A 144112-nucleotide genomic window follows, 5' to 3' on the forward strand; every position below is an offset into this window, starting at 1 on the left:
CTGCGTTGCACACGCGGCCTAAGGACCAATTAAATCTTCTCAGCTCATCCAACCATTCACTACTACAAAATAGAGCTTTCATGATACTTACTAAAATTTTTAATGACATTTTTTTATTAAAAATGTTATTAAAATAAATGGATGACGCAACTTAAAAAAAAAATCAACGGGAAGGATTTATAAAAAAGAAGAGCGAAGATCCCGCGAGTTTCTCACAACTTCCTAAATCCTCACTACTCATTCACTCCACTACTCAAACCCCCCCCCCCCTCAGCCAAATCCCAGATAGAGAATGAAAGATCAAAGCTCTCCTTCTCCTCTCTTTCTGTCTCTCCCTCTCTTTCTCTCTTGCTCCGCAGTTCCTGTTGAACTATAAGTATTTGAGCTGAAAAGTTTTAGAATAAGTTTGTTTAAATTGGTGTATCCACTTGTGCAAAATGAGGCAAAGTGTAAATGTCTAGTTTTGTAAAAAGGCCATGAGTGCCATGTGTTGAGTGATCCATGAGATTAGAAAGATGTGTGTCTAGGATGAAATGTAGTGTATGTGTGGTCCCAAGTGCTAGGCCATCAGTTATGTAAAAGCATGTGCTTCGTGCTCTTTCATTAACACAGAAAAATATTCCTCTGCAATTTGACAGAGAGAAGAAGAAAACTATTCATCTTCCATTGTGTTCTTCAGTTTGTTTTTGCTCTTAGTTAAGCTTTCCTTCTTAAGTTCAAATCTCTTGAATTCAGAAACATTAACATGGCCTCAGAGCCTGGTTGGATTTAACAATCTGGGCGTAAATCTGTGAAGTTAACGAGCTCAATCGAAGCTCTCTTGAAACTCTGTGAAGGTTGTCGATTCAGATCAAAATCATGTCTGGATCTGGAGGCTCGGAAGTGAGGACTCCAATCTTCTCCGGTGAGAACTACGAGTTCTGGAGAATCAAGATGGTGACAATCTTTAAATCACATGGGTTGTGGAATCTGGTGGAGAAAGGAGTTAAAACGTCTGATTCGAAGAAGAAGAAGTCTGAAGGATCGTCGGAGGATGATGGAGATGAAGAAATGTCAGCTGTGTTGATGCAAGACGCAAAGGCTTTGGGAATCATTCAGAATGCAGTCTCGGATCAAATCTTCCCTCGAATCGCCAATGCCGAGTCAGCGAAGATGGCATGGGATTTGTTGTATGGAGAGTATCATGGTGGTGATCAGGTACGATCTGTGAAATTGCAGAATCTTAGAAGAGAATTTGAATATGCTAGGATGCGAGATGATGAGTCTTTGTCTAGCTATCTTACACGGTTGAATGAACTAATTAATCAGATGAGAACATTTGGTGAATCTTTGTCGAATGAGAGACTAGTGCAGAAAGTCCTGATTAGTCTTAGTAAACCTTATGATTCTATCTGTTTGGTTATAGAAAATACAAAGTGCCTAGAGACTGTAGAATTGCAGGAAGTTGTTGCAATCTTAAAGAGTCAAGAACAACGATTTGATTTGCATATGGTTGATGCAAATGAGAGAGCATTCTCTTCATTTTCTGTGAATCCAAAGGAGCAGAACAAGAGTGGGGGTCATTCGAGTTCATCTAGAACTCAGAAAAATTGGAATTCTAAAGGCAAGAAATGGGAATCAAAACCCAAATTTCAGCAGAAATCTTCTCTGCACAATTATCAGAGTGCAAATGCATCTCAGTCAGTGGGTCAGGAAGTTGCAAAGCCTCAGTGCAAAGTGTGTTCTAAGTATCACTTTGGTGAGTGTAGATACAAAGGGAAACCAAAGTGTTTCAACTGTGATAAATTTGGGCATTGGGCTAGAGAGTGCAATGTAGGCAGGTCAGTGCAAAAGGCAAATAATGCAAGTCAATTAGAGATGACAGGGAATCTGTTTTATGCAAACAACACTGTCACAGAACCAAAGGTGAATGGAGAGTGGTATATTGACAGTGGTTGTAGTAATCATATGACAGGAAATGTAGATTTGCTTGTTGAGGTTAGAACAAATGTAGTTGGTAAAGTTCAAATGCCAACTGGAGATCTTGTGAATGTTGCAGGAATGGGATCTTTAGTTATTGATACAAATAAAGGGAGAAAATATGTTAGAGAAGTAATGTATCTTCCCGGGTTAAAGGAGAACTTACTTAGTGTTGGTCAAATGGATGAACATGGATATTTCTTGGTGTTTGGAGGTGGAATGTGCAATGTGTATGATGGTCCATCACTAGAATGCTTGGTTATGAGAGTGAAAAAGAAAATGAATAGGTGTTATCCACTGACTTTGTTCTCTGGGAATCAAATGGTGCTAAAAGCTGGTGTCACTCACTCCACTGAGATTTGGCACAGGAGATTTGGACATCTACATTTTGGTGGTCTCAAACAATTGAGAGACAAGGAAATGGTACATGGTTTGCCACAGCTTGCAAATTACAATGGAGTCTGTGAAGGTTGCCAATTTGGTAAACAGCACAGAGAAGAATTCCCTAGAAATCAAGTGTATAGAGCAACTGCTCCACTTGAACTTATTCATGTTGATTTGTGTGGACCTATGAAGACTGAGTCAATTGCTGGAAATAAGTATTTCATGCTGCTGATAGATGATTTTACCAGAATGATTTGGGTCTATTTTTTGAGATATAAGTCAGATGCGTTCAGCTGTTTTAAGAAATTCAAAGCTATGGCAGAATTACAAAGTGGTTTCAAGATTAAGACTCTGAGAAGTGACAGAGGAGGGGAGTTCAAGTCTGCAGAATTTGATCAGTTCTGTGAAAAAGAAGGATTACAAAGACAATTTACTCTTGCATATACTCCACAACAAAATGGAGTAGTGGAGAGAAAGAACAGAACAGTGATTGAAATGGCGAAATCTATGTTGCATGAGAAGAGGATGCCATATTTTCTTTGGGCAGAAGCTGTGCATACATCTGTATATATTCTGAATAGATGTCCCACAAAGGCTTTAAACAACATTACACCTTTTGAAGCTTATTCTGGTAGAAAGCCAGGAATAGCTCATCTGAGAGTATTTGGATCTCTGTGTTATGTTCATGTTCCAAGTGAACAGAGACATAAACTTGAACCAAAAAGCTTAAAAAGAGTATTTGTGGGATATGCAACTTGTGAAAAGGGGTATAGGGTATTTGATCCATTATCTAAGAAGTTATTCTTATCAAGAGACATTGTATTTGAGGAAGAAGCTGTCTGGAATTGGGAAGAGGACTCAGGGTCAACACTTCTTAATACTGGAAGTTTTATTCACAATGATATAAGCACAGAGAGCAATGACAGAATGGTGTTGTCTCCTACATCACCTATATTATCTCAGTCTAGAAGAGCTCCTAATTGTGAAGACTATGAATCTCAATCCAGGTCACCTATCCTAGGTGAATCTTCAAGCATGTCAAATGAAATTGAAAGACAAAATCAAGCATTTGATAATACACCATTGAAGTGGAGAAATCTGAATGATGTATTGGCTCAATGCAATCTGTGTATCATGGATCCAGAGAAGTATGAGGATGCCAAACAAGATGAGTCTTGGTTAAAAGCTATGGAGGATGAGCTGTTTATGATTGAAAAGAATGGCACCTGGAAACTTGTTGACAGACCAACTGAAAAACCTGTTATAGGGGTTAAATGGGTCTACAAAACTAAGTTAAATCTTGATGGCTCAGTGTTGAAGAATAAAGCAAGATTGGTTGCAAAAGGCTATGCACAAAAGCCTGGTTTGGATTACAATGAGACATATGCACCGGTTGCTAGGTTGGATACCATTAGAACATTAATAGCCTTGGCTGCACAAAAGAGCTGGAAATTGTATCAGTTAGATGTGAAATCAGCTTTCTTGAATGGAGTTCTACAAGAAGAGGTCTATGTTGAGCAGCCTGAAGGTTTTGCAGTGAAAGACAAGGAAGACAAGGTGTACAAACTTCATAAGGCTCTCTATGGTTTAAAACAAGCTCCGAGAGCTTGGTATGGAGAGATTGACAGCTATTTTTCTCAGTGTGGATTCAAGAAAAGCTTGAGTGAACCAACTCTATATATAAAAGCAAGGGGAGAAGATATTCTAATTGTGTCTATCTATGTAGATGATATAGTCTACACTGGTAGTTGCAAACCAATGCTAGAAGAGTTCAAAGAAGATATGAAAATGAAGTATGAGATGACAGATTTAGGTCTCCTTCACCACTTTCTTGGGATGGGAGTGATACAAACAGATTCCAGCATCTTCATTAATCAGAAGAAGTATGCAAGCTCTTTACTGAGTAAATTTGGTTTAAATGAAGCAAAAACTGTCTCAACTCCTCTGGTAGCTACTGAGAAGCTATCTAAGGATGATGGAAGTGGATCTGCAAGTGATGAATTGTATAGGAGCATTGTGGGAAGTCTTCTATATCTCACTGTTACAAGGCCGGATATAATGTATGCAGCTAGTTTATTGGCCAGATACATGCATTGTCCTACCAACAAACACTATGGAACTGCAAAGAGAGTTCTCAGATACATCAAGGGAACTCTGGATTATGGCTTAGAGTATGTGAAAGGAAGAAAAGCTTGCTTAATTGGCTTCTGTGATAGTGACTGGGGTGATTCTTTGGAAGACAGCAAAAGCACATCAGGATATGCATTCTCATTTGGCAGTGGTGTGTTTTCCTGGGCTTCAGTCAAGCAAAACTGCGTTGCACTCTCAACTGCAGAGGCTGAATACATAAGTGCATCAGAAGCAACTACACAAGCAATATGGCTAAGGTTTGTTTTGGAAGATTTTGGAGAATTACAAACTGTAGCTACTCCTCTTCACTGTGACAACACATCTGCCATTGCTATTACAAAGAATTCTGTGTTCCATCAAAAGACAAAGCACATTGATAGAAGGTATCACTTTATTAAGGATGCACTGCAAGAAGGAATCATTGATTTGGTGTATTGTCCCACTGAAAAACAGGTAGCAAATATCTTCACAAAACCTTTATCTAAGGATCGGTTCAACTATCTTCGAGATATGCTTGGTGTGAAATCAGCTCAAAACTTAAAGGGGAGTGTTGAACTATAAGTATTTGAGCTGAAAAGTTTTAGAATAAGTTTGTTTAAATTGGTGTATCCACTTGTGCAAAATGAGGCAAAGTGTAAATGTCTAGTTTTGTAAAAAGGCCATGAGTGCCATGTGTTGAGTGATCCATGAGATTAGAAAGATGTGTGTCTAGGATGAAATGTAGTGTATGTGTGGTCCCAATTGCTAGGCCATCAGTTATGTAAAAGCATGTGCTTCGTGCTCTTTCATTAACACAGAAAAATATTCCTCTGCAATTTGACAGAGAGAAGAAGAAAACTATTCATCTTCCATTGTGTTCTTCGGTTTGTTTTTGCTCTTAGTTCAGCTTTCCTTCTTAAGTTCAAATCTCTTGAATTCAGAAACATTAACAGTTCCAACCCCGATTCCCTCTACTCCTCATCGCCCTCCTCCCGTCACGTCCTTCACTTCTGGTAATTTCTCTGCTCCGCTTTTGATTTATTCGTTTCTCGCCTTTGTTTCTGGTGTGATTTCTGTTTTGTTCTAGTTTTAATTTCAATTTGGGAATGTAGGGTTTCTGGTTTTTTCTAGAAGAACAACAAGTCGCTTGGATTTAGGAAAACTCATTGTCATTCTATCTCTCCCTCTCTTTCTCTCTCACTCTCTCTGTTTCTCTGGGACACCCACAGTCTTCATCAACCAGATTGATTGTTTTCCCCAAATTTCACTCAAAACCTAATTGTGTAAGGTAAGTTTGTTGGAATGGTTATGGGTTTTCTAGAAAATAATTTCTATATTAATCTCTTTTGTGAAGTTGTATTAATTAGTCTGAGCTACGTGGCTGGATAGATTTTAGTCTTTGTCATTTGCTAAAGTAGTTTCTGTACAAATTGTAGTTGAGCCATGATCATTGTTTTTATTTTTTTAACTTTGTGATCCCCTTAATAACAATTCTGAATTAGATTAACTATTACTTTCATCCCTTTTTTTTAATATTTAGATTGAAGCTAGGTATGTGTATTTTATATACAAATATATGTGTGTGTGTGTGTGCGCGTGTAACGCTCTTTATATAGAATAAAGAGCCCCCCCACCCCCATACATATATATACAAGTAATTAATATGATTGGTGGAGATTGGTTGAGCGTGTCCAATGTTCTAATTAATCCACTTGAAAAATGAGGATTCGAGGGTTCGATAAAACTCCTCATAAGCTCTACTTCTGTATTTTTTTCTTTAGCCTGCAACAATTTATATATTGTGCCCTCATGCAATCTCGTTATATGTTTTATTCTAATATCAATCAATATAACTGTTTTAGAATGGATAAATCTTGGATGTCTATGGATAGAAGATCACAAATGTATTTTGAAAGGGTTGAAAACTTTTTTAATTATGTGATGCTTCACTCTACTGATATTAACTACATATGTTGTCCGTGCCTAAAATGTGGTAACATCAAATCAAGGACGGTTAAAGAGATAAGAGAGGATATTTTTTTCAATGGTATAGATCAAAGTTATTGTACATGGTATTGGCATGGAGAAGCTGTTCCAGATAGTAAGAATGAGAAAAGAAGTAATCGGGAAGAAATAATTGAACATAACATTATCGAGATGGTGGAAGCAGCTTATGATCATTTTGCTTCAAATCCTGAACAATTTGAGAAGTTGTTAGAGGATGCAGAGAAACCTGTATACCCTGGTTCAAACTTCACAAAGTTATCAACCTTGGTCAGATTGTAAAGTATAAAAGCAAAGAATGGGTGTAGTGATAAACTATTTGCAGATTTACTAGAATTTTTAGGAGTATTGATCCCACAGAAGAATGAAATACCCCCTCTGTTTATGAAGCAAAAAAACATTGTTTTCTCTCGGAATTGAGTACGAAAAAATACATGCATGCCCCCAATGATTGCATCATATACAGGAAAGAGCATTTAGATGCAATTGCATGTCCTACATGTGGTTTTTCTAGATGGAAGGTTAACAAAAATTCTGGGGAGCCTAGTAAGGGGGTTACCAGCAAAGGTACTATGGTATTTTCCCCCTATTCCAAGATTTCAGACAATGTTTTATAATAGCAAGACAACAAAAAATTTGATATGGCATGTCTAAGATAGAGAAGTTGATGGTAAGTTGCGTCATCCGGCTGACTCTCCCTCATGGAACCTTGTTGACCACATGTGGCTAGAATTTGGTGGTGACCCAAGAAATCTCCAACTACCAATTTCAACAGATGGGATTAATCCCCATAGCGCTTTAAGCAGTAGATATAGTTGTTGGCCAGTGATTATGGTCACTTACAACCTTCCACCATGGTTATGCGTAAAGTGGAAATTTATGATGTTAACACTATTGATATCTGGCCTTAAGCAACCAGGTAATGATTTCGACGTTTATATGGCATGCCTGTAAGCTTCTCATTATTCTTGATAATATTTTGGTGGTGTTCTGGAATACTTAATGGTTTTGCTTTTATTTTTATTTTTTACCCTACCTAGTGTGTTTTAGCGTTGGAAGTACAGAGTGGTATCTTACTATCTTTCAACAAGATCTTTTTTTATAAGGAATCTGGTTAATAGCCAGTAGTAAGTGTAATAAATATTGTTATTAATCCACTAGATTTTTAAGCACGTGGTGTAATATTCTGTATATTAAAAGATATGCCTTTCCATAGGATAATCATATGAAAAAATGTCTTTTTTGGCATTGCATTAACAAAATGATACCATCAGGGGAGATGAAAGAGTATTTGCTACTTTGTGCTGATAGGTTCTGTACTGGATGGGACCAGACTATGTATGGATATGTTGCCGACAATTATTTGCATTTTGTATCTAGGAGCACAAAAACTGAAATGTTATGCCAAACGATATGTGGAAATGATTATTTGAAATGCTATGGTCATGATATCTTACATCCTTTTAAAGTTCTTTGTTTATAAGTTTTTATTTTTGCATTTCTGTTGTGCGTATGTGTGTTGTGGATACTGCTTTAAATTAATCTGACTAACTTACATTTTATACTTTTTTTATTTTTATATGCAGTGCCCTTTGCAAGAAGGAACTGTAGAATGTGGATATTATGTGATGAAATACATGAAGGAAATCATTGATGATCCGAACTGCTCAATTATTACCAAGGTTAGTACTACTATTACAAAGAGCACTTAAGCAGGTGTATTCACTTGACGTTTTATTATCTCTATACTGAGTGAAAAAAAAAACACACATTAGCGAAAAATACGAGTAGAGAGCCCTTGTTCTTTCTGGGCTAGTTGATGCTAATTGACCACTTCCTTATTTAGTTTTTGTCGTAACATGTTCTCTTTGGTTGTGATTTGTTGCAGTTCAAAGAAAAAGCTACATACACTTAACAGGAAATTGATGCATTAAGAATAGAGAGGGCTGAGTATGTTGATGACTTCATCCCAATAGATGAAACGCTAGATTAGCTAGTTTATGAAATTTTAAATTAAGTGAACTTATAGTTTTATTTTAGTAGGAAACTCTACACATTATATTGTCTTTTGTAATACTTTGGTAGTGGATGAATTACAAATTTATGAAGCAATATTGTTTAATTTAATATCTTGCTTCTTGGATGAATTATGTTAAGTCTTTTTATATATGTCATCATACATATTTCAGGACATGTATTGAATTGTTTATGACACGCTTTGTGTGTCGTTGCTAATATTCAATGATGTTGGAGTGCTATAGTACCTGGCGCTATACAGATGTCATGTTTACTATACCATGACGCTTATTCCTCTGTTTATGACACATATTCCGCGTCTCCAATTGAAATAGATGACACGCTTTTTTAATTCAATGATGCTTGTTAGGTGTCTCTAAAAGCTATAAATGACATTGTGCGTATGTCATGATTAGTATACCATGACGCTCATTCCTATGTTTATGACACTTATTCCGTGTCTTAAATGGTAATAGATGACACAAGTTCTTAATTTAATGACGCTTGTTGGGCGTCCTTAAAAGTAATACATGACACTCTTTCAACATCATAAAAACTATCTTTAATGACACCCACAAAGATGACGCTAAACCCTTGCGTCATTAAACTTTTAACATGACCTATAAAATGCGTCATGTATGTAAAAATTTGTAGTAGTGATTTGGTATGCAACTGTAAATATAGAAAGAGGAATTAAAATTAAACAAATAAATTACTTATGCTGTTAGGTTACCCTAATTTCTTGGTAATTCCTATGCAAACCAAACTGCTAAGGTACTAACCCTAACGCCCTCCCCTCCCAATGCTATAAATATCTAACATTAAGTTGAATATCAGAGTGTGCATATCACAATGAACGAACAAACGGATTACAAAACTAGAAATATTATTGATATCAAGCACTACAAAATCGCCGAGACAGCTACATAAACTCCAAGAGGCTACATTGTGTGTAACATCCCACATCGCCCAGTGGAGTGGATCCTATAAGCCTTATATGTATATTCTCATCTCTACCTAGCACGAGGCCTTTTGGGAGCTCAATGGCTTCAGGTTCCATCGGAACTCCGAAGTTAAGTGACCCACCAAGAAGTTCTTGTGTGAGTTCCCAGAAACAAAACTGTGAGGGCGTGGTCGGGGCCCAAAGCAGACAATATCGTGCTACGGTGGAGTCGAGCTCGAGATGTGGTAGGGGCCTAGGCCAGGATGTGACAATTTGGTATCAAAGCCAATCCTTGGTCGGAAGTGTGCCGACGAGGACGTCAGGCCCCTAAGGGGGTATATTGTAACATCTCACATCGCCCAGGGAAGTGGATCCTATAAGCCTTATATGTATATTCACATCTCTACCTAGCACGAGGCCTTTTGGAAGCTCATTGGCTTTAGGTTCCATCGGAACTCCGAAGTTAAGCGAGTTCATGCGAGAGCAATCCCATGATGGGTGACTCACTGAGAAGTTCTCGTGTGAGTTCCCAGAAACAAAACCGTGAGGGCATGGTCGAGGCCCAAAGCGGACAATATCGTACTACGGTGGAGTCGAGCCCGAGATGTGGTAGGGGCCCGGGCTAGGATGTGACAATTTAACTGACACACCCCGACCTTAAATGTCCACTAGGACTCTGAATTGAGCTGTGCTGGCCGATAGCTGAAAGGTGACGAAGCCATAAAGTGTGATGATGTGGAAAAATGTGAATAAATTTAAACCTAAGAGTGCCTAAATACCAGAGTGCACTAGTGAGCGGCTTGAACCCACTTCACACGTGACGTTAGAGCATAAGTAAGTACATCGTACCCTCAAAATAATCTACAATACTAAGAATCGCCACGAATCTTCGACGATAAGAAAGGTCAGCTAATAAAACCTGGAGGGTGAAGACAAGACAAGGGTGAATGGCCCTGTAAATAAAATTTTAATAGAAACCATATACAGCATTATAACCCCTCGCTACAACACCTGTATAATTTCCAGAAAATCATAAATATACCACAACATAGTATCTCGTCAGCAATATCAAATAATCATGTGATTAATAACTTATACTCGCACGCAAGTCAGAGTCACCTATGGTGACCTGTACAACTTACCCATATCTCATCACATATATTAGTTCATCACATATGCTAGCTTCTCACATATTTCATTACATATGCTAGCTCATAACATTTTCATCACATATGCTAGCTCATCACATATTTCATCATATATGCTAGCTTATCACATATTTCATCACATATGCTAGCTCATAACATATTTCATCACATATGCTAGCTTATCACATATTCATCATATATGCTAGCTCATAACATTTTCATCACATATGCTAGCTCATCACATATTTCATCATATATACTAGCTTATCACATATTTCATCAAATATGCTAGCTCATCACATATTCATCACATATGCTCGCTCATAACATATTTAATCATATATGCTAGCTCATAAGTCAGAGTCACCTCTAGTGACATGTACGACTTATCCATAGCTCAATAAGTATACCTGCACATGAGTTGGAACCACCTAAAGTGGTCTGTACGACAGGACTGGGTGTAAATAAATACGATTAAGTGCTACGATCATGTGATGACTGTGCGAATAATCGCGAGTCACCTACGAGTCAGAACCACCTATAGTGGTCTATACGATAGGACTGTGCACCTACCTTGGATCCAAGGTGAGTGTAAGGTGCGGGAGATGAACATCACGTGAAGGACTGTGCCCTGGCCATGGGTGAGAGTACTATCACCGGGGTGCAGGTTAATGAGCTTTCAATGTATCTTAACATTACATGTACGACTCATAGGCAACCCGTACGATAATGTCGGAGTTGCTTAAAACATGCATGTAGTCATGCTATAACTTCATCATTTCAATTAATACCATAAACTTACCTGAACTTACATGGGTATCCTGCATTCACCTTGCACTTCAAAGCGTTCATAATAATTGTGCTCAATAATATACTTATGGACATGCCTTTATGCAATTCAAAACTTAACCATATCGTAGCGCTGCCCAATATATATATATATATATATACATTTTCGAACAATGACCCTCACCTTGCACAATTTCCCAAACAAGGCTATTGTCTTAATTATTTAATCTCATTTATGTTATGGCTGCATCTAACGTTTCGTTAGATTGCCTACGTACCCTAAATAGTGATCAAGTCATTCGTAGTTCACAATAATTATTTCAAAATATTCACAGTAATGCAATATTCAATTTATAAATGTTTATGAAATTATTAGTCATACACACACACACACACACACACACACACACACACACACACACACACATATAATGTATATACGATAGAAAGGAAAAGACTCACTCACCTGGAGTTTACGCTACAACTCCCTAGCACACACATAGAGGCGTCACGAATGATCGGCACCTAGAACAATTATCTAATCACATCTCAGAATTTTTATCGATAGAATACATAGTTTACATAAAACACACCCCTAAGATTTGATCCTGAAGATTTGCATCACGGATTTCCTATCCGTTACTTCCAAAGATCCACATTATGCTTCTAGAACAACATCCTAAAATTTCATTACAATCCAACGGTCGGATCTCCGCCAATTGCCAAAAACCAAGTGGCGGTCAACATTTTATTTTATGAACTTACAAATGCAATTCGGGAAGATCCGTGCATCGGATTTCCGATCCATAAGTTTCTATTGTCCTTAAATATTATGTACTATAATGTATTAAAGTTTGGTGACAATCCAACGGTCGGATCATCGATTCACATTTTACTAAGTAGCGTATCGTAAAGGATTTAGGTTCAAACGATCCACCTACGTTATACAATTACCAAAACTGAACTTAAGGCATCTAATTTAACCTAAATATAACGTTCACGGTCCCCTGGCCACGGGCCGCCGCCCCGGCTCGCCGGAAAATCCAACTATTTCCAAAAATTACCAAAATTTACAGAAAATGAAGATCTCAATGAGTATAATAACTTTCATACCTGCGGCCAAGGCCAATTTGGCCTGGAAGAGCCCTAATTTTACTAAAACCCGTCGGAAACCCTAGTTTTGGGTGTCCTCAATTCGGCTCCATAGCAACTCCGGCGCAAGATCTCCCGCGGCACCCATCACCATTTTTGTACTAAGATACTATCAATTTCCCTCTAATTTTTGGTGGAAGAAGAAGAGAAAGGGCCAAGGTGATGATTAGAAGTAGTTTATAGGTCCAATTCGTCAAAAAATTGGATGAGAAACGACGAGAAGTCGCCAGTTTGAAGACATGGCTTGCACGGGTCAAGGAAGACCCGTTTGGGTCCCCTCCTTTTCTTCTTCTCTCATTTCCTCCTGCTCTCCTTCCTATTGGTCAGTCTTCTCTCCTCCTCTCTTCTGATTGGGCAACAACCTTTCTCCTCTTCTTTCTCTCCCGTCCCCCCTTCTTCTTCCTCCTCATCTTCAACTATTTTTAAAATCACTAAATGATAAACAAAATATATCATTATAAAAATGTATAAAATATATAAATAGCGACTAAACAAAAGTACTTCTCGGTTTTATAATTCTGTAACGTCGAGTACTTGAAGAAAATGCTAAGTATTAATTCATACACCTCGCTATACGTTGGCCAACGGATATCAAGACCCTTGCCTCTATAGGCATTTTCGTAAAATCACACTTTTAAAATTTATAAAAATGTAAAATTTGGGACGGGATGTCACATTGTGAATGACTTGTTTCTCAAACTAAATTACAAGCAATATTTATAGAGAACTAAACCTAAGAAATCCTAACTCGGATGGGCTACGCCCAAATCTTAAACTAAGAAGCAAAACCCAAATATTAAAATAAACCTAAATACTAATATTTCCAACACCCCCCCCCCCCCGGTCAAACTCATGACGGTACACGACATGGGTCTGCCAAAGTAGATGTGGATGCAAAACTTCAAATTCCAGTGTCAATGCCAATGCCAATGCTGATGGTGATGGCGATGGCAATGCCAATGCCAATCCCATTACTGATGCCGATGCCAATGCCAATACCAATGCCAGATTTCCATTCCAAGTTCAAGCTACCATGCCCAATGCAAGAATACACGGGCCACAAAACAACCATATTTTTTTCCTTCCTTCTTTTTTCATTTTTTCTTCCTTCTTCTTCCTTTCAGTGGTTCCTTTTTTTTTCCTTTTTTTTTCCTTCATCCCCTTTTTTTATTTGCTGGGGGATCTTCTCCTCTGCAAGCAAAACTTTTTTTTTTCTTTCATTTTCTTTTCCTTGCAAACAATCAATACCAACTAACAAATCTAAAACGAATGACGACAAAGGCAGACAAATTGATACCAACGAGAACGGATTGAACCCTAAGAATCAAACCTGCTCTAATACCAAGTTAAATATTAGAGTGCGCATACCACAATGAACGAACAAACGGATTACAGAACTAGAAATATTATTGATATCAAACACTACAAAATTGCTGAGATGGCTATATAAACTCCAAGAGGCTACATTGTGAATGATTTGTTTCTCAAACTAAATTACAAGAAATATTTATAGAGAACTAAACCTAAGAAACCCTAACTCGGATGGGCTAGGCCCAAATCTTAAACTGACAAGCAAAACCCCAATACTAAAATAAACCTAAATACTAATATTTTCCAACACATTATTTCCTGGTAAAGTCACAACGATCTCCTTTTACACCGTTAACTTGTGTACAAGATTAGTTAAACTAATTAGCATTCATGTCTTCTAGTACGAAATTCGATGCAGCAACAGTCCCTTATCCTGGCACGGGGCACTGTTTGTCGTCCCAGTCATCTTCTCAGAGTGGTGGAGGCTCATATCAGCCAAATGCTCAAAGTGCTTTAGGAAGGGACAAAAGGAAATCTGGAAAAAACAAGTGAATAATTATATATGCAGATTGCCGTTGTAGGGTTATATATTATTATTATTGAATTCTCAAAAATGCTACTCTTATCACATATTTATGCCATCATCTACTTTTATTATAGAGATGATACGAATGATGATACAAATAAGTGATGAGTGTACCATTAGTCTTGAATTATTGATTAATTTGTTGGCAAGTTATACAGTTGTACATAAATAAGCACAATTGCATATTTATATTTACAAAATTGAAGGATATTTGTACCAAATAATATATTTCTTTTCAAGTTTAGAACATGTATATTATAATTTCTTAAGTTTAGTCACAATTACTTTATTGTAAAAATGGGCGGGTGCTGCCAAGAACAAATCCCACTATGATGTAACGAAGTAATGCATTCATATATCATTTGATTTTGTTCTACAGCTGATGTTGCATAGAGCAATTTCAATCATGGTTTTTGGTAGAGCGACATCGTTAGTTAAATAATTAGTTGTTAGGAGGGATGAAATTGGTGAGGATCAAACCCGCACCAAAAGGTGAGTAACATGATTGTTTTCCACCACTACAAAAAAGAGCCATCTGCAGCAATCATGTTTTTACATTTCAAGTAAAAAGGGGCAGAAAGCTATTAATTTTAGTAGCTTCCCAAAACATTTCCACTCCAACCATACCATCTAATTTAGGGAGTCATAGAAACTTGAACCAATAGAAATAAAGTTTTTATTTGAAAAGTTATTTAAAAAATAGTAACTAAAACTAAGAGCCTTTACGAGCTCATCTTTTCTCCTTATCACCTCACATTTGACTATGTAATTGGGAAATTGACTGCAATTGAGACAGCCATTTATTACCCTTTCTCTTTATTTAAATGAGAAATAGCATATAGAAAAAATCCAATATGAAAAACTATTAAGGTTGCAACATAGAAAAGTGTGGATGGGGGGTGATTGCAAGAAAATTGGGAGATGAGACAACATTAGGGAGGAGGGAGGGGAGTTGGGAGGAGAGTAATCTTTCTTTTCATTTTTAATTTAATTTAACTTTTTTAATATTTTATATCAAATAGATAACTTTATAAACAATTTTTATAAATATTTATGAATTTTTAAACAAAGATTGGATTGAATGTTCTTAATTGGCTAACAAATGTAAACACAAGAATTAAATTGGTCAAATTAAAAACATGTAGACTAAATTAACCTAATAACTAGATCGTAGAAACCATTTTGATATTTAAGCCAAAAAATAAAAGTAAAAATATAGTCCAAAACACCACCATCTCTGACCCCATTCCCCAAACCACACATCCATTGCTCTTTGACATCGTCTCTTTGTGTGTATGTTTTCCATCTCTTTAATTTATTATTCACATCATAAAAAATATATATGCGCTACGTGTGGACGAGGGTTTTCCAAGTTTTAAGGGATTGAAGTCAAACTATAAAGGAATGGACCACAAAATATAACATTTAGGTGATTAGAAAAGTCCTCCATGAGCATGATAAAGATATGTTAGAGGGATTTGCAAAACCCTACTTGGAAGGTGTCATCTACAAAAATCCTCCCACATGTTTGTGAGTAATGCTCATGGTGGGTTTTTCTAATCCCCTCTTTGTTACATTTTGTTGTATATTCCTTCGTAGTTTGATGTAAACCCTTAAAACTTGGAAAAGCTTCAACCAAACATATCCATGGGATTAATTCGATAGTGGTTGATGTGGGGTATCAAATACACACAACAATTCTCATTTCTCACTCCCTAGATTTAGGATTTCTAACGATTTTGCTATCCTAAGAGCATGATAGGGAGTGTGATACGAAATAATATTTTTCCAATCTTCCCTAAATTTTAGTTAGGAGCTTATTTAAAGAGCTGATTGAAGTTGTTTTTAATTGATTATATTTAAGATATAGTAATTCATCTCTTTTCTCTTTGATAATGTTTTTGTGTCACATTACTAATCTCTGCTCTGTCTAAAACCTTAAATCCAAAATGATCAAGGCGAAATCTTGACGGACCTTCTAAAATCCTAAAGCCTCAAAGTCAATCTGGAACTCCATTATATGATTCTTTGAAAAATTAGTTTGAGCACCAGATGGTAATCTTCCCTATATTTTATTTAGTAATACACCCACATTGCAGTAAAATTTGTGGCATATCCAAAATATTTGGTTGGTGTTGGTTTTTTTTTTCTTAAAACCTATGTCTAACTTCGTATTTAATTTGACCTTATACCTTAAAATGAAATAAGGTCATGTTGGTCAATCTAGTAGCCACTATATTGATGGATATGTGAACATGACAAGTACATGACGCAGGACACAACCAACAATCTAAAGCCCAAAAAATTCAATTCTGACAACTAGATAACCCATTGCATGTGAGAGATTATTCACACATATACAACTGTCAACACAACTACTAATTAAGAAAACATTGAAAACTTGGTTATATATGGGTCCCAACCGTTCCAAATGAAAGCCTGGAGAAACTCTATGCATCAACTCTCTCCACGATTTTTTTCACCTTATTGTAATTCTCTGTTATTTCACGATACATTTATTTTCACATTCCAAATTCTTTGTTATTTTACATTCAACATATAAAGATTAGACTACACGCCACCTCTTAAGATATACATTGGTGTCGTTCTCCAAACATTCCTTAAACCGTGTGTGTCGGGGAGGACTATTTTCTGCATGGATGGCCTTGAAAATTTGTTGTGTAATATTATATGAAATCTGAGATTGCATATATAACGCATACATAATTATTACAATATTATAATTCGATCTATTAATGCTTAATTTTGCACATGTGCAAGCTTTTCTGTTCATTTTCTCAGGAGGCTTGAAAGTCAATATATTACCGAAAACGAAATTTCAATATATATCACAGAGAAACATCAGAAGATAAGAATGGAGGGAAAATATTAAAAGATATTCTCCTTACAATTTAAATCTCCACACACATACACACACACACATATATATATATATATATATTAACTTAATATAACAAAGTCGGCCTAGTAAAAAATATGTTTTCCTCCCTTCAAAAAAAAAAAAATGTTTCCTTTTCGAGGAATATGTGTGTGTGATTCACGAAGAGAAATGCTCCAAAGCAATCACAAGCATGCATGCGGTCAACCGTCAAAGATTTTTTTTTCAAACGGCCACCGCTTCTCAGCTCATTAGACTACTCGGAATTCGGGATATATATCGAAACAAAAGGCATTAAAATTAAACAAATAAATTGTGTTTACTTGTGCATTAAGGTTGCTTAATTTCTCGGTAATTTTGTGGAAATCGAACTGCTAGGATACGAACCCTAATGCCCTCCCCTCCCAATGCTTTAAATATCCAACATTATTTCATGGAAAAGCAACAACTTGATCTCTTGTTTTGCCTTTCATTTGTATACAAGTTTAATTAAGCCGATCATTAGCAACTATGTCTTCTAGTAAGAAATTTGATGCAGCAACGGTCCTTTATCCTGGCACGAGACACGGTTCATCGTCCAAGTCGTCTTCTCAGAGTGGCGGAGGCTCAAATCCGCCAAATGGTAAAAGTACTCTAGGAAGGGACAAGAAGTAATCTTGAAAAAACAAGTGAAGAATTATATGTGCAGACTGCTGTAGTAAGTTATATAATACTATTATTGAATTATTGATTAGTTTGTTGGGCAACTATGGGATATACATAATACATTTGTAGATAAACGAGCACAGTTGCGTATTTATATTTGGAAACTTTGAAAGATCTTTGTACCAAGTAATGGCTACAAAAATTTCTTCAAGATAAATAAGCACATTATTTCTTAAAATTGAGTTAGCATTATTTTATTGTGAAAACGGGTGGGTTCTGCGAAGAACAAATCCCACTAGTATGTAACAAAAGAAATAAATTAATATATTCTTTCATTTTGTTCGACAGTTGATGTTTTTTAATTGATTATATTTAACAATCTAGTAATCTATGTGTATTTTTTTTTTATATTGTTTATACCACATTTTAGTTTTGAACCTCAACTATTCCATAGGAAAATATCAAATATGTAAAAGGAAGGGCAAATTATTATCTATATATATATATATGGGTAAGCAATCAGTTATCTATATGAGAAAAGAGATCCGGTTTTTAATTTGATAGGTAAATGACCTTATCTAATACGTGCAACATTTGACCCCGAATGACGAAAATCAATTTCAAAAAGGACATATCTTGCCTTGGTTAAATTAAAAGAAAAACTAATGAAAATGGCTTGAAAACTTTGAGTTTTAACGATAATGACAAAATAAAGGGTAAAGTGTACCAGGATTGATTTTTTAGTGTAAAAATATGATTCTCCGTTAAAGTAAATGGTACCACGAGTTTTTCGTTAAAACTCTCTAAATTAAATAGCCCATGGTTCAAATTTTAAGTTTTAATTTAGCCCAACTTGCTCTAAACACTTTGGCTAAATATGAGTTAAAATCCAAAACTCATTTCTGATCTAAATTTAGCCTAGAATTCTCCCTAGATTAGTGGGGATGGCCCACCATAAATGTGTACACTTTTAGTTTTATATTTATAACTTCATTGAATTTAGCAGCTAAGATCTAATATGATCAAATCCAACAGTAAAAAACAAATCAAACGGTCCAAATTTAAATCTAACGACTAAAATAATTACAAAATATTCTTTAATGTGTTTCATATTCTTACATAGTGTTTCACGAGTTTCACAAGTTTCATAGTGTCAGTTTAGGTGCCTTTTAGTATTTATTAGAATCTAAACATTTTAGGATAAAATATTCATAAAATTAAATTAGGATAGTCAACATGTATTTTTTTTCTTCTAAAAAGTTACTTTAAGAAAAAGAAAATATCTTAAATTCACTATTTAATAATCTCAAACTAAAAATTTAACCGGGAAGGGTTAGAGGAGAAAAATTATTTCTGGGTTAAATAATTTTAGTTTTAACCCAAGGGTTGGAGATGGTCTTAAGGGGCCAATTTCTCTCAAGCTCTTGCACAAGGCTCTTCAATTGGTCAATTTAGGAAGAAACTGGTGGTGAATGGAAACTAGCCACCTAACACTTTTTCGCCATTTTTCATAGATAGAGTTGGTTTTGTAGACATCAAAATTTCGATGGTCAATAATTCAAAGTTTGACCACTTGACTAGACGAAGCTGACTAGGCCAATTCATAGGTCCCACAAGATACACGTGGCATGACAAAGAGAGCAATCAAGAATGAAGCATGTTGACATCTGATATGCAATTAGCAACCTAAATATTGAGCTACTAACTGTACGTTTTAAACTCTCATGCGGAAAGCAAGTGCAAGATCATTCCCATGAGAACTGCACTAATATGTATCTAGGTTATGATTCCTAACAATTTAAATTAATTATTGTTTAACAAAAGCTATCAAATATGCACATAACGGATTCAACAAAATAGATTGAGATGTCTTAAATTAAAAATATATAAAAACACAATATAAATAAAGTAGGCAAAGAAGAGTAATTGGCAATAAGGGTTTTGAACACGATGATTGAGTGGTTAGAACATGGTATCTATTCCGGTTATTTGTCAACTTAAAGACATGGTATTTACTCTTTAAGCTATTGATTTCACCAAACAACAAGTTAGGCATGAATTTCTGTACTAACTTTTTTCTTTCTCAAAGTATGTAGCAAGGTATCTAATAAGTTACACTCCGAGAAAGCATAATACAACAAAAATCGACAAACACATGAATCCTAGAACATGGTATCTATTCCGGTTATTTATGATAATTAATACCAAGAACCCTAAACTAGTTCTCTTGTTACGCGGCATAAGTACAAGACTCGATCATCCAAATTTACTTTTGTAACGAACTCCATTATAAGGCTATTCTATGGTGATCAAGTATTGAAATTAAAATAGTAATTAATCATCAACAAATTGTCTCGAGGAAATATGATTAGGCTTCAACGAAGTCCCAACTATGATTAGGACTTCAACCAAGTCCCAACTCTGATCCTTCTTCTCTCTCCCTTTCTGCCGTGGCTGCCTCCTCCTCTTTAGTTCCTGCTCTCTTTTTTATTCCCTTCTTTTTCTGTTTTTTTGCACCGCAGCCCTGCTGCTCATCGACCAGGGATATACTTCCCTTTTCACTTGTAACCGACGAAGACTAAAAGCCTTCATCTTTCCTTTCTCTCCTAATAAGCTTAAAAGTCCCATTATATCAAAAAAGGCTTTTTTAATTATTTGCTTCTAGACATTTTGGCTTCTTCCAACTAGTTAAAACTCCTAATAAATAAGAATGTTAACTCCCCTTTAATCTGTCAAGTGGTAGAAAACTTTCATTCGTGCACAGCCCGACCTTCTAGAAAAATGATATTCACGAACCGTAAAATCCTACGGAAAATACACATCCACAGCTTTCCAAGTATATGTGGCACATATCCTAATTCTTTCCTAGTCATTACAGTTTAATCCACGAACTCAGCTGATCAGCACATGCTATGCTGATGACATAGAATTGTAAAAACGATCTTAGTCTCAATGCTTTTTTTTTAGTTCATTTTCCACTCTTTGCTTGTTACAACTTACAAAACACAAGTAGAATGTAAAATATATATAAAAGAACAAAACAAAGGTGTAAACAAGGAAAATTATTAGGTATATAATAACGAATTTATGAGAACAACAACATTTGAGACATCCCTCAAACATTTGAGACATTTGATTGGGGATCCTAAACTAATACTCAATCCCTTGCCTACAAATACTAGGCTCACTTTCAAGAGATGAAGATCAGATAAACGAAGCAAGTCCAAACCTTTGGAGAAAACAAGAAAGTTCTTTGGCCAAAGCAAACACAAAAAACACTCATGTTCTATATCAAGCTCGTGGAGAATCAACAAGTACAACAAATACATGTGCCGGTTCATCCACACTAAAGCTGAAGACCACCCACCACTTGAAACCACTCGTTGTCCCGTTTTGTTCAAGATCAAGCCTAGATTGCCCTTTAAGAAATCTCATTCCGATTCAAGATCAAGTGCTTGGCACCCTTGGATCAATTATCAAGATTGGATATCGAATCAGAGGAATATTCTTGCAAAGATTAAACCCCAGAGATTGGTACACTGTCCTTGTTTACAAGTTTGGAGGGCAAGATTTTGTCTTTAATCCATGACCCTTCTATAAGAGTAACTTATATTTGAGTGTCATAAAACCATAGTGTAATATATAAAGGAAAAGGATTGTATTTCGTATGGATTTAGTAGTATGGCATGTGATAAAAAAATTTACCACCTGCAAAAGTAGGAATAAAAACACTTAAAAATACTTGCAAAAGAACACAATAGTTGTAGTATAAATGGCTCACTTAAGGTCGTTTCCACAAGGATTGAATGAATAATTTGTATTTAAACTAATTCTTAATTAACTATTTAAAACAAAGTTTCGAAAACGTTGATTCTATGACTAGAATATTAAAAACGGATTTTAAAATAAAAAAAGAAGAAATTAGGTTCTCATCCTTACTTTTGCTACTCCATTGATAAAAACCTTATTCCTTTTCAATTTTTGATCAAGGTCCTTGGTATTAATAGCATCATTAATTATTTCAATAATAAAATATTTTTATTTCTAAATATATTCATTTAATGTTAAAAATGTTACAATTAGTATATTTATATTTATGGCTAAATTTTTTATCATATATTTTTATTTTTAGTTTGTACCCATTTTTAATTTGTACCAATTTTCTTTTCAGTTTTAATTTGTAACCATATATTAATTTATTTTTGTGCCCATACTTTTAAAGTTTTATTTGTATTTGTACCCATTCATGTAATTTTTTCAAATTTTTAATCTTAAAATATACTCATTCTTAAATATATCAATTTGTTATACGTAAAATGTACCATTTTTTTTATATATAAAATCTATTCAATTTTTTTCTAATCCATTTTTAAACTTATATGGGTACATTCTTTTTTCTTTGATTTGAGAATGTATCCATGTTAAGCTTAATCGAAGAAATTTACTAATATTATTAAGCCTAATATCTTTTTTTTTTGTTTTTTTTTTGTTTTGTGATTTTGAAGAATGTACCCATGTTTTGATACAATAATTAATTGGTTAATTTTGATGAATGTACCCATGTTTATACAAACACACACACACACACACACAATAGTATATTTATATTTTAATATTTTTATTCCCACAAATTATGATTTTTTTATTTAAAATCTCATTAATATAAACAAATATAAATATAAATTTTTAATTAAAAAAATAGTAACGTACATAGAAATAAATTATCACATTAATTTCAGGGACTTGGATTAAAAATTGAAAATCAATAAGGTTTCAATTAAAGAATATTCATAGATAGGGACTGCATCCAAAGTCTCCCTTAAAAAAATTAAAGAAACCAATTTGAAGGGGAACAATCTTAGAAAATAATGATAAAAGAACAATAGGGTTTCGCCATCACCTTAACAATCCTATGTAGTTTTACTAATTACTTATGAATCACCCATGCAACTTTGTGTAGACATGTAAATTTTTTTGCATGCAAATGATGCATCACAAAGCTCCATGTGGCATATGACTCATCACAAATGGACAAATCATCAAAGACATGTGGCACAAATCAAGCAAAGGAAGTACAAAACCTTCCCAAAAGTCGGCAAAAGGGAAGAAATCTCCTTAAATTGGCAAGGGGCCCAAATTGATCCCAAAACCGAAAAGAAAGCTAACACATCTTCACAAAACAAGCAAGAATTGAAGATTGCTCGCAAAATAAGCAAGAAAGCCTTATAGATTTCGGCCAAGCAAGGGAAAATGGCTGAAATGAAGAGACAAAACATGCCTAAATTCTCCCATGGACGAATCAAGACACAGATCAAAGCCAAATCCATCCAAAGGCAAGCTTTGAGAGGTCTATAAATACAAGGTTCTCAGAAAAGTATAAAGGTTGACAATTTCTACATTCAAGGCCAAAATTCTCATATTAAGAAGAACATCTGCCAAATCTTTGAAGACTAATACGCTGCCAAAGCTCTCAACGAACGCACAACCAAAGATGAAGCTTTATTTCTACCAAAGCCGAAGCATTCCCTTGAAGAATCAACAAGCACTTGTGCCGATTCCTTCAAGACTTTGTTGCAAGCTTAAAACTTGTAATGACGTTCGATTCAATATCAAGTCGCCAAGACCCTTGAATCAACAAAGTCCTACATCAACTCTACCTTTGCCACGACTTTGAGGTGAAGACCATCCACGCATTGTTTCAAGCTTAAAACTTGAAGCAATCGTTCAACCGTTCGTCCAAAATCAAGTCATCACGACCCTTGGATAGACAACCTATGCATCTACATCAAATTTGAAGATTGAATCAGAGGAAAGTTGTAAATAGAGATTGTAACCTTACAAATTCATCAATACAGATCTACTTTGTACACGTGTTCATGTTTTATTCGATACAAATTTTCGTGTTTACAAATTTGGCACGCCTACTGGAACGTCTTTAAATCCACAAGAAAGACACATGGCATCAAGAAAGGATCAAGCTGTTCCCACAACCAACGCGAAGAACAAGAACATCCTTGCCATAAATGGTGGCACTTTAGGCGTCACAACCCGAAGAAAGGCAAGAGCTCTCTCTACCATGCCTTCCACCCCTACATCAAACCTGCTGAAGGAGTAAGAGCACTCGAGGCACAAGCTTATGATCACCTTGGCCTTGCTAAGGGCGCCACGAGAAGAAAGCCCGATAAGGTACTCCGATTCTTTGACTTCCGATGCCGACTTAAGCAGCAACTCGTATTTTGTAGCCATGTAAGTTATGACTACTGGTGCGACTTCAATCGAGGAATAGCTAGCTCAAATGAATGAAGTAATTGCAAGGCTGACAAGGACCATGAAGGAAAATGACTTACAAATTGCCACATTCGTTAACTGTCTGGAGGCGCAGCATGATGAAAAAGCTGACCACGACACAAAGGTTGATCCACCAAAGAACGAAACTGACGAGGAAGCGGAGCCGTTGCTAGAGAAAGCCAAGGAAAAGCTCGAGGTAGACCGAGCTACAACACTCATGGGATCTCTCTCTATCTAATAGCTGCAAGAGATGATCACCAGCACGATCAAGGCACAGTACGAAATAAGCTTACATGACTCTGTGCTGTACTCAAAGCCATACTCCAAGAAGATTGATGCCTTGAGGATGCCAAGGGGTTATCGATTACCAAAATTCATGCAATTCGATGGAAACAGTAATTCTAAATAACATATTGCCCATTTCATAGAAACTTGCAACAATTATAGGATGGAGGGAGACTACTTGGTTAAGTAGTTTGTGCGCTCACTAAAAGGTAACGCTTTTGACTGGTATACGAACCTCGAGCCCAAGTCCATCAACAACTGGGATCAGGTGGAAAGAGAATTCCTCAACCACTTCAACAACACCATCGCACCGTAAACATGCTGAAGCTGACAAGTACAAAGTAGTGAATAGATGAACTTATCATTGACTACATCAATAGATGTCGTTCATTAAGTTTGGATTGCAAAGATAGGCTTTCTGAAACCTCCGCAATTGAGATGTGCGTTCAAGGCATGCACTGAGGGTTACATTACATCCTTCAAGGCATAAAACCGAGAACATTTGAGGAGCTGGCAGCTCATTCCCACGACATGCGTCTTAGTATCGCCAATCATGGGAAGAAGAAGCAGATAACCACTTCAAGAAATATAAGATGTTCGCTCTAAATGTAGATAAGACTGGGAAGAAGCCCGCCAATGAAGCTTTTACCATGAATACTACCCTCATCATAACCTCCTCTGCACCCATCAAAATCTCCTCCAAGAACAAAACAAAGGAGAATAAGAGAGGTGGGCTTTCTTGCACCCAAGACAGGTACAAAAACACCTTGAGGGAGCTAAAGCAGAAGACGTACCCTTTTCCTGACTCTAACGTGGCTGCAATGTTATATGACTTGTAGGAAATTAAGGTGATTGAGTTACCTGAATGCAAGTACCCTGAAAAGATGAATCGCATTAACAATCCTAGGTACTGTAAATACCATCGTATTGTAAGTCATCCTGTCGGTACGCGCTTTGTCCTCAAGTAGCTCATGAAGCTAGCACAACAAGGGCATATTAAGCTTGACCTTGAAGACACAGCTGCAACACATACTACTACAATTGCGTTGGATTCTTCGATCCCGTGCTTCTCCAAGTAACGCCGAACCACTCTCGGCCATGCTTAAGCTACACGACATCTTCTGCACAACCATCACTGGGGCAAGCTACCAAAATGCACCTACCGATGATGAAGAAGGGTGGACATGATGCGATGAAAGTTAAGCACTCAAATTAAACCCTCTTGTTGTGAAATTGTAGTATAAATGCAAGTAAGGATCGTTCTAAACCGGGGATTAGGAGGGCTTGCTAAAACCTCTAAACTAACTCAAAGACATAAAAATAAAGTTAAAAACGTTTGAATAGACTCAAGGGACTCAAAACAGATTCTAAAGACGCAAAACAACTTAAATACACTCAAAATTGCCTAAAAACACATACTGGGCAGATTTGACTCTAACACAACTTTGGATGAATTTAGTGTTTTGGTTTGAATCAAAACACTCAAAAACACTAACGAAATAAAACTTTAACACTTTGAAACAACAAAGTAAAAGGGGGATTTTGGTTTTGACGAATTCGAAATAAACAAGCAAGTTATAAAACTAGGCAAATTATAAAATGAATTTGAGAAATAAAATGATGGATGGATTAGTTAGAGGTTCGTTCTTCACACATGACACACTTGTACATGAATCGATTTCCAATTGCTTTTCAATAAACTATAATGCTCAACACCCCAGATTAACCGTGATGCACAAATTAACCCTCAGATTTTCCTTTACTCATTGAATTGGATGAATGCATGCGACAACCCAAATCATTCTCTAAAAGTCCCCTATATGAATGCATAATAGAGACACAATCAGAGATCATTACGTTCAATGAAAATCATAAGTGTTGACGAGGCAATTATAACTATGAATGCATGATACAATTGCCAAGAATTCAATTAACGCGATTGTGATAAACAACCTTCACTACTCATGAATATAAACTTGTAACGATTTGGTGAAACTCATTTATATTCTAGCATCTAATTCATGCATGAAAACTAAGTATGCATCCTTAATAAACATACAAGAATTAGTTATGAAAAAAATAGATAATTGAATTGCAATCACAACTTATCAAATCACAATTGGAAGAAATCAATTGAAATCTCAAGCATGTTCATGGGTTCAAACTTCCCCCTAACTAAATAGGGGTTTAGCCACTCATAATTGTAACAAAATTAGAAAATAACAAAGTAGACATTGAAAGCAAGAACGAAGTACACCTAAAACGCCCCAAAGTTCCAAACTTGAAACGCCAAGGACCTTTGTTTTCACCACCTTGTTGTAGCACAAGTGTCTAGGATGTGTTTGGTAATGAGTAGTGTTTGGTAATGAGTAGATGTAATGGGTGTAGTGGGTGGATGTTTGGTAATGAGTTGATGTAATGGGTGTAGTGGGTTGTGGTAATGAGTGGATGTAATGGGTGAAGTGGGTGGATGTTTGGTAATGAGTGGATGTAATGGGTGTAGTGGATGAATGTTTGGTAATGAGTAGTGTTTGGTAATGAGTGGATGTAATGGGTGTAGTGGGTGGATGTTTGGAGAATGGATGTGTTGGGTGAAATGAGTGGATGTAGTGGTAGGTGAATGTGTTGGGTGAAATGAGTGGATGTAGTGGTAGGTGAATGGATGTGTTGGGTGAAATGAGTGGATGTAGTGGTAGGTGAATGGATGTGTTGGGTGAAATGAGTGTGCTAAAATGGTTATTTATAGGGAGAGGATGATGCACAAACTTCAAATTTCGTCCATTCCTTTTGCTCCAACCATATGCCATCCATTCCATGCCTATGATGCAATTAACTTCACTGATGAAGACTTGCTCTTAGGGTCAAAGCCTCACAACCATCATCTCTTCATCTCTGGTTACGTGAGAGAGAACAAAATCAACCGTATGCTTGTGGATGATGGGTCAGCCATAAACATCGTGCGAAAGTCAACAATAACCATAATCAGCATCAAGGTGGATGAACTATGCAGAAACCGTTTGCTAATCCAATGTTTTAAACAAGGAGGAATAGAAGCAATGAGCATGATCCGAGCGGAGATAACCATTGACGAACTCAAATCAAGCACGCTATTCCATGTGATTAATGCAAGAACTTCCTATAACTTGCTTTTAAAAAGGCCTTGGATCCACGAGAATAGAGTGGTGCCGTCTAATCTTCATCAATGCTTGAAATTCTATCGAGAAGAAATAAAGGTGATATAAGGCGACACCAAGCCATTCACCGAAGCTGAATCACACTTTGTGGATGGCAAGTTCTACATAGATGAAGAAATGATGCCAGAAGTTCTTCCAAAGAAGATCAAATCCATAGGCAAAGCCGTACCTGAAAAGAAGGAGTGGCGTCCAAGACGCAAGAAGGGGAAGTTGTGCCATTTTCAAGCAAAAACGATGATGAGCTTGCTAAATCCACAACAATCAAAGGGAATGTAACGCCCTCAAAAGGACCAAACACACTTGTCTTATGATACATCCTAATGTCAAGAAGAAAGAATAGGCCAACCCCATTCAAAACTGGAACAAGCAAAGCTGACACACAACTGCATAAGGATGATGTAAAGCTACTCAAGACAAATGCAGTTTTACCTCTGGCACAGCTAGGCAACGCTAAAGCTTCAAAACCACTATAAGGTTTTGTAAAACCCCTACCAAAAGGGGCAGAACCAAGCTTTCTTCCAACCAAGAGGACCAAAGATGGTTTCGACCCAAATGCCTACAAGCTCATGTCAAACGCTAGGTATGATTTCGCCTCCTCTTCTAATCTTGGAAAGAAGAATGCAAACACCGTCAACAACAAAGAATGTGACCTCACCGAGCCTCAAAAGAAGTTAACGGAGCATGGTTACGGAGTTGACAACAACAAAGCTGGACTTGGCTTCGCACCAAATACACCCGTGAAGATTTCAAGCAAAGAAAAAAATGTTAGCACTCAACACATCAGTGTGAGTGTTAAAAAAAATCAAGAGAGCCTAAACCCTCAACTTGAACGTCAGTCTTTGATAGGCTGAATCGTTCAAAACCTAGAATTTCGGTACTTGATCGCACTGGTGGTCAAGACCAAACTTCCATCTTCAAGTTGCTTAACACGCCAACACCCCAAAGCTCTATTTTCTAAAGGTTGTCAAAACTTAAGAAACAAAGCAACACAGCTAGCTCTCATCCACGACGGTTGGCCTTGGAAAGGCTTGAAGAAACCAAACAGCATTCTAGAAAGAAGAAGATAACGCCAAAAGAAGAAATGCTCGATGGTCTCAATTCTTTCAAGGATGAAGGGCCAAGCAACCTTGGAAGTTGACACAAAACGACAACTGACGGTAAAGAGGCACACCATCATCCACACTGGCCAATCTTCACGCCAACAAGCCCAAGAGGACGACACTGAAGAGGAGGTCCAAGATGTCTTCCACATAACAATCCAAAAAGACAAAGAAGATGAAATCCTCAAGGAATACGTCACTACTGTGCCACCACAGCTCGAGGATGGGGGGTAAGCCACGGTTGATGATCTCAAGGAGCTCAACTTATACACAAATAAGGAACCGAAGCCTATCTTCGTAAGTGCACTACTAAGTTCGTATGAGATCAATGAGTACTACCAACTATTATTGGAGTATAAAGATGTCTTTGCTTGGACCTACAAAGAAATGCCCAGCCTTGACCCTACTATCCTCGTGCATCATCTTGCAGTCAAGCCTGGAACGTGACCGATAAAGCAAACTCAAAAGCGCTATCGATCCGAGCTTATCCCACAAATTGAGGCCAAGATTGACGAGCTAGTCGAACCAGGCTTCATTGGAGAGGTGCAATACCCTAAATGAATCTTCAACATCGTCATTATCCTTAAGAAATCTGGACAAATACATGTTTGCATAAACTTCCAATACCTTAACGATGCTTGACTGAAGGATGACTTTCCCTTGCCAATCATCAAAATCATGGTGGACACAACCACTGGCCACGAGGCACTATCATTCATGGACGGCTCCTCTGGCTACAATCAAATATGCATAGCTCTCGAAGACGAGGAACTAACAGCCTTTCTCATTCTAAAAGGTATCTACTGCTACAAGGTAATGCCCTTTGGCTTGAAGAGCGCTGGGGCTACATATCAACGTGCAGTGCAGAAGATCTTCAACGACATGCTACACAAAAACGTAGAATGTTACGTAAACGACGTAGTTGTCAAGACCAAGAAGATATCCAATCACTTGAAGGATATAAAAATAATGTTCGACAAACTACGACACTACAACCTTAAGATGAACCCGCTGAAGTGTGCATTTGGCTTCACCTCTGGGAAGTTCCTTGGCTTCATTATCAAGCACCGTGGCATTGAAGTGAACCAATCGAAGATTTAGGCCATTCAAAGCATGCCCGAGCTAAGGAATCTACACGAGCTGAAAAGTCTATAAGGACGGCTAGCCGTCATTAGGCGCTTCATCTCTAACCTTCCTAGACATTGCCAACCCTTCAGTCGACTCATGAAGAAGGACACTCCATTCATATGGGATAACCTCTGTCGCAATGCCTTCGAAAGCATAAAAAGGTACCTGGCAAGCCCACCTATCTTAGGAGCACCTGTGACTAGAAAACTGCTCATCTTATACATTGCCGAAGAAGAGGGTTCCATTTGATCACTCTTGGCACAAGAAAATGAAGACCAAAAAGAAATAGCACTCTACTATCTAAGTAGAACTCTCACTGATGACGAGCTCCACTACTCACAAATCGAGAAGATGTGCCTTGCCTTAGTCTTCATCGTCCAAAAGCTAATACACTACATGCATGCTTATGCCATCCACTTGGTTGTAAAGCTGACCCAATCAAGTATGTTATGTCCAAACCCGTTATGACTGGGTGACTAGCTAAATATCCCAACTAAAACCGTCACGAGACAAGCACTAGTAGACTTCCTTGCTGACCATCTAATCCCAGCCTATTAGAAAATATAGGATGACTTGCCTAATGAGGAGGTGTTCTACATTGACATCTTCCCGACATGGACAATGTTCTTCGATGGATCCACACGAGCAAACGGAACGGGGGTAGGAGTAGTATTCATGTCACCATAAAGACAAGTACTGCCCTATTCCTTCCGACTAAGCAAGCTATGCTCTAACAACGTCACTGAGTACCAAGCATTGATCATTGGTCTCTAAATGGCGATCGACATGGAAATCACAACGTTAAAAGTGTATGGCGACTCCAAGCTCATAATCAATCAACTCTTGACTGAATATGAAGTGAGGAACGATGATCTCGTCCCATACTTCCGGTTAGCAACTCAACTACTACAAAAGTTTGATGTTGTGACGCTAGAACATGTGCCAAGAAAAGAAAATCAAATGGCGAACACTCTTGCTAACTTAGCCTCAAGTACGGCGCTAGGAGAAGACGAAGCTGCAGAAGTACCAATTTGCCAAAGATAGGTGATCCTACTCATCACTGAAATGCTACTAGATGACATAAACGTCATCTCAGTACTTCCAGTTGACACTGAAGATTGGAGACAGCCGCTGATCGACTACTTTAACCATGGAAAGCTTTTGGACGATCCTAGACACTGCTTTGAAATACGACAATGAGCACCTTGCTTCCTCTACTATAAAGGAATACTCTACCGACGCTTTTTTGAAGGTGTACTTCTAAGATGCCTAGGTGAGGAAGAAGTTAATCAAGCCATGGAAGAAGCACACTCAGGCATATGCAGAACGCATCAGTCTGGACCAAAGCTACACTTCTAGCTTAAAAGAATAGGCTATTACTAGCCAAGCATGGTGAAAGATTGCCTAGAATACGCCAAAAGATGCCAAACCTACCAATTCCACGCCAACTTCATACATCAACTGCCTAAGCCATTACACTTTACTGTTGCTTCATGGCTATTTGATGCATAATGATTGGACATCATGAGACCAATCACACCAAAATCATATGTAGGAGAAGCTTACATCCTAGCTGCAACATATTACTTCTCCAAGTAGGCTGAAGCCGTACCTTTAAGGGAGTCAAGAAAGAAACTGTCGTCCGTTTCACCAAGAAACATATCATCCACTGATATGGTGTTCCACACTACATCATCATTGACAGCGAAAAATAGTTCTCCAACTGACTCATGGATGAGCTATGCAAGAAATACAAGTTCAAGCAGCACAAGTCCTCCATGTATCATGTTTCGGCCAACGGTCTTACGGAAGCATTCAACAAAATGTTATGCAACCTCCTAAAGAAGGTAATCGGCCGAACAAATGGAGACTGGCACAAAAGAATAAACGAAGCACTTTGGGCTTATAGGACGGCACATAGAACTCCTACCCAGCTACGTCTTATTTTTTCGTATATGGTGTGGAAGTTGTTCTGCCACTCAAGAGTCAAATCCTCTTACTAAGGATGGTTATACAAGAAGGCTTGACTGAAGAGGAAAATGCAAAGCTACTACTTCAAGAGTTGGAAGCACTCGACGAAATGAAGCTTGAAGCTTAACAACACTTGGAATGTTACCAAGCACGGTTATCCAAGGCATTTAACAAGAAGGTCCACCCAAGGTCTTTCCAAACTGGAGATCTTGTCTTGGCGTTACGAAGGCCTATCATCACAACTCATAAGAAAAAAAGCAAGTTCACATCAAAGTGGGATGGACCTTGCGTAATACAAGAGGTTTACACCAATGGTGCCTACCTAATCATGGTAGAAGACGGCTTGATATCGGCCTCATCAACGACAGATTCCTAAAGCGCTATTATCCCTAAACCAAACAAACAACTGCTCCTCGCCTACATGAGCCTAAATTGCACACAGCAACAATACTTTTTGTTCACACGAGCTTAAAAGGTGACACCCAATGCTCATCGCCAACATGAACCTAAATTGCACAAGGCAATAATGCCCCTTGTTCGTACGAGCTTAAAAGGTGACACCCGATGCTCTTTGCCTGCATGAGCCTAAACTACACACAACACAAAGCTCCTTACCTGCACGAGCCTAAACTGCACATGGCAACAATGCTCCTTGTTCATACGAGCTTAAAAGGCGACACTCAATGCTCTTGGCTCGCAAGAGCATAAACTGCGTACGATAAAATCACCATTGAAACTGTCAAAACCACCATAAAAAATCCATCACTCCTTTGAACTACGTCATGACTTGATCAACCGAGGGTACGTAGGCAACTTGAAAATTCAAAACTTTAAATACAGTCACATCATCAACAAAAACACAAACACTTTGAAGAATAAAGAGAAAATTCAAGAATGTGAATACTTTATTTCTTTAAAGGAAGTACTCAGCTACAAAGCCGTATTACAAAATGAGCAAAAAACAAAGACAACTTCTCCAGTAGTCGACAAGGTGCTATTCCAAGTCATAGCTCCGCTACGGATGCGATCGCCAAGAAGCTAAAACAAAGTCGGTGGATTGTCATGAACATGGTGCGCAGGATTCAAAATAAGAATCCTCGATGTGCACGCCTTCTTCTTCATATTCGAAAGACCAAAATATGTCACCTCCTAAGATACATCAGAAAACCACGACTAGATATGCATTGAGTTGTCTTTTGCAGGAAGAACAAGCGTCTTAGGTCCAGTCAATTGCGCATAAAGTTTCAACGTCATTCCCCTATCTTGCAAATCCCCTTCCTTCGCAAGAATGGTGATGGTAATGTTCTTAAAGCACTTGAAAAATACCATGGCTGCAACAAAACAGACAAGGAAACACAAGCACAAGAATGGGGTGGCAAGAAGGAAAAATTGCTTCACTAAAGCAAAAGATATGCGAGACAAACCTCGTGAGCGTTGAAGGATGATGATGACAAAGTCACAACGACAAAAAGAAATCAGCCACAAAGCTTGAGAAGCACAGCAAAGAGGGCAGCTATAAGACGGTCCTTCAAATGACGCTACAGTAGCAAAGAAAACCAAAATGCTAAGTAATCGCACTACGCAACCCCACAATGATTACGTAAGCAATTTCTTGCACTGCACAGCAACGTCACCACCAAGGAAAAACTATAACCAAAAGGCACTACACAATGAAACCCCGCTGTAGTCTTTTACAAAGCACCGTGCGGTAAAAAGTAATGCACTACAACAACTCCAAGCAACAACAAAGCATGACAACAAGCAGCAACCCACGGCAAGCAGCAGCAAGCAGTGCACAACAAGAAGAAATTGTGAAAAACTCACACTCAATTGTCCTGTAAATAGAGGTCAATTGCTTCCTAATGCTATAAGGGAGAGTACATACCAAATAGCAAAAGGAAAATCAAAAGAAGGAAGTACATTCCAACCAAAAGAATGAAGCAAATTCTAATAAAAAAAATGGCAAGTTTCAGCCAATCTGGACAAGCAGGACATTTTTTGTGATAATTTAACTTTCCAGATGAGTTATGTCACATCGCGGCCCAGGCAGGACCACTTCCCGGGCTAGATTTCACCGTAGCATGATATTGTCCGCTTTGGGCCTCTACCATGCCCTCACAGTTTTGTTTCTGGGAACCTACACGAGAACTTCCCAGTGGGTCACCCATCATGGGATTGCTCTCACGTGAACTCCCTTAACTTCGGAGTTTCGATGGAACCCGAAGCCAATAAGCTCCCAAAAGGCCTCGTGCTAGGTAGAGATGGGAATATACATATAAGGCATAGAGGATCCACTTCTCTGGGCGATGTGGGATGTTCTCGAGGCATGTTGGCCGTCACGTGAGGGTGACGTAGCACATGCACAGTGCAGAAGCGATAAGGATAAGAAATATACGAATAAATAAAAACTGAAAGCTACTAATGTGCATTAATAAGCAGAAAGTACTAGGAATGGGATACAAGAACAATTACTCCTAATCAAAGCATAGAAAGTCTAGGTGCAATCCAGTAAGACAAGTACTAGTTATACAGTACCAGAAGATATCCTACGAATTTTTATTCTGTCAGAACCGCCAAGATCCTCAATGCCACCAACAGCAAGCCTACCTAAAACCTGGAAGGGCGCAAAACAGAAAGTGTGAGTGGGCAAAAACAAGGTTTTTCAAAATCATTTCATTATCAAATGCTCTAACCCCTCTCCGTAAAACATTTATACTTGTCCCCAGAAATAGAATATAAACATATACCTATCTTTATATATATAATTCAAATCATGCTACACATATTCATAATCATAAATATGTCATGCCAAATATAAAACAGAATAAGTAACTCAGGTAAAAATAGATTCATGGAAAATAACATATTAGCGGGAACCCCTGCAGAAGTCTGTACGGCTGAATTTATAGCTCATTAGTCAATCTAGCCGAAGTCACTGCAAAATGACCTATACGGCACTACACTACACACAAGTCGGAACAACTGAAAAGGTCTGTATGACAAAACTGGGTGTAATATAATTATGCTCAATACTACGTTTTCATAATAGCTGTGCGATAAATCGTTAGTCACCTACGAGTCGGAACCACTTATAATGGTCTGTACGACAAGACTGGGCACCTAAATTGGATCCAATGTGAGCATAGGGTGCGGGAGGTGACATTATACACAAGCTTGTGCTATATCTTTGCTAATCACTAACACCAGGGTGCAGGTTTATGAGCTATATGCTTCTCAATTAATCACAACCGTTATTCACATTCACAATTCATAAACTCACCTGGGCATACCTGAGCGTCCACATCACCACAATTATATATTATGCATCATATACTAATTCATATACTGACGAAGACACGATACGGAAATTTATATAATAAATATATATTTTAAATAACAATAAAAAAATTTAATTACTCAAATTTAATTTATATTATTCAAACTCTCAAAAAGAAAAGGATGGTACTGGTGTAAATATGTTGGGCTATGTACTTTTGGGCTTTAATCTCATTTAAACCCTAAAAATAAAAAAAAATAAAAATTGTGGTGTCGTTTTTCTCTACATGAACAAGGAAACGGCATGTCGACTAGACCTGGCATTCGTGTTGTGTCTTCCGTGTTCGTGTCATTTTCGTGTCATACCTGATATCTTAACGGATCGTGTCGTGTAACACCCATTAAAATAAATGGGTAAAATGACCCAACCCGAAAGCGACCCGATAATATTAACAGGTAATATGACCCGACCCGTTACCCGTTAAGAAAAATATATTTTAAACCAATAAATAATCAAATGAAAAACATAATACTAAATAAGTATATACATTCCATATTATCACATCCAAAACATAAAAACGCAATTTTGTTTTAAGTATATTTTCGTTTACCTAAAGTCTTTAATAGTTTTTTAATTAATGTAGAAGTGTAAAAAAATATAGAAAAAAATATATAAACACTCGTAATGACAAGCTTTATAACTTTCATGAAGAGCTTAACTTCGAAATTCGCCACTATAATCATATAAATCATAGATCAAAATTTAACCGTTGATTGTTGTTTACATTTATACTTCATTGTTCTCATAAAATTTCGTTTTTTTTAGATTTTGTTTTTTGTAAACATGATCTATTAGAGGGTGCAGGTAGATGAACGGTTTGGATCATTAATATTATATTTAGAGTTTTACGGTTAGTGAAAATATTACTTGATGTTTATAAAGTTTCTACAAATTATATGACATTGACTCATATTTCAGTTAACCGTAAATATCGAAACGTGATATCATCTTCTTACATCAGCCAGATGATAATGTTTTCAAAAAACAAAATTTTCAAAATGAAATTCAGTAAGAAGAATAAAGCGTAAATGACAATCGACGGTTAAATAAATTTAAGGTTTCACAACTACAAAATTATCTATTGCTAGCGGTCCAAAAAAATTTCAACGATACCGTCAAACCTATTTGTACAGCTTCCAAGATTGCATACATAAAAAATCGTAAAAAACAAACATTTAGAGATTACGTAACGGAACAAAAGTTGTCGACGGTTATAAACGAAAAATCACAATTTAACGGTTATTTTAGCTCCGATTTTGATGATTTTTTACAGATACACTCCTTGACCCTATAAGAATGTAATGAATAAATTTGATCTTTAATTTAAAGTATTTACACTAGTGGATACGACAAAAACTTATTTTATACTTAATAGAAGTATAATATTAACTCTAAGTGTTTGTTTAATCTACCGTTTTGACGCAATATGCATTCTACGAAACTTTTTTCAACGATCCAACCGTCAAACTTATTTGTACACATTCCAAGATCGCATACGTAAAAAATCATAAAAAACAAACATCCAGAGATTACGTAATGGAACAAAAGTTTTTTACGGTTATAAACAAAAAATCACAATTTAACGGTTATTCTATCTTCGATTTTGATGATTTTTTTACAGATAGACTCCTCGACCTATAAGAATGTAATGAATAAATTTGATCTTTAATTTAAAGTATTTACACTAGTGGATACCACAAAAACTTATATTATAATAGAAGTATAATATTAACTCTAAGTGTTTGTTTAATCTACTTTTTTGACGCAATATGCATTCTACAAAACTTTTTTCAACGATCCAACCGTCAAACTTATTTGTACACATTTCAAGATTGCATACGTAAAAAATCGTAAAAAATAAACATTCAGAGATTATGTAATGGAACAAAAGTTTTTTACGGTTATAAACGAAAAATCACAATTTAAAGGTTATTTTATCTCCGATTTTGATGATTTTTTACAGATACACTCCTCGACCTATAAGAATGTAATGAATAAATTTGATCTTTAATTTAAAGTATTTACACTAGTGGAACTTATTTTATACTTAATAGAAGTATAATATTAACTCTAATTGTTTGTTTAATCTACTGTTTTGATGCAATATGCATTCTACTAAACTTTTTTCAACGATCCACCCGTTAAACTTATTTATACAGATTCTGAGATCGTATACATAAAAAATCATAAAAAAAAAAACATTTAGAGATTACGTAACGGAACAAAAGTTTTCGACGGTTATAAACGAAAAATCACAATTTAACGGTTATTTTAGCTCCGATTTTGATGATTTTTTACAGATACACTCCTCGACCCTATAAGAATTTAATGAATCAATTTGGTCTTTAATTTAAAGTATTTACACTAGTGAAAACTTATTTTATACTTAATTGAAGTATAATATTAAATTTAAGTGTTTGTTTAATCTACTATTTTGACGCAATATGCATTCTACGAAAATTTTTTCAACGATCCACCCGTTAAACTTATTTATACAGATTCTAAGATCGCATACATAAAAAATCATAAAAAACAAACATTTAGAGATTACGTAACGGAACAAAAGTTTCCGACGGTTATAAACGAAAAATCACAATTTAACGGTTATTTTAGCTCCGATTTTGATGATTTTTTACAGATACAATCCTCTACCCTATAAGAATTTAATGAATAAATTTGATCTTTAATTTAAAGTATTTACACTAGTGAAAACTTATTTTATACTTAACTGAAGTATAATATTAAATTTAAGTGTTTGTTTAATCTACTATTTTGACGCAATATGCATTCTACGAAACTTTTTTAACGATCCAACCATCAAACTTATTTGGACACATTTCAAGATTGCATACGTAAAAAATAAACATTCAGAGATTACGTAACGGAACAAAAGTTTTTGACGGTTATAAACGAAAAATCACAATTTAAAGGTTATTTTATCTCTGATTTTGATGATTTTTTACAGATAGACTCCTCGACCTATAAGAATGTAATGAATAAATTTGATCTTTAATTTAAAGTATTTACACTAGTGGATTATTTTATACTTAATAGAAGTATAATATTAACTCTAAGTGTTTGTTTAATCTACTGTTTTGACGCAATATGCATTCTACAAAACTTTTTTCAATGATCAAATTGTCAAACTTATTTGTACACATTCTGAGATCGCATACATAAAAAATCATAAAAAACAAACATTCAGAGATTACGTAATTGAACATAAATTTTCGACGGTTATAAACAAAAAATAACAATTTACCGGTTATTTGAGTTCTGATTTTGATGATTTTTTACAAATACACTCCTCGACCCTATAAGAATGTAAGGATTAAATTTGATCTTTAATTTAAAGTATTTACACTAGTAGATACCATAAAAACTTTTTTATACTAAATTGAAGTATAATATTAACTTTAAGTGTTTGTTTAATCTACTATTTTGACGCAATATGCATTCTACGAAACTTTTTTTAATGATTCAACCATCAAACTTATTTGTACACATTTCAAGATTGCATACGTAAAAATCGTAAAAAATAAACATTCAGAGATTACGTAACGGAACAAAAGTTTTCGACGGTTATAAACAAAAAATCACAATTTAACGGTTATTTTAACTCCAATTTTGATGATTTTTTTACAGATACACTCCTCGACCATATAAGAATGTAATGAATAAATTTGATCTTCAATTTAAAGTATTTACACTAAAAACTTATTTTATACTTAATAAAAGTATAATATTAACTCCAAGTGTCTGTTTAATCTATCGTTTTGACGCAATATGCATTCTACAAAACTTTTTTCAATGATCAAACCGTCAAACTTATTTGTACACATTCCAAGATCGCATATGTAAAAAATCGTAAAAAACAAACATTCAGAGATTACGTAATGGAACAAAAGTTTTCGACGATTATAACGAAAAATCATAATTTAACGGTTATTTTAGCTCTGATTTTGTTGATTTTTTACAAATACACTCCTCGACCCTATAAGAATGTAATGAATAAATTTGATCTTTAATTTAAAGTATTTACACTAGTGGATACCACAAAAACTTATTTTATACTTAATAGAAGTATAATATTAACTCTAAGTGTTTGTTTAGTATACCGTTTTGATGCAATATGCATTCTACGAAACTTTTTTCAACGATCCAACCGTCAAACTTATTTTTACACATTCCGAGATTGCAAACTTAAAAAACCGTAAAAAACAAACATTCAGAGATTACGTAATGGAACAAAAGTTTTTTACAGTTATAAACGAAAAATCACAATTTAACGGTTATTCTATCTTCGATTTTGATGATTTTTTACAGATAGACTCCTCGACCTATAAGAATGTAATGAATAAATTTGATCTTTAATTTAAATTATTTACACTAGTGGATACCACAAAAACTTATTTTATAATAGAAGTATAATATTTACTCTAAGTGTTTGTTTAGTATACGGTTTTGACGCAATATGCATTCTACGAAACTTTTTTCAACGATCCAACCGTCAAACTTATTTTTACACATTCCGAGATTGCAAACTTAAAAAAACGTAAAAAAAAAACATTCAGAGATTACGTAACGGAACAAAAGTTTTCGACGGTTATAAACGAAAAATCACAATTTAACGGTTATTTTAGCTTCAATTTTGATGATTTTGTACATATACACTCTTTGACCCTATAAGAATGTAATGAATAAATTTGATCTTTAATTTAAAGCATTTACATTTTTTTATACATGAGTGATTGTATATATATAATTTTACATTTTTTACACTTCTACAATAATTATTATTAATTTTATTAATTTTGCCCTCAAATAAAAAACATTAGTCATGAGGGTTTGAAGGATTTTAAAAAGCTAAACGATAATATAAGTGTAACAATTATCTATTCGTAGAGGAATAATGATAAATCACGAGTGTTTATATATTCTTTCACATTTTTCATACTTGCATGTATGTCTTCTTAGTTCTTGCATATACAAATACTATACTAGTATATTTTAATTTTGGACAAGAATATCTTATGTAAAATTTATCCTAGTAATGATAATAAGGAACTCTCATAATAAAAATAAATAATGACTAAAACTTTTATTTTTTATTTTTTATAATTTATATAGAACAATAATACAAAACTATATATTTAATATAGAATATATTGTACATATTAATATGACTATTGCATTTTATAATAAATCTTTTAGTAATTAAACTTTAAAATTATTAAAATAATTTTTTTCTTAACGGGTCGAAACGGGTTACCCACGTGTTACCCGCGTGTATACCTATTAAGAACACGTTATTAACGGGTCACTTGATAGTGACCCGATAAGTTATCGTGTTGACCCGAAACCCGTTATTTTCGTGTCGTTTTCGTGTCGTGTCAAAAACTGTCAGGTCTAATGTCGACCTATAGCAGTCATCTTCTTCGCGAAGCCCCCTCCACCAGATCGGGTCGTCTCCGTGCGACACCTTCCTCCACCAAATCGCGTCATCTTCTTCGCAGGGCTTCCTTCCATTAGACTGTGTCATCTTCATCATGAGGTTTTCTTCCACCAAATCGAGTCGAAGGCCATGGTGCAGATATCCGTATCCAGACAGTCAGATATCTGTATCTAAACTGTTGGATACCCGTATCCATTTATCAAATGTCGTATCCAATGCGTATTCGACAATATCAGAGGTGTGTTGTGTCCATTTGCGTATCTGACATGCGATATGTGACCGATGTGTCATATCTATGCATCGTAAGAACTCATATAATCTCTTTCTACACTCAACTTACTATCTACACTCAACTTACTCTTTACACTCATTTGATTTTTAATTAAACCGTCAATATGTCTTTAAACCCAAATTTATTAACTAAAATATCCTCACAAACCTAATTCATATGTAAATTTATCTTTACACTTATTTAGAAAATAAAAAAAACCAATTTCTCAGTGATTATAGTCACTGCTGCAGAATTTCCAATCTTCAACACGCTTGGCCTCTCAATTGCACGAACAGGCTTGGGAATCGATGGCTTGGTGAGCCTCCACTCCCACCTTGGGCATTTGAACTGTTCTTTTTCAGCAAAGGAATTGTGCTTGCTGGGTTTATTGACACTCAAAACCAGCCATTCCAAAAGGTTCTTACAGCAGGAGATGTGTTTGTTTTCAAGGGTTGGCTTCATTTTTTCAGAATGTTGGTACGATTTCACCACTGTTTTCTCAGATTTCAATAACTAGAATCCATATTTGTGGTGCCATGTTTCAGTCTGATCTGGATATGGTTGACAGGATGACAAAGGGGCTTCTCACTCATGACATTGGAAATCTCACTCTTAACAAGAAGCAATTCAGAAAGTTAAATCCTATTATTTGAAGATAATTAAATGGTCCTGAGTGTATAATCTAGTAGTTAAATGCATAGGAGTGTCTGAAGTGTGGCATTAATCTCATGAGTTTGTGGTTTGATTATCATATTCTAAGCTATTCTAATTTATGAGGAGAGGTTCGGACTTGAGTACAAGAAGACGGACACTATCTTGACCAATATTCCTAATTCCTCTCCTCCTTCATTAAGCCTATTAAAGAAACATAGGATATATAACAATTGTGTGATCGCGGTTTGGTGGTGGGATAAGGATTGCAAGATGGTAGGATTTGATTAATGGGTGTGGATTTATTGATAAATTTTAGTTTTATTGGATGAGTTCAAATGAAAATTTCCCATTCATATTGCTAACTGGATTAGGATTGAAACTGTTTTTGTAGTAATATTCATATTGTGGTGCAGGCAACTTGGGTTACAGCTGTTTTTAATTTGGTTCACAATCTTAACAGGATTTGAAGGAATGTAGGTCTATGCTATCATTCCTGATGAGTTGTGTGCTTCTAGGAGCTCTATATTTAAGGCTAATTCTTAAGTTTTTCATTGTTCTCTTAACTTTATATTTTTTATTTTTGTAAATATAATTTAGTAATTTACTATAATCTGATTGCTTTATCATTTGATACTTAAGAATTTCTCTGGGGCATCGGATGTTCAACTTGACATCACAAGTAAATTGCGATGGTTCTTTCCATCGAATTTGTACTTTAGCCTTGCTTAACTGAAGTACTTCCCGAGAGACCTGGAGCACTAAATTGTCCTGCAAGTGGCACTTCAATTCCTTCTTTTTTGACATTTTAGTCAAAATGGTCATTGAGATTTGCAGAACTCCTCTCTTTGGTCATTGAGATTTGAAATTAATAGAAGTAGCCCCTAAGTTTGTCCACCATCATTACTTTGGTCATTCCGTGAAAAGTCTCCATGAAATAAAGATAAAATGACAAAAATACGCTCAATTTGTAAAAACAATTTGGCCCATTGTTTATTAAATTGAGAGTATTTTTGTCATTTTGGTCCTTATTTAACAAAAAATTTCATGGAAGGACCAAATGATTGATGGTGGACAAATTCAGAGACCATTTTTATTGAGGAACCAAAATGAGAAGTTATGTATATCTCATGGACAATTTTGGCTAAAAAGCCTTTTTCTTTTTGCAGAAATAATGCATTTAAGCACTTCAACTGTTAATTGATCCTTTTCCATTTGCATGTTGTAGTACTTTATAAAGACTCAAAGATGCAAATTTGGTGTGAGGTGCAAGTTTAATCATCCGAAGGACAAAGTGAGTATACCATAGCACTACAACTTTCCATAAAGTGGTTCCAATGATATCGCTTAGGCTTTTTAGCCAAAATAGTTCCTAAGATTTGCTTAACTCCTCACTTTGGTCTCTGAGATTTGAAATCAATAGAAGTAGTCCCTAAGATTGTCCACTAGGGGTGGGTTCGGTTTAAATCGGTTCGGTTTTTTGCCAAAACCGAAACCAAACTGAAATTTCGGTTCGGTTCATTTTTTTTCGGTTTTTTTTCGGTTCGGTTTCGGTTTTTTTTTTATTTTCAAAAAATGAAAATGATTGAAATTTTAAATTTTAACATATCCAACACAATCATAACATAAGCATTCTAACTAGAATCAAAGACAATGAAAATAAACATTTAAAGTTGAACTAAAATCATCAATCAAGTTTTCCAAAGTCCAAACTAACAACCTCACAACACAAAAATCGTACAAATGATTTAGAAAAGTTAAATTGTATGATGTTGTTCAAAGATCAGGGTTGTTTGCTTGTAACTGCATGTTGACAACTTGATTAGTAAAAGTAATGCGTGGGTGGATTTATTTAATGTGTGTTGGATTCTTTTCCATCACAAATTACCCAAGTAATCTACCCGAAATAAATGTTTATGGATTCTGTTACATGTTATATGAGAGTAGATTTGGAAAAGAAAGCTGGGGCAGAAGCAAACAGTGCTATGAAGATGGATGTAGGTACTTCAGAAGGAGGTTTGGTTCTGGAACCTTATATGGGGAAGAAATAATAGGTTAGGGTTTAGAGTTTTTATGGGTCTTTTTTTTAATATTTTGAGCTTAAAGTTTGGCAACACATTAGGTTTAGCACATTTTAACTTACAAATTGAGTTTAGAAAATAATACCCAAAACAAATAATTAAATAAAAAAATTAATTTAATTAATTCGGTTCGGTTCGGTTTGGTTCGGTTTCTAGATCACTAAAACCAAACCGAACCAAAAGAATTCAGTTCGGTTTGGTTCGGTTTTTTCGGTTTCAGTTCGGTTTGGTTTTCGATTTTTTTCGGTTTTTTGAACCCACCCCTATTGTCCACCATCAATCATTTTGATCATTCGGTGAAAAATTATGTTAAATAAGGATCAAAATGACAAAATTACTCTCAATATAATAAACAATAGGCCAAAATGATTTGACAAAAATTGAAGGTATTTTTTGTAATTTTGGTCATTTTATCCTTATTTTATGAAGATTTTTCACAGAATGACCAAAATGATTAGTTGTGGACAAACTCAGAGACCAATTATATGAATTTCAAATCTCAGGGACCAAAGTGAAGAGTTATGTAAATCTCAGGGACCATTTTGGTTTAAAAGCCTATAGTTTAATACATAATTCTCTTACACTCTCTTTTACTAATTTTTGTTACACAACCAATCACCCAATTTTTGCTCTTCATTCAAAAATTATTTTAGAAAGCTCAAACATCTTTGAGTGTAAATAAAATTAACCTTTGTAACAATCTCTTATAGCTTCGAAACATATTTTTCATACGATTTCTAATCCGCAGCAACAAGCGGGCAAAGAAGCTTACGCGACAACACCTTATGACATGGCAACATCGCGTTAAGGTTGAGGTAAAGAAAAAGCTTCGTTACAAAAAAATTTGTGAGACGAAACATGTCATTGGGTAAACTAAGACGTAACGAAATTTATCCTATCATTTTATATTTTCAAGTATTTTTATGATTTTTTTATTTGTAAATACTTCGTCGCATAAAAGTACGCGTGAGGAAAATCTTTCTAACCTTAAATTTAAGGTGACAAAATAATTTGTCAGGAAAAATATTTTTCATTTTTTTTAATAATTTTGTTTTTAATTAATAATTTTTTTAACAAATTTAAGGATTATTATATGAAACACAAAAACAATAATTAATTTAATTAGTACTTGTAATATATGTCAAAATGTACGTACAAGTAATAAAAAAAGTTATAACATCCTAATCACTGGCGGATCCATTTAGAGGAAAGGGTAGGTCAATTGACCCACCGAACTCCCATGCATCTCCATAGATGACTTGGGTGTTGCCCCCTTGAAGGTTGGAGTTACCTTTTGCACATGTCTTCTAGTTGCTTGATAAAATGCCTGAAAGAGGAGTTGCTGTTCTTATTATCAAAAAAAAAAAAAAAAAAAAGCAATTTGGCAATTATATTTTTGATATGCGATCAAGTAGTGAATTTTCTGAATTGAAAGGACTTGGTAGTCTTGCAAAACAAAGGGTGGAGACGGGGAGGAATAGAGTATATAACCATGTGTATTTGCTTATTACATTGTGAAAAGTTCATTGTGTAACTGAATGGGAGATCAATTGTTTTATTGTGAAATGGATAGGTTCTGCTAAGAACAAATATCGCTAGAATGTAATGAAAGAAATAAATTAATATATTCTTTCATTTTGTTCTACAATCGATATTTCTCAATTGAGTGATAGCATGGTGGGTTATATTGAAAGTATTGTTTTTTCTTTCATTGATAATGAAGCTATAATACATCGTTTCCAAAACATGAAAATGCGTCGTGGGGAGTTGTAAATTGTATTGTTATTTGTTCTATAAATTAAAGTATATAAGTCAATTCAAGTTAAAGAAGAAATAGGACTTATCACTTAGTACTACGGTCTGGTGGTATTCCCCTTCACTTGGAAGTGAGAGGTCTTAGGTTTGAATCTCGTGGGTGGCGAATCGACACCAAATTGGGTTTCCCTTTGTGTGGCTTAGCCGAACTCTCATTCCCCCTAGTGTAAAAATATCGATGTACTAAAAAACAAAAAAGGACTTTTGTTCAATAGGGATTTGAAATAGGGATTGGTTTGTCTCACAATAAAATGTCCCAAGTATTGAATGATGGAATTATGGTTTAATTTTTAAGGTTATTATATGCCTAAGAAATGTTTGTGAACTTTTACATATGACCCTTTTGTGGGACCATGATTTTCTGGGCCCATGATAGGTGAAGAGAAAGACCAAAATGCCAAAAGCCCATGAGTGTAGTCTGGTAGGATAGGCTTAGGCCTATTTAAGATATTACTTGTTTCCCAAGTAAAGGAAACCCTAGTTAAAGTCAAATTGTAATACCTTAGGGATTAGGCAATATAATCCCGATTCTAAGAAGATTCGGTATCTTATTCTATATTTTCTTCTAGATAGTCTCTCGATTTGATTAAGATTACACTTACTAGAACTCTCAGGATCGCTATAAATACACAAGCCTAGGTATTTATCACGGGGGACATCTATGTCTTTCTTGATCCCTCAACATATATACACATATTATCTCTATGCCTAATAGAGGCCCTTATGCCGCCGTCTATGCGTAAACATGTCTATGCATAACTCATCTCCCAATGCTCCGCTATAGGCTATTCATCAAGGATGGTTCACACCATTCTTGCTTAGAACTACACTCGCGGGTTCGATTCTCCTTCAGGTCATTAAGTTCTGCAGTCAACGTGGTGACTTGTCCCGAGCTCCCTATGGTAAAAGACAAGGGTTTAGTGTTATGGTGTCGTGCTCCCTATCCCTCGAAAAACCCTACCAGGCCTATTAACAAGAGTTTGATCCAAGGTCTTAGTCATGATTTGAAGACCTGCATCCTTGGTTGGAGTCACGTTCTCAATATGGGTGCCAGGGAGAAGCTCCAGTGCCACCGCTTGGAGAAGAGCATTGCTTATCTCCACCATGGTAGCCTATCATAAGAAAATACATATTAATATTTACAACATTTCTAAAGGAAAGAAAAATAACAGTTAGATAAACTTACATAGAGCTGTTCAACCATCTCTTAGCCGGGTTGAACATAAAACTCCTAGAACTTGTTGATTTCCAGAAACTTAGAACCCTCTTGAAAAAAACATGTAGGAAATTCATTATTAATCTTAATAAAAATTAATATATTTAAAATTTAAAAGTAATATACTTTTATCTGTCGTCGCTTCTCCAAACTATAGAAGAAAGGCCTCAAACTGAATTAATGGAGAAGTTTCTTTTTTCGACCTATTGATCTTATTTGCCATAGACACCTTCTGTTAAACAAAAAACATATGTATTGGTGCGTATATAAAAAAATTAATAAAAAATTATTATACTTATCACAAACTTTGGGTCCTGAAAATGGCCGGACAACCATTTCCACTCCTCTGAGCACTCCACCAACCCTTGAGGGAATCCTTCTTTAAGAGCAGTCTCCACATCCGAAAAAGTCTCAAAATGTTTGTCCACTACTTAGTATTTTTCAAATTTCTTCTAGCTTAAATATCCAATTTTTGATCTGTTTCTTGGATTAAAAACTAGATTTCTAGGGCTTTCCAATCAAGGTTCTAAAAGCCGTTAGGTGCTAATCGGGCACTAGGTTGGGGCCTAGCGCCTAGGCGGACTAGGCGGGGGCCTAGGCGGATTTAAGTAAATTTATAATATATTATGTAAATAAGTGCCCATTTATACTTAAAGAAAAACACATAATTGTATTGTGATACATCAATTGCAAAATAAAACGACAAATTATAAATTATTTCAACATATTGAAAACATGAGGTATAAGCATATAATTCGTTTTTATCCAAGTATTTAACAAGTCTTTTACATTTTATTGACAAAATAAAAGCAAAATGAAAGTTACTGATTTTCGGTCTAAGTGAGAGTCGCGACCTAGGCGGTTGCTTAAGCAGGTTAGGCAGACGCCTAAGCAGGTGTATGCGCACTTTCTTAATATTCAAACGTCTAGGAACTGATCGGGGCGTTACCAGTCACGTAGTGCCTAGGCGGGGCCTAGCGCGGGGATTTTTAGTACAATGTTTCCATTGATATATGATTTAGCTCGTAAAAATTCAAACAAGTCAGTCCAAAATAGTATTGAAATAGAGATGCAGATGTTGAAATAGTACAATGACGAAGATTTCCTATACAAATTTATGACTCCTAAACAAAATAAAATAAATTAAATTAAAATAATTAGATATGAAGTAGGATATCAAGTTGGGAAACTTGCAAGTGCACAAGATAATTGTAGTATAATGGACTAGAGTTGTGCTTGTAGTGGTCTTTTTTGCTTTTCCGGTGGCTAGTCTTCTTCACCATATTTGTGGTAGTGACAGTGGGTGACCTTTCTAGTATTTCTCTTATCATTGGAGTTGATGTCACCATATTTGTTCACCATATTTGTGGTAGTGACAGTGGGTTACCATCATTGGAGTTGATGTCCACCTGATCTAATATATTGTTTCGAGTACGAGCAAATCCTTTGTGACATCTTGTTTGTACCCTCGTCAATCCAGGTGGTTGGTCTACCTGCATATGCTTGTTTGGACTTTGTGGTTAAATCTCTAATTGACAAGAAAATTAAATAAATAAAAACATTATATGTATCAAATAATTTAGAACTCTTTTAGTATAGGTCAACAAATAATTTAACCATTTCTTCCAAATTACATGGGATAACACGCGTACGAAGCCCTATGTGTCCCTCTTTATGCCAATGAATGAAGGGCTCAGATCTTAATCTACAGGCTCTCCATGCATGCATATGTGTGTGTATTCATCCGTATCAGTTTCTTTTTTAAGAAAGAAAGAAAGAAATCGTCAAAGGCCTGAATTGCTGCACAATTTCTCATATTTTTCTCTGAAACACAAAGAAGGGATTGATTGGTAAGTAAGACCGACGGACCATTAACAAAATCAGAAATACGTGTTCGTGATCGGAAGGGAGGTGGTGCCGAGTGAAGCAGAAACAATAAGATATAAACTGAATAATTTTTTACCCACGGAGCCATGCATGCATGTTAATGCATGGCACACGAAATCCAATAGTTTCCAAGCTGCAACAGTGGGAAATGAAAACGGACGGCTAGTACAACCATGTTTTGTATATATATGGTCAACACATTAAGACATTCAGCAATTACATTACTGCTTTCTAAGCATTACACGAACTTCTAGCTTGCATGAACCGAGTGAAACCGCAGGCAACACGTTTCGACATTAAGACATTCAGCAATTACATTACCGCTTTCTAAGCATTACGAACTTCCAGCTTGCATGAACCGAGTGAAACCGCAGGGCTTTTTTTTAAAATGAAAAAGGGCAAGGGTCAAAAATTCAAAGTAGCAGTTTTAGTTGGAGTGCTCATGTAGCACTACACGAAAACTATTATCACAAGTGATTGCTTAATTTGCAAGATAACATCAATTTATGGCCATGACGGTATTCAAATTACATTAATCCAAAGTTAATGTTCCTAGAAAATACAAAGAAAGTGAGAATGATCAAGTTTTGGAATTTAAATTAAGTCGCTACTTTGAGTTTTGAAATTATGTAGTACTACAGTCTAGTGTTATTTCTTTTTACTCGCATGTTAGAGGTCTTATGTTTGAATCTAAAAAATAACGAGTTGACAACCAATGTATTCTTTGCCATGTAATGAGTTGACAATCAATGTATTCTTTGCCATGTTAGTGTTTGTCAATGTATTAAAAGGCGGAGGCGTAGGTGAGGCGTTCCATGGATAGCCCAGCCTAGGCGTGAGGTGTGAGCCGTGAGGACCTAAATAGCTTAATATATAGCATATATAATTATATATGTAGCATAAAACTTTGTAAAACAAATATGATTATAACTAAGCCAAAGATAATATCTTCTTCTTCATTACTAAGTGTAATTGTACTTGGAAATTATGTCATATAGTCTTAAAATGTTGTAATTATATATTTTATTATAAGCAATTATAGTGAACTTCAAGAGAAATAAGGCTGAGTTGCCATTATTATAGGGAGTTTGAAATGAAATAAAGGTAAAATGTCGCAATTATAGGCAATTCAAAAGGAAATAAAGGCTAAGTTGAGCTATTATAGGGAATTTAAAATGAAATAAAGATTGAGTGGAGCAATTATTATAGGGAATTTAAAGAAAATAATGGTTGAGTGGAGTTGTTATAGGAAATTTCGAGAGAAATGAATCTTGGGTAATCAAAATGTTTGGTGGCAAAATTTGAATGGGCAATAATTAATAAAATACAAAAAAAATAAAAAAGAGTTAGAGTTAGACTTTGCCACTAGGATTTGGAGACAAAAACTTTCTCTCTTTCTTCTTCCTTGAAACTAGAACGACACACAGAGGAATGGTAGAAACAAAGGAATGGAAAAAATAGACTTGGAATTGGATGGAAAAAATGGCCCAACTGAAAGCCTAGGTGCGCCTTAGCCACCTAGGCACGCCCCGACGCCGCCTTACGCCTACCCTCATAAAATAGAGGCGAAAACCCAGCAGCCCTGCCTCCAAGAGCACCTAGGCGCACCCCGAGGCTAGCTTTTTGAAACACTGGTGTTTATAAAAAAAAAAAATTGAAGTAGAAGATTACAACAGTTAAACTGGTGTGCCAGTTCTGTGAGAAATGAAAATTAAAGCCACTTGGAATATCATCATTTTATGAAAAAGAATTACAAACATATATCAAATGAAAAATTAATTTCCTTCTAATTTTTTTAATAATATGAAATTTTGGATATATATGAAGATTAAACTACACGCCACCTCTTTAGATATGCATCGGTGTGAATGTTCCAACATTCGTTACACCGTGTTTTGAGGAAGATTAATTTTTTGCAGGCCTTGAACATTTGTTGTCAAATATGAAATCGGAGACCCCATAATGTTTTTCTCTTCATTTTCTTAGATGGTTTAAAGTCAATATATATATTTTATATATATATATAGACACACACGCAAAAAACAGAGAAACATCATAAATTAACAATGGAGAGAAAAGATTTTAACAGAAATTTCCCATACAATGTAAATATCCACGTATTAACTTAATTTTTATAACAAAGATCGTAGTCAAAAACTTGTTTTTATTTTATAGGAATATGTGTTTGTGATACAAGAGGAGAAATCCCCCAAGCAATGCCTTGCATGCATGCATGCGCAATCAAATTACCGTCAAAGTTTTCTTCTTAACTGCGTTACACGCGGCCTAAGGACCATATTCTTCTCAGCTCATCCGACCACTCGGCGTGCAGCTGGAAATATAGAAAAAAGATATAAACTTAAACAAATAAAATACTTACGCTGTTAGGTTACTAATTTCTTGGTAATTCTTTGGCCTAACCCTAACGCCCTCCCCACCCAATGCTATAAATATCCAACATTATTTCATGGAAAAGCCACAACTTGATCTCCTTTTATACCTTTAATTTGTGTACAAGATTAATTAAGCTAATTAGCATTCATGTCTTCTAGTACGAAGTTCAATGCAGCAACAGTCCTTTATCCTAGCACGAGACATGGTTCGTCTTCCCAATCATCTTCTTAGAGTGGTGGAGGCTCGTATCCGCCAAATGCTCAGAATGCTTTAGGAAGGGACAAGAAGAAATCTGGAAAAAACAAGTCAAGAATTATACATGCAGACTGCTCCAGTAGGGTTATATATTATTATTGAATTCTAAAAAATGCTACTCTTACCACATATTTGTACAATTAGTTGTACCATCTCTCTAATAGAGATGATACGAATGATGGTACAAATATGTGGTGAGTGTAACTGTGGAATTTTTCAGGTCAACGGGCCGAGGGTCCACTCTAACAAGACCGATACTTTCCCCACTTAACCATCTGCACAATCCTCAGGTGTGAAGTTTTATCATAAAAAGCCTCAGTGTTAGTTAGAGTGGGGTAATTCTATATAAATTGCTTTGCTTTCCTTCCCCTAGCCAATGTGGGACAAATAGGGGGTTCCAACACTTCCCTGCACGTGAGACCCCATTTATGGGTCACACGTGAAAATTCACATCGGCAACCATGTGGAGCCATGTCGGGACTCACCCATTATTGAGAGAGCTAAACCGGTCACAAGTTAGTTACAACAATAAATAGTTAATTGTGGTATTTGTGTAATTAGTTGTAGAAGATAAGGGTACTGATGTAATGAGACTTTGTGACTATATATATTCTTGTGTACTGTCAATTAATTTTAATCAATGAAAATATCCCTTTTAACAATTTCTACATGGTTTCATCGCCAACCGCCTCCCAGCATTCCTCGATCCTCTATTTCTTCCGCTCAATTTCTCTGTTTTCTGTTCAATTTGATCAAAGTCCTTCGTTGATTTGGAATTCTGATCACTATTATTGATCTGTAATGGCGTCTTTGAGTCGGTGATATCTTGATTCTCTTCTTCTCACCGTCTTCATTTCTTGATCGATTTCTTTCTTTCTCAATCGATTTCTCGATCGATTTTGTGCTCTCTGTCTTTGATTCTTCATGTCTTCATCTTTTCTCGAACCTTGCTTTTGTATATCATGGCTTCCTCCTCTCACTCTTCGTCTCCAATTAACTCACCGCCATTACCAAACCCTAATTCTTCTGCAAATTCTCAACCTCAGAACTCGTATATGTCTATTACGATTCAAAATATTGGTAGCATGGTGCCAATTAAACTTAAACGCACCAATTATCTCCCATGGCGTGCATTATTTGCTCCGATTTTACGCTGGTACAAACTTCTTGGCCTCATCGACGGTACTAAGCCATGTCTAGCTCAACTTGTCCCTGATCAATCCCTGAATCCAGGATTTGAACAGTGGTTTGAAAAAGATCAAAACCTATTGATCTGGCTCAACTCGATTTTATCTGAAGATCTCATTCCTTTCACGGTAGGTGTTTCCACATCTCAAGAGCTCTGGCAGAAGCTTGAACAATGTTTTGGTGGAGTTTCTGATGCTCATGTCCACCAACTTCGCTCTTGTCTTCAATCTTGTCTTCAATCAATTCAAAAAGGCTCTCAATCGATCTCAGAATACCTATAATAAATCAAGGAAATTTCAGATTCTCTCAGTGTTGTGGGCGTAACTATATTTGATCGTGATCCAATTGCAACAACACTTCACGGTCTTCCTGATGAATTCGAGTCATTTATTGATTCCATCATGCTGCATTTGTCTTCTACTTATCTTGATGAATTGCATGGTCTGTTGCTGACAAAAGAGATTTCCATGGCTCGTCGCAAGCAAACTCTATCCACCGCTGCTACTAAGCCCTTTCAGGCGTTCTATGTCCAATCTCATGCACCTTTGCTGCCAACGCCTTCTCCACAGGCCTTTGCTGCATATAGTTGGCCTCTTCAATCTTCTTTCCGTTACAATTCTAATCAAGGCAGGAACAATTGCAATGTGCCACCAGCCAAACTTGCAGCTCTTTGTGCTCACTACTCGTCCAAACCATCCCCACCTTGGCTATTAGACTCTGGAGCCACATCACATATCACAAATGACATTGCCAATCTCTCAGTCACCTCTCCCTACATTAGTGAAGACAAGGTCTATATAGGAGATGGTAAAGGTCTGTCTATTCACAATATCGGTACCTCTTCTTTAAATACACCACATACTTCTTTTAAGTTGAGTAATGTATTACATGTACCTGCTATGAAACACAACTTATGATCTGCCTACCAATTTTTTAAAGATAATAATTGTGTCTTGACTCTTGACCCCGATGGATCCACTGTAAAGGATAGTGTTTTGGGGAAGACGCTTTTGCGGGGACAAGTTAAAGATGGTTTCTATCCTCTTCAAGGATCTAGTCATCACACTTCTGCATCACCCTCGGCTTTAATAAGTGTCAAAGCTCTTGTATAGATTTGGCATCGAAGATTGGGTCATCCATCTTCTTCTATTTTTCGCAAGGTTCATTCAAGAAATAAACTCGTGGTGCAAAGCAGGACTACTGGTGATCTTTTTGTTCAGATTGTTCTTTAGCTAAAAGTCACAAGCTTCCTTTTGGATTTGCTAGTTCTACAAGTACTCAAAGCCTCTAATTGCTACACTGTGATCTTTGGGGTCCTGCCTCCGTCACTTCACCTAGTGGTTTTAAGTACTACTTGTTGCTAGTAGATGATTATAGTAGATATAGTTGGTTATTTCCATTAAAGGCTAAATCTGATGCTTATTCTACTTTTGTTGTATTCAAACAATATGTGGAAAATCTACTTGGAAATAAAATCAAGGTTGTGCATTCAGATTCCGGGGGTGAATTCATTGGTGCTATGTTTCAGTCTTTTCTTCATACTCATGGTATTGTTCATCAATTAACATGTCCTCAGACCCTTGAACAAAATGGATATGCTAAAAGAAAGCACAGACACATTGTGGAAACTGCCAGAACATTACTTGTTGCTTCTAATATTCCACATCTCTATTGGGTGGAAGCTTTCTCCACAGCTGTGTATCTTATTAACAGATTACCAATCTTTGGACTCTTTAAATCTCCTTGGGAATTGCTATTTTTCAAGCCACTAGATTACTCCCGACTTAAAATCTTTGGCTGTAGATGTTTCCCGTGGCTCAAACTTTATACTCATTCCAAGTTGGACGTTAAAAGAAAAAGCTGTGTTTTTTTGTGATATAGTTTACAACACAAGGGTTATCGATGCCTTGACCCAGTCACTAGTCGTATCTATATTTCTCGACATGTACAGTTTGAGGAAGCAGCATATCATTTTCAGTCTTTTCCCACCAGTCCTGTTATCTCTTCAGACTCTGTTTTAGCTCCCATGGATCTGCAGTTCTCCATTCCTAATATCACTAGTCTTTCTTCTGGATATTTAGTTCCAGATTTGAGATCCAACTCTGATTGTTCTCCTTCAAGTTCACACATTGGCAATCCTCAAGGTCCCATTCCTACAAATACTGCATCACATATAGAATCTCCACATGATGCATCACTCTCTTCCAATGCACCAATTATTTCACTCCCCTTACCAATACTCACCTTATGATGACTCGCTCTAAAGCTGGTATCTTCAAGCCCAAAGTATATGCAGCTACCAAACATCCTCTTCCATCTGATATTGACTTTGTTCCAAATACATATTTGCAAGCATCTAAACATGCTCACTAGAGATCTGCCATGCAAGATGAGTTCAATGCATTACAATCAACAAGAACTTGGACCCTTGTTCCTCCATCTTCCTCCCACAATGTTGTTGGCTGCAAGTGGGTTTTCAGCACCGTTTTAAAAATCCTCGCCTAGCACCGCCTAGGCCCCGCCTAGGCACTAGGCCCTAGCCCACCGCCCCGATTAATGCCTAGGCCTCAGCCCACCGCCTAGACCATCTAGGCACCCACCTAGCCCGCCTAGGCACCCGCCTAGCCCGCCTAGGTTGCAACTCACTTAGACAGAAAATACATAACTTTCATTTTGCATTTTGTTTTTTTTCCAATAAATTGTAAGAGACCTGTTGCATACTTGAATGAACAAACATTATATCCTTATTTCACATGTTTTCATTATGTTCCAATACTTCATGATATATATGCATTTTATTTTGTAGTTTATGATAAAATTATATATATTTCAAGTAGAAGCAGACACTTATTTACCTGAAATATGATAGATTTACTTAAATCCGTCTAGTCCGCCTAGGCCCCGCCTAGCCGCCTAGCCGCCTAGGCCCTAGGCCCCAGCCCGCCGCCCGACTAGCGCCTAGCGACTTTTAGAACCTTGGTTTTCAGAATAAAGAAGAAACATGATGGTACTGTCAAGAGATTTAAAGCTCGTCTGGTTGCAAAGGGGTATCATCAGCAGGAAGGAATTGATTTTCAAGAAACCTTCAGTCCTGTGGCTAAACCAGTCACAATTAGAGTCATTTTGTCACTTGTTGTTTTAAATCAATTAGACATAAGTAATGCCTTTCTTCATGGTGATTTAAAGGAAGATGTATACATGCAGCAGCCTCCAGGTTTCACTGATCTCAGTATGCCACATCATGTCTGCAAATTAAGGAAATCTCTTTATGGTCTCAAACAAGCACCTCGAGCTTGGATTGACAAACTTTTTCAAGCTCTTCTTCAGCTTGGTTTTAAGCAATCTTCCTCCGATGCTTCCTTATTTGTTCTTCACAGTATAACTCTTGTCATGGTGCTATGTATGTAGATGACATATTAGTCACTGGACCTGACTCTTCCCTATACAATCTATTCATTCAAAAACTCAGTGCTATTTTTCCAGTCAAGGATTTGGGTTCATTGCATTACTTCCTGGGATTAGAAGTTCAACGTTCATCCACATGTCTTTTTCTTCATCAAACCAAGTATTTACTGGATCTTCTCAGGAAAACCAATATGGATGGTGCAAAGCCTTGTTGCACTCCACTTGGCTCTAATAAATTGGATCACACTGGTCCTCTTTTGTCCAATCCAACTGAGTACCAATCCATTGTATGTGGTTTACAGTATTTGACATGGACGCGTTCAGATATTTCTTTTGCTGTGAATCAAATTTGTCAGTTCATGCATGCTCCTCGAGACCAACACATACAAGCTACAAAACGAGTTCTTCTTTATCTCAAGGGTACTGTGTCTGAAGGACTATGGTTCAAAAAGGGTGCAACTAATCTCAAAGCCTTCTCTGATGCAGACTGGGCTGGCTATCCCTTTGACAGACGTTCCACTAGTGGTTACAATGTATTTATGGGATCCAACCTTATCAGTTGGAATGCCAAGAAACAAGCTACTATGGCATGATCATCAACAGAAGCGGAATATCGTTCTCTTGCACACACTGCAGCTGAACTGACTTGGATATGCAAAATCTTCTATGACATTGGTTTCCCTCTCTCAGGTTCCTGTGTACTGTCAATTAATTTTAATCAATGAAAGTATCCCTTTTAACAATTTCTACACCCATCACGCGGGGCGAATAGGGACCCACCTAATCACATGGCATCTTTGGCCTACGTGGAGCCATGTCGAGACTCACCCATCGTGCGGGGCCAAATGGGGACCCACCCAATCATGTGGTTGTACGGGCCCGCCTCCTGGCTCTGATACCATGTGGAATTTTTCAAGTTGACGGGCCGAGGGTCCACTCCAACAACACCGATACTATCCCCACTTAACCACATGCACAATCTTTTGGTGTGGGGGTTTTATCACAAAAGGCCTCGGTGTTAGTTAGAGTGGAATAATTCTATATAAATTGCTTTGCTTTCCTTCCCCTAGCTGATGTGGGACAAACAAGGGGTTCCAACAGTAACGTTACTCTTGAATTCTTGATTAATTTGTTGGCAACTATGGAGTTATACAGTTGTACATAAATAAGCACAGTTGCATATTTATATTTACAAATTGAAAGATCTTTGTACCAAATAATTGATAAAATATTTCTTTTCAAGATTAGAACATGAACATTATAATTTCTTAAGTTTAGTTACAATTATTTTATTGTAAAAATGGGTGGGTGCTGCCAAGAACAAATCCCATTAGGATGTAACAAAGAAATGCATTAATATATTATTTGATTTTGTTCTACAGTTGACGTTTCTTAGAGCATTTTCAATCATGTTTTTTTTGGTAGAGCGACATTATTAATTAGTAGGTTAAATAATTAGTGTTAGGAGTGAGAAAATTGGCGATGATTGTTTTTCACCATTTTTCTTAATTAGTAGTTGTGTTGGTAGTTTTGTGCGTAGAATCTCTAATGTGCGATGGGTTATCTAGTTGTCAGAATTGAAATTTTTTGTCTTTAGAGTGTTGGTTGCATCCTGCGTCCTGTATTTATCATGCCCGCATATCTGTCAATATGGTGGCTACTAGATTGACCAACATGACCATATTTCATTTTAAGGTATAAACTCAAATTGAATATGAAGTTAGACATATGTTTTAAGAGAAATTACCAACCCCAACCAATTATTTGGATAGGCCACAAATTTTATTGCAACGTGGGGCTATTACTAAATAAAATATAGGGAAGGTTACCATCTTGTCCCCAAACTTATTTTCAAAGAATCATATAAAGGAGTTCATGATGAATTTGAGGCTTTAGGATTTTAGAAGGTCCATCAAGATTTTTTTTTTCATTTTGGATTTAGGGTTTTAGACAAAGGGGAGGTTAGTAATGTGACATAAAAACATTATCAAAAAGAGAAAATAGATGAATTACTATATCTTAAATAAAATCAATTAAGAGCATTTTCAATGAGCTCTTTAAATAAGATTCGAACTAAAATTCAGGGAAGATTAGAATTTTTTTATCTCCAATCGTACTCCCTATCATACTCTCAAGATAGAAAAATTGTTAGGAACTCCTAAATCTAGGGAGTGAGAAAGGAGAATTATTGCGTGCATCTGATACCCCATGTCAGCCTACCATCTAATCAACCCCATGGATATGTTTTTGGATGATGCATTTCCAAGTTCCAAGGGTTTAGGTCAAACTATGAAGGAATGTACTACAAAATGTAACATAGAGGGGATTACAGGGATTACAAAAGCCCACCATGAGCATTACTCACAAATGTGTAGGAGGATTTTGTAGATGACACCCCTCAAGTAAGGTTTTGCAAATCCCTCTGACATGTCTTTATAATGCTCAGGGAGGACTTTTCTAATCGCCTATATGTTATATTTTGTTGTCTATTCCTTCGTAGTTTGACTTTAGTCCCTTGGAACATGGAAAACCCTCATCCAAACATAGCACATATATTTTCTATGATGTAAATAATAAATTGAAGAGAAAGGGTAGTATATGGCTCTCTCAATTGCGGTAAGTTTTTCGATTACATAGTCAAATGCGAGGTGGTTGGGGTTTATTTTCTTGGGACTACGATGATGGAACTCGTGCGGTGACAAGTGGGGTTGAGGTGGATCAAGGGATGCATTCGTCGAGTTGCTTGTGTGCCTAGGGTTGTCGTTTGGGTCAAGGACAAGGCATGTCATACCTTGAAAATTTAAATATATGAATATATGTAGAAAAATAAAAAATAAATCAATTTATGAGTATGAAAAATTGAATTGAGAACTTTTAAAATTTTGTTTCCAGAAATTATTATAAATTACGTCGTAAAATTTATCGTTAAGTTGAAAAGACAAAAATGCCCCTAGTAGGCTAAATTGAATTATTTGAGGACATATTTTATCCTCATAGATTTTATCATATTTTTTGACATATTTGGATAGAGAACGATTCCACGAGCGTGTAGGTGCAAACCGCTCGTGAAACAGAGTTTTAACGGAAGAGTTATTAACATTTAAAGTTAAGGAAATTTTTGTAATTTTGGCCTCATTTGGAAGGTTCCAGATTTCTGGAGCAATGAAATGTGCCACGTGTGTGGTTGGGATGAAAGGAAAAGAAGAAAAATGAGAGAGATGGACGACTGAGATGGAAATGAGAGAAATGAGGGAAATGATGGGGGGGGGGGATGGCCTAATCAGAAAAGAAAGAGAGGAAGGGAAATGAGAGAAAGGGGAAGCGGGGGATCCTTGACCCACACCTCTTGCGACCTAACCCAACGGCGGTGCAGTTTTCCGACACCATACATGGCGTTTCACGGCGAATTGCAGCCATCCATCACTTGGAAACAACTCCACCACCAATAGGATGCCTTCAACCTCAGGAACAAAGCTCATGCATTTTTTGGGGGCGTCGGAGCTGTGTTGGACTTGAATCAAGAACATCCAAAATCAAGGGTTTCCGGCAGTTCGTGGCAATTTGAGGTGTTTCCTAACCAAATTGGACTTGGCCTCAGTATAGAACTTGCTCTACTCATTGGGATCTATAGTTCTGTGAAATTTGGTAATTTTTTGAAATAGTTTAGTTTTCCGGTGAGTCGGGGCGGCCAACTGTTAACAAAGCTTACAAAGGCTAAGAGAGAGAGAAGATAGAGAGAGAAAGTAGAGAGGGAAACTAAACTTTTAATATTTCACTTAATACCACAGAATTATTACAACATTTGTTTATATATAACTTCATCCTCACATAACTAACTTATTTAATACACATGTGACACCTGACACTCATCTAATGCATGACACTTGGCATAATCCTAATCTAACCTCTATAGTCTAACATTCCCCCTCAAGCTTATTGAGGTGGAAGTCGAGCATAAGGTTGGAACAATGCACATTGAACTGAGAAGAACACAATCCTTTAGTAAGAAAATCTGCACATTGCTCTACAGAAGACACAAACTGCAACAGAATTGTCCCTTGTTGAACCTGTTCTCTTGCAAAGTGATAGTCAATTTCAATATGCTTTGCCTTAGAGTGTAACACAGGATTAGTAGCTAATGTCGTGGCAGAAATATTGTCACAGTGTAGTAGGGGAATAAAGGAACTAGAAACCTGCTGATTTTCAAGCAATTGTTGAATCTAGACAACTTCAACAGTGGTAGTAGCCATTGCTTCAATAGAGGACCTACTTACAGTATGTTGTTTCTTAGAGCTCTAAGATAATGGATTAGAGCTGATAGAAGCATATTTATGCGATTTAGTTGGCTTGTTCTTGTGCATTTATGTCGTGTTTCCTTAGTTATTTTAATGTTTAAAGTCATTTTCGTGTGTTTTCAGATTTTATGGACAAAGTAGGCAAGAAGATGCATTTTGGAGCATTTTGGAGCAAAATGGAGCTTGGAATGCATGTCACATATTTGGGCCAAAGTGGATGGACGAATTTGAGAACTAAAGAGGCCAAGAATGTGAAGAATTATGGTCCAAAAGATGAAGAACTCAACCCAAAAATTTGTCACCCCAACTTGCCTTCATTGCCATGCAAAACAACATAGAATTCCCTTTGGATTCCCATGCCATGCTTGATCACTCTTGTCCCCTACATAATTTCTGATTTCATGCTTCAATTCATTTAATTATTACACTTAATTGCTTGATACCTCTTGTTCCCTTCACCCACAAAATTTTATACAACTTTCACAACCATAACATGCACCAATTGATGCTCCATCATTCACATTTGGAATCCCATGCCTTGTGTACCACATGTTGCTGCACCTTTGACCCATTTATTGACACATTTTCACCTCCCTTTCCATCTCTATGCAATGTACACAATCATTCATGCCCCCTAGCTACAAGACCACTCCATTTTACCCTTCACACTTTGCATCATCACTTCATTTTCACCCTTGGATCATTGCACACCACATACACTCTTTGCCGTGCATTCTCCCTAGCCTAACCTGATTCTCTAAGGTTTTTGGGGCCTATATATACATGTTTACACCCCTTAGCAAAGGGTTCACACTCTCATATTCATCATTCATCACAGAAAATCCGTCCATACAACCTCTAGGTAGCAAAACACCCCAAAAACACCATTCTAGTGCCTAGAAAACATAACAGCCACTCCACCTTCTTCCACCCTCTTTGCCTAGTTCTCCACCACCCTCCAACCCTCAAACACTCCTCCACACTTACCCTAAACCTTTCTATACCATTCCCCATCCATTCTACATCATAAAACTACCCAACAATCCGTCCACAAAGCAATCTGCCGCAAGCAAGCAAAGGAGAATTCTTGGATGCACTTGCTACCCAAGTTGGAGCATTTTAGGTGTTTTCTTTCCTTTGATTTTAATGTCTAATTTTATGTATCTTTGCTTTGTGAGTATGAGGAACTAAATCCCTCTTAGTTAGGGGGTGATTCGAAACCATGTTCATACTTGCAATATGATTTGATTACATCCAGTTGTGATTCATAAGTTGTGAATTCAATTTACTTATCCGATCGTATAAAAAATGATTTGTGTATGTTGGTTGAGAGTGCACGCTTAATTTTCATGCATGAATTTAACGCTAGAATATAAGGGAGTTTCACCTAATCGTTATGAACTTATATTCACAAGTAGTGAAGGTTGCTAGTCACAATCACGTTAAGTAAATTCTTGGCATAAGTTTCATGCAAATCATAGTAACGAGTGCCTCGTCAATGCTTATGTTTTTCATAGAACTTAATGATTCTTGCTTGTATCTCTATTATGCAATTCATGTAGGGAACTTGTAGGGAATGTTTTGGGTTGCCATATGCAATCATCCAACCCAATAACTTGTGGAAAAACTGAGGGTTAATTAGTGCAATTCACGTTTAATTTGGGGCGTTGAGTATTCATAGCTTATCGAAAAGCAACTGGAAATCGTTTTGTATGCAAGTGTGACATGTGTGGAGAAGAACCTCCTAGCTAGCCTTCCATCCATAAGTTTCATTCAAATTCATTTTACAATCTGTTTTGATTCACTTAAATTTGTCTAAGAATTTGTTTACTTTGTTCTTGTCTTAATTTAATTATTTTCGTCCAAAATCAACCCCATCTTATTTCTTTGAGTCATATTAATTAGAACTTGTCTTAGATTATGTTTTTAAGTGTTTTAGTTCATTAGAAAACCAAAATTCGTCCAAGTTTGTGTTAGAGTCCCAAAACTGCCCAGATTGTGTGTTTAAGGTAGTTTTGAGTGTTTAGGGGCTGTTTTGAGTCTTTTGGTTTATTTTAGTGTTTTAAAGTATAGTTTTGCATTCTTTGAGTCTAGTTGGTGTTTTAAACTTTATTTTTACGTTTTCAAGTCAGTTTCCAAGTGATTTAGCAATCCCTCCTAATCCCCGGCCTAGAACGATCCCTACTTACATACTTTACTACAATTGATAAAAAGAGGGTTTAATTTGTGTGCTTATATATTTCGCATCAAGAGCCTAAAAACACAACAAAACCAGTTGTTAAACGCCTATCATTGTGGTCACCAGCCCAATCAACATCTGTGTATGCTTTGATCTCCATAGAACCAGGTCGAAAACATAAGCCAAGACGATTAGTACCTCAAAGATACTGCAAAATCCGTTTTACAGCAACAAAATGATCTTCAAGTGGTGAATGCATGAACTGACACACTTGATTGACAGAATATGCAATATCGGGTCTTGTGAAGGTAAGATACTGTAAGGCCCCAACTATGCTTCTGTAAATACTAAGGTCTGAAACAGAAGTACTACCATGATTTAATAACTTGTGATTTGGATGACATAGAGTGATGCATGGCTTGCTATGAAGCATATTAGTTTTATTCAAAAGATCTGTAATATACTTGGACTAGTGAACAAATATACCTTGATATTGATACTCAATTTGTAGACCAAGGAAATAATGCAGCAAGCCAAGATCTTTCATATCAAATTCAGTAGTTAATTGACTGATCACAGCTTGAACATGGCTTTCAATATTCCCAGTCAGAATGATATCATCAACATATAAAAGTAGAACAACAATAGACTGGCCACCAGATTTCACAAACAATGAGGGATCAACATGAGAGGATGTAAACCCCAAGGATAAAAGAAACCTAGTAAACCTCTCATTCCAAGCTCTCATAGCTTGTTTTAATCCATAGATAGACCTTTGAAGTTTGCAAACATACTCAGGGTGATGAACATCCACAAATCTATGTGGTTGACCCATAAAAACTTCTTCTTCAAGAACCCTGTGTAAGAAAGCATTCTTGACATCTAATTGCTTGAGTTTCCACCATTTTGAAGCAGCTAGAGACAACATAAGCCTCATTGTAGTTTGTTTGACTATAGGACTAAATGTTTCATAGTAATCAAGACCAGCCTCTTGCTTAGCCACTAGTCGGGCTTTATAGTGTGCAACAGAGCCATCAGGATGCTTTTTAACTTTATATATCCATTTACACCCTACCACATTCTTATTGGGAGGAAGTGGAACTAAACACCAAGTGCCTTGTTGAACCAAAACATCCATCTCCTTTTGCATAACTGTTTTCTAGTGAGCAACTTTAGATGCTGCAAAATAGGACTGAGGTTCCTGAATAAACGAATCTTCTCGAACATGAGCACTGTAAGCCTACTTTTTCTTCACAATACCAGACTTAGAGTGAGTATGCATCGGATGAATATTAACGGTATGCAAAGAAACTGGTTGTAAGTCTGTAGCTTAAGACATAACAACATCAGGATTGAACTCAAAATGAGTCACTTGGGTAGAAATAGACTCAGAATCCAATAGTGGACATTCACCAGTAGTGAGGGGATCACTTGTTGGCAGAGAACATGACTGAGGATCTCGTGTTGTTGAAGAATCATGCTGTGCAAACACTTGGGGAAAAGGAATAGAAATCAGTGGTGGAAGATGAAATGTAGTGGGATGCACCACTAGGGGTATAGATGCCCGAGTTCTAGATGGCTTAGAAGTATAGAGATGAGACAGTCAAGGAAACACATGTTTATCAAACACCACATGCCTAAAAACAATAAGTTTATGATCCTGAAGAGAATAACAAATGAAGCCCTTATACTGAGCTGCATACCCTAAAAAAATACAAGTAGTGGTTTTTGGATCAAGTTTATGGGTTCTATATGGTTTCAAAGAGGGATAACACGCACAACCAAACACCCTCAAATGTTCCAGTTTAGGTGCAAAATGATATAAAGCCTCAAATGGAGACGTCATAGACAAAACTGAAGTAGGCATCCTGTTTATAAGATATATAGTTGTAGCACAAGCATGATTCCAAAACTGTGAAGGTAGTGATGCTTGTGGAAGTAAAGTTATAGCCGTTTCAACAATATGTCTATTTTTCCTTTCTGTTAACCCATTCTGGTCAGGAGTGTAAAGGCAAGATCTTTGATGTTGAATGCCCTTATCTCTAAGAAAACCTTGAAACTGAGCACTTACATACTCCCCACCACCATCACTTTGTAACACTTTAATATTTGCAGAAAAAGAATTCTGAATAAAAGCTTGAAACTGAACAAAAGAACCAAAAACAGCAGCTTTATTCATTAATGGGAATATCCATGTATATCTGGTACATTCATCAATATATGACACGTAATACCGATAGCCCTCTATAGAAGTAGTAGGAGCCGGTCCCTAAACATCAAAGTGAATGACTGATTTTGAAGCCACTAAGGGAAATGGTAGTCTAGTAAACTTGCCTTGCAAGCAAGCAGTACAAGTATGAGAGGTATCATTACAAGAAAAAGGAATTGATGCTTTACTAAGAGCTGCCTTAGTAACTAAATTTGTAGGATGACCCAATCTGCAATGCCAAAGTGCAAAGTTTATTTTTTGACCGATATAAGCTACTGGAGATGCTTTAGAAGTCTTGAGCACATGAAGTGGATATGTGGCATTGTTACTCATGCCTTGATAGAGAACTTTCTGAGTGACCTTGTCCTGTATGCACACATAGAGTTCATCAACAATACGCCTACAGTTATTATCTTTGCATAACTAATGCATAGATAGCAGGTGTTGAGACAGCTTTGGAACATGTAAAAGAGACTGTAAATAAAAATTGTGTGATGGAAGTGAAAGATTTGATTTGCCAATATGAGCAATAGGCAAACCTTCACCACTAGCCCCGGTTACAGTGTCAGAAGATGGATATGGAGTAGCCATTTGAAGATTAGACAAATCAGAGGTCATGTGATGGGTAGCACCAGAGTTCAACAACCAATACTCAGTTTGAGGTGCAGAGGGAGATGCATTTGTTCTTCCAGTCATTGCAACTGATGGGACAGATTGAGACATCATCATTGCAGGATTATATGAAGAGGAAACCATCATATTAGAAGCTGAATTAGAAGCTGGCATAATAGGATTTTGTACATGAATTGATGAGTTGTTCTTATCAAAACATGTTGCAACCGTATGACCAACTCTATGACATATCTGGCATCCCTGTTGATAACAAGTGAGAGCACTATGACCTTTCCTGTTACAAATTTGACAAAATTGAAAAGGTTGAGACATTTGTCATATCAACATTGAACTGTCAAACTGTTGAAAAGATGATTGTTGTTGTATAGGTTGTTGTAATGGCTGAGAACCATGGACAAAAGGTTGTTGAAAATATTGTTGAGAACTAGAATGAAACTTCTTTCCTTTTCCTTTTGGTTTAAACTGATTACCCCTGAAGTTGTTGTATGTCCCTAAACCAGTTTGAGTCTCATATGCAAATGGTCCATTATGCTGTGGAAATGCAGTCGATTGTTGAAAATGAAACATTGTTAGATATGAAGAAAATTAAGGCAATTGAGACATCTGTTGAAAGGGAGAACCATTCTGAGTACCATCTGTAGAATAAGACTTTGAGCCAGAAGAACTACCAATCTCCAAACTAGAATAGGAAACAATAACTAGAATAAAATGTAATATAGGATTTATACAATCACACTTAAACTAGGAAATTTCACAATAGTTAAGTTAATGATTAACTAATGAAAGGGCAAATGCGGGGTCTATATGTATGCTGATGTAGCTTCCGACACTGAACCGTGTGGATAAAAAACAAATAAAAAATTAAGAATAAACAATCAATTATTTTATAATAAAAAACTTTAAAAAATACAAAAGAAAAAAATGGAACTTCATCCCCTTCCTTTCCCCGTTTCTTCCTCCCCCTTCCCAACTTCTCTTCCGAAGAGACCCCATCCCCGTCGCTGAGAAGGACCAGATCAAGGGCCTTATCGTCTACCTAATGTTGTTCGCGACCCAACACCCAATCTAGACCCTCGGTCGTTAACCCTCAACCCACCCTCCCTCCTCCTTTCCCTCTCATCTCTCTCCCTCTCTCTCACTGCAATTTTCCTTTATTTTTTCTTTGCCCTTCCAGCTCGTTGCTTTCCTCTCCCTCAATTACACTCTCTCCTCCTTCCACGACTGGGTTCTCCCCAATCCCACCAAAACTAGGCATCTACGGCCCTTTGCCTCGACAATTCATCAAGATCCCAGAATTTAAATTTCCTCAAATTTATAAATGATGGTATTGTCTGGAACGGCTCTCCGGATTTGTTGTCGCAGAGGTCAAGACTGAGGAGTCACTGGAGGGAGATCTCGACATAATTTTTCTGGATAGATTGTTGTCGGTGAGGTAGAAGAGCTTGAGTTTGGTTCAATTGGTGAGAGGAGAAGCGGGGCCGTTGAGGGCCCAGTTAGAGCGGAGGTAACAGTGGATGTTGGTCGGTAGGTAGAATTGGGTGAGGGCCTAGTTGTTGTTAGCGGCGGAGAGGAAAGTGAGGGGTGGCGGAGCGCCGGAGGCCAAGAGAAGAAGAGAGTGAGGCAAAGGTATGCCGGAGAAGGAGATAGTGGGGCCCATCTAAAATTAAATTATTTCGGGCTGATTGGCTGGCCAATGATGCATAACCCGCTGGCCATATGGCTGTATTTTAGCTCGGTAGGTCCTAAATGTTTTTGGTCCAACCTTCTATTAGACAGGAGTTTTGTACCAAAAAATACCATATTTTGGCTTATAGCCCTTTGATGAATCTGGTTAGAGATGACCTTAAGTATTTGTTTGTGGTCAATTTTGTGCCTTTTTGCATGAGTCTCTTTATCATGCGAGTTGATGTCTACTTGATCTAATATATTGTTTTGAGTACGAGCAAATCCTTTGTGACTTTTTGTTTGTACCCTCCTCAATTCAGGTGGTTGGTCTACCTACATATCTCTATTTGGACTTTGTTGTTAAATTTCTAATTTACAAGAAAATTAGAAGAAACAAAAAATATTATATGTATCAAATAATTTACAATTGTTTTAGTATAGGTCAACAAAAAATTTTTCCCTTCCCCCCAAAGAAGATATTATTAACACAAATGTCTGGGTGTTGGCGTACATACAAAGTGCCACAGCCCGTCCTGGGATTTTATTCATCGAGGACGTGAAAAGACGGATTTACCCTTAGCGGGTATTAAGGTACGTGGGTGTGACGTTATTTGGATTAATTTTATAAGGTTGGATTAAATTTATTGGTTTGTAAAATATTGGGATTAGGGATTAAATGGATGGTGAGGATTTGGTGTTGGACCACCTACACCTCCCTGCTCTCTCCTTCCCCCGTGTCCCTCTCTCTCTCCTCCATCTCGACTCATTCTCTCTCTCACCCTCAAACGTACGGCCTCACCCAAAACCCTCCAAAACCCAGTGGATCGAGGCAACCAAGGTAAGAATCTTCATCCTTGAGATGTTTTGAGTTGATTGGTACTAGTTTTAGGAAGTGAAACCCGAACCTTCATTTTTAGTCACTGTTCATGCACTCGTAATATGTTGTGTTTCAAGGAATTGTAAGCTTATAGTGAGCTTAGTGAGGTCCCAAGGAAGTTCGGAGTGCTTCGTTGGAAGGATTTGGACGTCGGGATCACGAGGGTTAAGTTTGGCCGGTTTTGCTTGGATTTTTCCGGTGAGATTTAGTTGTTTTTGAAGCTTAAAAGTAGTATATTGTGATTCTACATGTTGAGGGCTTCAAATTGATATATTATACGAAGACAATGGTTGAGAAACGAAGGAGAACGAAGCATTTGAAAATTCCCCAGTTTTCCGGCCACCGGAAAAACCAGTCTGGCGAGCTCGCGAGGAAGAAGTTGCGCGTGGGCGCGCGTGGACCCGTGCTTTCCCTGGCGCGTGGGGGCGCGTGCCACATCAAAAAATTATTTTAAAAATTTATCGACGTCCGTGACGTCGAGTAGGTCAATGTGGTATATTCATATACCCAAATTGAGCACCGTATGAGAAGTTATTAAGAATTGTTGGTTAGGTGCTTTAAATAATGTTTTATAGTTTTCGCATTAGGTGAAAATGTGAATTGACGATCCGACCGTTGGATAGTCACCAAACTTTGATGCGTTGTAATACGTAATATTTTAGGATTATAGGAACTTACGGATTGGGAATCCGATTTACGGATCTTCTGGAATTGGAGTTGTAAGTCCGTAATATAGAATGTTAACCGTCACTTGGTTTTGTTAATTGACGGAGATCCGACCGTTAGATGGTAATGAAATTTTAGGATGTTGTCCTAGAGATATATTGTAGACCTCTGGAAGTTATGGATTTAAAATCTGAGTGGTAGATCTTCCGGATCGAACTACGTAGTGACGTATTTTATATAAGTTATATTCTATCGATATGAATTCTGAGGTTGGAATTGATTATTGTTTTAGGCGCCGATCGTCATGATGCCTTGGCGTATTGTGCTAGGGAGTTGTAGGGCAAACTCCAGGTGAGTAGGCAGTTTTGATTTCGTATTACCTATATACAACTGATTTTTTCCAGAAAATACGTTTATATGAAAATTATGAATTAAATTGCCATGCATGCAATTGTTGAGATGTTTAGTTTGATAATTGATGCATATATATGTGAATTGACGCGGCGGACGCACATGTGAGTTTTATTATTATTATTCAAAGGGGTTATTATATATGAATTGCATTGAAAGCTCATAACCTGCACCCTAGGTGTTAGTGCTTATATTATTATTCACCACACCGCACGCTCGTCTTGGATCCAAGTAGGTGGATGTCGTACAGACCATGTGAGGGTTCCGACATGCTAGTCGTACAGATCACTAGATGTGATTCCGACTAGTGGGTGACCTTAGTTATGCGCGCTGATGATTGATGAGAGAAGCACTAGAGCGTATTTATACACCTGTCATCGTACAGACTACTATATGTAGTTCCGAGTGACGTGCAGAGTTGGACCGTACAGGTTACCGAGGTGACTCCAGTTGGATAGAATTAACCGTACAGGACCAACTGTAGGGTCTCCGGTTAATTCATCATTTCACCTGTTACATTGATGCATCATTCTTTCGGTTTTTGAAAGTTTTTATAACATGGCATACTTTCTGGTTTTCGAGAAAAAAAAAATTGATGATTTGAGATTTATGAAAGTATTATGCTATTATACTATTTTCTAGGAAAGTTTACAGGTTTTACAGCGAGGGGTTAAAAATGTGTTAAATGAAAGATTTTCGAAAAGCTTTGTTTTGCCGACCCACTCAATTTTGTTTTGCGCCCCTCCAGGTTCAAGTTAGCAGAGCTTTGGTGGCCACGAGGAACCCATTGGCGTTTTGACAGAATTCACAAAAGGAGGACTCACCCTCGGGGGTTTCCATTTTAGTAGTTGTATTTTAAAAGCTTCCGAACTGTGTAAATGGTTACTTGACTCTCACGTGACGGCCTGCATGCCCTCCTTCGGGACGGGATGTGTCAGTTGGTATCAGAGCCTAGGTTGCAATTCTGGACATCTTGAGAATTTCCTAGTGTCTTCTGTCAGAACTATACCGCCTCGTAGCGAGCCACGTAGTTCGGATGAACCTAATTTCCCTGATATAGTAGTTTGGGGGGAAATTATTGCCATTATGATTCAGTCTATTATCTAAAGGAACCTTTGAGACTGGTTATAAGTTAAATTTGAATCCCTTTAGGGATATGAAGGACCTAAGGGAACAGATTGATGGCTTAATCATTTGGGAAAAGGCGTTTCGGATTATGCAAAGTTAAGGGAATCTTCCTCCCGACAGGTGGGTCGAGATGACTACCTAGTTTTTGAGTGTTGAATCTTCATTTTGATGGAGATAGGAATGTTATCCGATGATATCGGAAGGACAGCTGTTTGGAAGTTGTTTAAAGAATTGTTTAAGAAAAGTTCATTCCTCCGACATATTGTGATGGTAGTAAGCAAGAATTTGCAAATGTGAGACAAGGAAAATGACGACGGATGAATATTATAGAAAGTTTACATACTTGCCTTGTTTCCATTCAGATGTTATTGTTAATCCGGTCGAGGTGTTATGTCGTTTTTGGCTGGATAATAAGAAGAAGTGGCGTTCTTTGGCGACCACTATCCAATGTACTATTTACCAAGAATTTACGAGATGTTGTTGAGAATTGTGGACTCTGAGAGTATGATCGGCGAGAGTAAAGAAGAATAAGAAAAGAATGGTAATTAGAGGAAAGACGATAAAGTTAAAGATCCATCATATCAAGGACATCGAAAGACTCAGAGCTTCAAAAGAAGTGAAGTTAGAACTAATTCTTCCAGCTCAGGTTTTAATGCCACTGGTCAGAGGCGAAGTGATAGATTTACTGGTTATCCCAAATCTTAAAGACAAGGTGACTCGAGTAAGGGGAATGTACCTTTGTGTCATAGGTACAATATTATACACTTTGGAGAGTGTGGGAATCAATGAATGTGTTCATGTGGACAGATGGGACATAGAGTTATGAATGGTCCCTAGAATCAGTTGTTACCCAGCAGTCTTCCCTGACACCACAATATCGATCCAGCAGGTTATGAACTTAATAGTTTGGTCAGATGGGCCGTGAGTACAGGGATATTTGATGAGTTATAAGTCCAGCCATACAGGCCACAAGAGGTGGATCCGGCGGACATATTATTTGGAAAATTGATGAGTAAGTCGTACAGGTCACTATAGTTGACTCCGACTTATGTGCTAGCATGGATGGTTGAGCTAGAGAATCAGCCGTACAGGTTTTTCTAGCTGACTTCGGCTGATATATTTCTTATTATGGACGATGTTGCCAAAGAAAGTAATGTTGGAGCATGATTGAGGCGTATTTATGTATTTCTAAGGAAGAACAAGATGATAATATTACACCTTCAGGAATTGTTACTTACTTATCGAGACAACAGTGAGTTATTTGTATTGCGGGCTGCAGACCGTAATATTTATAACTTATTTGTTGGATTCGTTAAGCAAGTAAACAGGTAAGGCACTCTATGTTGATTTGGTTTATTCAGGATGCCTAACGATGGTGGAAGATATAGTTATGCCAGTAAATCTTATTTCGTTGGATATCGTGGATTTGGATGTGAATTTAGGCACATATTAGTTGCGTTATAATCATAACAAGATAGATTGCTACGTGAAACCAGTTACCTTCCACCAATTTGGATGACTAGAGGTTACTTTTGTGGGTATGCAAAGTGGATTGAGTTAGGCCGTTATTTATGCCGTGAGAGCAAAGAGATTGTTATCGAAAGGCTGCCAAGGATACTTAACTCATATGGTGCTAAATGATGTTGCTTCTAGTAGTTTGGGAGATGTAAAGGTGGTTAGACATTTTCTTGATGTTTTCCCTGAGGAATTACCTGGATTGCCGCTAGGCGGAGATATGGAGTTCACTACTGATTTGTCTCCAGGCACAAATTTTATATTAAAGATTGGTTCATGATGAGTTAAGGGAATTAAAAATTCGGTTACAGGAATTGGTTGACAAAGGTATCATTTAAAGTACATCACGTTGGGGGGAGCACCAGTTTATTGGTGAGGAAGAAAATGGACATTAAGGCTATGTTTTAATTATAGGTAATTGAATCGGGTAATGATCAAGAACCGTTATCCATTGTTGCGTATTGATGATTGTTGATCAACTTAGAGGTCTGCGTATTTCCTAAGATTGACTTAAGGTCTGGTTGTTGCCGGTTGAAGAGTTAATGATAACGTTCCTAAGATTGTGTTCAGGACTCGTTACGGTCATTATGAGTTTTCGTGATGTTATTCGGATTGATGGATTCTCTTGCTGTTTTATGAGATGATGGATGAAGTATTCTAGGAATGCATTGACAAGTTTGTTATTGTTTTCATTGACGATATTCTGGTATACTCTAAGCCTAGAGCAGAGCATGTTAGATATTTTAAGTTGATGTTACAAAGTTTGAGGGAACGTCGATTGTATGCTAAGTTTAGCAAATGCCAATGTTGGATGAATCAAGAAGCATTTATGAGATAAGTTATATTTGCTAAAGGTATTCAAGTGAATTTTTAAAAGGTAGCGGAAACTGAGAATTTGGAACAACCACGAACTGTGATTGAGATTCGAAGTTTTCTTAGTTTGGCAGGCTATCGTGGACGGTTCGTGAAAGATTTCCCAGTCATTGCTTTGCCACTGACGAGATTGACGAGAACAGAGGTTAAGTTTAAGTGGATAATAATTGTGAGCAAAGGTTTCAACAGTTGAAGTATTTCCTCACTCATACACGTATTTTAGCACTCCCAGAAGATAGCGGTAATTATGAGGTCTTTAGTGATGCTTCTTTGGTTGGTCTTGGATAAGTGTTAATGCAGCAAGGTAAGGAGATTGCCTATGCTTCACGGCAATTGAAACTTCATGAAATGAATTACTCTACTCACAATTTGGAGTTAGTAGCTATCATCTTTACTTGGAAGTTTTGGAGACATTACTTTTATAGTGAAAAGTGTAAGATTTTTACGAATCAAATGAGTCTCCAATGTCTGCTTACTCGGAGGTATTCTAATCTTAGGCAACGAAGGTGGATTGAGTTACTAAATAATTATGATTGCACGACCAGGGTGACCGTGAAATTGTTGCGACTGATTTGTATGCTTGTTGTGTTATCCTTTCTTGCGGATTTGAGACCCTGGAGTGAAACTTAAGGTAAAAGTTGAGAAGAAGCTTTATTGACTAATTTTCAGGTTAGACCAATTTTAGTTGATTGTATACTTGATGCCCAGAAATTTGACGAAGGAATTCAAGAATTAACCGAGACAGAATTGGATGGTATGTTTATGCAAGAGAATGGGATGTATGTGCCAAATTATGTGGAATTAAAGAAAGCAATTTTGACGATGTACATTGTTAAGCTTTTTGGGTATGTTGGTTACTTCTAAGTTTTGGATAGCGTACAGGAAGCTTGGTTACCAAGTTACCTTATAGTACAACTTATCGCCCTCAAATAGATGGTTAATCAAAGAGCACTATCCAGACTTTGGAGGATATGTTGAGATCTTCAGTATTGTAGTTGGCGACGCTTAGATTAAGCGGTTGGATTTAAGGGGAATTGCCTACATCTATAGCGTTCGTTCGAGCATGAGTATGAAACCATTTGAGGCACTTTTTGGTAAAGATTGTAGTACACCTTTGTGTTGGACAGAAGTTGTCAAAAGAGTTCTTGCGGGCCCTGAGGTTATGGATGAGTCTACTTGGAATGTTCGAGTGATTAATTTTAACTTGGAAAACGGCCCAAGATCGCCAGAAAAGTTTAACAAACAGACATGCCACTGATCGAGTGTACAAGGTAAGTGATTGGGGTATTTATGAAGTTATCACCGTGGCAAGGTGTTGTTCGATTTGGAAAGAAAGGTAAGTTGAGTCCTAGGTACATCGGACCTTATCAGGTTACCGAGCGAGTCGGTGAAGATGTTTACAGGCTTGAATTGCCGTCAGAGCTGTCCAGCGTACATAATGTGTTTCACGTTTCGGTGCTTCGACATTATGTTACAAATCCGTCGCATGTGATCCCTCTGCAACCCTTAGAGTTTAACCCATATTTGTGTTACGAAGAGGAGCCGATGACGATACTTGATTGGAAAGACAAGGTTCTAAGGAATAAGACAGTGAGCTTGGTAAAAGTATTGTGGAGGAACCAGTCCGTGGAAGAACCTACTTGGGAGACCGAAGATCGGATGAGAGAGATGTATACGAGGTTATTTTATGAATATTAAGTGGATTGGTAGGTTGTATGAATTTCGAGGATGAAATTCTATAAGGGGGGAAGATTGTCACAGCCCGTCCTGGGATTTTATTCATCGAAGACGTGAAAAGATGGATTTACCCTTAGCGGGTATTAAGGTACGTGGGTGTGACGTTATTTGGATTAATTTTATAAGGTTGGATTAAATTTATTGGTTTGTAAAATATTGGGAATAGGGATTAAATGGATGGTGAGGATTTGGTGTTGGACCACCTACACCTCCCTGCTCTCTCCTTCCCCCGTGTCTCTCTCTCTCTCTCCTCCATCTCGACTCACTCTCTCTCTCACCCTCAAACGTACGGCCTCACCCAAAACCCAGTGGATCGAGGCAACCAAGGTAAGAATCTTCATCCTTGAGATGTTTTGAGTTGATTGGTACTAGTTTTAGGAAGTGAAACCCTCGAAATCACGTGAAACCCGAACCTTCATTTTTGGTCACTGTTCATGCACTCGTAATATGTTGTGTTTCAGGGAATTCTAAGCTTATAGTGAGCTTAGTGAGGTCCCAAGGAAGCTCGGAGTGCTTCATTGGAAGGATTTGGACGTCGGGATCACGAGGGTTAAGTTTGGCCGGTTTTGCTTGGATTTTTCCGGTGAGATTTAGTTGTTTTTGAAGCTTAAAATTGTGATTCTACATGTTGAGGGCTTCAAATTGATATATTATACGAAGAAAATGGTTGAGAAACGAAGGAGAACGAAGCATTTGAAAATTTCCCAGTTTTCCGGCCACCGGAAAAATCAGTCTGGCGAGCTCGCGAGGAAGAAGGTGCGCGTGGACCCGTGCTTTCCCTGGCGCGTGGGGGCGCGTGCCACATCAAAAAATTATTTTAACAATTTTTCGACGTCCGTGACGTCGAGTAGGTCAATGTGGTATATTCATATACCCAAATTGAGCACCGTATGAGAAGTTATTAAGAATTGTTGGTTAGGTGCTTTAAATAACGTTTTATAGTTTTCGCATTAGGTGAAAATGTGAATTGACGATCCGACCGTTGGATCATCACCAAACTTTGATGCGTTGTAATACGTAATATTTGAGGATTATAGGAACTTACGGATTGGGAATCCGATTTACGGATCTTCCGGAATTGGAGTTGTAAGTCCGTAATATAGAATGTTAACCGTCACTTGGTTTTGTTAATTGACGGAGATCCGACCGTTGGATGGTAATGAAATTTTAGGATGTTGTCCTAGAGATATATTGTAGACCTCTGGAAGTTATGGATTTAAAATCTGAGTGGCAGATCTTCCGGATCGAACTACGTAGTGACGTATTTTATATAAGTTATATTCTATCGATATGAATTCTGAGGTTGGAATTGATTATTGTTTTAGGCGCCGATCATCATGATGCCTTGGCGTATTGTGCTAGGGAGTTGTAGGGCAAACTCCAGGTGAGTGGGCAGTTTTGATTTTGTATTACCTATATACAACTGATTTTTTCCAGAAAATACGTTTATATGAAAGTTATGAATTAAATTGCCATGCATGCAATTGTTGAGATGTTTAGTTTGATAATTGATGCATATATATGTGAATTGACGCGGCGGACGCACGAGTGAGTTTTATTATTATTCAGAGGGGTTATTATATATGAATTGTATTGAAAGCTCATAACCTGCACCCTAGGTGTTAGTGCTTATATTATTATTCACCACACCGCACGCTCGTCTTGGATCCAAGTAGGTGGATGTCGTACAGACCATGTGAGGGTTCCGACATGCTAGTCGTACAGATCACTAGATGTGATTCCGACTAGTGGGTGACCTTAGTTATGCGCGCTGATGATTGATGAGAGAAGCACTAGAGCGTATTTATACACCTGTCATTGTACAGACTACTATATGTAGTTCCGAGTGACGTGCAGAGTTGGACCGTACAGGTCACCGAGGTGACTCCGGTTGGATAAAATTAACCGTACAGGACCAACTGCAGGGTCTCCGGTTAATTCATCATTTCACCTGTTACATTGATGCATCATTCTTTCGGTTTTTGAAAGTTTTTATAACCTGGTATACTTTCTGGTTTTCGAGAAAAAAAAATTGATGATTTGAGATTTATGAAAGTATTATGCTATTATACTATTTTCTGGGAAAGTATACAGGTTTTACAGCGAGGGGTTAGAAATGTGTTAAATGAAAGATTTTCGAAAAGCTTTGTTTTGCTGACCCACTCAATTTTGTTTTGCGCCCCTCCAGGTTCAAGTTAGTAGGGCTTTGGTGGCCACGAGGAACCCATCGGCGTTCTGACAGAATTCACAAAAGTAGGACTCACCCTCGGGGGTTTCCATTTTAGTAATTGTATTTTAAAAGCTTCCGAACTGTGTAAATGGTTACGTCACTCTCACGTGACGGCCTGCATGCCCTCCTTCGGGACGGGGTGTGTCACAAAGCCACGTTGACAAAACAAATAAGATCCCTTGATGATGGTCCTGATGCAATGGAACAAATGCAACTCTTGAAGCCTGCTAATGTTGAGAAACAAGCTGATTGGGACAAATTTGTTAAACATCGATGCTCTCTTGAGTTTGATGTAATCTTGTTTGTATTAAATTTTAAATTAATGATTAGGTTTTCTATGCATGGATGTTGGTTAAATGAAGTTCCTTGTTATCTGTTTTTCTTTGTTAGGCAATTAGTGAGAAGTTCAAAAAGTTTAAATCATTCCATACTCTCCCTCATGTGATGAGTCGTAAAGGATATGCACGCTTGGAGGACGAGCTGGTATGAACCTTTGTATATATTTTAATTTCATTTCAGTGACAACACACTTATACGGAGTTTAAATTATGGATTAATTAATAGAGAAACAAAGGTACACCTGAGGAGGATTTAAATAGAGTCAGTCTTTGGATAGCTGCTTGTACAAGAAAAAATGGTTAACCGGTAAATGAGATAGTGTCAAAGAAAATGGTACGAAGCTTCAGTTTGAAATTATCCTTGTGTTATTTTTTGTTCATTTTTCTTTTAATCTTGTAAATGATTTTTAAATGTATAGGATGACATTAAGTTGGCTAATGAAATGCCAACAACAGACAATGGTTCTATAAAAGATGATGCCTTATCACAAGCACTTGGACCTGAACATCGAGGTCGACTTCGTGGAGGTGGTTATGGGGTTACACCTTCTAGATATGATGCCCAAACATATGCCAGCATGAGTAATCGAGAGCTTAGAGACCGACTACAAAATGTCGAAGGAAAATTGCGGGAAGTGTTTGATCTTGTGTTGGCTAAACAACAAAATGAGGTAATTATATATGCAACTTTGTATATATTTATAAAAATGATAAAAGATTTACGGCATGATCAATTTGTATATAGTTAGAGCTTACTTGAGGGAAGCCAATGGTTCCACCGTAAATACCCACCAACATTGGATGAATATTTGTCAGCAATACTTGATACATCCAACTTTACCCTAGCAACCACATCTTTTATCGGAAAGGGAGATATTTGTTACAAAAGACTCATTGGATTGGTTTTTTAGTGAGTACAAATAAAACAATAACGGTCTAAAAAATATATTCTAACTTCTAATCATATCGCTGCGGGGAAATGGTAAAGAAACTAATACCAATGATGCAATTCAAGTCTCCACAAATAGGCCTCAGGTAAACATGTGTCATTAGTAAATATTGGTATTTTGTTGAATCTGAAATTGATCAACTTCTATTTCTTACGTATTCACTAGTCGCAGGAAGGCTGTATAGATCTCCAGAGAACTACGAATAGTGTAAAATAGGTTCCCAATTCCAGTTACCAGGTTTCCAGATCATCTCCCCGGGTATGAAACTGAAAATAGTGAACATGTTCACTTTCAGGCTTAGTTAGTCTATGCAGCTAATAGTTTCCTTGCATCTATCTTGTTATCAGTTGTTTCATTTGATTTTGATTATTTGCATTTATCTTTTTATTAGTTACAATGTAATAAGAAAAGTGCACCAGAGGCTAACGATGGTTCTAGACACACTTCAAAAGCTAGTTCTCAGGTACATATATGATCCCAAGTATAACACAGTGGAAATATAATAAGACATAGCAGATGTTGATAATTAGATTGTTTTTGTTTTGTTATTAGATACAATGTGATAGAAGAAGTGCACACGAAGCTGACGATGCTTCTAGACAAGCTTCCAAAGCTAGTTCCCAGGTATACGAGAACAAGTACTATATAGTTAGCTTATGAAACTTATGAGATTTTGATATAAACTGATCGAATTTTGTGTCTTCCATGTTTGGTTGTCACAGAGAAGTAGTCCAAACATAGAAAGAGACAATATTAAGAGAAAAGAATGTTCTAAAGCCACTTCTCAGGTAGTAAACACACGCTTGATAATAATTGTTAAATAGTTTGATAACTTAATCATTTAAAATTGATGTTCTTATTTGATTTCTTTATGCTAGTTACAACCTGTTGGTATTTTTCGAGGGTCTTCATGCAAGTTACTAAAGTGGCTCGGAAATGGACAAGTTGTTGCAACTGGAGAAATAGAATCAACAAATCCTGAGGCGAAAGTTCATCACATGGTGCTTGGTCCTGATTGCTGGAAAGTTTGGGTAACTGTTGTCAGAGTGGAGAATATATCTTTGTACTGCCCTACAAGTGACTTTCGTGTCCTAGAGGATGCTGTGTCTAGTACAATTGCCTGGCCATCAAAGTACGTCCGAGTTGGAGAGTAATTTTAGTTCGTACTTAGACTAGAAAATGGTACTTTGACACTACATAGATAGTACTTTATGACTTCCGTTTATGTATTCATTAGGCACTACATGGATAGTACTTTATGACTTCCGTTTATGTATTCATTTGGAAACTCAAGTATTTTTAAATTATGCTATAATATTATCAAGTATTTTTTATGTGCTTATTATATTGTAGTAAATCTGCAATTTTGTTGGTTATTCTATACTAAAATATATAAATACAGATATATATATATTTGTTAAATAATTTTTTTTTAATTTTGGAAAATAATTTGTAACGGGCTTTAGCTGTGGTCAATTAGTAATCGACAACGGTCATAGCACGTGATGTTAGATCTCAATCTACCACGGGTACAATCCGTGGTCATATTGCAGTTAACAACGGGCATAACCCGTGATAGAAAATGAGACTTTTTATTACATCCATAATACTAACGGGCACAGTGTCCGTGATGGATTGCAATTTATCACGGGCATTCACCGTGATAGATGAGCTTTTTTCTTCTAGTGTTCCCAGAAACACAAAGAAGGGATTGTTCGATAGGTAAGACCGACGGACTATTAAGAAAATCAGAAATACGTGTTCGTGATAGGAAGGAAGGTGCCCGCCGAGTGAAGAAGAAAAAATAAGATATAAACTGAAAGATTTTTTACCCATATATGGAGCCATGCATGCACGTTAATGGCACACAAGGAAGAAAATATCGGTAATATCGGAAATACGGAAATATCGATGGAAATATCGGGATAATATCGATATCGATAAAAATTACATGGAAACCACGGAAATTGTAAGAAAAACTTGGAAATTTTTATTGAAACTTTGCAGGATGTTTATTTAGTCAATTATCTATTAGTTTATCACAAAAAATTGGAAGGAAATGCATTGCATGATGGATTTAACTGATTTAAGTTGATTATATAGCGAACTGGCAAACATTGTGAATGTAGAAAATATGTAGTAATTAATGAAAGAAGTTTAAACACACCATAATTATTTATATATAATGAATTAGTACAATATTTTACACTTTATACATTGCATGGTAAGATACATGAGTGACTTAGTACCACATAGAGTTCCTATGAGGTTCAAAATTTTCACTATCTTCATCATCTCTATTTGTAGAGTAAGTGTATTGTGAAGAGTAGTCAGCAACCATGACAATGGTTTTCAAGAACCAAAACCCAAAAGTCAATAGGAAACCGAATACTTCGGTATTTTTCGGGATTACCAAACAAATGGGATTTGGAAACCAATCCCATATCGAAAATTTCGGTATTTTTCGGGATGGGATTCCCGAACTTCAGGATGGTTTTGGTTTGGGATTTTTCGGTTTGGGTTTGGGGATTTTTCGGTTTGGTTTGGGATTTTCGGGAATTTTTTCCAGCCGTACCATGTAAGTGACCAAATAAAAAATAGAAAAATTAAAAACCACATGCCATTAACTAAGTAATTAATTGACACAATTTAAAATATAATACCACAAAAAATTTGGAATATGTGCAAATTTGTTTCTTGTAAAAAGAATTCAAAACAAAACAATATATATAAATATAGTAGCATATTATCACAACAACCATAAGTGATATGGTGGTTAAGGCGTTAAGAGTCAAATGGGAGGGGGTTCGAATCCCTTTAGTTTCAAAATTGAGACTTTTCAGAAAATTTTAAGAATTTTTTGATGTCATATCGCGAAAATATCGCGATATTATAACTAATATCGCGATATTATTGATAATATCGAGATATTTTGACGAAAACTCATTGGATACTCATTAAAATATCGGTAACCGAAAAAAACGAAAATATCGGCGATATTTCGCCGATATTTTCGATATTTAAATCCATGATGGCACACGAAATCCAGTAGTTTCCTAGCCTGCAACAGTGGGAAATGAAAATGGACGGCTAGTACAACCACGTGTTGTCTGTAAACACACACACACACACACATATGGTCAACAAGTTTGGACATTAAGACTTTCCAGCAATTATCCTTACTGCTTTCTAAGCGATACACGAACTTCTAGCTCGCATTAAACGAGTTTGCAGGGAATTATTTAAAATGAAAAAGGGCCAAGGGTCAAAAGTTCTAAGTAGCAGTTTTAGTTAGAGTGCTCATGTACACTACACGAAAAATATTATCACAAGATTGCTTAATTTTCAAGATAACATCAATTTACGGCCATGACGGCATTCAAATTACATTAATCCAAAGTCAACGTTCCTAGAAAATGCAAAGAAAGTGAGAACGCTCAAGGTTTTTTATTTTTTAACAAACGATATTATCTATATTAAGGGGATGAGGGTTGGACTTAGCCACACAGTGGGCTAGCAATAATGTGGTTCAAATTCTCCTTTGGCGAGAATTGAACCTAAGACGTCTCATTTACTAGTGAAGAGGAATATCACCAGACCGTAGTATTAAGTGGCATGATCAAGTTTTGGAATTTAAATTAAGTAGCTACTTTGAGTTTTAAAGTTACGTAATACTACAGTCTAGTAGAATTTCTCTTTAGTCATAAGTGATATGACACAGCCTGACCCAGAATGTCCACCAGGACTCCGAATCGAGTTGTGTTGGCTGACACCAGGAGGGTGACGAAACCATAAAGTGTAGTGATGTGGAAAATGTGAGTAAATTTAAACCTAAAGATGCCTCAATGGAAGAGTGCGCTAGTGAGCGGGAATGAACTCATTTCACACATGATGTCAGAACATAAGTAAAGTACAAAAGGTAAAATGAGAATTATACCATCAAAGGTAATCTTCAATACTAAGATTTTCCAAGAATCCACGCCAATACGAAAGCTCAGCTACTAAAACCTAGAAGGGCGAAAAACAATGGTGAGTGGGCCTAAAAATAAAGTTTTGTAAAAAACCTTTTCAAAAACATAGTAACCCCTCGCTGTAAAATAAGTATAGTTTCCAAAATATACATACTATGTATAGTATGAAAAATACTTACCGTAGCCTGCATTATCTTAAGAATTCAATACAGCACAATATTTCATAAGTAAACACATGTCGTCCATAATCTCATAATCTCGCATAAGCAAACATATCATATCGAGTGCTTATCGATACATGCTGACACACGAGTTCATGCAGAGGTATTCTGCCATGAACAGGACTAGGTGTAATAATGATTTATGCTCTAGTACTACAATCAAGTCAAGACTGGCGCTATGCGCAGCACATACTAGTCCTAATTGCTTATAGCAATCTTGGACAGGACTGGCACCTACAATGGATCCAAAGTGAGCGTACGGTGTGATGTGCACATACATGTGAAAGATTGGCCCTGGCCTGAGCGAGTACTAACACTGGTGCAACAAATAATGAGCAGATAACTTAAATATTGTCATGCCACAGTGATTAGATAATTCTAGTCAACATAATATTATTCATGTCTGTAAAATAATTAGGCATCAATAACAATACGCATACATGTGCATCCCGTAGGATGTAGCATAATGTCATAATTTCTATCAATGCGCTAAATCTTAATAATGTCACGCTGATCTAGGTGTATTGTGGAAAACTCTTTATGAAATGTATAAATGGAAACTAACAATTATATATACTATATAAAAGAAAAGACCCACTCACAGGTCATGTAACCAGGTCGAAGCTGCTCGAACTAAGAAAGCTGGAGTCACTGATAATAATCACACCTAAGCATAATATTAGGATCCATTAGTGAAACTCCACTAAAACTATTAAATTTGGGAAAATAGAGTGCGGATTTGTGATCAGGGTGTCGAAATAACCTAAGGAGGGTCCCTGACAAATTTTCGTAAAAAGTCAACGGTCAACCCTAAAAAGTCAACCGAGACGGCTCAGTGGTACACTATGTTAAAACTTCCGAAAAAGTCAACATGTGTAATATTCTAAAGAATATTCTAGAGAATATTCACAGAATATTTTGAGCCCATTTTGGAACTGGGCTGGGCTGGAACATTGGCACAAAGGTTTGGGTCGGTTAGGCTAAAGATTTTGGACCGAGTTTTGGGCTTAAGGCCTTTTTTCTGCATTTGGTTGGGTTGACCCATCGGGTTCGTAGGTTGTACTCGCCGGACCTAGGAAGAAGAAGGCCGGATTCTGGAAAATATTGGCCGGAAAACTTCAAGGGCGTATAATGAGACCAAAACCCAACCATTTTCAAATATTTAAATATTAAAATATTCCCCCCTCCCCCGAGCTGATTTATGTGTAAAAGCTACCCAAAACTTGCGAGTAAGCTCGAGATTGAGCTAGAAATTGAAAACTAAAAGAAAATGGAGAAGTGCGAGTCCTTACCGAGGTCGAGAAGTGAAGGGGATTGCCGAATCCTCGTCGACATTTTCGTGAAGTGAGCACCAAGAGAGAGAGAGAGAGAGAGAGAGAGAATGTGTCCAAGTTTGAGACGATGATGGGAAACGATGATGATGCGTTAGCCTGGGTTGGTTGGCGCAGCTCGCCGGTGTCGCAGCGGTGAGGTGGCGATGGCGATGGCTTTCTCGAAGAGTAAAGGTGAGTGAGTGAGAGAGAGAGAGAGAGAGCTTATAGAGGGGGGAACGAAAGAGAAAGAGGGAAAAAAAAAAGGTCTGGGAAAGTGGGGTGAGAGACACGTGTCGAGGGATGAGAGGAAAGTTTTGTGAGATGTGGGCCCCACGACCAAGAAAATTAATAAAATATTAAAAATATCCTGTCAAAAAATACTAAAATAATAAAATACCCAAAATTTGAATTTCATAAAACACCCTCAAGTTTCGTATTTCCGTAAAATCTTTATCGTAGCTCCTAATTCGATTCTGCTTACGCCTAAGTGTGCGTATCATCAAGTACTACACAAATATGCTAAAAGAATATCTCATACGTCTCACTATACGCTGGTCAACAAAAGTCAATGCCTCGCCTCTAGGGGAATTTTCGTCAAATCATTCTTTTAAAATTTATAAAATCGTAAAATTAGGGACAGGATGTCAGAATCTAGGGGAATTTTCGTCTCACTATACGCTGGTCAACAAAAGTCAATGCCTCGCCTCTAGGGGAATTTTCGTCAAATCATTCTTTTAAAATTTATAAAATCGTAAAATTAGGGACAGGATGTCAGAATCTACCCACTTTAAAAAAATTTTGTCCCCAAAATTTGAAATCATTTGTTATACAAAAATAGTGGAAAGACAGCAAGAAAATAAATACGTAAAGAAGATATCAAGTTAAAGCGGTTGCATAAAAGAGAATGCCATTCCATTGCGATCGAAGTGCAATGATTCCTCTTTCAAGCCCTCAAACTCTTACTTTCCTTCTCCTTCAGTACAATACTATAATATAATACTTTTTGTAAAAACATAAACTCAAAAGTATTTATATATGTATAATAACATCACGTCAATATATATATATATAATAACGTAAAGTTAAAATAATTATATTGATATTAAAACTGAACATAGGATATTTTTCACCTACGCACTCGTTGTGTCACGTACTCCGAAGGTAAGTGTGTAGTATCCTTGGGTCAAGCCCAAACAATAAATAAATGACTAAAAATGCTAACGTAAAAAGACCTACTTGTCCACTTCTTTAACAAACACAACGAATAAGTTATTGATATTACGGTTTGCAGCCCTTAATATCGACCGCTCACTATTGTCTCGATAAGCAAGCAACAAATTCCTAAGGGTGCATATTACCATCTTGCCCCTCATTGGAAAATACATACAAATCGTCTGATTAGCACCTCGACCGCGCTTCCGTACTATCCTCTAGGGTGACAACGCAAATAGCACATAATTTCCTAAATTTTAACCTCGATTATTCAAATACATGTTCTTAATACTCCTCTATCAAACATGTATTGTGCATAAAGTCTCCATACAACGTCTCAAACAATGCCATAACCAAACTTGAAAATTGTAACCTTGGTTACACGCAACGCTAACAGAGATAGGTGTCAGTCATAATCATACTAAAACTATAAAGCGAATAAACGCAACATGTCCACCAAGGTCTAGATTATTCGTTCAGACTAGCCATTAGTCTGAGGGGGAAAATGTGGTACTGGACATAAACTTAGTACACATAGCCTTCAAAAAAAGATTTCCCAAGACTTGGAAGTGAAACACATGTCACAATGAGAAACAATAGTGACAAGCACACCATGAAATTCAAACAATGTAGTTAATAGTTTCTTAGTGAGTAGATTCATTATGAATTTATCTCGGGTTTAGCGGAAAATTAGCAGAAAAGGTTAAATGAACACTCAAGAATTTGAGGATCAAAACAAGTCCATCAAATCTAGAATACAAAGTAACTGGGTTAAATACATATATCTCGTTTCAACTGTAGTGTCCTGAATGTTCAATCACCAATGGTAAAGATTCGTTCAGCAGTATTTGTTGGGTGATTGAAGCATTAATGGTCAAAACTAAAAATTTCATGGTTTGAGCGATTATCCTAAATGATCTGTTTGCCTCAGAAATAATATGAAGTGCATTAGGTTGGACATGTGCCTAAAGTTGATTGAAAAGTCTTCCAATACACGGAGGTGAATCTGGAATCATAATCAGAGTAAATGCTGATCAAAATGTCAGAAAATCCGATAAATTCAAGAATGAGAAATTTTTATTAAATGGTCAAGAATGTAGTCCTTCTGGACCAACGGAAAGTAAGCTGACTTGTCAAGTTGATCGATAATCACCGAAACATTATCATAATCTCCACATGTACAAGATAACTTGTACAGGGAGCTTATGGTGATATTTCCCCATCTCCATTTGGATACATGAAGTGATTATAACCACTCGAACAATTTCTTGGTGATCGTAAGTAACATCAAATCGATACTCGTGAACCCCAACTAGAATAGGATAGACAAGCTACAAATGTTCAAGGGTAGATATGTTTTTTGCTGCTATAACAGTAATTACGTTTGCACAATCGGGGTAATACACGATAGTGCAAGCGTAGACGTTGATTTGGTTTTTCCATCACCACAGTCAGAAATCTAGTTCTTTTCAAATGAAGACGTATTTGAGAAGTTTTTAAGGTTGGTAAAGATTTTGGACACGTTTCTCCACAGAGAAGTGTTATCCAGTTTCTCAAGTAAAGATGGTAACTATTGACTCTAAGTCATGAGTAAGGTGGTTCATTTCATACGGTTCCAACCGTTTGGAAATATAAACGATACACCATTATGCTGCATCTACATAGCCAAAACATCCAGATAAAATATCATTATGGGTTTCCAAATTACCGACGTTGTTGAAAATGTAAGCATAATACTCAGGAAGGGACAACACTTAAGTTGTCAATTAACATCATAACTTAAACTGACTTTCTTCGGTCAACTTGGAAGGAAAATCCTACAGTTGAAAAATTGCTAACAAACTGCCGATAAAAATCGATAAGGCCAAAGATATCTCGAATTTCACAACACTTTGTGAGAATTTCAACCTCCTTCAGCTACAACCTTTTGGAAAAAGAAAAGAATATCTTTTACTGAGATCACGTCTCCCAAGAAAAGTACCAATTTAATCAAAGTGAATAGTTGAGGACTTTGGTATAAAGCTGACTGTCAGTGTTTAGAAAATTTGCTCTCTTTGCTATGGTAGGTGAGAAAGTCACCGGTTTTAATCATTACCCGATTGAGTTGCTAAAATCTAGGTATGATCCTAAGGTTCATTATTTTGACATTGCGAATAGGTTTAAGGTTCCCTAGATAAAGTGTTTGGTTGGGTAAATTCCTAATCGGTAAGCTTTTGTAACTAAGTTTTCTCAATGATGTAGGAGTTATTCAAAAAATGCACAAGGAAAACTGGTGTAGTATGAGAAAATGGATTTATGGTGTACTTCACCTCACAATTTGGTGATATCCCAGGTAAAATTTTGAGAAATGACGCCAAAGTTATATGTCCTCAAAACGTACCATACTACTTCCTTTCTTTATGACACGCACTAAAAGGTCTTCACAGTTTTTTCGATACTCATTTCCCTCTTAGAGCGGGAAATAAAGTTGTGCCTCCATTCTAGTATTTGTCTGTGGAAGTGATCAGAAAAGTAACTGGTCGAAAAGGTTTTGGTTACCTAAGTGGAATATATGGTTAAAACAACTGCAAGTTTACTATTCTTTAACAAGACTTGCTCCTAAGTTTCCATGATTTAGTTTCTTTGGCTCAGGTAGTCATTGTTAATCAATCTATCAGTCGCATCACTAATTAACACATTCATGATACTTCTCATATTTTTTATATTGTTCGTTACCATAAAACTATGAACCGGCATTCTGGCATAAAGGTATCCCAGCAGAAGTCTGGTATCAGAAATCATACCGCCTAAATACTGGTTGACAGCTTCTGGATATCAAACAGTATGGTCAATTAGTAGCGTCACCGTTGGCTGATTACAGGTTAGAGCCCGCTCGGGTGGATGATTTTAGACGATTGGTAAGGAACTGGTTCTTGTAGGTGGTTTCATTAATTCTAGGGAAAATACTTACTACTTCGGGGATTTCTACTAACCGTAGGTATAACAACTCGTATGCCTGTGCCTATGCTCATCAAAATGATGAGTATAGCACCAAAGGAAATTCTGGAAACTAGTATTGGTTGGAAAGTCCTAAGGCCGGAAAAAGGAATTTGCTAATAATTTACTTTAGAACGGACGTAAACGGAAGTCGATCTTCCTCCTGAAGATACAGAACAATCATTAGTGCGTTTTGAAAATATTAGTGATATTGGGGACCAAAAGTGGCTATCCCTCAGATGTTCTTCCGTCGAGTACTACCACTTTAGCACCAGATCGTCGCTTAAGACATTTTAGAAGGGTTGGTAGAAATTTTAACAAGTAGTATTTTAGCGAGTACTGCGAAGGAATTGAAACTATTTCTGGTTTCCTACTTAGAGGGGTTGGTAGAAACGACTAAATGGTGGTGGCATTGATTGGTAACTCTCTGGTGGCACAAAATTATCGATACATTAGCCTTGCTTCAAGGCCATCAACTTGTCTCAATTTGTGATTTTCCTAGGTATGAAGGTTCTTTGTTTAAAGTCTAAAGGTGGTCGCCGAAATGTTCTTCTAGAAGGTCAATAAGTCGTCCAAATTTTTCACAACTTAGAAAAAGTTAACACATTTTTCGTGCTCAATGAGGTGGCAAGAATCGAACATTACGCTCAACAACCGAGAATGCTTACATCACGCGTATGATGAACGTAATACTGCCTAAACCTGGCTTTGATACCAAATTGACACACCCCGACCAAGAATGACCACCTGGACTCTGAATCGTGTTGTGTTAGCCAACACCAGGAGGGTGACGAAGCCAGAAAGTGTAGTGATGTGGAAAATGTGAGTAAATTTAAACCTAAAGATGCCTCAATGGAAGAGTGCACTAGTGAGCAGGAATGAACCGATTTCACACATGATGTCAGAGCATAAGTAAAGTGCATTAAGGTAAAATGAGAATTATACCATCGAAGGTAGTCTCCAACACCAAAATTTGCCAAGAAACCTCGCCGATATGAAAGCTTAACTACTAAAACCTGGATGGCCGAAAAACAAGGATGAGTGGGCCTAAAAATAAAGTTTTGTAAAATCATTTTCAAAAACATAGCAACCTCTTGGTGTAAAACAAGTATAATTTCCAAAATATACATACCGAGGTCAAGAAGAGAAGGGGATTGTCGGATCCTCGTTGGCATTTTCGTGCAGTGAGCCCCGAGAGAGAGAATGTGTCCAAGTTTGAGACGAGGAGGGAAAATCACGATGATGTGCTGTCCTCGGTTGGTTGGTGCAGCTCGCTGGTGTTGTAGCGGTAAGGTGGCAGTGGCGTTCTAGGAGGGTGAAGGTAAGTGAGAGAGAGAGAGCTTATAGAGAGAGGAACGAAAGACAAAGTAGGAAAATAGAGAGATCCAAGAGAGTGGGGTGAGAGACACGTGTCAAGGGATGAGAGGAGAGTTTGGTAAAATGTGGGCCCCATGGCTAGGAAAATTAATAAAATATTAAAAATATCCAGTCAGAAAATACTAAAATAATAAAATACCCAAAATTTGAATTTCATAAAACACCCTTAAGTTTCGTAGTTCCGTAAAATCTTTATCGTAGCTCCAAATTTGATTCCGCTTGCGCCTACGCATTCGTATCATCGAGTACTACACAAATACGCTTAAAGAATATTTTGTACGTCTCATTGTACGCTAGTCAATGAAAGTCAACACCCTCACCTCTAGGGGCATTTTCGTCAAATCACTCTTTTAAAACTTATAAAATCGTAAAATTAGGGACGGGTTGTCACATGACAGATCTTAGATTTGAATCTTAGAAATAACGAGTTGACAAACAATTTATTCTTCACCATGTTAGTGTCAGCAAAAGAAATAAAAATTAAAGGCGCTTGCAATATCATCATTTTATAAAAAAGAATTACAAATATATATCAAAGGAAAAATGAATTTCCTTCGACTTTTTTTAATAATATGAAAATTTGGATACATATTGCTCTTTTATGAAAGTCTTTCTTATTTTAACCACAAAATTCTATTCTAATCCTTGTTTAAGATTACTTTTTGAATAAAACCTTGTCTAAGATTAAAAACTAATTTTAATCCTTGGCATTTAATTGTAATATTTTAATATTAAATAGGTTGTAATAATTATTGAGTTTTTTGTTTGTAGGTTTTAGATTAATTCTCATAAATAATAAAAATGTTATTTATCATTGATAGTTGTTATTAAGTTCCCATAATAAGAAAAGTAATATATTATTATCTTTTTTTTGTCAAATGATAAATTTTGTTAGATTAGAGATATATATATATATATATATATATTTTTCATTGTGCATGAATTTCTCCATATATATGTATATGCATATTACGAACATACGTATGTTGAGATTGACACACCCCAACCCGGAATGTCCACTTGGAAATCCGAATCAAGCTGTGCTGGCCGACACCTTGAAGGTGACGAAGCCATAAAGTGTAGTCTAGTGGAAAATGTGAATAAATTTGAACCTAAAAGTGCCTAAATATAGGAGTGCACTCTGAGTGGGAATGAACCCATTTCATACGTGATGACAGAGCATAACTACAATACAATAAAATAGGATGAGAATTATACCATCAAAGGTAATCGTCTACACCAAGATTTGCTAAGAATCCTCGTCGACATGTAAGCTCACCAATAAAACTTGGAGGGGCGAAAAACAAGGGTGAGTGAGCCTACAAATAAAGCTTTATAAAAACCTTTCTGAAAACTTTAATAACCCCTCGCCGTAAAACAAGTATAGTTTCTAAAATATATATATATATATTACATATAGCATGCAAATACTTACCGTAGCCCACAAAATCCCAAGAATTCAATATGACACAATACTTCATAAGTATGCAAGACCATCTGTTATCACATAATCTCGCATAAGCAAACATATCATAATGAGTGCTCATCGACACATGCTGACACACGAGTTCATGTAGAGCTATTCTGACATGAACATGATTGGGTGTAATCATAATATACGCTCTAGTACTACAATCATGTGAAGTCTGGCGCTATGTGCAGTATATATGAGTCGGAGTTGCCTATTGCAACATGTACGACAGGACTGGCACCTACAATGGATCCAAAGTGAGCGTACGGTGCGATGTGCACATAGACATGAAAGACTTGCCCTGGCCCGAGCGAGTACCAACACTGGTGCAGCAAACCATGAGCAAATAACATCAATATAGTCATGCCATAGTAATTCCATAATTCTAGTCAACATAATAGTAATAAATAAGATATTACTCATGGCCGTAATCAAAACCCCATAACAATGCGCATACCTGTGCATCCAGTAGGATTTCTGATAATTTTGAAATTTTTTGTTATTTCGCTAATTCTTATAAGCATTAGTCTAATCTAGGCATGCGTAGGAGATTCTTTTTCAAATGTATAATTGGAAACCAAATAGAATAGCCGAGTCGAACTCGTTCACATATCATGTCGTCGAGTCGAACTTGTTCGAACTAGAATAGCCGAAGTCACCAATAATAATCGCACCTATGCATAATATTAGGACCCATTAGTAAAACTCCACTAAAAAAATTAAATTTGGGAAAACGGAGTGCGAATTTGGAATTGGAGCGTCGAAATACTCTAAGGAGGGTCCACAACCCTATATAAATGAATCTAAAAGGGTGTGCTTCGATTCATCACCTCTGGTGCTCCCCCACACCAACCAAGGCTTGGGATTTGTTCATGGGTTCAAGAAGAGGCTAATGATGGTGGTGGTCGAAGGAATCACCTTAAAAAATGGTGGATTTCCGCCGATCTCCCCCTCGGTGCCGCCGGTGCTATCCCCATGAAACTGAGACAAAAAACAGTCAGGTTTGGGGTGGAACTTGAAGAAGGAAGGTCGTGGAGTTGGTTTTGGGTAGTGGCGACAGTCATCTTACCGGGAAAATGCCGGGATCGGCATTGGGGTGTTTCGAAATCGGGTCAGGTAGATAGGGAAGAACCGAGTCAAGGGTGATCCGGTGCTCCTCCACTCCCTCATTTCCCCTCCTTTCTCTCCTCTCTGGTTGGTCACTCTCCCTTCCTCTTTTTTCTGATTAGGCATCCACCCTCCTCTCTCTCCTTTCTCCCTTCTCTCATCTATCCATCTTTCTCCTTTCCTTCATTTCTCTCAACTAATACTAAAATAATAATATAATAACTATGAGAGATATATAAAATAATAAATAGTAATCTTTACAAAAGTACTTTTCGGATTTGTAGTTCCGTAAAACCCCTACGTAACTCCGGTTTCAATTCAGATTACGCTTTTGCTGTCGTCCCGCCGAGAACTTGGAGAGTACGGTAAAATAGTAACTTGCATGCGTCACTAAATGACGGTCAACGAAAATAAAAAATCTTCCCAGTAGGGATATTTTCATCATTTCACTCTCTTAAAAGTTAATAAAATCATAAAATTAAGGATAGGTTGTCACAATGATACTACAGTTACGTACTAATACATTTGTACCGACACATTTGTAAAGATACATTCATACCGAAAGTTACGTACCAATACATTCATATCGAAACTTACAAACCGATACTTCTGCACCTATGAGTAAAATAAGATACCTAAAGTTATGTATTGATACATTTGTACCAAAACTTATGTATTGATACTTCTGTACCTATGAATAAAATAAGGTACCGAAAGTTATGTATGAATTGTTTTTGTTTTGCTTTTGAATTATTTTATTAATAGGAATTTAAATTTTGAATAAATTTTTATTTATTAATATGATTGGAGCACAGAAAAAAAACATTAATTATGGATAGGTAAACAATTTGGAATGGTAAGTTTATAATAATAATTGTACTATAATTACTTAAATATGGTAAGTTTTAAAAATAGAGGCTTAGATTAGATTTTAAGTCGTTAGATTACATAACATCTAAAGGTCCTCATGATCTTAAATATCATGGATGCTTTGTGAACTATAGTTAACATTAAAAAAGAATAAAAACAGATAAGGAATAAAAAAACTAGTAAAATAACTAATAAAGAATAAAAACTAGAAAATAATTAAAAATTAAAAAGAGGAAGAAAACCTTGCGCACAAAGTCCTCCATTGATTTGAGCAAAATACCTTCAAAGTCTTTTGAGTCTTCATTCTCATATTTGGGTAAAAATCCCAAAAACATCTTTGATTCTATTTCAAATCCACACTCAGATTTAATTGTATAAAAAAATTGAGGGAGGCAGTGAGAGTTGTTGATTTAGGGTTTTGTTTTGTTAATTTAATGGAAAGAGCGAGGAACAAAGATTTGAAGCAGACTGATACTTGATTTTACATCGGAATTTTGTATCGATCAATTGACGGAATGACACTAAGTTTGACAACGTGAGTGATAGGAATTTGAGGTGTTGGGGCTGGACGAAGCAATTTGGATGGACGTGCTTTTGCAATTGCATCCATGACAAACGCCATTTTCATTTCTTCCTTATGTATGCAGGACTTTTTATTTATTTTTATTATTCCCTCAGTTTTTATTCTTTTCTTAATTTTAATTTTTAGTTATTTCTTAATTATAAATTTATACCTCATTTAATGTTTAAAATCCTCTACATAACTCATAATAAAGACCATTGAATGTTACAAGATATAAAGGCTATAAAGGAGTGTAAAAATGTTTATCAAAATCTTAGTCCCTTGATCCCATGATCCTTACCTATATATATAACACACCCCGACCCGGAATGTCCACCTGGACTCCGAATCGAGCTGTGGTGGTCGACAACCGGAGGGTGATGAAGCCATAAAGTGTAGTGATGTGGAAAATGTGAATAAATTTAAACCTAAAAGTGCCTAAATATAAAAGTGCGCTGGTGAGCAGGAATGAACCCATTTCACAAGTGAGGACATAGCATAAGTAAAGTACAGTAAAGTTAGAATAAGACTTATACCATTGGGAGTAGTCTCTGATATCAGCGTGTGCCAGAAAATCCTCGACAACATGAACATTGTCACTAAAACCTGGAGGGGCTAAAAACAAGGGTGAGTGAGCCTAAAAAATAAAGTTTTATAAAAACCTTTTTGAAAACATTATAACCCCTCGCCGTAAAACAAGTGTAGTTTCTAAAATATACATACTATGTATAGTATGAAAATACGTATTGTAGCCTGCATTATCTCAAGAATACAATACATCACAAAATTCGTAAATAACTACATGACGTCTATAGTCACATAATCTCGCATAAGCACACATATCATATCCAGTGCTCATAGACACATGCTGACACACAAGTTCATGCAGAGATACTTTGACATGAACATGACTGGGTGTAACAATGATATACGTTCTAGTACTACAATCACGTGAAGACTGGCCTTATACACAGCACATACAAGTCCTAATTGCCTATAATAATCTAGGATAGGACTGGCACCTACAATGGATCCAAAGTGAGTGTACGGTGCAATGTGCACATACACGTGAAAGACTGGCCCTGGCCTGGGGGAGTACTAACATTGGTGCAGCAAACGATGAGCAGATACCATAAATATAGTCATGCCACAATAATTCGATAATGCTCATCAGCATAACATTCATCATAGCCGTAATTTTAATTAAGGCATCTCATAATAGTATGCATACCTGTGCATCTCGCAGGATTTAGAATAATTTAGTAAATTCTGTCATTTCGCTAATTCTTATAAACATTAGTCTAACCATAGGCATGTGTAGGAAATTCTTTTTCAATGTATAAATGGAAACTAAATAAATATATACTATTTAAAAGAAAAGACCCACTTACATATCATGTCTTCGAGTCGAACCAGCCTTGTAGTATCGAGAGTCCTTGTGATGCATTTTGCCTAGAAACAAAACCATTTAGGTAAATATGATGTACTAATGTAATTACACGTTTTCGTACAAATTACGGCTAATAAAAGAACTATTTTAAAACGGTCGAATTTTCGAAAACGGATGGTGGATTCAAATTCGGCACGTTAAGAAACCTAAGGAGGGACCTTGGGTTCCTCCACGCGCTGCCGCACGCGCCGCCACAAGGTGGCTGCACAGGTAGCCACGCACCACTCACGGTGGCTCCCTCACACGCACCCACGCACCTGCGAGTACGACTGTACTCGCTTTCCTCTTGAAGGCCTGCATTTTACAGGTTTTTGGTCTGACTTCCAGAGCTCCTATCGAGCTCTATTCTCTACCACAATCAATGATTCAAAAGCCATTCTGAAGTTAGAAATGTAAGGAACAAAACCATACCAAAGTAAGGCAGAGTTAGGGTCGGTGTTGGCCGAAAAAATGGCCTGAAAGTGGCCAAGTGGTCATGGTCCTATTTTCTTTTTCAAGAAATTTGGGGAGTCTCCTCAAGGTGTTTCTTGTTACAAACAAGCCTACAAGTCATATATCACGCCTATAAGTGATTCTAAACAATGAGAGGAGTTCGTTTAATGTGTTTTTAAGCTCACCATCACTAAGATCGGTGAGATTCGTGCCGCAGGTTGTCGGAGAAAACGTTGAGCAGTGTTGGTTCTCACTAAATGGGAAAAAGCCTCAAGCCCGAGTGTCTAGAGTAAAACGGTAAGAGGGAGATTGTGATATCCCACATCGACCAACGGAGAGAGGGTGATGTGCCTTATATGTACATGCTCCCCTCCTTATAGCACGAGGCCTTTTGGGAACTCACTAACTTCAGGTTCCATTGGAACTTCGAAGTTAAGCAAGTTCGGGCGAGAACACTCTTAGGATGGGTGACCCACTAGAAAGTTCTCATGTGAGTTCCCAGAAACAATACCATGAGGGCGTGGTCGGAGCCTAAAGTGGACAATATCGTGCTATGGTGGAGCCGGTATGGGATGTGACAGAGATGGTGGTCCACTGCGGCAGAATAATGGTGATCGTGTGGTTTTCCAGTCATGAGAATAGTGATGGTGGTCACGGTTTGCAGAGAAGAGAAGGACGAGAAAGCCTGAGGGTTTTTCCCCTACTTTTGGATTTCGTGGAGCTCGTCCAAGCAGTGAGATGGCGGTGGTGGTTCAAGTGTAGTTCACCTAAGAGGTGGCAAGGTAGTAGTTGTGTTGCTCGGCTCCACAATTTTTTTTACTAAGAGAAGATAAAGATGCGAGATGAGAGGGAAGGAGCTGAGGGAGAGAAGTGAGGTGAGGTGGCAGTCATCGGGTGGAGGAGTGAAATGATGAAGTTTTGAAAAATGAGAGAGAGAGAGAAAGTATGTGTGTGTGTGTGTCATCGGGTGGAGGAGTGAAAGGATGAAGGTTTGAAAAATGAGAGAGAGAGAGTGTGTGTGTGTGTGTGTGTCTCGAGAGATAGGGAGACACGGGAGAGGTGAAGGAATGGGGCATGGGCCCCACATGTCTCACAAAACAAGTCACAAAATACGCCCTTCATGTTTCACTATACGCTAGTCCACGAAGGTCAACCCTTGCCTATAGGGGCATTTTCGTCAATTCACACATTTAAAATTAATAAAGTCGTAAAAGCAGGGACGGGTTGTCACATTAACAATGGAGAGAAAGGATTTAAAAGAAATTTCCCATATAATGTAAATATCCATGCCTGTATTAACTTAATTAATATAACAAAGTTCCTTGTCAAAAACTTGTTCTCATTTTCCAGGAATATGTGTTTGTGATACAAGAGAAGAAATCCCCCAAGCAATCACATGCATGCATGCATGCACATTCAAAAATACCGTTAAAGATTTCTTTGTAACTGCGTTCCACACGCGGCCCAAGGACCAATTCTTCTCAGCTCATCCGACCAGTTGGTATGCAGATGGAAATATAGAAATAGGAATTAAAATTAAGCAAATAAATACTTATGCTGCTAGGTTACTCCTAATTTCTTGATGATTCTGTGGAAACCAAACTGCTAGGATACTAACCCTATTTTTAAAAAGTTATTTAAAAAATAGTAATTAAAACTAAGAGCTTTAAGAGCTCATCTTTTCTCCTTATGAAAAATTATTGTGTGAATTCAATACACAATGTCGACCGTGTGTGAATTCGATACACAATGTCGAACGTGTGAATTATATATGTTACTTTTTGTAGTACATTCCCTCTATGTTACCCTAAATCCAAAATGAAAAAAATCTTGACGGGCCCTAAATCCTTAAGCCTCACAGTCAATCTTGAACTCCTGTATATGATTCTTTGAAAAATAAGTTTGAGGACAAGATGGTAACCTTCTCTATATTTTATTTAGTAATGGCCCCACATTGCAATAAAATTATAGGCCAAAATATTTGGTTGGGGTTGGTATTTTTTCTTAAAACCTATGTCTAACTTCGTATTTAATTTAAGTTTATACCTTAAAATACTTGGAAATTTCAATATATATCACAGAGAAACATCAGAAGATAAGAATGGAAAAAAAATATTAATAGATATTCCACATACAATTTTTTTTTAGTGCATCGATATTTTTTACACTAAGAGGAAGGGAAGTTCGGCTAAGCCACACAATGGGCAACCTAATTTGGTATATATAGGAGAAATTAGGTTCCCATCCCCTTTTTTTTTTCATTGCATTGATTAAAATCTTATTTCTTTTTAATTTTTGATCAAGGTCCCTAGCTTTTAATGAATATCATTATTTCAAGGGATAATTTGGATGCGGTTCCTAATTCTTAACATTCTTTGATTAAAACCTTAATAGTATTCAAAATTTGATCAAGGTCCCTTGACTTTGTACACCTCATTATATTACTATTACTATTTATATTTTTATAGTTTTGACATTAATTGTTGGATATTGTATGAGATTTAAAATCCTATAAATTTAAAATCCCTTATTATAATACTATTAGAAACGGTTACAATAAAAAAAATTCAAACATTTTGATTGAATAAATGGATAAAAACTATGTAAAAATAAGAAATAATAGATGGCAAAAGAATGTATCCATAGTGTTAAAAAAATTGGTACATTTCACATATAACAAAGTGGTACATTAATAAAGAAGAATGGGTACATTATAAATAAATTAGGGTACAGATAAAAGATTAAAAATTATGAGTACAAATGAATTTAAAAAAAAAAGCGCTAAAAGAAATTAATACATGGGTACAAAATAAAACTAAAAAAAAATACTAAAAAAAAATGTTGCAAATTTTCTAAATGGGTGTAAAGATAAATTTACATATGGATTGGGTTTGTGAGGGTAAGTTAGGTAATAAATTTTGGTTTAAAGACATATTGACAATTTAATTAAAAATAAAATGTGCAGAGAGTAAGTTGAGTGTAGAAAGAGGTAATATGCGTTCAAATAAAATTTCCCATATGAATATCACTACAAAAATTTATGGATAGGATACAGAAATTCAGGCCTCCATCACTTGGCAGGGTAAAAATTATACATGTTGGTCCTGTGTAGAAAGCAAGTTGCATGCACCACAACAATGAAAAACTTAAGAATTAGCTGTAGGTAAAGTTAAGAGAACTTAATGCTAAAAATAAAAAGCTAGCACTTACTCAGTCGTAGTACCTACGCTCTGCTAAGGGTACAGTGCCCACTAAGCTGAAGAATAAGACCCATCCCTAACATATACAAAGTAACTGTCAATGGATTTGGGGTGAAGTCAATCTAAATTATTGAAAGGATGTGCGAAAAAGAAACCATGTTGGACACATTCTTACATAGACCAAAAAAAACTTTAAAACATACACTTAAAAAGTAAAAACATTAATAGGTGTTTATATTAAGTGAACTAAAGCAGAACAAACCCCTAAAATTGCTTAAGTTCAGGTGGGTTTCCTAGTATTTTATAAATAATATCAGATCAACAAAACCCTTAATGTAAATCCAATCTCATATTGAAAACAGATGAATATAAGAAACAAGGAAAAACAAACTTTTATTAGGCCTCATATTTACTGCACCACAGAATCCACGATTCTATTTCCATAGCAAAGGGAAAATACCATATTCTCAGCTTCAATTTCTTTGAAATTAAATAAAGCATTCACCAGCATTCCCGCATAGAAATCACATAAAGTGTATGACCGATTCACAAAATTTTGATTCAATCTAACTATCAATTTATATATGTAAGAAATGACAGATTCATATACCTACATTATGGCAGTTAACACACGTACACGAAGTGAATGCGCAAACATACATAAAGGAATACATTTGAACATTTGAGTATGAGGGAATGTATATAAGCGTCAAATTGTATGCATTCCCTCCTACTCAAATGTTCAAATGTATTCTTTTATGTATGTTTGCACATTCACTTCGTATACGTGTGTTAACTGCCATATAAAATACACCCATTTAGATTCGGTAAAATGAATAATGTACGTATATGAATCGGTCATTTCACACATACATAGATTGATAGTTAGATTGAATCGAAATTTCGTGAATCGGTCATACACTTTAAAATAATAAATGTCAAACAAATGTACCATAGTGTTCAAAAAAATCGAAAAATGGGTACATTTTATATAAAATATGTATACATGATAAATAAAAAATAAAAAGATTTTACATTTAAAAATGGGTACATTTTACATAAAAAAAAGGTACATTTTATATATAACAAAGTGATACATTTATAAAGAAAAATGGGTACATTATAAATAAATTATGAGTATAAATTAAAATTTTAAAAATATGTGCACAAAAAGAACTTAATATATGGGTACAAATTAAAACTAAAAGGAAATTTGGTACAAATTAAAAAAGGGTTGCAAATTAAAAATGGTACAAACTAAAAATAGAAATATTTAATACAAAGTTTAACATAAATATAAATATACCAAATGTAACGTTTCTAACACTAAATGAATATATTTGAGAAATAAAATTTAATCATGTTGGTATGTAAATATAATTGAAATAAGGGAAAATTAGGTCCACATCCTTCTTTTTGTTACTCCATTGATTAAAATCCTATTCATTTTGAATTTTTTATCAAGGTCCTTGGGTATTAATAATATCATTAATTATTTGAATAATAAAATATTTTTATTTTTAAATATATTCCTTTAGTGTTAAAAATGTTACAATTAGTATATTTATATTTATGGTTAATTTTTTTTATCATATATTTTTATTTTTAGTTTGTACCTATTTTTAATTTGAAAATATTTTTTTAATTTGTACCAATTTTCTTTTCATTTTCAATTTATACCCATATATTAGTTTCTTTTTGTGCCCATATTTTTTAAAGTTTTATTTGTGTTTGTACCCATGTGTATACTGTCACGTGACATTGTATATTTAATCAATGATGGAAAAATTACATATGGTATATTTATGTTTTATGCCTAAACTTTGTATCATATATTTATATTTTTAGTTTGTACCCACTTTTAATTTGCAACATTTTTTTTTTAGTATTTTTTTTTAGTTTTATTTTGTACCCATGTATTAATTTCTTTTAGCGCTTTTTTTTTTAAATTCATTTGTACTCATAATTTTTAATCTTTTATCTGTACCCTAATTTATTTATAATGTACCCATTCTTCTTTATTAATGTACCACTTTGTTATATGTGAAATGTACCAATTTTTTTAACACTATGGATACATTCTTTTGCCATCTATTATTTCTTATTTTTACATAGTTTTTATCCATTTATTCAATCAAAATGTTTGAATTTTTTTATTGTAACCGTTTCTAATAGTATTATAATAAGGGATTTTAAATTTATAGGATTTTAAATCTCATACAATATCCAACAATTAATGTCAAAACTATAAAAATATAAATAGTAATAGTAATATAATGAGGTGTACAAAGTCAAGGGACATTGATCAAATTTTGAATACTATTAAGGTTTTAATCAAAGAATGTTAAGGATTAGGGACCACATCCAAATTATCTCATTAAAAAAAACCAATTTATCTGTCTCCTCAGTGACTCTAGTGATTGCTGCAGACTTTCCAGGCTTCAACACGCATGGCCTCTCCATTGTGCAAACAGACTGAGAATCGATGGCTTGTTGAGCCCCCCCCCCCCTCCCACGCATTCAAATTGTTCTTTTTGAGCAAAGGAATTGTGCTTGCTGGGTTTATTAACACCCAAAACCAGCCATTCCAAAAGGTTCTTACAGCAGGAGATGTGTTGGTTTTCCCAAAAGGTTGCTTCATTTTCATCAGAATGCTGGGTACGATTTCACCACTATTTTCTAGATATGAATATGGTTGACAGGATGACAAAGGGGTTTCTCACTCATGACATTGGAAATCTCACTCTTAACAAGAAGCAATTTAGAAAGTTAAATCCTATTATTTGAAGATAATTAAATGGTTCTGAGTGTATGATCTAGTAGTTAAATGCATAGGGATGTCTGAAGTGTGGCATTAATCTCATGAGTTTGTGGTTTGAGATTAAAAATTATCATATTTTATGCTGTTCTAATTTATGAGGAGGGGTTTGGACTTGAATACAATGAGATGGACACTGTCTTGACCAACATCCCTAATTCCTCTCCTCCTTCATTAAGCCTATTAAAGAACATAGGATATATAACAATTGTGTGATCGGGGTTTGATGGTAGGATAAGGATTGCTTGATGGTAGGGTTTGATTATTGGGTGTGGGTTTATTGATAGATTTTAGTTTTATTGTATGTGTTCAAATATAATTTCCCTATTCATATTGCTAACTGGATTAGGATTGAAGCTGTTTTTCTAGTAATATTCATATTGTTGTGCAGGCAACTTGGGTTAAAGCTGTTTTTAATTTGGTTCACAATCTGAACAGGATTTGAATGAATGTAGGTCTGTGCTATCATTCCTGATGAGTTGTGTGCTTCTAGGAGCTCTATATTTAAGGCTAATTCTTAAGTTTTTCATTGTCCTCATAACTTTACATTTTTTATTTTTGTAAATATCATTTAGTAATTTACTATAATCTGATTGCTTTATCATTTGATACTTAAGAATTTATCAGGGGCATCGGATGTTCAACTTGACATCACAAGTAAATTGCGATGGTTCTTTCCTTTGAATTTGTACTTTAGCCTTGCTCAACTGAAGTACTTCCCGAGAGACCTGGAGCACCAAATTGTCCTATAAGTAGCACTTCAATTCTTTCTTCTTTGGCTTTTTAGCCAAAATGGTCATTGAGATTTGCAAAACTCCTCTCCAGATCCCTTCCTCATAATCCACCAAGTCTGAGGATCCGAACCATTGAAATTTGATCCAACGGCCAAAGCTTTTAAAGTGGACCCTTGTTTATAGCCGTTGGATCAAATTTTAATGGTTTAGATTCCCGGACTTGGTGGATTAGGAGGAAAGGATTCGGAAAGGATCCATTTCCCTTGTAATATATGTCAAAATGTACGTACAAGTAATAAAAAAAGTTATAACATTCTAATCACTAGCAAATCCATTAAGATGAAAGAGTGGGGCAATTATGTGTATTTGCTAATTAAAAATGGTGGAGACATGGAGGAATAGAGTATATAATCATGTGTATTTGCTAATTACATTGTGAAAAATTAAAAGTTCATTGCGTAACCGAATAGGAGATCAATGATTGAGTGATAGCATGGTGAGTTATATTGAAAGTACTGTTTTTTCTTTCATTGATAATGAAGCTATAATACATCTTTTCCAAAACATGAAAATGCATCGTGGAGAGTTGTAACTTGTATTGTTATTTATTCTATAAATTAAAGTATATATGTCGATTCAAGTTAAAAGAAGAAATAGGACTTGTCACTTAGGACTACGGTTTGGTGGTATTCCTCTTCACTTGGAAGTGAGAGGTCTTAGGTTTGAATATTGAGGATGGCGAATTCGACACCAAATTAGGTTGCCCATAGTGTGGCTTAGCTGAACTCCCCCTCCCCTTAGTTTAAAAATATCGATGTACTAAAAACAAAAAAAAGAAGAAATAGGAATTTTGTTCAATAGGGATTGGTTTGTCATAGATGAATAAAGTGTCCCAAGTGTTTGAATGATGGAATTATGGTCTAATCTTGAAGGTAATTGTATGCCCAAGAAATATTTGTGAACTTTTACATATGACCCTCTTGTGGGACCATGATTTTCTAGGCCCATGATAAGTGAAAAGAAAGACCAAAGCCCATTGAGCGTAGTTTGGAAGGATATGATTAGGCCTATTAAAGATATTACTTGTCTCCCAAGTAAAAAAAAACCCTAGTTAAAGTCAAATTATAATACCTTAGGGATTAGACAATATAATCACGATTTTAAGAAGATTTGGTATCTTATTCTATATTTTCTTCTAGATGGTCTCCCGATTTGATTAAGATTACTTTCCTTACAAGAACTCTCAGGATCCCTATAATACACAAGCCTAGGTATTTATCAGGGGAGACATCTGTCTTTCTCGATCCCTAAACATATATACTCATCTCCCAATGCTCCACTATAGGCTATTCGTGAACACCATTCTTGCTTAGAACTACACTCGCGGGTTTGATTCTCCTTCAGGTCCTTGGTTGGAGTCACGTTCTCAATATGGATGTTAAAGAGAAGCTACAGTGCCACTGCTTGGAGAAGAGCATTGCTTATCTCCACCATGGTAGTCTGTCATAAGAAAATACATATTAATATTTAATTAATATTTACAACATTTCTAAATGAAAGAAAAGTAATAGTTAGATAAACTTACATGGAGCAGCCCTCTCCTCGCCTGGTCGAAATAAAACTCATGGAACATGTCGATTTCCATAAACTTAGAACCCTCATGAAAAAAAAATGTAGGAAATTCATTATTAATCTTAATAAAAATTAATATATATTTATTACTTTTACCTGTCGTCGCTTCTCCAACCTCTAGGAGAAAGGTCTCAAACTGAATTGGTGGAGAAGTTTCTTTTTTTTCGACCTATTGATCTTATTTGCCGTAGATACCTTCTGTTAAACACAAATTGTACATATTGGTGCGTATATAAAAAAATTAATAAAAAATTATTATACTTATCACAAAGTTCGGGTCCTGAAAATGGCCAGACAACCATTTGCACTCCTCTGAGTACTCCACTCACTCTTGAGGGAAGCCTTCTTTAAGAGCGGTCTCCATATCTGAAATAGTCTCAAAATGTTTGTCCACTGCATAGTATTTTGCAAATTTATTCCAGCTCAAATTTCCATTTGTTGATCTGTTTCTTGCATTAAAAACTAGAATTCTAGGGCTTTCCAATTAAGGTTCTAAAAGACGCTAGGCGCTAGTTGGGCACTGGACTTGGGCCTACCACCTAGGCGGGCTAGACGGAGGCCTAGGCAGATTTAAGTAAATTTATAATATATTATGTAAATAAGTGCCTATTTATACTTAAAAAACACATAATTGTATTGTGCTACATCAATTGCAAAATAAAATGAAAGATTATAAATTATTGCAACATATTGAAAACATGACGTATAAGCATATAATGAGTGTTCATCCAAGTATTTAACAAATCTTTTACATTTTATTGACAAATTAAAAGCAAAATGAAAGTTACTGATTTTCTATCTAAGTGAGAGTCGCGACCTAGGGGAGTGCCTAGGTGGGCGCTTAAGTGGGTTAGGCGGACGCCTAAGCTGGTGTAGGCGCACTTTCTTAATATTTAAACGTCTAGGAACTGATTGGGGCATTACTAGCCGCCTAGCGTAGGGATTTTTAGTATAGTGTTTCCAATGATATATGATTTGGCTCGTAAAAATTCAAACAAGTAAGTCCAAAATAGTATTGAAACAGAGATGCAGATGCTGAAATAGGACAGTGACGAAGATTTCCTAGACAAATTTATGACTCCTAAACAAAATTGAACAAAATAAAATAAAATAAATTAAAATAATTATATATGAAGTAGGATATCAAGTTGGGAAACTCGAGTAGAGTCTCCGGCAACAATTCCAAAAATTTGATGTAAACTACCAAGTGCACAAGATGGTCGTGTATAATGGACTAGAGTTGTGCTTGTAGTGGTCTTTTTTGTTTTTCCGGTGGCTAGTCTTCTTCACCATATTTGTGGTAGTGACGGTGGATGACCTTTCTAGTACTTCTCTTAGGTCTTTCGGCCAATTTTGGGCTTTTATGTGTGGGCCTCTATATCATTCGAGCTGATGTCCACTTGATCTAATATATTGTTTCGAGTACGAGCAAATCCTTTGTGACATTTCATTTGTACCCTTTTTAATCCAGGTGGTTGGTCTATACCTGCATATGCTTGTTTGGACTTTGTGGTTAAATCTCTAATTGACAAGAAAAATAAATAAAAAAACATTATATGTATCAAAGAATTTAGAACTTTTTTAGTATAGGTCAACAAATAATTTAACCATTTCCTCCAAATTACATGGATAACCCATGTACGAAGCTCTACGTGTCCCTCTTTATGCCAATGAATGAAGGGCTCAGATCTTAATCTACAGGCTCTACAGGCTCTCCATGCATGCATTTGTGTTTGTATTCATCCGTATTAGTTTCTTTTTTAAGAAAGAAAGAAAGAAATCGTCAAAGGTCTGAATACAGTAAGTTGCTGCACAATTTCTCATATTTTTCCCAAAAACACAAAGAAGGGATTGATCGGTAGGTAAGACCGACGGACCATTAACAAAATCAGAAATACGTGTTCGTGACCGGAAGGGAGGTGGTGCCGAGTGAAGCAGAAGAAATAAGATATAAACTGAAGAATTGTTGACCCATGGAGCCATGCATGCATGTTATAAGACATTCAGCAATTACATTACTGCCTTCTAAGTATTATGCGAACTTTTAGCTTGCATGAACCGAGTGAAACCGCAGGGCTTAATTAGAATGAAAAAGGGCCAAGGGTCAAAAATTCAAAGTAGCAGTTTTAGTTGGAGTGCTCATGTAGCACTACACGAAAACTATTATCACAAGTGATTGCTTAATTTTCAAGATAACATCAATTTACGGTCATGATGGTATTCAAATTACATTAATCCAAAGTCAATGTTCCTAGAAAATACAAAGAAAGTGAGAATGATCAAGTTTTGGAATTTAAATTATGTAGCTACTTTGAGTTTTGAAGGTACGTAGTAATACAGTTTAATATTATTCATTTTTACTCGTAAGTCAACGGTCTTATGTTTGAATCTAAAAAATAGCGAGTTGATAACCAATTTATTCTTCGCCATGTTAGTGTTCGTATAAAACAAATTTAAGTAGAAGATTACAATAGTTAAACTGGTGTGTCAGTTCTGTGAGAAGTGAAAATTAAAGCAGCTTGGAATATCATCATTTTATGAAAAAGAATTACAAACATATATCAAATGAAAAATTAATTTCCTTCTAATTTTTTTAATAATATGAAAATTTGGATTATATGGTTCTTTATGAAAATCTTTCTTATTTTAAATTCCATACCTATAAAGATTAAACTACACGCCACCTCTTAAGATATGCATCGGTGTGGATGTTCCAACATTCGTTACACCTTGTTTCGAGGAAGATTAAATTTTTGCAGGCCTTGAACATTTGTTGTGAAATATGAAATCGGAGATCCCATAATGTTTTTCTCTTCATTTTCTTTGATGGTTGAAAGTCCATATATCTATAGAGAGAGAGAGAGAGAGAGAGAGAGAGAGAGAGAGAGAGAGAGACACGCAAAAACAGAGATCCTAGTAAAAAACAGAAATTTCCCATATAATGTAAATATCCACGTATTAACTTAATTAATATAACAAAGATCCTAGTAAAAAACTTGTTCTCATTTTATAGGAATATGTGTCTGTGATACAAGAGGAGAAATCCCCCAAGCAATGACTTGCATGCATGCATGCGCAATCAAATTACCGTTCAAGTTTTCTTCTTAACTGCGTTACACGCGGCCTAAGGACCACATTCTTCTCAGCTCATCCGACCACTCGGCATGCAGCTGGAAATATAGAAAAACGATTTAAAATTAAACAAATAAAATACTTATGCTTTTAGGTTACTAATTTCTTGGTAATTCTTTGGCCTAACCCTAACTCCTGATAACTGTAAGAAAATGTAAGAGCTGTGAAATGTAGAGAGGGAAATTAGAGAAGGAAAGTAGAGAGAGAGTTTTGTAAACTAAATTATTATTACCACACTATTCAATTCAATACAATACATTGACTTGTCTTATAAATACACAACTATAACTAACTCAAGACTTAACCAATGATACACAGACACATGGTAAGCTATACATGTAACACCTGGCACTATTATATCCTAACATTCCCCCTCAATTTTATGTTGGGATTGTCCAAGCATAAGATTGGAGTAATGAGCAGAAAACAATGGTGAACATAAACCCTTGGTGAGAATGTCTGCATATTGGTCCACAGAAGCCACAAACTGCAAAGAAATAGTGCCTTGCCGAACACGCTCCCTCACAAAGTGACAATCAATCTCTCTGTGTTTTGCTTTGGAATGCAAAACAGGATTAGTTGCCAAAGACATAGCCGAGATGTTATCACAATGAAGTAAAGGAGGTAGAGAAGTATCAATGTGTAAGTCTTTGAGTAATTGTTGTAGCCACACAAGTTCGGCAGTAGTTGTTGCCATTGTTCTGTATTCAGCCTCTGTAGATGACCGACTAACAGTGTGATGTTTCTTAGAACTCCAAGAAACTGGATTATTGCCCAGAAATATAACAACACCAGTGGTAGACCGTCTGTCATTGGGATCCCCAACCCAATCTGCATCAGTGTAAGCTTTGAGAGATAAAGACCCAGGTCTAAAACAAATACCCCAATCCAAAGTACCTTTAAGATATCTCAGTATTCTCTTGACCACAACAAAGTGAGATTCTAAAGAAGAATGCATAAACTGACACACTTGATTAACAGAATATGCAATATCAAGCCGAGTGAAAGTTAAGTATTGTAGAGCTCCGACAATACTTCTATATGTCTTAGGATCTGAGTAAACTGAACTACCATGATTCAATAGTTTCTTATTAGGATGACAATGAGTAAGACATGGTTTGTAATTGAACATATCAGACTTAACCAACAACTCTTTGACATATTTGGACTGATGAACAAATAGTCCCTGGGATTGATACTCTATCTGTAGTCCCAGAAAAAAATGGAGAATTCCCAAGTCTTTCATATCAAATTATGTGGTTAGTTGAGAGATGACACACTGAATTTCATCAGAATTGTCACCAGTGAGTATTATATCATCCACATATAAGAGGAGGATGACAATAGAATAACCATCATGTCTGACAAAAAGAGATGGATCTGCGTATGAAGACTTGAATCTTAAAGACAACAAAAACTTGGTGAACCTTTCATTCCAAGCTCTTGGAGCTTGTTTGAGACCATACAAAGACCTTTGTAGCTTGCAAACATAGTCTGGATGTGTCTTGTCAATATATCCTGAGGGCTGAGACATATAAACTTCCTCCTCAATAAACCCATGCAAAAGGAACTTTTTACATCTAGTTGCTTCAATTTCCAGCCTTTCGTTGCAGCTAAAGACAACATCAATCGGACAGTGGTTGGTTTGACAACAGGACTGAAGGTCTCATAGTAATCAAGACCTGCCTTCTGTAAAAACCCTTTGGCCACCAATATGGCCTTATACCTGGCAATAGATCCATCGGAGTGCCTCTTGATCTTGTATATCCATTTACATCCTACTGGATTTTTATCAACAAGTAAAGGAACAAGAGTCCAAGTATGCTAGTGATGAAGTGCCGACATTTCCTCATTCATAGCATTTGTCCAATGAGAGAACTTAGAAGCAATACTAAAACAAAATGGTTCTGTGTCACTGGCATAATGTATTTGAGCATGAAAAACCTATTTCTTTTTAAAAATCCCAGACTTTGACCTAGTCTGCATAAGATGAGAATTCTGAGCTGGAATATGCACAAGTTGAAGTTCTGACACTTGTGAAGTAGTAGTAGGTGGATGTAATTCTAAATCAGTTGAGAACTTAGAATTAGGCCTCAGAGTTGAAGAAGACCCAGTAGGGACAAGATCGCCAATATTGCAAAGATGGGTCTGAGTAACAGAAGGAGATGCAGTAGGGCTATGTGAAAAAACAACTGGTAAAGGTATAGGAATGACTGGAGTAGGAACAAAGGTATTTTGATGAATAACTGAATTAGACACAGCAACTTTGGGTTCAATTGTAATACCGGGTTTTAAAGTAAGAAACACTGCTTCATCAAAAAGAACATGTCTGGAAATAAGGAGTTTGTGATCTTTGACAGAATAACAAATATACCCCTTATAGTGAGCAGTATACCCAAAAAAAAAAAACACACATTGGTCTTAGGTTCAAGTTTATTGGATCGGTAAGGTTTCAGAGAAGTGTAACACGCACAACCAAACACTTTCAAGTGATCTAAACGAAGTGGAGAATGATATAAGGACTCAAAAGGAGATTGCATACCCAAAACATGTGTTGGCATCCTATTAATTAAGTAGGTAGCAATGGCACACCCATGATACCAAAACTTAGAAGACAAAGAGGCTGCTTGAAGTAAAGTAATAGCACTCTCAATGACATGTCTATTTTTGCGCTCAGCTGGACCATTTTGAGCTGGGGTATACGGACACGATTTTTTATGAAGGATACCTTTATTGTGAAGCAAAGCTTGAAACTGCTAACTAATATATTCCCCACCACCATCACTTTGAAAAAATTTAATATTGGAATTGAAAAAATTGTGAACAAAGGCTTGAAATTGCACAAAAACACCAAATACAGCAGCTTTATTGATGAGTGGAAAAATCCAAGTATATCGAATACATTCATCGATAAAAGACACATAGTATCTATACCCCTTTATAGACATTTGAGGTGCAGGACCCCATACATCAGAATGAATGACCTCAAAAGGAATTACAGACTTGGGAGCATTTGAAGGAAAAGGTAGGTGAGTAAACTTGCCTTCCAAGCAAGCTGTACAAGTGTGAGGTGATGAATTACAGGTAAAGGGGATAGAGGACTTACTAAGAGTTATTTTAACAACTGAATTAGTTGGATGACCCAACCTACAATGCCACAAAGTAGAAGAAATTTTTTAACCTAAGTATATTGCTGGAGAATGGGGTGGAGGTTTGAACACTGGAATAGGGTAAACCGCATTGTTACTCAGCCCTTGAAATAGAAGCTTTTGGGTGACCTTGTCCTACACACAAATAGAAGAATCATCAATGATACATCTGCAATGATTATCACGACACAACTGATTCATTGAGAGCAGATGTTGTGACAACTAAGGAACATGAAGTATTGAATTTGATAGAATTGTCACCAGTGAGTATTATATCATCCACATATAAGAGGAGGATGACAATAGAATAACCATCATGTCTGACAAAAAGATATGGATCTGCGTATGAAGACTTGAATGCCAAAGACAACAGAAACTTGGTGAACCTTTCATTCCAAGCTCTTAGAGCTTGTTTGAGACCATACAAAGACCTCTGTAGCTTGCAAACAACATGTAGCAGCAGTATGTCCAACACGATGACAGATTTAACATCCATTTTGATAACAATTCAGAGCAGAATGCCATTTCCTGTCACAAATTTGGCATTTCTGAAAAGGTTGATAAGCCTGAGGTGATGACATTTGTTGTCCTGAAGGTTGAACACCAGACTGAAATTGTTGAAGATATGACGAAGCTCCTGAGAATTAAGATTGAGAAGGTTGAAATTCGAATAAAAACTTCTTGCCTTTGCCTTTGTTCTTCCAATTGTTTCCTCGGAAATTGTTGTAAGACCCTGAACCAGTTTAAGACACAAAAGCAAATGGTCTAGACACAAGTAGTTGGGAGAACTGATTTGGAAAAGGCATTTGTTGAAGTGACTGGGATTCATGAAACTGTGAAGAACCAGAAAAGCTACCCATATGTGTGCCAGATTTGGAAGATTGAGCTAGCATTGCAGACATCAAAGGAACTTACTTTGAAATTTCTTGTAAAGTGGACTCCTCAGCTCGAAGCTGTGAACGCAACTCTTTCAAGGACACAAGAGTTTCACGACCACGAATCACATACTTGATGGTGTTATACTCAGAAGGGAGGCCTCAAAGAGCCACAATCACAATGTCCTCATTAGATATGAAGACCCCAACAGCAGCAAGTTGATCTCTGATATCCTTAATTCTTTGAAGATACTCATAAATTGATTCAGATCTTTTATGTATATTTTGCAAATAAATTTTCATTTAAACTATGCTAGTCCTGGTCATGTTTGCAAACCGTTCTCTAAGACTAAGCCACATTTCTTAAGAACTCTGACATCTAATCACACAAGATAAAGCAGCAGTGGACAAAATAGCAGTAAGAAGAGTCATCATTGCTTTATCATGAATTTTCCACACCTTGTATGCATTAGAGATTACTGGCACTGGATTATCATCCTCCCCCTCAGATTCAGAATCAACAAATTTGGTAGGACACAGAATGGATCCATCAACAAAACCATGAATTCCATTACCATCTAACAACAACTGCAATTGAAAATTCCAAGTCACATAGCTAAAGTCATCTAACGTCACGGTAATAGTATTACCCACACTTGGAATTAGAGAAGCAATAGGCGATTGTGTAAGCATTAACTGAGTAGAGGTAACCATTGTGAAGATACAAACAAATCAAGTACGGCACATATAAGCAAATCGTAGAAACACAGAATACAGTAGGAATCGTGAACAACAATTCCCAAAAATTAGGGTTTAGACGAACAAGAATCAAGAGGCAAGGGATCAAGAATCAGGAAACAATCAAAAGAATATCACCTTCGTAACTCTGACGATTCAACACCGCAATAAATCCCCAAACACTAAGGTTTCTGAGGAACTTCATCGACGACGACACTAACTTCATCGATAATCATCATCGACAAACACCAGTGACTTCAGCAACAAAGGCATCACTCCGATCAAACAACACAAAAAATCAGACGAGCAGAAGCAATAGGATCATCAACCGACGGCGCAAGCCTTGATCGACGAAGATACCATGATAACTGTAAGAAAATGTAAGAGCTGTGAAATGTAGAGAGGGAAATTAGAGAGGGAAAGTAGAGAGAGAGTTTTGTAAACTGAATTATTATTACCACACTATTCAATTCAATACAATACATTGACTTGTCTTATAAATACACAATTATAACTAACTCAAGACTTAACCAATGATACACAGACACATAGTAAGCTATACATGTAACACCTGGCACTATTATATCCTAACAACGCCCGCCCCTCCCAATGCTATAATATCCAACATTATTTCATGGAAAAGCCCCAACTTGACCTCCTTTCATACCTTTAATTTGTGTACAAGATTAATTAAGCTAATTAGCATTATGTCTTCTAGTACGAAATTCAATGCAGCAACAATCATTTATCTTGGCATGAGACATGGTTCGTTGTCCCTATCATCTTCTTAGAGTGGCGGAGGCTCGTATCCGCCAAATGCTCAGAATGATTTAGGAAGGGACAAGAGGAAGGGACAAGAAGAAATCTAGAAAAACCAAGTGAAGAATTATACATGCAGACTACTCTAGTAGAGTTATATATTATTATTGAATTCTCAAAAATGCTACTCTTACCACATATTTGTATGATCAGTTGTACCATCTCTTTAATAGATATGAGACCCACATGTATTTGTGGGCCATACCTCTATTATAGAGATGATATGAATGATGGTACAAATATGTGGTGAGTGTAATGTTACTCTTGAATTATTGATTAATTTGTTGGCAACTATAGAGTTATGTAGTTGTACATAAATAAGCATAGTTGCATATTTATATTTACAAAATTGAAAGATCTTTGTACCAAATAATTGATACAATATTTCCTTTCAAGAATAGAACATGAACATTATAGTTTCTTAAGTTGAGATACAATTATTTTATTGTAAAAATGGGTGGGTGCTGCCAAGAACAAATGCCACTAGGATGTAACAAAGAAATGCATTAATATATTATTTGATTTTGTTCTACAGTTGACGTTGCTTAGAGCATTTTCAATCATGTTTTTCTTTTATAGAGCAACATTGTTAATTAGTAGGTTAAATAATTAGTGTTAGGAGTGAGAAAATTGGTGAGGATCGAATCCACACCAAAAGGTGAATAGCATGATTGTTTTTCACCATTTTTCTTAATTAGTAGCTTTGTTGGCAGTTTTGTGTGTAGAATCTCTCATGTGCGATGGGAATCTAGTTGTCAGAATTGAATTTTTTTGCCTTTAGAGTGTTGGTTTGCATCCTGCTTCATGTGTTTGTCATGCCCGGATATCCGTCAATATGGTAGCTACTAGATTGACCAAGATGACCTTATTTCATTTTAAGGTATAAACTCAAATTGAATATGAAGTTAGACATACTTTTTAAGAAAAATTACCAACCCCAACCAATTATTTTGGATAGGCCACAAATTTTATTGCAACTTGGGGCTATTACTAAAGAAAATATATGGAAGGTTACCATCTTGTCCTCAAACTTATTTTTCAAAGAATCATATAAAGGAGTTTAGGATTGAATTTGAGGCTTTAGGATTTTAGAAGGTCCGTCAAGATTTTTTTAATTTTGGATTTAGGGTTTTAGACAAAGGGGAGGTTAGTAATGTGACATAAAAACATTATCAAAGAGAAATTAGATGAATTACTATATCTTAAATATAATCAATTAAGAGCATCTTCAATGAGCTCTTTAAATAAGATTCGAACTAAAATTCAGGGAAGATTAGAAAATTTTTATCTCTAATCTCAGTCCATATCATACTCTTAAGATAGTAAAATCGTTAGGAACTCCTAAATCTAAGGAGTGAGAAAGGAGAATTATTGTGTGCATATGATACCCCACGTCAGCCTACTGTCGAATTAACCCCATGGATATGTTTGGATGAGGGTTTTCCAAGTTCCAAGGGTTTGGGTCAAACTATGAAGGAATGTACTACAAAATGTAACATAGAGGGGATTATAAAAGCTCATCATGAGCATTACACACAAATATGCGGGAGGATTTTGTAGATGACACCCCTCAAGTAGGGTTTTGCAAATCCCTCTGACATGTCTTTATAATGCTCATGGAGAACTTTTCTAATCACATGTATGTTATATTTTGTTGTCCATTCCTTCATATAGTTTGACTTTAATCCCTTAGAACTTGGAAAACCCTCATCCAAACATAGTACATATATTTTTTATGATGTAAATAATAAATTGAAGAGAAAAGGGTAGTATATGGCTCTCTCAATTGCGGTTAGTTTTTCGATTACATAGTCAAATGTGAGGTGGTTGTGATTTATTTTCTTGGGACTACGATGATGGAACTCAGGCAGTGACAAGTGGGGTTGAGGTGGATCAAGAGTTGCGTTCGTCGAGTTGCCTACTTGTGTGGCTAGGGTTGTCGTTTAGGTCAAGGACAAGGCAGATGGGAGGTTGTATTTTAATTTGAAAAATATTTTTCTACATAAGGGTACTAATTGACCAAATGATTATAACATCTGAACCATTTTGACATTTAATCCTTATTTTTTAGCATGTAAATGGAGTTTAATTTAGTTGTATTTTTTAAAAGTTATGTGGGGAATTTTGAGTGGAATGATACACGGTTAACATTATGCATCGAATTCACACAATAATTTTTCATAAGGAGAAAAGATGAGCTCTTAAAGGCTCTTAGTTTTAATTACTATTTTCTAAATAAATTTTTAAATAAAAACTCTATTTCTATTCATAGTTTCTATGACTCCCTAAATTAGATGGTATGGTTGGAGTATAAATGTTTTAGGAAGCTACTAAAATTAATAGCTTTCTACTCCTTTTTACTTCAAATTTAAAAACATGATTGCTGCAGATGGCTCTTTACTATACAGTATTTGAATTCAAGCAGTCTGTATTTTTTTTTAATAATTTGAAAACTTGGTTATATATGGGCCCCAACAATTCCAAATGAATGCCTGGCAGAACTTCACGCATCAACTCTCTCCACGATTTTTTTCCATCTTATGATAATTTTCTGTTGTTTCATGACACACTTATTTTCACGTTTCAAAGTCTTTGTTACTTTACATTCGACATATAAGATTAGACTACACGCCACTTCAAACATTCGTTAAACCGCGTGTGTTTTCTGCATGGATGGCCTTGAACATTTGTTGTGTAATATTATATAAATTCTAAGACATATATAATGCATACATAATTATTACACTATTATAATTATTTCGATCTATTAATGCTTAATTTTGCACATGTGCAAGCTTTTCTGTTCATTTTCTCAGATGGCTTGAAAGTCAATATATTACCGAAAAGGAAATTTCAATATATCACAGAGAACCATCAGAAGATAAGAACGGAGAGAAAATATAAACAGATAATCCCCATACAATTTAAACCTCCACATTATATTATCTTAATGTAACAAAGTTGGCCTAGTCAGAAATTTGTTTTCCTTTTCGAGGAATGTGTGTGTGTTATTCACGAAGACAAATGCTCCAAGCAATCACAGGTATGCATGCGATCAACCGTCAAAGATTTTTTTTCAAACCCCCAACGTTTCTCAGCTCATCAGACAACTCGATCGGCATTCGGGATATATATGAAAAAAAATAAGGGGTTTAAATTAAACAAATAAATTGTGTTTACTTATGCAGTTAGGTTACTCTAATTTCTTGGTAGTTCAGTGGAAACCAAACTGCTAGATACGGAACCGTATGTCTATAAATATTTCCAACATTCAATGGAAAAGCCACAATTGTGTACATTTTTATACCTTCTGTGTACAAGTTTAATTAAGTTGATCATTAGCAACTATGTCTTCCAGTAAGAAATTCGATGCAGCAACAGTCCTTTATCCTGGCACAAGAGGCGGTTCGTCGTCCCATTCTCAGAGTGGCGGAGGCCCGAATCCGTCAAATGTTCAGAGTACTCTTGGAAGGGACAAGAAGAAATCTGGGAAAAACTAGCGATAAATCATATATGCATGGCTGCTGTTGTGGGTTGTATAGTACTCTTATCAAATTATTAATTAATTTGTTGGGCAACTATGGGGTACGTATACATCATACGTTAGTAGATAAATGAGCACAGTTGCATATTTATATATATTTACAAACTTGAAAAATCTTTGTACCAAGTAATGGCTACAAAAAATTCTTCAAGATAAATAAGCACATTATTTCTTAAGTTCAGTTAGCATTATTTTATTGTGAAAATGGGTGAGTTCTACTAAGAACAAATCCCACTAGGATGTAACAAAAGAAATAAATTAATATGTTCTTTCATTTTGTTCCACAGTTGATGTTTCTAAATTGATTATATTTAAGAATCTAGTAATCCATGTGTATTCTCTTTGATAATGTTTATACCACATTTTAGTTTTGAGCCTCAACTATTCCACAGGGAAGTATCAACTATGTAAAAGAAAGGGCAAATTATTTATATCTATAGGAAGCAAGCAATTATATATCTATATGAGAGAAGAAATCCGGTTTTTAAATTAAATGGTAAATGAGCATATCTAATACATGCAATATTTAACTCCAAATGACTGAAAATCAATTTCGAATGGGACATATATATCTTGCCTATGGCTCTTCAAGGGGCCAATTGGTCTCTAGCTCTTGCCCAGAGCTCCTCAATTGGTCAGTTTAGGAAGAAACTGGTGGCGAATGAAAATTAGTTACCTAACACTTTTTAGCCATTAGCCTCTCATACTACTAGAACAACAAGAAATTTGGAAGAAAATTTTACCACCTGCAAAAGTAGGGATAAAAACACTTAAAAATACTTGCAAGAGTATATGGTTGTCATAGTATAACAGCTTAAGCAAGATCGTTTTCCACAGGGATTGAATGAATAATTTGTATTTATAACTTAATCTTAATTATTTATTTAAAACAAAGTTTAGAAAATGTTGATTTTAGAATTTAAATAATAAAAAAGAATTTAAAATAAAAACAAGGAAAACTAATGAAAAGGGCTTGAAAACTTTGAGTTTTAATGATAAGGACAAAATAAAGGGTAAAGTGAATAGTACCAGGATTGACTTTTTAGTGTAAAAATGTGGTTTTTCGTTAAAGTGAACAGTACCGGGTGCTTTTCGTTAAAGTTCCCTTAAATAAATCAAGTAAAAATCAATTTAAAGAAATTCAATTTAAAGAAACACTATTTTTAAAAGCATTAGGGTTCTGCCATCACTTTAACAATCCTACGTAGTTCTTTGAATTATGTATGAATTATCCATGCATATTTTGAAGGTTAGGTTTTCCTAATATATATTATACTTGAACATAGAATGTATATCTAACATACAACCCGTCTGGACGTTTGGATCAAATATGAATATGAAAGACTCATTAAGTTTTATGAAAATATTTTGAAAAACCATCCAACCCTTAAGACTTAGTGTTCATCCTAAGTGAAATTACAATTTTTTACCACAAGAAGCCAGCGCCAATTTCAGGGAACCTTTTGACCAAAATTACATCAAATTACTTTTCTAAATATCCTAATAGTCGCAAATCACTAAGACAATTAGATAGTTTAAAATGGTGATTAATAATTCAAAACATGCATGCATAATATCATAAGTAAATTGAAAAGAAACTACATCTTCTTGCTAAGACTTAAGGCTTCGCCCTAGCAAAAGAAACTAGCTACGAACAATCATAAAACAAAATATTATTAAGAACTAGGATAGAAAACACCTAGAAAATAAACTTCACGTGTTCTTCTCCTCTCCTTCTCTCATTCTCCTCTAAAACCCTAATGGCTAAATATATTTATTTATACTACTACCAAAATAAAACCCTAAAAAGTCTTAGAATAAAGATGGGAAACATAATGAAATAATAAAACAGAAAATAAAAGGTTTGATTTGGTCCCAAAAGGTCTCTTTGAAAGCTGAAGATGTCCCCTACAAATCGTCAGAAGGAATCTTCCTCAAAATCTGCCATCACGACCTCCAAAATACCCAAAACGTCCAGAAACGTCAATCTAAGAAAGCTGCGGGCTGGGCCTTTATTTCATTGCCATTGCCAAACGGTTTGGTAGAAAAATATGAAACTTTGATACAATCAAGTTGAAAGACTCACGAACATCCTCCAATTGGAATCACTCCAAAATTCATCCGTTTGATTACTTATGCCCAAGAGGAAGTCGAATGTCCTAAATTAGAAATATAATTTAAAGTATCAAAATCTCACCAAAATAATCAATAAATATATACTAAGATTAGGATAAAACATATAGTAAAATATCGGCTCATTAGTTTCTAGACAACGAAATTTCGGTGGTCAATAATCCAAAGTTTAACCACTTGACTAGTCGAAACTGACTAGGCCAATTCATGGGTCCCACAAAATACTCGTGGCACATGACAAACACAAGCAATCAAGAATGACACATGTTGACATTTGAGATCTCCGTCAAATAAATTAAATGAAGTACAAAAGGGGGCAAAATAATGCTAATTTGATCAAATTATATCAGTTAGGGTTTAATTCACTATATAAAAAATTCTGATCCAATTAAGATCTAAATTAAATAATTAGTTGAAATTAAATCAAATTAGAAAATCATTCTAAAAAATCAGGGACTTAGATTTGGGATTCTAAACTAATATTAAATCCCTTGCCTATAAATACTAGGCTTGTTTTTAATAGATGGACTGTCACATCTTGGCCCGGCCGTCACCACATCCTGAGCTTGATTCCACCGTAGCACGATATTGTCCGCTTTGGGCCCCGACCATGCCCATACGGTTTTGTTTCTGGGAACTCACATGAGAACTTGCCAGTGGGTCACCCATCATGGGATTGCTGTCGCGCGAACTCGCTTAACTTCGGAGTTCCAATGGAACCTGAAGCCAATGAACTCCCAAAAGGCCTCGTGCTAGGTAGAGATGGGAATATACATATAAGGCTTAGATGATCCACTCCCCTGGGCGATGTGGGATGTTACAATCGACCCCTTTAAGGGCCCGACGTCCTCGTCGGCACACTTCTGGCCAGGGATTGGCTCTAATACCAAATTGTCACATCCTGACCCAGGCTCCACCACATCCTGGTCTGGCGGTAATCCAGGTAAGTCATCAGGAAATACATTAGGGAAATGCCTTACTACTCGTACATCCTTCACAATAATAGGAGTATCTACATTTAATACCACGTGAGCCAAATACCCTTGATAGCCTTTGCTCAATAACCTTTTAGCCCTCACGGTAGAAATAACCTCGTGTCTCACTCCACTACACTCACCTATGAATGTGACCATAGGCAAGCCCGGACGATGGAAAGTGACTGTCATTCCATAACAATCCATCTTGGCACGATTGTAATGTAGCCAATCCATGCCCAAAATAACATCAAAATCAACGATATCTAACGAAACGAGATCAGCTGGCATAATGACATCCTCCATCAACATAGGACATCCTAGATACACCTAGCTAACATAACATGTCTCACCTCTAAGCATTGAAAACTCTAACTCATACCCAAGAGGTGTGGGATAAGGTTGCGTCGTCTGAGCAAACATATGAGAAATAACAGAGTGTGTAGCACCATAATCAATTAATACTCTAGCAAAATGATATGGTGATATGAGCATCATGTAAGGTGATATGGTGAACACTACCTTGTTGCTGTTGCCGTCCTCCATGACCTCTGTTAGCTTGATTTCCACGTCCCTTACTAGGCTAGTTAGGCTACCCTAATGATCCTACATTGCTAAAAGCAACTTCAACATTCTGTGACTGTCCTCCAGGATGCCATTGTGATCCCCCAGCTAAATACGGTGGATATGATGAATAACCTCCTGGATACGGATCGTGTGGATCTTGATACTGCCCTCTGAAATATAGAGCTATATCACCCTGATAATGATAGGCACCCCTGTGACCCCTCTGGGTATAACCACTAAACCTTGGAATCTGCTGGATAAGAATTGGTGGTGGTAAGGCAGATGGCTGGGATTTCTGCTGGTTCTGTGGGCACTAGATAGCCCGATGTCCCATTTGGCCACAAGTAAAACATCATCCGTTACCTTACCTGCACTCCCCAAAATGTTGACTGTTACATCTACGGCAAAATGGACCACCAGAACCACTAGAGCCTCTCTGACCCTGGAAGCGAGAACCACCTGAACGGTCGCCCCTCCACTGCGCGGTCGAACTCAAACCTCCACTGGAAGAACTAGAACTAGTACCACTTCTCTTAAAACTCTACGTCTTGCGAGGTCCCTGTGATGACTGGCCCTTATCTTTATTATTATTTTTCTTCTGGTTACTATCTTTTTCTTCCTCTTCCTCGTTATCATTAGGCATATTTTCAGAATCCTCAACCCGTAGTAAAATCTCATAAAACTCCTGATATGTAGCACGGGGAGTCTTGGTCATCATGGAACGCCACTTCTTTCTAGTACCCAATCTCAAAATGACGAAGCATCTTTGCGAGATTTGCAGTAATCTCAGGGCAATAACGAGATAGATCAGTGAACTTCCGATAATACTCATTAGCTGACATCTTCCCCTGCTTTAGATGCGTGAATTCCTACTTCTTATGATCTATAAACTCTGGGGGTATAAATCTCTTCTGGAATAACCGCTTAAAAATATCCCAATCTACAGCTTCCTCTGGTGACAACTGAAAAGATTCCTGCCTCCACCAGGATGCAGGCTCCTTACCCAGAAACCAAGTGGTCGTCTTAACCCATCTATTCTCAGGAAGATTTCCCTCTCTGCATCAATCGAAAAGTTTTCTCGAGATGATTAAGCCAATGCTCGGCTTCCTCTGGCCCCTTAGTACCCACAAAATTATTCAACTTTAGATTATACATAGTCTCCAAAGGAGTCCTCTGGGGAAGACGAAATGAAGATTGAATGGCATGACAATTGCTTCCCCCAAGTTGAGTAATATCGGGAAAACTAGACTCAGATGAAGTACGTGGCTCTCTACGAGGTGGCATGGTTCTAACAGAAGACACCAAAAATAATTAGAATACTCACAAAATATGCGGAATTGCCAAACCTAGGCTCTAATACCAAACTGACACACCTCGACCCTAATCGAGGCATCACATGAGGGTGACGTAGCCATGTGCGTTGTGTGGAAGTGAACATGATATAAAAAATGTGGGTAATCAAAACCCAAGTAACTAATTTACACTAGACTAGCATATAAGTATGAGTGAAAATGTTTAGAGTGTAGATGCACACACAACCAAAACGTAGGTATCAGAATGCAGCCCAGAAGTCTAATTACTAATCATAGAGACCATAAAAGAAACCCTACACTAATGGATGTCTGTCAGAATCGCCGTGGAGTCTTCGTGAGCCACCAGCAAAAACTTCTATCTAGAACCTGGAGGGGCGCAAAACAGAAAGTGTGAGTAGGTAAAAACAAAGCTTTTCAAAACAATTTATCTTTCCAAAAATAATAACCCCTCATCGTAACCCGTATAATTTCCCCGAAAATAGTACTACGTACTTATATAAGAACCATGCTCGAGAGTAGCAAAACCCACATGCATGCCATGTCAATCAACTCCACAATGCATAAGTAAGTAAAGTGAAATGAATCAATATAAAATGACATATCAGCCAGAGTCACCTAACATGAACTATACGGCTGAGTATATACCTCATCAGTCCTGCACACGAGTCGGAACCACCTAATGTGGCATGTACGACATACTAGGTGTAAATAAATACGTTCAGTGCTACAATCATATGAAGGCTGTGCAAAATATCGCAAGTCACTTACGAGTCGGAACCACCTAATGTGGTATGTACGATAGGCTGGCACCTGCCTTGGATCCAAGGTGAGCGTGTGGTGCATAAGGTGAACAATCACGTGAAGGCTAGGCCTGGCCTCGGGCGGAGCACTAACACCGAGGTGTAGGACAATGAGTTCTACGCACAACAATTCATCACTAACTACTATGTAATCATATCCACAATGAGTACTCACCTGAACTTACCTTGGCCTCCACAATAGCATGCAATATTATGCAAAGCTATACTAAATCATATGCTAAAATATAAAGCAATTATGACATGGTGTTTTAAAACGTAAAAATATTTAAAACTATTTCTGGGAAAACGTAAGCATATATATGTATATATAGAAAATCAAAAGCCCACTCACTGGTATATAGCTGGGTCGTAACCCCCTAGTCTCACCTGGATGCGGTCGTCCTCCGGAAACGTCTCACCTATATGTGAAACCACTATTTTAACATCAATTTTAAGCACATAACCAAAACTAGGTAATAACTTCTCATACGTTGCTTAATTGAGGTGTTTGAATATACCATTATGGCCTACTCAACACCACGAACATCCTTATATTTTTAGAAAAAAATTCCAACGTCCTATGCGTCAGTGACGCGCAGGCACATGCCTGGCACGCTGACGGTAAACCTAATGCTATTAGGGAATATTTAGTTAAATGGTGAGAGAAAAGAAGCAACCCAGAAAGCTCTTTGGCCAAAGCAATCACCAAAAACTCGTGTTCTTCACCAAGCTCATGGAGAATCAACAATCACAACAAATACATGTGCTGGTTCATCCACACTAAAGCTGAAGACCACCAACCATGTGAAACCCCTTGTGGTGCCATTTCGTTCAAGATCAAACCTCGACAGCCCTTGAAGAAATCTCGTTCTAGTTCAAAATCAAGTGCTTGCCCACCCTTGGATCAAATCTCAAGATTGGAGATCGAATCAGAGGGATATTTTTGTAAGGAATAAACCACAGATATTGAAACCCTAAATACTCATTAATACAAATTTATTATTTTGTACACGTGTTCTTGTTTTATTTGTTTGCAGGAACTTTTTCGTTTATAGGTTTGGAGGGCAAGATTTTGTATTTAGCCCATGACCCTCGCCCTTACCATTAACATGTTAAGAAAAATATTATAATTGTATCTTAGGTCACGTTTGTCAAGCAAACCTATGAAGCACTAGGGAGACAATTTAGTCTTAACGAGAAAGAACACAAGCTTTGTTTTCTTTCCTGTTTGTATATATGGCTAATGGGTTATGGCTCTGTAGGATAAAGAAGGATGATCATCCTTTCATGAAAAATCCTTTCAAGGCACATAGATCACTACACTAATATCATTTAACCTTAATTCCCCTCCACTATTTGTGTCAAGAAAAATTGTGGATAAATATTTTGGATGCATCGAAGTCTAAATTAACGTTTGTTATTTGTCAAAGTTGTGCATGCTTCTATGACCACAATCATACCAAGAATAATACGAACACTCAAATTTTTTCGAGAACAAGAGATTCGTAAACTATATATTACTTATTTGGTCAATCAATTACCGTGAGTTTGGGGCAAAAAGTTTTCCATGGGTTTAATATTTGGGGTTAATTCAGTTTACTACCTTGAAGTTTCTTGGTTTTCAAAATTTGGTACATGAATTTTTTTTCTTCCCAGAGTGGTACCTAAAGTCATAATTTTGGGATACTTTCATACATTTGTTATGGTTGCTGTTAAATCAGCTGTTAACTAGTGATGTGGCACCTACGTGGACAATGACAAGATGTCAAGTGGATATTAAGAAATTTAAAAAAAAAAATTTAAAAATCATAAAAAATCAAAAGAACAAAAAAGAAAGAATCTGGGCCTATCTATCTCGCCCCTCACCAACCCCACCTTCCCCTTCCCTGATACCCACTCCGCCACCAAGCTTATTCCCCATCCCTAAAACCCAGCCCTTTCCCTTCCCCAAAACCCCAAAATTCCCTCCTTTTCTTCTCTCCTCTGTGCCCACCCTTTATACCTAACTTACCCAACAACTTGTTCACTCTGGGAAGCTTACGAACATAAAAATTCATCTCATTTCCGTCTATCCTCGACCGCACTATGAAATCTAATTTCTCTGACTGCGGGTTGGCCTGTGTGTGCTCTAAGGTCTCATCCAGACCAAGAAACACGGTCATCTTCTCCGTAGAGACCTACGGCGCAAGTGGTGGCTCAAACAAGAGCTTGTAGTAGAGAAATGAAGGAGGCTAGAGTGGGTAGGAGGGAGGGTTGGGTGGGTGAGAAGGAGGGAATTTTGGTGAAGGGGAAGGGGCTGGGTTGTAGGGATGGGGAATAAGCTTGGTGGTGGGGTAGGTATCAGGGGGTATTTCATTAATAACCAAAATTTAACACTTAATTTCATAAATGTCACTTTAAAAAAAAACTTTCAAATATAGCAGAAAATTCACATGAATAGACCTAAATACCTCAAAATCCAAAACTCAACACTTGTTCTTCAATGTGCGAGGCCGCTAGAGAATGATTTTGAAGGTAAGGATGCTGGAACCAATAAAACATCCTTTACAGTCAAACCCAATGCCATGAGCTCCACAAAGAACTAGTTAAGTAAGTTGATTGTTTGAGATGAATCACTCTCTAATTCAACAAAAGCAAAACCCATTCTCCTTATGAGACAAATACCTTTGAGTGCCACTAACATTTCAATCTGGGCAACATACCTAATTCCTACATTGTTTCATGCACTAGCAGCAACAAAAGCACTTTGCCAATCCCTAATAATTACACCCACTCGTCCAAGACTATTCTCTAACCTTGTAGCTCCATCCACGTTGGAATTACAAGCCTTGAGTGACAACAAAACCTGGAGTCTTGTTCATTTACCACCTGACAAGAGAGTTATAGGCAGTAGGTGGATATTCAAAGTGAATTAAAGGCTGATGGCTCGATCGAAATGCACAAAACCAGACTCGTTGCATGTGGATTCACTCAGACATTTGGAATGGATTACAAAGAAACCTTTGCTCCAGTAGCCAAGATGAACATTGTTAAAGTTCTTTTGTCTGTGGCAGTTAATCATGGATGGTTATTATATCAAATGGATGTAAAAAATGCATTTCTCCATGGAGAATTACAAGAGAAAGTGTACATGCAACCACCATCAGGTTATGGTCAAGCTCAAAATGGTATGGTATGCAAGCTTCACAAGGCTATTTACGGTCTAAAGCAATCTCCAAGAGCTTGGTATGCCAAGCTTAGCTTAGTTTTGGAAAAGGCTTGTTTTCTTAGGAGTAATGCAGATTCCTTTCTGTTTGTTCGAACTGGCATAAGAGGAAGGTTGATGGTTTTTATCTATGTGGATGATCTTATAATCACAGGTAATAGTGCAACTGAGATTGCAGCCTTGAAGCAATCTTTACATGAGACCTTTGCCATCAAGGACCTTGGAAGGCTAAAGTATTTTCTTGGCATAGAAATGGCTACTTTTTCCAAAGGGCTGTTCCTAAATCAAAGGAAATATGTAACCGATCTTCTCAAGGAGACAAATCTTCTTGATTGCAAACCTGCAGCCTCTCCAATTGACAGCAAACTCAAGCTTACCATGAATGGAAAAACTCTTCATAATGTGAGTTATTATCAAAGACTAGTTGGTAAGCTAATTCACCTCACCATCACTCGTCCTGATATCACATACGTAGTGGGGATAGTTAGTCAGTTTATGCATTCTCCCACCATTAATCATGTCAACATTGTTAAACTGATTCTTCATTATCTTACAGGGTCTATTTGGAGAGGAATTCTCATGCAAATTAACCAATCTACAAGCATAAGTGGTTACACTGATGCTGATTGGGCAGGCAATGCCATTGATAGAAGGTCCACAACAGGTTACTGCACATTTATGGGAGGCAATATTGTAACCTGGAAAAGCAAGAAGCAACAGGTCATTGCTCGATCAAGTGTAGAAGCTGAGTATTGTGCAATGTCAACCACTGCATGTGAACTTATTTGGCTCAAAGGACTTCTATCTAATCTAGGATTTCATAATTCCAACTTTATGCCTTTCATGTGTGACAATCAGGCAGCCATGGACATTGCTACTAATCATGTCTTTCATGAAAAAACGAAGCATGTAGAGGTGGATCATTTTGTTCAATCTCAAGTTCAATCTCAAGTCATTCACACCGTGTTCACTCGCAGTTATGATCAACTGGCTGACCTATTCACTAAAGCACTGCCATCAGCTTAGTTTCATTGTTTTTTGGGCAAGCTTGGCTCGATAAATCCCCTCGATCCAACTTGAAAGAGGGTGTTGAAATATAATTACTGGAAGATATTGGAATGATGAGAAGACATGCATGGGACTTTATGGAATGACTGATGTACCTAGTTGTCATGGGTATGGTCCCTGTAATGGTTCCCTCAAATTAAGGATTAGTTGACTTGTTGATATGGTTTTTTTAGTTGTTTGATGTAATCCCTTGATTTAAGGATGTTGATAGCTTTATGGTTTACCTAGTTGTTAGAGTGGTTTAGGGAAAGGTTGCTAGGAACTGGTTCCCTTTTTTTCCTTCTCTTTATATTCTGCCTTGTACATTCATTCTTCATCTATGAAACATATAATTCAAACAAACTTAAATATCAACACTTACGCAGTTAGGTTACTTAATTTCTCGGTAATTCTGTGGAAACCGAACTACTAGGATACAAACCCTAACGGCCTCCCCTCCCAATGTTATAAATATCCAACATTATTTCATGGAAAAGCCACAACTTGATCTCCTTTTATACCTTTAATTTGTGTACAAGTTTAATTAAGCGGATCATTAGCAACTATGTCTTCTAGTAAGAAATTTGATGCAGCAACAATCTTTTATCCTGGCACGAGAAACGGTTTGTCGTCCAAGTCGTCTTCCCATAGTGACGAAGGCTCAAATCCGTCAAATGGTAAAAGTACTCTAAGAAGGGACAAGAGGTGAAGAATTATATATGCAGACTGCTGCAGTAAGTTATATAATACTATTATTGAATTATTGATTAATTTGTTGGGTAACTACGGGGTATACATAATACATTTGTGGATAAACAAGCACATTTGCATATTTATATTTGCAAACTTTGAAAGATCTTTGTACCAAGTAATGGCTACAAAAATTTCTTCAAGATAAATAAGGACATTATTTCTTTTAAGTTTAGTTTATTTTATTGTCAAAATGGGTGGGTTCTGCTAAGAACAAATCCTACTAGGATGTAACAAAAGAAATAAATTAGTATATTCTTTCATTTTGTTCCACAATTGATGTTTCTTAATGGATTATATTTAAGAATCTAGTAATCCATGTGTATTTTCTTTGATAATGTTCATACCACATTTTAGTTTTGAACCTCAACTATTCCACAGGGAAATATCAAATATGTAAAAGGAAGGGAAAATTATTATCTGTAAAGGTAAGCAAGCAATTATCTATATGAGAAAAAGGATCCGATTTTTAATTTGATAGGTAAATGGGTATATCTAACACGTGCAATATTTGACTCCAAATGATGAAAATCAATTTCGAATGGGACATATCTTGCCTTGGTTAAATTAACTAGCCCATGACTCTTTAAGGGGCTAATTTGTCTCCAGCTCTTGCACAAGGCTCCTCAATTGCTCAATTTAGGAAGAAAATGGTGGTGAATGAAAATTAACCACCTAATACTTCTTGGCCATTTTTTTTATAGATAGAGTGAATTTTGTAGACATCGAACTTTCGGTATCAATAATTCAAAGTTTGACTAGTTAATTAGTTGAAGCTGACTAGGCCAATTCATGGGTCCCACAAATGCACATTGCATAACAAAGTGAGCAATCAAGAATGAAACATGTCGACATATGTTATGCAATTAGCGACCTAAATATTAAGCTACTAATTACACGTTTTAAACTCACATGTGCACATGAACAATGACATAGTATAGAAAGCAAGTATGAGATCATTCCCACAAGGATTGCACAAATATGTATCTAGGTTATGATTCCTAACAATTTAAATTAATTCTTTCACAAAAAGCTATCAAATATACATATAAAGGATTCAACAAATTAGATTGAGATGTCTTAAATTAAAAAAGTATAAAAACACAATTTAAAGCAAGTAGGAAAAGAAGAGTAATTGGCAATAAGGGTTTTGAACATGATGTTTGAACAGTTAGGGTCAGTCAGTCCTCCCAAAGTGGAATTAAGGTTGTGCTATCAAAATCCTTGGAAAACAGACAAAGATGAAAAAACAACCGTGGTTTAGGAGTGGAATTTCTCTCCCAGTGACCAGATTAGATCCAGTATCACCGACCACTTCTTCAGACGTAGTTCTTCTTGATACTTCAAAGAACAACGTAGAGATGTCTGTACCCAAGAACCTCGATCTTCATGCGGGAATAGCCGGGGGGAAAGAAAGGGTGGTAGATGATAATGATAAGAGGCGTCGCGTCTGGACAAGCGGGAGGAATGGATGTGCAAAAGGTGCCATGGAGTGAGGAATATCCCAAGTCTCATGTAAGACAACTAAAATTTTCTTTTCATGAATAAGCTCTTTCTGCTTTTCATTCCTCATGCTAAAGCTTTTTAGTTAAGACTTTTCACTCCGATTATCGTTATTCAAGCGATACTGCGGAGAATCTTGTCCTTCTGCCAAGGGTTTGAAAAGGGGATTGGTAGGAGGAGACCACCTCTTTTTTCATTTTCAGATCAAAAAGAAGATGCTTGGGTTCGATTCCAAGGCTCAAGAAAACCCAGGTCGGTCAGTTCTCCCAGAGTGGAATTAAGGCTGTGCTATCAAAATCCCTAGGAAACAGATAAAGATGAAAAAACATCCGTGACCATATTAGATCTAGTATCACCGACCACTTCTTCAGACGTAGGACTTTGGTTTCCATCTCTATTTTTTTCGCCTAAGCAATCAGTACACATAATGACACAAGACAAATTTAGATGCTTAACGTTTGTCAACCTAAAGGTTGTATGTAAAAATTACGATCCACTGGACTTTGGTATCCAGGTGGAATAACCTGTATATAAAAATTACGATCCGCTAAACTGACTAGTTAAGCCCTCTAGTCAACTAAGATAGATTTGATAGTAAAAAAAAAATCTAAGATTCAAATACTAATTTCAGTTTCCAAAAACTATCCTAATCAGCAACGCTATAGTTCGTTGCAAGTTATCAATATGTCAAGTGAGCATAATAGTGAACATATACCATTTAGATGTTCAACAAATATATGTACCATGTATGTGTGTGTGAGATGTGTGACACAATAAACATAACTTCAACTCAATAAACGTAACTTGAACACAAGAAATTTTTGGCCCAAAAACCCACATCCGGGTTAAAAAATAGGGGACTCTCCACTGAGTCCAATCCACTATTGTGCAACCTTGCCTTACATGAGACGGACTCCTTCAGTCTTCACGAAATGGCAGCTCCTCTTAAGCTCATCACCTTGTGGCGCCGAGATCAACACGATCAATGATGTCATATGACTTTAGGATATGCACATGAAACTTGGATTCAAATGACCAGTCAGATTCTCCAGTCAAATGATTGTAGGAAGAATCTAACTTGAATCCAAAAGCTTGGTCTAAAACGAATTTAAAGCTTAAACCCAGACCAAGACATAAATACAAAATCTTAAAACAATGCAATCCTAATATACAATTTAGGTGTTTAATGCGTAAGGGACGTTTGGTAGTTAGGGTTCATAAATGGAGAAGATGCAAGCTTCAAGCCTTTAAAGCAACTCTCACTCTTAAACTAAGTTCTAAAACCCCTAAGAACAAACTGAAACCCTAGGGAACAAATTACCCAAGGAAATCATAATTTCCATCAGCCAACTTGTCGTAAGGACACTTGTCGACTGCAGAAGAGATCTAGCCATATCAATGGCCAAAAACGGGCTACCATCAGAAAGGTGTCAGTCAATCCATATGGGTTGTCTTAATCGGTGTGCCTAGACAGTTGGAAGTCAGTGCGCAAAACTAACTAGCCAATCAAACTGGACAGAATACAACATAAATAAACATATGAAATGCACATGTATGAACAAACCTTTGAGTTCAAATGTTTCACTTCTTGAACATTTACTCCATCAACAACAACCCATAATCTGAGTCTATTCTAAAGCTAGACTGAGCATGTGTAATGGTTCAATTACAATATTTGACAAGGAAAGCCAAACACTTAAAGCTAGACTTTACAATCTCCCCCTTTAGCTTTCCTTAACAAAATATCCCAAGTCTATAACTTATTTCACTCAAAACCCACACTTAAGAGAACATCAATCAATAGAAGACGACCAAGTAACAAGTCCTGCAAAAGAAGTGATGCCTAATGTCAATGTGTTTGGCTCTTGAATGTTGGATAGGGTTCTTAGAGATATCAATTGCACTCATGTTATAACAATAAACAAGAAAAATGGATTGAGATATACCATAGTCATTGAGCATTTGTTTCATCCACATCAGTTGAGTGCAACAGCTCCTTGTAGCCACATATTCTGCCTCGACAATTGATAAAGAGACACAATTTTGCTTCTTGTTGTGCCAAGTAACCAAATTGTTCCTAACATAGAAAGCTCCCCTAGAAGTACTCTTTCGATCATCAATGCACGTAGCCCATTCAGCATCACTATACCCAACCAGGTTTGTGTTGGTCTCATGAGTATATTGAAGTCCATAATCAGTGGTCCCACTCATATACTTCATGACCCTTTTGACTGCTTGTAAGTGAGACTCCTTAAGACAGCTTTGAAACCGTGCACACACCCCAACAACAAATGTGATGTCTGGTCAACTAGCAGTCAGGTAGAGTAAGCTTCCAATCATTCTATATAGAGTATGATCAACATCTTTGCCACTTGAGTCTTTGTGAATTTTGGCACATATGCTCATGGGAGATCTAACCGCTTTTGAAACTTCGAGGCCAAACTTCTTCACCAAGTTCTTGGCATACTTTGTTTGAGAAATGAAGATGCCATCATTTTCTTGTTTCACTTGAAGTCCAAGCAAGTAGTTTAATTCACTAACCAAGCTCTTCTCAAATTCACTTGTCATCCTATCGATAAATTGTTTCACAAGAGAATCAGAAGTAGACCCAACAACTATGTTATCCACACACACTTGAGCAATCATAACATGAGATTTAACCTTCTTAACAAACAAAGTTTTATCAACAAAGCCATGAGTATAACCATGAGTAAGAAGATGAGAAGATAACCTTTCATACCAAGCACGTGGAGCTTGTTTGATATCATATAGAGCCTTCCTCAGTTTGTACACCCCATCTGGCTTGTGAGGATCCTCAAAGCCCTTTATTTGTTCAATGTAGACCTTTCAATAAGATATCCATTAAGGAATATAGTTTTGACATCCATTTGAGAAAGTTTGAACTTTAAATGGCATTCAATAGCACATAGAAGTCTGACTGATTCAAGGCAAGCAACATGAGCGAAGGTTTCATCAAAATCAACACCTTTAAGTTGAGAGTATCCTTAACCAACAAGCATGGCCTTATTTCTAATTACATTCCCTAACTCATCAGACTTGCTCTTATAAATCCATTTTGTCTCATATAACATTAGTGTTTGATGAACGATCAACAAAGGACTAGACTTCATTCCTTTCAAACTAATTCAGCTCTTCCTACATGGCTAAGATCCATTCAAATCCATTCATCATCAGTTAGAGCATCATTGATACTCTTAGGCTAAATCTGGAAGACATAGCAAATATTTGCAACTTTATCAACTATTTGTCTTCAAGTTTTAATGCCTTTATCAATCAGACCCATAATTTCCTCATCACGATGACCTCTGGCCCACTTTGGTTTGTCCTTGAATAGGACACAAGAGTCTTGATCAGTGCTTGGTTCATTCTCATTGTGGCTTTCTGACACCACACTTGACTCACCAGAAACATCACCATTATCCTTAGAAGAGTGAAATAACACATCGTCATTTTCAGTTGCTGAAGAGGGAGGGACATCTATGTCATCAATCTTGACATTTATGGACTCCATGATGGTCTTTGTCCCTAGATTATAAACTCTATAGGTCTAACTTGTGTTGGAGTACGCCAAGGATATTCCTTCATCACTCTTAGTATCAAACTTTGCAAGATGTTCTCGATCACGTAGAATGTATCACACACTCCCAAAGACTTTGAAATACTTTACCATTAGTTTCTTGCACCTCCAGATTTGAAGAACACACGATTTGAGATGTAACAAGCAGTGTTCATTGCCTTGGTCCAAAAGTTCTTTGCCAAGTTTTTGCTGTTAAGTAGCACCCTAGTCATCTCAATCAAAACACGAATTTTCTTTTCCACTACACCATTTTGTTGAGGGGTGATTGGAGTAAAAACACGCATGCTTGATGCCATTAGTTGAACAGAAATCATCAAAATGAGCATTCTCAAATTTGGTTCCATGATCAGTTTTGATTCTAACTAGAGCATGATGGCTAGACAGAAATTCATTCAACATTACTTTGTACACAGTGATGAATTGTTGAAAGGTATCAGATTTTTCCCTTCAAAAACATACCCAAATGAATCTACAATAGTCATCCACAATTGCCAAGATGTACTTCTTGCCACCAAGATATAAGGTCTGAATTAGTCCAACAAGATCTATATGAATCAATTGAAGAAACTTAGTTGTTCCGATGTTAGTCACTTTCTTGTATGCCACTCTAGATTGCTTTCAAAGTTGACATGGTCTGCAAACATATGAGTTAGAAACAGAAAGAGGTGGCAGCCCTCTCACAACATCTTGTTTGGATAACTTCTTGAGGTCTTTAAAGTTCACATGCCCAAGTTTCTTATGCCACAGAACACTAGCATCATCAATACCTTTATGGCACTTGGAGTGTTCAACAACTTTAGAGACATCAAGACTGTAGCAATTGTCTCCAGATCTCATGAGTACAAGCAAGTTCTTTTCATGTTCATCTACAATTTGACACCCTCTTTTTAAGAAGCACACTTCAACAGCCACATCATCACACAACTGGCTAATGCTAATGAGATTTGACTTCAACCCATCAACATAGTTAACATTTTCAAGCTTAAGTAATCTAAGGATCTTGACATCACCTTTCCCTGTGATCTGAGACTTGTATCCACCACCAAACACAATACCACCCCCAATAAAAGGAGTAATAGATGAGAAAGCCTCATTGTCTCCAGTCATGTGACGAGAGCATCCACTATCAAGATACCATACATTTGACTTGGTAACAGATAGAGCATTTAGAACTACAAGGTACCCATTTGAGTTCTTCTGAACCCAGTTCGAACTTTGCGTAATATTTCTAGATGAAGAATAATGAACAAGCTGAGCAATTCTATTGACTTCGATGACTAGACAGTCTACTTGATCCTTTAGCAAGTTGGTCTTTCCAAGGTACAATTTTTTACATTTTGGACGAATGTGCCAAACTTCACCATAGTGATGGCGCGTAGGAACATATCTTGTCTTTGGACATGGTTTGACATTCTGATATACATGCCTAGATTCTCTCACAAATTTTGTTTTGGTGGGAATAGAATTTGAGCCACTTTCTACAAAATCAAGACCACTTTAGTCACCGTGTAGTTTTCCAAAACTAAACAGCTTGTCAATTTTTTCAGCTCCAATAGTAAGGCGAATAACGTTATCATTTGCCTCATTCCGCTTAAGTAGCTATTTTCTGTTAGCCTCATGATACATCACATTGTTTGCCTTCAACACATGAATTTGATTCGTCAAGTTTTCTTGAGATTTTAACAAGTTCTAGACCTGTGCTTCAAGAATAGAGATGACATCTTTATCTTCAACTTTGTCATTACAATTAAGAGCTTTCTCATTTAGCTTCTCAACATGAGCCTTAAGATAACCAATCTTTTCATCCAGTTCAATTCTGACTAGATGAAGAGACTGGTTTTCCTTTTAGAACTCAGTAACTTTCTTAGCTAGTTCAATCTTCTCCACTTTTGTAGAGCAAGTCTCATCAAAAAGTGTATTATACTTAGTGCACAATTCATCATAAGTCATCTCCTCATTGCCATCCAGAACAGAATCATCATCACTTAGAGACACTTCCTTAACTGGAGAAACAAAAGCAACAACCTTTTCTTCATCATTTGACGACTCATCAAACTGCACAGAACCTTGTTCATTGTCATCATTCCAAGCAACCATCATTGCCTTTTCTCATTTTTGACCAAGGAGTTTGGTGTTAGCACAATCAGCTGCACAGTGCCCACTTCTACCACATGCAAACTAGGGACCAGGTACCTTTAATAAACCTTTGTCTCATTTTCTAGTGAACAATTTATTCTTCACTCCAGTGGTTGTTTTTCCCAACTACTTGATGGCTCACTAAGCCATTTAGAATCATTCCTTTTGTTTTTTAGAATTCTTCTTAATTGTTTGACGAATAAAGCAATATCATATTCTAAGGCATGTCTACACACATCACCAACATCCTCACAGTTCTGAACACCAAGAAGGGCCACTTCTTTTCTCTTCTTGGAGTCACTTTCATCCATGTCAACCTCCATCTCATAGGTAATGAGTTTCCTAACCAATTTTTCAAGCTTAATCTTATTTAGGTCCTCCTGAAACTCTTGAATGACAACCTTCTTTGCTTGATATCTCTTAGGCAAGCATCCCAAAATCTTTTGAACAATGGTTGTTTCATCAATAGGCTTCCCTAACCCTAAGGCTTCATTTGTTAACATTTCAACTTTCTCATAGAAGACCGAGAAAGTGTCAGACTCGAGCATTCTCAAATTCTAAAATTTTGAAAGGGTCATTTGGAGCTTTAGATCTCTCACTTGTTTATCACCCTTTTGAAGAATTCGGAGTTTGTCCCAAGCTTGCTTGGCAGTAGTGCAATATCGAACATGAGCAAACTGATTAGATGAAATGGCAGAAATAATTGCATTCTTTGCTTTCCTATTTGCCATAGCTGAAACAATTTGTCCTTAAGTCCATTCACCTTTTGGCTTAATCACAGACTCTCCATTGACTAGCCTCAATGGAGCCTTCCACTCAAGTGTGAGATAAGCAACAACAATAAGATCTTGTGCCTCAAGAAAGATTTGAAACTTCTCGTTCCAAGCAGCATAATTTGTATCATCAAAGAATGGAGGTGTATTACATGAGCTACCGACACGATCATGGTCCATGGTGAGATTCCACCCAATACCAACAAATCCCAGAGATCACTCTATGTATATCTAGAGCAAGGCTCTGATACCAATTGAAATTGATACCAGATGGAATAACCTGTATATAAAATTACGATTCATTGAACTAACTAGTCACACCTACTAGTCAACTAAGATAGATTTGTTAGTCAATATATATATGATTCAAATACCAATTTCAGTTTCCAAAAACTATCATAATCAGCAAGGTTGTAGTTCGTTGCAAGTTTTAATGTATCAAGTGAGCATAACAGTGAACATATACCATTTAGATGTTCAACATATATATGTGCACAATGTATGTGTGTGTGGGATGTGTGACACAATAAACATAACTTGAACTCAATAAATGTAACTTGAACACAAGATATTTTTGGCCGGAAAAACCCACATTTGGGTTAAAAAACCGGGGACTCTCCACTGAGTCCAATCCACTAGTGTAAACAAAGGTTCATACAAAGATCACACAAGCTCAATTCCTAGATCCCTATCTATAAAGTAGCTTTAACTTTGTGCAACCCTACCTTACACGAGACGAACTCCTTCGGTTTTCACGAAATGGCAGCTCCTCCTGAGCTCATCACCTTGTGGCACCGAGATCAACACGATCAATGATGTCATATGATTTTATGATATGCATATGAAATCTAGATTCAAATGATCAGTTAGATTCTCCAATCAAACAGTTAAAGGAATAATCTAACTTGAATCCAAAAGCTTGATCTAAAACGAATTTAAAGCTTAAAACCAGACCAAGACATAATTGAAAAACCTTAAAACAATGCAACCCTAATATACAATGATTGGGTGTTTAATGCATGAGGAAGGTTTTGCAATTAGGGTTCATAAATGGAAAAGATGCAAGTTTCAAGCCTTTAAAGCAACTCTCACTCTAACATTAAGTTCTAAACCCTCAAGAACAAACTGAAACCCTAGGGAACAAATATACTGAAGGAAATCATAATTTTCATCAGCCAACATGTCATAAGGACACTTATCGGCTGCAAAAGAGATCTAGCCAAATCAATGGCCATAAATTGACTACCAAAAGAAAGGTGTCAGTCAAACTGGACAAAATGCAAATGATATGAAATGCACATGCATGAACAAACATTTGAGTTGAAATGTGCCACTTCTTGAACATTTACTCATCAACACCAACTCATAATCTAAGCATATTCTAAAGATAGATTGAGCATGTGTGATGGTTCAATTACAATACTTGACAACGAAATCCAAACACCTAAAGCTAGACTTTGCATATTTGCTTCCAAACTTTTTGGCTTCGCCCACCTAGTTAAAACTTATAATAAATAAGAATTTTAACTCAGTTTAATCTGTCAAGTGGTAGAAACTAGACCTGATAATTTCTTACACGACCCGTTAACACGACAAGTAAATGACGCGAAAATAATGGGTTTTGGGTCAACACGATGGCGAATTAGGTCGTTATCGGGTCATATGAAAAGAACCTATTAATAACGGGTCCTTAACAGGTTTATATGAAGGTGACACGTGAGTAACCTGTTTCAATACGTTAAGGAAAAAAAGTTATTTGGATGATTTTAATTTTTTTTAAACTACTAAAAAACTTACTATAAAATGCAATAACCATAGTGTATACGTATACATTGCATATTAAATTTGTATTATTGTAGTATTATTCTATATAATTTAAAATTTTAAGTTTTATTTATGTATTTATTTATTTTTATTGTATACTATAGGCAAAGAGTGAGATTAAAAAAATTATATAACACATTAAAAATAAAAGTATCAAGTAAATTATAATAATTAATCTACAGGTGCGAAAAAATATGCAAAGACTCGTGACCGTATCCTCTATGCTATGAGTATGGGTACATCCTCGTTTGAATTAAAGTCATACAAACCTTCATGAATAGTATTTTTAAGGGAGTTCAAAATAAATAAAATTCATAATCATTAATGTACAAGTCTAAAAAATGTGAAAGCATATAAAAATGTACAAGGTTCCTCAAAATTCAACTCTCTTCATTTTCCATATCCTTGAATATTTGGTATTTTCTCTTAATGTACTAATGTATTTTCATTAGGCTCATATTTTGGAGTATGAAATGCTTGAAAGACAATATTTTATTTTATTTTATGTGTTGAAGTAATATTTTTGTGACAATGCAGTATGCATATACTAATTTAATATTATGTTTTCTATTTTCTTTTTTAGTCAAATTATGTTTATCATTTTCATTATTTATTGATTTAAAATATATTTTCTTTAACGGGTAATGGGTCAGGTCATATTACCTGATATTATTAACGGGTCGATTTCGAGTCGGGTCATATTACCCGTTTACTTTAACAGGTGTTATATGACACGACCCGTTAAGATATAAGGTATAACACGAAAACAATACAAACACGGAACACACGACACAAATGCCAGGTCTAGTAGAAACCTTTCATTTGTGTGCAGCCCAACCTTCATGTCCTAAACCTACTAGAACTCCCTCTAGAAAAATGATATTCACGAACCGTAACATTCTACGGAAAATAGACATCCATATCTTTCCATGCATATATGGCACATATTCTAATTCTTCCCAAGTAATACAATTTAATCCACAAATTCAGCTGATCTTCATAGGCTGGGCTGATGACATAGGATTGTAAAAGCCTTCTTAGTCTTTTTTTTTTTGTCAAATGATAGATTTTGTTAGATTAGATATTAGATTAGGCACTGACGGAGTTTGAACCCAAGTCATCATGGAAGGGCTCAACACCTTTCCACCGCTGTGTTAAAGGGCCACTTGCGCCTTCTTAGTCTTAATGCTTTATTTTTAGCTCATTTTCCACTCTTTACTTGTTACAACCTACAAAACAAAAGTAGAAAGTAAAATCTATATAAAAACAAAGTGTAATATATGATGACAAATTTATGAGCACAACAACATCTGAGACATTCATCAAACAAAATAAATCAAGAACAAAAGGGGACAAAATAACCATAATTTGATCAAATTTTATCAATTAGGGTTTAATTTCCCAAATTAAAGATTCTGATTAAAAAAAATCACTGAAAATTAAACCAAATCAGAAAATCAATCTCACAAATTATAGATTTTGATTGGGGATTCTAAACTAATACTCAATCATTTTCCTACAAATACTAGGCTCATTTTCAAGAGATGGAGGTTAGATAAAGGAAGCAAGTCCAAACCTTTGGAGAAAACCAAAAAGTTCTTTGGCCAAGGCAAACACGAACACTCATGTTCTTTATCAAGCTCACGGAGAATCAACAATTACAACAAATATACGTGTTGGTGAGAACATAGACAACTTTGAGAAGATTGAGATAGAAAAGGACTTCCCCCTCCACTTCTTGAAGTGAGCTCCCTTGAAACGGAATGGCTTGTTGAGATCTCCAACATTGTCGAACAATTTCTCAGGTATAGGCTCCATGATATGACTCTCCTTAAAATTGTTGAAAAAAATACACGTATATTGTAATATTCTTCTAAGAAGTGCGCTGACAATTAGGCTAAAGCATGGGATCTCGCTCTCATTATGGATATTTAAGCCCAATGCGATTTGACAAAAGTTCACGAATTGTGTAACAATATATCTCTTGACTTGTCCCCTCCAGTATACAACAGCCCAATTGAATTGTTGTTTAATTCAAACCTATTTGCACAAAAAATGGATGAGTCCAAAGCTCCACCACAAGAACACCGTTCTTTGGCAAATAAGTAAAAGATAGAAAATATGGAGGAATAAAGATTGTAGTTACAGAAGAAATTGGGAGTGAGATTATAAATAAAAAGATGATGGGAAAAATGCTAATAATTATATGTTCCTTACCACCTTTAGTGAATAGGGTAATAAACACAAATTAACAAGAAGAAACGTTACAAGAGTTACAAAAGATGAAAGGCTATAGTCTTCATCTTAATTTCCCACTAACCACAAATAATAACAAATAAACTTACTTCCCCACTAACCACCAAATAATGACAATTATAATTAATTTAAGCGAAAACTAATGTAAAGGGGTTCAATCTTTGCATTTTAATCAAAAACCATATACTAACTTTATTTAATGATAAGGACAAAAGAATAAAAATAACAAAAAATATAAAAAACACCACATGCAATGTGTGCGTACCCCCCACCCCCTCTCCCCTTTCCACTCTTTTTCCTCCTCGTTGTCAGCTATCAATAAGAGAGATTTTTTTTTTAAAGAGAAAGACTCCAAATTAAATTACATTTCTCAATTTTATTTTTGTGGTGTTGTTTCCTAGTAGTAGTCAAGATGACAAGAGATTTTCAATATGCTCGGAACACTGGGTGGTATACCACGTGTCTCTATATAAGTGGTGAGATTCTTGTGTTAAAAAATAAAATTTCTCACCACTTACATCATAACACGTGGTGTACTACTTCTCTTATGGGCATAAGGAAAAATTCTTCAAGATGACACCCAAGTTAAAGAAATTGGATGGAGAGCTACATTTTTAATTATAGGTATGTAAAAAATGTGAGAGAATTTTAATTTGGTAATTGTAAACAGCTTTTAAATATAATTACTGATGACATAATCTTATCAAGGTTTTGATATAAAGAATCATTTCTCGGTTCATCATTTTTGGTGCAATACATGCTTTTATAGGACCAAAAAGGGTCTAAGTTTTAAACCTTACGAAACTGAACTAAGAATTAGACACTATTTATAAACTTGTCCAATAAGTAGATACTATTTATGAAATTGGACCAATAAGTAGATACTATTTATGAAACTTGACCAACAAATAGACACTATTTATGAAATGAAGTCAAGAATTAGGCACTATTTCTAAAACTAAACCAATAGGTGGAAACTATTTATGAAACTGGAACAAGAACTAGACACTATTTATGAAACATGACCAAGAACTAGGCACTACTTATGAAGGTGGACCAATAACTAGACACTATTTATGAAATCAGATCAAGAAAAAGACTATTTATGAAATTGTACCAATTACTATACACTATTTATGAAACTGGACTTAACTAGGCACTATTTATGAAATATGTGCAAGAACTAGACACTATTTATGGAACTGGACCAATAAATAGTGTAGTATCGTTTAGTTTCATAAACCATAATGTCTGTGATGGATGGGCTTCAAGTTTTTTTTTATATTAAAATTGTGTCATTTTCATTAAAATTTAAGTTCTTTTGTCATTTTTATTAAAATTTAAGGGTATTTCATTAATATTTAATTAGTTTTCTTTAAATAAAGTTATAACATCATTTTTTGTTAAAATAAACTTAGCTCAAGCCATTTTCATGAAAGCTCCCTTAATTTAATAGGAGAAATTAGGTTCTCATCCCTCTTTTTGCTACTCTAGGTCCTTAGGTTTTAATAAACGTCATTAATTATTTCAATAATAAAATATTTTTATTTCTAAATGTATTCATTTAGTGTTACTTTTTTACTTTGTACCAATTTTCTTTTCAATTTATTATGTACCCATATTGTCACAGCCCGTCCCGGGATTCTTTATATCGGGGACGTGAAATGACGGAATTACCCTTGACGGGTATTAAGGTATGTGTGTGTGTGATATATTATTTGGACTAAATACACATATTTCATAAGCTTTTGGAAAATAATTTAAGTTGGATTAAAATTGGTTTGTAATTTATGTGGTTAGGGAGTTGGAAAAAGAAATGGATGGTGATGGCTTGAGATGGACCACACAAATACACACGGTCAACCCTTTCTCTCTCTCTTCCCCCGTGCTCTCTCCCTCTCCTCTCTGTTTCAGTCACTCTCTCCCTCTCGAAACCGTACGGACGAAACCAAATTCTCTCTTAACATCGCGGATCGACGCCAAAAAGGTAAGGTTCTTCATCCCTTCGATCTCCTGAGTTGTTTGGTACTAGTTTTAGAACGTGAAACCTTCGAAATCACGTGAAAACCCGAACCCCAGTTTTATGTCGCTATTCATGCATTAGTGATATGTTGATTTTCAAGGAATTCTAAGCTTATAGTGAGTTTAGTGAGGTCCCAAGGAAGCTCGGAGTGCTTTGTTTGAAGGTTTTGGACGTCAGGATCCTTGAGTTTGAAATTGGCCGATTTTCTTGGAATTTCTCTGGTGAGATTTCGTAGTTTTTAGAGCCTTAAAGTAGTGTAACGTGAAACTACATGCTTAGGGCTTCATTTTGATATAAAATACGAAGAAAATGGTTGAGAAATGACGGAGAACAAGGAGATTGAAAAATCTCCAGTTTTTCGGCCACCATAAAAACCAGTCTGGCAAGCCCGAGGTAGGAGACGCGTGTGGGGGCGCGTGGACCCGTGCCTGTCCAGGCGCGTGGGGGCGCATGCAGCCTCAGAAAATTTTTCTAAAAATTTCTCGACGTCCGTGACGTCGAGTAGGTCGATGTGGTATATTCATATACCCAATTTGAGCACCGTATGAGAAGTTATTATGAATTGTCGGTTATGTGCTTTAATTAACATTTTTATAGTTGTTTCGCATATAGGTGACACCTATCCCGAGGACAAGTGCATCTAGGGACGTCACGGGGGTTACGACCCATCGACTTACCAATGAGTGGGCTGTATTTCTGTTTATACCTATATACTATTGATATTTTTCCCAGAAATTGAATTATTATGAAGTATGTCTTAAAATGCCATGCATGCATATTGTGAATTATATGAATTGATATTGATGCATATATATATGTAAATTGGTGCTGTGGGTGCATAGGTGAGTTTTATGTTATTCAGACGATTTATTATAATGTGAATTGCGTTGAGAGCTCATAAACTGCACCCCTGGTGTTAGTGCTTATATTATTCACCGCACCGCACGCTCACCTTGGATCCAAGTAGGTGCATGTCGTACAGACCATGTGAGGGTTCCGACATGCTAGTCATATAGATCACTAGAGGTGGTTCCGACTAGTAGGTGACCTTAGATTATGCGCGCAGATGATTGATGAAAGAAGCACTAGAGCGTATTCTTACACCTTTCTTATCGTACAGACTACTTTAGGTAGTTCAGATTTATGTTCAGAGTAGTGCCGTACAGGTCACCGTGGTGACTCCGGCTGGGTTGGATATTGAGCTATAGAATGAACCGTACAGGACCAACTGCGGGGTCTCCGGTTGTTTCATTATATCACATGTTGTACTGATGCATCCATATTTTGTCATTGACATATATAGCCTGACATACTTACTGGATTTTGATAAAGATTGATGTTTTGAGAGATATGAATAAATATTATGCTATTATGTTATTTTCTGGGAAAGTATACAGGTTTTACGGTGAGGGGTTAGAAATGTTTTAAATGAAATGTTTTGGAAAAACTTTGGTTTACTGACCCACTCAATTTTGTTTTGCGCCCCTTCAGGTTCTAGTTAGCAGTTGGTGGCTCACGAGGTTTTCTTCGGCGTTCTGACAGACTTCCTGCATGTAGGACTCACCTGCGGGTGTTGTAATTTAATTATAATCCTACTTGACTGCACCTATTATTTATGCTCTGAAATTGTGTACTACACACTTAAACTCACTCTAGCATGCTAGTTGGATATTACTGCTAGTAGTTGTTTTTTTTTATTCCTTCGTATTTCTCATATCTTTTGCTTCCGCATCGCACTTTTGGTTACGTCACGCTCACGTGACGCCCAGCATGCCTTGATTCTTGGATCGGAGCGTGTCACATATATTAATTTCATTTTATGTCCATATTTTTTTAAAGTTTTATTTCTATTTGTACCCTTTTTTTATTTGTACTCATTTTTAATGTTGCTAAATGTACTCATGCTAATTATATGTATTTATTTTATGTTTTAAAATATATCAGTAGTTATTTTTTAAAATATGTTAATAATTATGTAGGTACATTATTTTCTTTCTACAATATTACTCTAATATTTATTTTGAAGTATTTATTATATTTTAAAAATATTATTTAGTTTGTTTAAATTTCATAATTTGTGGGACATTAAATATATAAATGCATGAGTTAAATATCTTAAATGATATTAATGACCTCAATCAAAATATTAAACAAACAAGGTTTTAGTCAAACAATTAGGTTGATTAAAGACGGGAACCAAAATGACCCTAATATTAAAAATGAACTAGCAAATACTAATTAAGAAAACACTATTTGAATTCAAGCCGTCTGCATTTTTTTAAAAATAATTTGAAAACTTGGTTATATATGGGTCCCAACAGTTCCAAATGAAAGCCTGGTGAAACCCTATGCATCAACTCTTTCCATGATTTTTTTCCACCTTATGGTAATTCTCTGTTATTTCAAGATGCATTTATTTTCACATTTCAAAATCTTTCCAAAGTCTTTGTTATTTTACATTCAACGTATAAAGATTAGTCTCCACGACACCTCTTAAGTTATACATTGGTGATCTTCTTCAAACATTCGTTAAACCGCGTGCGTCGGTGAAGATTATTTTCCGATCGATAGCCTTGAACATTTGTTGTGTAATATTGTAGGAAATCTCAGAAGGCTTGAAAGTCAATATATTACCGAAAAGGAAGTTTCAATATATATCACACAGAAACTTCAGAAGATAAGAATGGAGGGAAAATATTAACAGATATTCCCCATACAATTTAAATCTCCATATATATATATTAACTTACATAAAATTGTCGGCCTAGTCAGAAATTTGTTTTCCTTTTCGAGGATTTTTTCCGAACCTCCAACGCTTCTCAGCTATTCAGACAACTCGGTCGGCATTCAGGATATATATAGAAAAAAAGGAGTTAAAATTAAAACAAATAGCTGTGTTTACATTTGCAGTTACGTTACTGTAATTTCTTGGTAGTTCTATGGAAACCAAACTCCTAGATGCGAACCCGGTGTCTATAAATACATTTCCAACATATTCAATGCAAAAGCCACAACTTGATCTCCTCCTTTGTATACCTTCTGTAAACAAGTTAAAGTAAGTTTATCATTAGCAGTTATGTCTTCTAGTAAGAAATTTGATGCAGCAACGGTCCTTTATCCTGGCACGAAACGTGGTTCTTCATCCCATTCTCAGAGTGCTGGAGGTCCGAATCCGCCAAAAGTTCAGGGTACTCTAGTAAAGGACAAGAAGAAATCTGGGAAAAACTAGCGAAAAATCATATATGCATGGCTGCTGTTGTGGGTTGTATAATACTCTTATTGAATTATTGATTAATTTGTTGGGCAACCATGGGGTATACATAATACATTATTTTCTTAAGTTCAGTTAGAATTATTTTATTGTGAAAATGGGTGGGTTCTGCTGAACAAATCCCACTTAGGATGTAACAGAAGAAATAAATTAGTATATGCTTTGATTTTGTTCCACAGTTGATGTTTCTTAATTGATTATTTTTAAAAATCTAGTAATTCATGAGTATTCTTATTGATGATGTTTATACCACATTTTAATTTTAAGACTCGACTATTCCACAAAAAATATCAAATATGTAAAGAAATTATGAAATGCATTCAGAACGGGTCGTGTATGTCGTGTTCGTGTCGTTTTCGTGTAACACCTGTTATCTTAACGGGTCGTGTCGTGTCACACCTGTTATCTTAACGGGTCCTTAACAGGTCGGGTCACTTTACCCAAAAGTGACCCGACCCGTTATGACCCGTTATGACCCGTTAAGAAAAATATATTTTTTTCTTAAATTTGCACATATCACACATTACCACATAAATATTACTTCAAAACATTAAAACATATTTGTCATTTAAGTACTATATCTACACTAAAAAATAAGAGCCTAATAAAAAAACATCCATACACTAGTCTATTACAAAATATTAAATGTGCAAGGATATGCAAAAGGAAAGAGTTTTTGTTTTCAAGGTTGTGAAGCCTTTCTCAAAAGTTTAAACCTTGCCAATAGAACTCAAAGTTTGAATGTTATTTCTTTTACAAAATCC

General features: G+C 36.3%; 2 long non-coding RNA genes and 1 pseudogene across 2 annotated transcripts; all 3 read left to right on the plus strand.

The window, feature by feature from the left end:
• Window positions 1–5402: 5402 nt before the first annotated feature.
• LOC126588290 (uncharacterized) lies at window positions 5403–8583 on the plus strand. The gene is made up of 4 exons (XR_007611398.1): window positions 5403–5465; window positions 5565–5740; window positions 8043–8138; window positions 8345–8583. It is a non-coding gene; the product is annotated as an uncharacterized LOC126588290 (long non-coding RNA).
• Window positions 8584–17766: 9183 nt separating this feature from the next.
• On the plus strand, window positions 17767–115459 carry LOC126588297 (uncharacterized). The gene is made up of 2 exons (XR_007611404.1): window positions 17767–18187; window positions 115362–115459. It is a non-coding gene; the product is annotated as an uncharacterized LOC126588297 (long non-coding RNA).
• LOC126588285 (uncharacterized) lies at window positions 77010–78844 on the plus strand (annotated as a pseudogene).
• Window positions 115460–144112: the final 28653 nt, after the last annotated feature.

This window comes from Malus sylvestris, chromosome 11 (assembly GCF_916048215.2).
Source record: "Malus sylvestris chromosome 11, drMalSylv7.2, whole genome shotgun sequence".
In the NCBI taxonomy this organism is placed as follows: domain Eukaryota; kingdom Viridiplantae; phylum Streptophyta; class Magnoliopsida; order Rosales; family Rosaceae; genus Malus; species Malus sylvestris.